Here is a 107,685-nt window from a genome sequence, read left to right as displayed (position 1 = left end):
CTAGTCAATTGGCAATCATTTCTGTTGAGTTATGGTAACCAATTCAGATTGTAATCTGTTTTATGGAAAGGTTAGGATTTAAATTAGACTTACAAAGAAAGGTTAGGGGTAAAATACAAAGATATAGAAATATGAAATACCATCTTGTAGGAGAGAAAATAGAAATATAAACGGTATCGATAGAGGCTACACAACATGTTCAGAGTTATTATGCATGTACACAACTGAGAATCACCTTGCAAAGAGCACTGTCAGTCATCTTCAATGCTTGATTACAAAGTACTACTCTGGTGACTATTAAGATTCATCATATATCAGTATGAAAAGATTTTATGTTGCTCCAGTAATTGCTTATTACTACCATATAGATCTTCGGTAGTTTTCAAACTACTGTAGTGTGAGAACTGCTGGCCAAAGCCTCAAATGTGGAAGCAGCAGAAAGGTATCCCCTTTTAGAGTGCCTACATGCATCTTTAGAAGATGCTCGTATTCCAAACTTTTCAAACACAGATAAAAATAAATTGAAATTGATAAATTTTCCCAACATTTATAAAGATCATAAAATTTAATTAATTTTACAGTGATAGTTAAACACAAAATCATTTTTAACTTTAAATTTACACTTATTTTCTTACTTGAAGAAACAAAATAATTCATTGATTTTAAACCAAACAAAAAATTACACCACCAGTCATGTTGTAATATATTTATCTAATTAAATGTGAAATGGTAATATTTTGAGCTGTTTTAACAACAAAAAATCACTGTATAAAAAAAAAAATTAATTTAACCCTTATAAGATTGAAAGTCGTTTCCTTTCTAATACTTTTCCCATTTCCTACACAATTAAAAAAAAAATAGTCTATATTTGCAATCCAAAAATGTATATAAAATTTAATTTTATAATAGTGGATATTTTGGGAAAATAAGTAGTGGATATTTTACAATACAAAAAGTCAAATCTTCCAAACACCACAAGCAACCACACATTTCGTGATTAAATATAAAATCATCCTCAAGATATAAAAACAAAACATTAGATAATAGAAAACTTAATAGACTAATAGAAAACTTGCATTTCTTGAGATAAGATATATAATTTGCGAATTGATTACAGAGCTAAAAAATAATAAAAAAATTCATATACGTATCGATCTGAAAATTCTTCATTATTAAGTTATGGCTAGTCAAAACTTTTGTCCTAATTTCTGTTTCAGAGCACAAATGATGCTATATTATAATTCTTGATATACAAATTTTAGAGAAAAATTACAAAAATGTACAATCAATTTTTTCAGGAAAAAAGTTGCAACATACAAAAAAATTGACACTTCAAAAACACAGTTCTTGGATTTGGTAAAAATTAATTTTGTTAATTTTTAATCATCAAAATACGTTTATAATAAAATCTATATAGAATTTAATTCTGAAAAAATCGTTATTAAGTTACTGAAAACAAATATGAGTTAATTTAAAATTAATATGGCAGGAAGATGTTAAGATATTAAACCAAAGAAACAAACATTATTAACATTTAATAATAAAATTATAACAGACTATATAAAAACAAAAACGAGCTAAATTCAATACAAAATTATAAATAGCTATTTATGTAATCCATCAATTCCCTCTTAAATTACAGATCTTTTATGTGTGATAAATCATTAAGCTTTGTACATGAAGAAAGTAAGTAAACTGCATTAAGATTCTTTATATATATTCTAATCATCATTTTTTTTTAATATCTAATAATTTCTCTGTTCTTTTATAATTTATTGCAACTTTTATGGTGAGTGTTATCACCTTGCCTTACATTTAAAAGATTCCATGTTCAAATCCTTGTCATCCTAGGCATTACTCACTTACTAGAAATATATTACCTATAGATTTATCATAAAAAAATTATAATAAGAGTAATTGGACATCACTTATAGTTAGGCAATTTGTGGATACTTTTGTAAATTAAATTATTTATTAATTAAAAATACTAATTTTTACATCCAACCATGAAATTAAAATGATAATTCAAAAGTAAGTAGCATTTTCTTTATATTACCGATCAATCAAATTTTTAAAAAATATGCTCCAATTTATTCTTGTTATACATTTATTACTGAAATATAGTGTTCTGTATTAAAATAATTTGTACCAGAATATTAAAAAGAAAACCAATCAAAAATATTAATTATCGGTTACTTAATTCAATAATTATTATAATTTTAATACAATTACAATATTTCATAAATAGATAAAAAAATTTTAATAAACATTTCACTAAAACCTTAATAAAAATAATTAATAAAAACTTCACCTGTTTCATAACAGTTTATTTTGAAATAAAATACAACCAGTCGAAAAAAATATCCAGTTATCTATTAATTAAACACACAACAGAAACGACTTAAATATAAGAAACAAATATATTTATTTAAAAAATAAAAAACTTATTACCTCAAAAAATAATGAAATTGGCTAACTAAATTTATTATGATTATATTGTTACATTTATTAAGTTTAAGTTTTAACGAACGATAGAAAAATGATTGATTTATAGAGGAAAAACTAGGAAAACACAGTGACCTACTTTCAAAAAATTTACATAACATTAAAAAATAACGATTTGTGAATGACATTTAGATTAAAATATCTTATATGAAATAATATATTTTACTATTAAGTGCAGATACTTATTAATAAAACAGATATAACCGTTTTTAAATACTTACGATAAAGTTAAGGTAAATAAAATGTAATATCATCGATTTAACATCTTGAACGGAATATAAAATTTTAGTTTTAGTTATAACTTATTCTTTTACGGTATATTACGCTATTAAATAATCACATTTAATTCAAAATAATTTATAAGTTACTGTTATTTTATTTCTAAGATCTTTCTCAACAGGTTACATATAAAAAAAAAAACATACGCACATCTGTTATAAATAATTTTCACTCAAAATTTCTTTGAATATTTACGCGATTTCAGTGAAATAAATCCACAAAAAATATCAAACAATATGTATAACTATATCAACACCACCTCCTTAAAAGAAAAAACAACTAACACGAAATGATCAACTTCACAACCCTAGTTTTTAACCTGCCCCAATTCCGATTCCGATGAACGTACATTAAAACAGATGCACTTCATACATAGTTGACAAGTTGCCTCTCCACAAGTTTATTTGACAACATTGTAATACATTTTAGAAAGCTAAAGAAACTAAAAATATCGTAATTTATATATTTACCTACGTTAATAATTAATACTTTTTTCAAAAATTACTTATTGATAATAAAAATGAAACTATGCATAAAGTAATTTTTAAATAAAGCTACATAGTAAAAGAAAAATCTTGTATTTTAGAAGATAGTTCTTGCATTACAAATAATTTTTTGAAATTTTTTATTTAAAAAAAGAAAATCACTGTATTTAATAGTTTGATATTTTCGAAGCAGTAACTTATATTTAATTTTTTATGGTTAATAATTTTAGGTTGTGTTGGTTAAGCTGGTATTGCATTATGTTACTATAATGCATTAAAAGTACAGTATAATGCGATACTTTGAGAAGAGAACGACCGGTCTTGTGGTTCAAAAAAGATGTTTGTCATCGCATTTGGATGCAACTTTGATCAAGCTTTTGAACATTAAAATCCAATTTTGATCATTATTTAAGTTTTTAATAAACGTAAATTTCATTATTTTCACCATTTTTATTATAAATTATTTTCTAAGTGAAGAAATTTATTAGTAATAAATAAAATGTAATTTGATCTTATTTTTTATTTACATATAAAAATAATATTAATGTTCTTCTTATGTATGTGATAATCGCAGAGGTAAACATTAATTACAGGTTTTGTTACGTTATGGGTTTTTCTATTGGTTTATATTTTTATAAATTTTTGTTTGACAGTAAGGCCATTTTATAAACATTTTGTTCCTTAATTTTTAATGTTTTATTTACAAGTTTACATAATGTTTAGAACATTATGGCGTAAACAATGATTTGAAAATAAATTCACTAATTTTAGTAACGCAGTGCAACTACTACTGCAGAGTCCGAAAGGTGTCCCGAGAAAATTAAAAGAATCGTAATCGTGAGAATATATTTGAGTCATCTCAAAAATAGTGCAAGTGACTTGACTAATTTGATATCCCGTCGCGTAGTACATTCATATATCCCATAAATAACGAATTTTCATTCATCTAAAGATTCCTTACCAGTCTTTTCTGTTATTTTACGTTACTTATTACGTACTAGTAATTGCTCATGTTATAATTATACGGTATTTTTCTGAGAAATTATAAGTATAATAACCAAACTTAACCTACGCTTGCTGGTCAAGGTTAGCGAGCGTAGGTTAAGTTTAGTTCGATTATATTTATTAGCACATAATTATAACATAAGCAATTTCTAATACGTAATAAAAACTACTGTGGGGGAAAACAGAAAAGACCTTCCTTATCTACTCACGAAAATATGCTGTCAAATTTAGAAATAGTAAAAGTAGCTTAGCTACTTTAATGTCACGAATCGGTTTTAGATGGAAATGAATTAAGAATGGTAGATTTTATTGCAGTTCAAAAATTTGACATTCGATGTTAAGGTTTTTATTTAGAAGAGATTCCCTGATATCGTGCTGAAGGAAGAGCCTGTATTTATTAGGTTCAGCATTGTATTGCAATATGTATAGCATTGCAATATAGTGCTATAACACAAATCATTTGTAGGTTTATATTTGATTTGTATTGGTTTACAATCCAAATATGGTACCTATTTATAAATATATATAAATACTTGGTTTGTATTTTATAGGTTTAGTATTTACTTGTATTTGTTAGGTTTTGTATTTGTCACATTACCAACAAAAAGGTCGGTAGTGTTGTTAACGAAGTATGTCTATTCCAATTTCGAAACGTGACGGAATAATAACTATCCATACTGGAGGCGATATTGGCATCGTTACTGTCTTGCCCGTAGAAATCATATTAATCCTCCGTAGATTACTACTCAAAGATGAATCACACTACGTTTTTCAAGTGGGCGACAAAAAACTTAAACCTGAAACGTGTTAGCAAATTGCTTTGCACGGGTACGTTAAAGAGTATTCTGAAATACCAAAACATCAGTTGGTAGCTGTTTTTATATTGAATCAATCCAAAGCAATTACGTTGAGGACCATATTCGGTGCATCGTGGTTCGTCAGAAATGTCACGCTTCGTTCCGATCCGTGTCTAATGATGAGTTCGGAGGTAGTTTGCGACCCACTTATGTAAAACTGGTATAAGATTACTGCTGGTCTGACCACTAGCATATCTACTGACCCACTTTGACTACTCATGAAAAAGCATCTACTCGCTACTTCCATTAAATTATTGCTAGGCATTAAAGATAAAATATTAACAATCGACATACTTAGCACAAACTGAGTGCCTCATTATCATGCTTTTAGGTTAAGAGAGACATCTATTCAAAATTAGAAAATGACAAAAATATGTATTTCTTGAGATTATCAAACTCTCATTTACGTATTTAGATAAATACTCCTTAAATATGTGTATGAGTAAACAATATTGTTTTAATAAAAAATAAATAAACAAAATATGTTATTTGAATTTCACAAAATTTATTCCAAAAAACTGATAGCCGTATTATTGGTACACTACCTTCCTCAGGTGCTACCAACAAAATATATTACATTGTTAATAATAGTAATACATTATTTCCTAATTATATAACCTATGAGATTGTTTACGGAGGCGGTCTGAGCTCCAGATTCGAGTCGCTATAACCTGAGGAACCTGGATCAGGACAGGCTGCGACGCGAGTGCGCAGCTGTTTTGCAGGAGTTGGAATGGCACATGGAGCACAGGAAGGAGGTGGGATTGATGATTGATAAATTCGGCCGGGCCATCAAGACTGGCTGCGATAGGGTCCTACGGCGGCCTCGGCTAATGGACGGACCCTTAAGCGGTGGCCAGTCCGCTGATCAAAAAGTGCCTACAGCCGTCATACCGCCGCTTCCGGGGAGCCATATGTTAGACGCAGGCGGAAACCCGGGAAAAAGTAGTGGTTCTCTGATCTTAGTGTGCTGCGCGCAAGAGTTAAGTCCGCTAGAAATAGATACCTGTGTTGCCCCCTAACGGAGATTATCATCGATGACGTGCGCGCTTAGCGTCTGCAGATCTACCAGCTCACCCGTAACAAGTATGTTCATGGCATCAAGGAAGCCAAACTCAAGTTTAGATGGGACTCCATGCGCGAGTTGCAACGCAACCCGTGGCAGCTCGCGAAGTCATGTTACCGGCCAAAGCCATTGCACGTGCTGTCCAGTGTTCGATGCGGGTTTGGTGATCGAGACCACACTTTAACATCTGCGGCGACTTACCAGGCGTACCTGAATACTCTGTTTCCAGGTGATCCGGAGGGTGAAGCAGAGTCGGCGTCAGGATGGGTGAGACACCATTCCTTGCGTGCGGGATATGTATCCCGTAGATATAAACAAAGTGATTTCTCGAAAGGTACCTGGGATTGACCAAATTGACTGGGATATTTTCTATCATCTGCTGCCTGTCATAAAATAGCCGCTTGGCAGGCTGTTCTCGGGGTGCCTTAGCTGGGGCTGCTTTCCGGCTTACTGGAAGGTGGCTTTGGTGGGGATGCTCTTAAAATCAGGAAAAGATCTGAGTGAAGTCAATAGATATCAACCCATCACCCTCTTGCCGGTTGTCAGTAAGTTGCTGGAAAGGCTGGTTGTGGAACAGCTCTGGAAAAACATCAATATGAACTGTTTTCTAGATCAAGGCCAGTATGGCTTCATGAAAGGGGTTGGCACCAAGGATTGTATCTTAAATGTTCTTGCCGAGGGGGAAAGCACCAACTGTAAATATGTTTTGGCAATCTTTATTTACATAGAGGTAGCATTTCCTCCCTTGTGTTGGAGTTCTGTCCTCTATGAGTTGGAAAGCCGCAATGTTCCCATAGCCCTACAGGCCGTAGTACGTGACTACTTGTCTAAGCCTGTGGCACGGCGTTTAGTCTGTTCACGCTGTTAGGTAAGCCCTAGGAGCTATTTAGGATACTGTTCGCTAAACTGTTCGAGGCTCAATAGCCGTTTGTAGCACAGACATTTGGTCGTATGCTTTATGGTGACCGAATAGAGTGGTGGTGGGAGAAATGCCATGCAAACCAATATATTATTCTACAGGTGAGCAACATAAAACTGAACCCATAATGTAACCGCTACAGAATCGGTTAGGTTGTGTTGGAATTTGATTTTATGTATGATAAGGTTTAAATTAAATAAGAAAAACATTAAATGTAATTTAAATTATGCGTTTATTTACCTTATTGTTACAAAAGATATTAAAAATGACCCTGGGCATTGATACATTTTTGTGCTCGACTTATCATATTGAGAGTCGTCTGACGCAAAACGTTGTTGTCAATTGTGTTGATTTCTCATTGAATGTTCATCTTCAGTTTATCAATATTGTGGGGATTAAATGCGTAAACTCTCTCCTTTAAGAAGCCCCAAAAGAAAAAATTATAAGTAGATAACTCTGTGGAACGGTGGAGGCCACTGTCCTCTGCTGACAGCTCATTCATTTGTGAAAGCTGGATGAACGCAATTCAGTGAAACGTTTGATGTGTGATATGTTGCTCCTTCTTGTTGGAAGAATCTGTATGCTTTTTCATTATCATTTAACTGTGCATAGAATTCTTTGAAAATTGTGAGGTAAAGTTGTGTAGTGACAGTTAGGTCAAAAAATATTGGTCCCACTCTACCATTACTGGAAATGACACACCAAACACCAATTTTCTCATGTGAAGTGGACGCTCGAATATCTCATGAGGATTCCTTGCCATCTGCAAATTAATTCCATGGTGTTCTGCAAATTAACATGGGTGGATAAATGACACCGTGCCTCGTTTGACATGAAGTACGATATCGGGTTTATCTCCATCAACAATGTTTTCAAAAAGCCAGTTAAAATAATCAAGCCATTTTGGTTTGTCTGTCTCCTTCAGTTGTAATGGGGTACGGTTGCAATTTTAATTCATGAAGAATTTTATGACAAGATGTGTATTTAACACAGATTGTCAGAATAACTTTCAATATCGGCAATGGCCTGTGGAACAGGCCATTGCCTGTGGCCTTCCTAACAGAAGTTTGCCTATTTCATTTTGAATTTGAAACCGAACCTGTTGTATGCTGTTTAACTAAATCTCGTATGCTGCTCTTGGCTGGGATACAGGCATTTGGAAATCTTTCACGAATACTTGATCTGATTCTTCAAACGATCCAAAACAACCAGAGCTATCCTCTCCTGGATTGAATAAGGCGTTTTACAGAAATACAACTGCACACACAATACTACACTGCAAGAAAATGTGTACTGCACTGACATGTAACTTCCTGATAAATGGCAGCAACATCAACAGTAACATATACATCTGCTGGTTGTGTGACAGTCTTTCATAAATAGTGTTGGATATCAGTTTCATTATGGGTTTGGTTTTATGTTGCTCGCTCAATATAATAACTGGTATTCATAAATAAAATTATATAGTAATAATATTGTGACCTTTCATTACTTAATTTTTATTTTTAATAGTAATTAGCTTATAAATTATCTGTTTTTTAAAGGAAATCCATTTACTTAATTTTTATTTTTTTTTGTAAAAGATTCTCTATAAATATTTCTTATTATTAGTCTTATTTCTATTTATAAACGTTTTTCACAAAAATCTTTTGAAAATTTACAGTTCAGCTTAGAATCATAGACAGATTAGATTCAAGAAAACAGTGTATGTGTGTGTATATATATATATATTTGACTGCGCCAAGGTGATGGGTGCTCATCACTGTTATTCAATTGCGCTGGTAGAAATGGTAATGAGATAATGGCTCAAAAAATGCCCTCTAAAAGTAAAAATAGGCCGAGAAATCAAAATAAACTGTCATAATTTTGCCGATGACTTGGCACTGCTAGTAAACAACATCGACAAAGGTATATTGCAGTTATTAGAACTTCAAAACATTGCAAATAAAATTGGCCTCAAAATATAATTTTAAAAGACAGAAATTATGCCCCAAAAACCAACACAATTAAAAGAAGTAAACATAAATGGTAATGAAATCAGAATAGTAATATACAATTTAAATACCTCAAAGAAATAATAACAAACAACCTAAACAAAAAAAACCTTCATCCAAATAAGAAAAAACTAGCTAAAGCTTTGGTACACTTACAACAAAAAATTTCTGTCAATAAACGTAAAAATACACTCAATACAGTTAAAAACCAGAAGCCACTTATGCAGCAGAAACATTTCCACCTGAACCAACAATCAAAGACAGGCAGACAGACTCCAGAAAATCAAAAGAAGAACCTGTACAATAAAAAGTACTAGAAAGACGGGCAGTGGTGGATTGTACTCGACATAGTCATGTACGACAGTCGACAGTCAGTTAGAACCCATTACTGATACCATGCATAAGCGGAGACCAGGATTCTTTGGACATATGAGGATTCAAGACTTTTGAAACAGTACAATCTCGACTCAAAAATCACCAGGACAAGAGTTATTAGAGAAATAAGAGAAAATCTGAAGAAAATTTGCCTTACACCAAAAGACACCACAGATAAGATAAAATTAAACAAGAAAATCATGAACAAAAACACAAGAAAAAACTCAACACAAACATTTTAAACACTAGAAAGGGCACAAAGATTGGAACATATGAAAAAGTATTGGGACGACTGCAAGGCCCAGCCTGTCCTCCATTGAAGAGTCTTGGGTAATGGACTGATATGACCACATAGGATCACTTTAGTCGGGCCATTAGCCAAGATTTTAAATTGGATACAGCAACTTCTCCCAAACTGACTTTTAAACAACTACTTTTATATTTTGAACAGTATCAGATAGGTATTGTAAAGATTTGAGAAAGAACTGCGAACATGGTTTCACTTTATCTCTAGCATTTCACAATATTTCTTATTGTTAATTATACACTGTTCTCCTAAATAATCACAACAAATTGGGTTTAAAAGTCCCAAAACACCAGTAGTATCACTTTACCAGCTGGCATGTAGGTTTTGAATTTTTTCCCCCCGGGCAAATTAGGATCTTTCCATTACATACACTGATGTTTAGATTCCAGCTCATGATGAATCTAAGTTTCATCATGAGTTATTATGAGATCTAGAAAACCATTCTTCTAAAAATAATGTTTACGTTTAAATTCTATACTGATATGAGTATAGAAATAATAAGTATAACTAATAACTAATGAATGCTCATTATAGAGGTTGGAGCAGTAAATCATCTACATTATGCAACTTACATTTTTTAATATCAATTACGTTAGTAGTTAACATATTGAATGCTTTTTTCAGCTATTCTTCAGGATTATTTACATCATTCAACACATTGTCACCACTTTTTAGTTTCTTTTTGCATAAAACATGTTTTCTGCACAAAACATTCACATTTTAAAACAAGACTAAATATTGCAGAACCTGTTTTCTTAACTGCATCCGTTAGCAAGCTTTTAATATCTTCACCTGCATTTATCAGAATGGCTATATTATCTGATTTATCAATGATCATATTTTTACATGGACATACTGAATAATTTGTTGTCGCAAAGAAAATCTATTTGTATTAATCTAAATTTTTTGCATATCTTCAGATTTTTGATAAAAAAATTAAATCATTTGATTTGTTTTACTGACTATTATGTAGCTTGAACTTTATCAATCCAATAAAGATCTAAGATTTAGATTCCAATAAAAGTAATCTCTACCCAAATTAATATCAACCAAATTCTTATTATAAACCAAATTTTTATCTTGGCATATTAACCACACATTAATTATTTACAACACGGTTTTAAACAATGTAATTTTTAGTGATGAGTCAATGTTTCACATCAGTGGCAAGATGAATATCCATCTCTGCCAAATATGGGGTAGCAAAAACCATCATGAAACTTTGCAGCGCATTCATGATAGCCCTAAGATTAATAATATATATGCACTCATATAATCCTGACAACCCTCTAAGGGAATCTATGGAAGTCTTCAGGATAACTTTGAGTCATGACTGCCTTGCAGAACAAATTTTTGGATGGAAATCATCACATCTCGTTAGTGTGTTATCTATAGAAGTGAAGGTTCTGTTATAATTTTGGGACATTTAAGAGTACGTAAAGAACTGATTAATTATAGAGATTTGTCTGATGGAACATCAGAAATCTAATGACAATGTATCAATAGATTGAGCATTGAATAAATAAATAAACAAATTTTAAGTACTACAATTTAATGTATAGTTAAGATTAATTTAACAAAAAACAAAATAACGATCATTGAAAATAAAAACTTTATCCACAGACTTGAAAATCTTCTGGTTTCACTTAACAACCTGAAACATTTTTAATTGAATTTATTACATAATTAATTAGATATTTTAACATTAATTTGATAGAATCTAAAATTTGATAGAGTCTAAAAAATTTATTTTATCCAAAATTACAATTAACTGATGAATGGATTTTTTCTTTATTGTTTCTCCATTACATCTAATAATCTGTATTCAAATGATATTGCTGTAGCATTATTATAAAACACTATAAAATAAATAGCTATAGAGTAAATTACAAATTTAAATACCTCTTCTATAATTTCATAATCTTTCAGTGCAATAATCATAAATGTATGCAGGATGATTAGAACTAGTATTAATTCTTTAAATATGTATTTACATTTCCCAATACATTTTTTTTTGCATGACTGACATGATTTTCTATAACTGTCAGGTTTTTATTGTGTAAGTTAATTTTTTTAATGTTGAAATCAAGCACCGCTTTAAAAAGTAAATACCGGGTGATTCAAAAAGGACTTTACAATTTTAAAAACATATAAAAATTTATTTAGGTAACTTACAAATTAGGCTGATGTCTCATTTCTTAGCAAGATCAATTCAACTAATTTACATACGTAGACCGTTAAAACATCTAACAGTCCTTTTGAATAAAAAAAAATTGATTTTTTTTTGTTATGAAAGTAACAGCTAATTAGTTTCATTAAGCCCTTTTTCCTTTCTTTTTCCTGTTTAGCCTCCGGTAACTACCGTTTAGATAATACTTCAGAGGATGAATGAGGATGATATGTTTGAGTGTAAATGAAGGGTAGTCTTGTACATTCTCAGTTCGACTATTCCTGAGATGTGTGATTAATTGAAACCCAACCACCAAAGAACACCGGTATCCACGATCTAGCATTCAAATCCATGTAAAAATAACTGGCTTTACTAGGACTTTGAATGTTCATTAAGAACATTAAAAACTGCCTGATCAGGATTCAAACCCGGGATCTCTGCACGAAATTCCGTGACGCAACCTATTCAGCCACGGCGATCGGCAAATTTTAATTTAAAAATAAATAAAAAATATTTTATTTTAATTTAATCTCTAGAATGAAAAAATAATAGAATTTATTCCATATTTACCTAACATTGACACAACTTTCTGTATGTTCTGATTCTGATATATTTTCCCAATCATCTAATTTCTCTTTTGAAGCAATAAAAGATGTTATTATTTCTTTATCTTTTTTCTTCTCATGATTTTCATTATTAATTGTTATATTTCTTAAAATGATTTCTTCTTCCACTATATTATTAAATTCATTTAAATATTGTGGCATCAGAAACGAGGTCGATTCTATTGTTGATGATGTTGAATTAGTTAATTCAACTAATTCAGCATCAGTAAATGAATTTTCCTTGATTTCACTTGATTTTATTGAATCAGCACTTTCATTTTCGTTTGATATGATATTAGATTCTTTTGTTGCCTCTACAACTTGTACGGTTAAGAGATTTTCTTTGGATTTACTTTTCATTAACGCATTAGCGTTGTTTTGTCGACCGTTTTCTTTATAAACGTTAATTCTTTCTCTTTGATCAGTATTTTTTCTCTGTAACTGCTTAATTTTTATTCTTCCTTGTATTTGTTTTTCTAAAAGAGCTAATTGAGCCCTTTCTGTCAATTGAGGTACTTTTGCAATTTTTTTCCCAGAATCTAATAAACCTAATTCTTTCGCCTTTTTTACAATTTCTTCTTTATGTAATGATTTTGAAAGTTTTTTAGATTTTGATTTCAGATTTTTCATGCTATCAATAATGAGTGTAGATGCATTGTGATTCGTATTGTCGTGTTTGTTCGGTTTTATAAATCGTTTACTATCGATGGTTTTTTTATGTAATTTTTTATCATGTTGTGATGTCGAAGAATTGTTTTCTGAAAATTGTTTTTCAGATTCAAAAGGCTTTTTATTCGTATTTATTTCAGAATCAGGTAAAGAACTTAAATTACTCGAATCGGATCTCAATTCAGTTAATTTCAATTCGTTCATATCAAACTTATTTGTTGTAATTCCATCTTTCAATATTATTGTATCTTGTAACTTTAAACATAATGCGTGAACCTTACCGCATATTTCATCATCTATCTCATTAATTGTAGTATTAAATATTTCTGATAATTTTTCCATATCCTCTGGAGATATTGAAAAATTAACAGTATCTACAGTTAGGTTTTCTCTATCTTCTGAAAATGTTGAAAGATTAACAGAAGATATTTTATCTGCTTTATCTTTAATATAATTGCTAAGTTTTTTTTTTAAATTAGTTTTTAAATTTGATACAAAATTAGTATCATCGTCTTTTACATCCAGATTAAAAAGTTTTTCCAATCCTTCTTTTATGAAACGAATCTCATTTTCCCTTTTATCAAATATCGTCTTATCATTGTTATCACTGGTCATTAAATGCTCATTTTCCGTGGAAAGTAATGAACAACTAATATTCTTTTCTACATCATTCATGCAATCGATTTGACGTATTACAATTCGACCGCTTCGATCTGTTTCATTTAAATTACTTATAGTCGATGCCGATTCGGCCCATTGTCGAATCCTTAATAATCTTTCTTCTATCACTTCAATCTGATTTCTCGGTCTCCAGTCCTGTGGATCAGACATTGTTGAGGTTGCGTATTGTTCCCCATCAATACGCAACTTCACCAATGGCTGATTATTAATTTCTGGACGAACTTCAGAAATAAACGCTGAACGAACTTGCTCTGGATTAGAAAAACTTAAAAAAAAAAGAAGATAGATTAATCATACTGTAACCTAATCACAAATTTCATAAACTATATTAATTTTAACTAATTTTTAATTTCGTTTTTTATTTTATTAGGGGACTATGCCCCTTGGCCGCATAGCGGCCAGCATTTCGGCGTTTTTCTTACCAAGTAATAATATAGGGAGAAGGAGAACTCTTAACTTGACTAAGAGCTGAGGAAAAATTTTGGGCTAGACCTCTATTAGGTGTGATTTGCTTATCCAAGTATTTTAAACAAGTCATTGCAAATTAATTGATGGACTTTTGGAATAAACTTCGTTGACTGCTGATAGGAGGAGAAGTTGAGTGATGTTAAGAGCAGTGGAGTGGATGCCATAGTGTGCAATTTCGCCTATGCTATTCGGCATTTTATATCACTCCTGCTTTGTCCATCTTTAGTAATTCTACTTCCCAAATAATAAAATTCTTCTACCTCCATAATCTTTTCTCTTCCTATTTTCACATTTAGTGGTCCATTTCTACTACATTTCATTTCAGAGAAATAATGTATTACACTATTATTATTTGCTACTAGTTCATAGTAGATGTACAGTATACGCAGTAAATTTGTTTTGCTTAAACTGTATAAGAAAGAAGACATTTCTATTCAGTGACTTTTGTTGTACGTGTATAGGTTTAGTTTGTGTTTTTTCTTCTTTAAATGTGATTTCAGTTATTACAAGAAATAAATTATTAGTATTTGTTCAACTATTTATGTTAATAACAAGCTTGGGAAAAATTTTTAAAATCATACTACAACTGAATTTTATGATATAGAAACTAAAAGCAAAATTGAAGATGAAAATACTGCTTCACATATCATGCCAAAGAATTATTATAGTAAAAAAAAAAACAAAATATTTAATAATTCATGGTATTTTTACCCTATTAATAATGAGGTAAAGAAAATTATAGAAGGATTAAAAACCAAAAAAGGAGGGTAGACAACATTCATAATAATTTTATAAAAAATATCTCAGAATATTTTAGTTTTCCCAATGGTACAAACATAGAAATTATGTTTTGATTTACGAATACGTCAGAATTATTTCTAAATGGTTAAAATTATCCTAATACATAAAGCTGGAGATAAAAATAATTCAAATAAATACCGACCAATTTCATTAATTTCTAAGTTCGCAAAACCTTCTGAAATACTCTTACACAAAAAATAATAAGTTTTCTAGATAAACACAAAGTACTTTTCAATACAGTTCTAGAAAAAGAATAGGAACAAAAGATGCATTGTGAAATTTGAACTGATTCATGAAAACTTAAAGGATTGCCTATTACATCTTTGTTTTTGGACTTGGCAAAAGCCTTTGACACAATGAATCATAAAACACTGAAGTAAAACTTATATGACATTAGTGTAAGAAGATTATCATTGAAGTTAATTGAAAATTATTTAAAAGATAGAAAACAATTAAAGTGATTAGTATTAAAAAAGAATTAGTTGATGTATCTTATGGAGTTCCTCAGAAAACAGTATTAGGTCCTCTATTATTTATATGAATGACTTATTTAAAATTAACAATAATAAGTGTAAAATCATAACATTTATGGATGATGCTATGATTATTTGTACTGGTAATATATGGGATAACATGTTTAATTCTTTGAATGAAAGTCTATTATGCATAAAAAATTGGTTGGATTAAAATTTATTGGCCTGAAATATTACCAATGCCTTTACTCTATACCTTTATCTCAATTAATAATAAATAAAAATACATTACCTAACTTCTAAGAAGATTTAAGTAAGCTACTAAGTCATAAAAATTTACGACAATTATGTATGGTTTATATTATAACATAAGGAATTTTAGCATTGGGTTCTAAAAATAAAACAGTTATGAACTTGTCAGAATAATCTATAAAAAAGTGATTAAAATAGTTTTTAAGGGTGTCATATATATAATAATGAAATACCATAAAACTAGAGAGAAAAGTATATTTTACAATCTGTTACCCATCAAAGTACGTTTTTTTATACAAGTATTAGTAATACAAAAAACAAAAATTTACAATTACCCAAAGCCATCAAAGAAATTAGAAAAAAAATTACAAATTTATTGCTTATAAATATTTTAATAAACTTCCTGGAAATTTAAAAAAACAACAAAAAACTTTAATAAAATTAAAGTATAAAAGCTCGGAAGAATACAGAACAATTAATTTAACTAGCCATGCATAAAAAATCTTAACTACAATTCTATACAGAAGAATTGAGAGGAGAGTGGAAGAAGTGTTAGGAGAAGACCAATTTGGTTTCAGGAAAAGTATAGGGACAAGGGAAGCAATTTTAGGCCTCGATTAATAGTAGAAGGAAGATTAAAGAAAAACAAACCAATGTACTTGGCATTTATAGTCCTAGAAAAGGCATTTGATAAAGTAGACTGGAATAAAATGTTCAGCATTTAAAAAAAAGAGATACAAGAACAATTGTTAACATTTAAAGGAACCAAACAGCAACAGTAATAATTGTAGAAGATAAGAAAGAAGCTGTAATAAGAAAGGAAGTCCGACAAGGATGTTCCCTATCCCCGTTACTTTTTAATATTTACATGGAATTAACAGTTAATGATGTTAAAGAATAATTTAGATTCGGAGTAACAGTACAAGGTGAAAAGTTAAAGATGCTACGATTTGCTGATGATATAGTAATTCTAGCTGAGAGTAAAAAGGATTTAGAAGAAAATGAACGGCAGGGATGAAGTCCTATGCAAGAACTACCGCATGAAAATAAACAGAACAAAACAAAAGTAATGAAATGTAGTAGAAATAACAAAGATGGACCACTGAATGTGAAAATAGGAGGAGAAAAGATTATGGAGGTAGAAGAATTTTGTTATTTGGGAAGTAGAATTACTAAAGATGGATGAAGCAGGAGCAATATAAAATGCCGAATAGCACAAGCTAAACGAGCCTTCAGTAAGAAATATAATTTGTTTACATCAAAAATTAATTTAAATGTCAGGAAAAGATTTTTGAAAGTGTATGTTTGGAGTGTTGCTTTATATGGAAGTGACACTTGGACAATCGGAGTATCTGAGAAGAAAAGGTTAGAAGCTTTTGAAATGCGGTGCTATAGGAGAATGTTAAAAATCAGATGGGTGGATAAAGTGACAAATGAAGAGGTGTTGCGGCAAATAGAGGAAGAAAGAAGCATTTGGAAAAATATAGCTAAACAAAGAGACAGACTTATAGGCCACATATTAAGGCATCCAGGAATAGTCACTTTATTATTGGGAGGACTGGTAGAAGGAAAAAATAGTGTTGGCAGGCCACATTTGGAATATGTAAAACAAACTGTTAGGAATGTAGGATCTAGGGGGTATACCGAAACGAAACGACTAGCCCTAGATAGGGAATCTTGAAGAGCTAGCTGCATCAAACCAGTCAAATGACTGAAGACAAGAAAAAAAAAGCTATGGAAATCAAAGAATTTAAATAATTTTTCTATCGTATATAAATATATATATATTACTAATAACACATACTACTAACTAAACACAGCTTATAAAAAAGTAAAGTAATTATCAAATTTGTAATTAGTTTTAAGTTGTATACAGGCTGCCTACAGATATAATATATACTCGTATATATCTACAGTGTATAAGCTCTATATTGAGTATTACTTTTATAATCTGTTATCAATAAATAAATAAAATATGTACATACACTGGTTGAATATGATCGTCAGTTTTTTGTCTAATTGCTGTAATTACAAATGGAGCGGGATTATTACTATCAAGTATATCTCTTCCATGTTCGGAAGCTAGAAAATCACCAGGGTAAACCATCAGAAAAATCAATGCACTAAAATTAATCTAAAACTCTTTGGAAAATTTTCATTTGTGTAGTGTAATGTCTGAAATCATATTTGTAAAAAATAATATAATTTAACTTTCTTTGTAAAAATTGACATGTTCATGAAATGTCTTGAAATATATTTATAAAAAAAAAACAGTCATTTACCATGACAACAAAAATAGTTGTGTAACCATTATTTTAAAATGATGGAAATAAAAATTTTATTCATTTTTGTTGTATCTGGTTTTATTTTATTTAAAAGTATTGGAAATATTTTATAATTGATGGATGAAGCCTTTGCCTGGTGAAAATCCATAATAACAAAAAGAAAATGAAAATAAAATGTTTTTTGATTTTCCAAAAATTTATTCAAAAAATTACAGCTGTTTCAGTACACATTACTTTCTTTCTCTCTCTTTTTCTGTTTAGCCTCTGGAACCGCTGTAAGATATTATTTCAGAGGACGAATGAGGATGATATGTATGAATATAAACGAAGTGTAATCTTGTACAGCCTCACTCAGGTCAATCATTCCTGAGATGTGTGATTAATAATTGAAACTTAACCAGTAAAGAACAGTGTTACCCACAATCTAGTATTCAAATCCATATAAAAGTAACTGTCTTTTCTAGGATTTGAATCTTAGAATTTTTGAGTTTGAAATCAGTTGATTTGTGATGACGAGTTCACCACTAGACACCCTAGTAGGTTTCGATATACAATATTGGAACATAGTTTCGGTACTTTTTTTCGATTGGAGCATCTAAGGAACACGTTGCACAGCTTTAGACTTCTTTCTTATTTTCCAAAATCATTTTATTCTTTCCATGTGTTTTTCTCGTCTCTCTTTACTCCATTTTAATTTTGGCTTTTCTAGAAATTTAGACTTATCTATTACTTCTCTAAATGTGTCTATTTTAAATTATTTCTTCTGAGATATTTAATATTTTTAAATCCTTGTCAACGTCTTTAAAATGTGCAATTTTTGTTTTTCTGTAACTGCTTAGTTAGTCTGTTCTCATCCATTCTTTATAGATGTTCATAAAATTTAAGTCTTCTTTTTCGTATTGTAGTTTCTATTATTTCCAAATTTCTGTAAATTAATTCTGAGCTTTTAAGTTCATATTTTCCACTGATGATTTTAGGGCTGTGAATTTTTCTTAATATTTTCTTCTCCATTTTAATTATGTTAATTTTTGAAAAAAATTGCAAACATTCCTCTCTATGTAGGGTTTCTGGTAAAATGATTGTTCAGTAATGTCTAATTTTCAGATTTTTTGTGATGTAAGTTTTTTGTTAAATGAAAAGCCACTGGAATTTTTTTTTTATTCTAAGTTTTATTCCTTCTTTTTCCAAAACATTTGGTGTTTTTAATTCTCCCAGATATTTTCTTTTTGTTATTATTTCATAATTAACTTTCTGGTTCTCTTTAAACGTTTATTTATGACGTAGGTTTACTGACTGATATCATAAACTAAAATACATTTTTTTTTTATTAAAAAAAAATACAATTAAATAAGTTAGTTATTTAAACTTAAGAGAAAATTAATTTTAATAATTTTTGTTTATAATAATTTAATATATTGCTAATTTTTCCCAAAGAAAATAACTAAATAAAATAAACTTTAAATCAAAATTAATCATTAATTATTTTAATTTTATTAAATGATAAACTGTAGAAAATCGTGTTACTGAAACAAACAATAATATTTGTATTTTATTGCTAACATTTCAGAGTTCACCAATTGCAAAATTCACTTTCTTAAATTAATATGTTAATTCATATTGAAGGTTCTATAATTTAATTAAATCCACATAAATTTTACTGACTATTGGTAGTTATACTAGTGAGAGAATACAGTTACTATGATAATAGACTAACAGAAGAGGTTATGCAGGGCTCAGTAGCTTTATTGCGAAACCTTTGCACTTGCAAAGGTTCCATAATAGTGTGGCAGTTATTTTTTAAAAAATATTGCCGCATTTCAGCTTTATGATTTAAAGCTTTGGTTTCCCTCCCTCTATTTTCTTCTCTGCATTATTAGAGGGATTTGACCTATCTCAATGAACTTCATTTTTTTAATACACATTCTTGTTACTGTGAAAAAAATAAAAATAAAATTCTAGATATCCTACGAATCCTTAGCAACACCAAGAGGGGAGCTGATCGATTATGTATGTTACATTTTTATTATTCTTTAGTCTAATCCTGATTAGATTATGGTTGTATCATCCACTCTTCAGTACATCATACCATGTTTAAGATGCTGGATGCTGTACACCACCATTTCTTCGTCTTACCAGTGGTGCGTTAAGATCAAGCCCGACAGGGCTTGATCTTAACGCCTCAAATATGCTTATGACAATAAGCATATTTCCTGATTGCAGTAAGCCATCACTGTGAATAGGCAGGACCAGCTACTAGCATGTTACTCTGTCTGTCTTAAAGGACAACCAAATCACCCGGTTCTTAAAGCAGTCCTTGCAAACCCTCATTTCGAACAGTATGAAAATCATCCACGTAATACAGCACCAATGGATGCCTGCACCTGACAATTAATGTACCTTCTACATTATTGACCCACCTTCTATTTTTCCAACCTATTCCTAAACATATCCTTCATGGAGGCTTGACCCCATTAATTTTAATTATGACCTCACCATATATAATAAAAAATTAAAAACTCCTCTCGTCTTTCAGCAAACATTTTATCATTTTCTATCAGAGACAAACCCAGATGCAGTAGTATACACAGATGGGTCGAAGAAGAATGATACCGTAGGATGCACCTTTGTTGTAAATGACAGAACTTATGTTCGGTGTATCTGCTACTACAAGCATCTACAATGCTGAACTTTGCGCCATCAAATTAGCCTTGATCATCATTAAATCAACACATCATCACATCCTTATCTACATCAATTTGTATAGTAAAACAAAAATCCAATGCCTGTCACCATACCTGCTTAGGTGGGCAAATCACCAGGTACACTATATACCAGCAAATTATGTTGTGCGGAAAAGCCTTTAATTAATTCACTGCCATCATCGGTGAAGCCGCTATACTACAAAAAAGACTTAGCGTTCACATGAGCACAAACAAAGAATCGACTGACACCTGAGAATCATAAGATTTTATACTAGACCTCAAGATGACGATCAGCAGGATCTCTATATTGAAAATATGAACTTTCACATACAAATGCAAGTTCTGATCATCCGCACGGACAACAACGTGATGATCGTTTGCCGAATGAAGTTCCTTTCTGCACAGTGCAGCAGAACCAAAATAAAATCTTTGCCAATGAGAAAAACACGGTGGATCACCGGATACAACATAGGATGCTGCAACAAGACAACATCCAACCCCCTACGCATGGCGATCACACCAAGTTCAATCTGTGCAATGTAAGCCCCCTACGCCAATTAATTGCCGAATTTTAACAATCTAACGATATTAAATTGTAATCCGGCTTCTTTCTTATGTTCTTCAATTATTACTGTTGCTGTGTTTGGTTCCTGTAAATGTTAGCAATCGTTCTTCTATCTCTGTATTTGAACTCTAATTTTTTTTAAATTCTGAACATTTTATTCCAATCTACGTTATCGAATGCCTTTTCTAGATCTATAAATGCTAAGTATGTTGGTTTGTTTTTCTTTAATCTTCCTTCTACTATTAATTTGAGCCCCACAATTGCTTCCCTTGTCCCTATACTTTTCCTGAAACCAAATTGGTCTTCTCCTATCACTTCTTCCACTCTCCTCTCAATTCTTCTGTATAGAATTCTAGTTAAGATTTATGATGCATGACTAGTTAAACATATTGTTCTGTATTCTTCACATTTATCTGCTCCTGCTACTACTTTTTAAAAAAAGGTTATCAAGTGAAAAATTTAGAAAATATATACGAGTATATAAGTAAACTATTACAATTTTTTACATAAGGGTTATCCATAAATTACATCATGCTGTTAAGGGGTAAGGAGTTTACGTGTATGCACAAATGTGTTAATTTGTGATGTACTAGAAGATTCATTACATATGAGTGTGAAATATTTGTCTTTCAAATTTAAACAATTATGTTACATTTACCGCATTACAAAAGATTGAAATGAAAAAAAAACGCTATTTTATGTTTATTCAAAAACTAACTTTGTTAAAAAGGTAATAAACACATAACGATTTTACTCAAAACCTATAGAGAATTTAATTCTGTAAAAAAATGGTATGAATAAATACAAAGAAACTAAATACTTTTTTAATTAACCCACCGAGTTGGTCTAGTGGTGAACGCGTCTTACTAAAACAGCTGATATCGAAGTGGAGAGTTCCAGCGTTCAAATCCCAGCAAAGGCAGTTTTTTTTATACGGATTTGAATAATAGATCGTGAATACCGATGTTCTTTTGGTGGTTGGGTTTCAATTAACGACACATCTCAGGAATGGTCGAACTGAGACTGTACAAGACTACGTTTCATTTACACTCCTCAAGAGTGATACCTGAACGGTAATTCCCGGAGAAAGTAAACAGGAAATAGATATGCAAATGTAAGAATTACGAAATTTATTAATTAAAAATAAAACAGAATTGTAAATGTAACTAAAATGTAGCAGATTTTAACTTTGTGTATTAAACTAATCAAATTTTCCATAAACAGAAATAAATATTTAAAAAATATAGCAATTAATAAAAAAAACTGTTCTTAATCCCGTTTCACTTTATTGTTAAATAATAAAATAATTTATGTAGTTTTGTTGTTGTACGTTAAATGAAAAGATCGTAATTCTTATGTTATATTTCAACAATAAAAAATGAAACTACAGATCAGCGCACGCGCACACACATACATAAAAAAATAAACTAAATAGAAACATCGGTTTACAAGTGGTCAGACGTAAAGAAGGTACCGACTTATGAAACGGACCGCTCTCAAAGAAAAAATTTCGAATTAAGATAATCTATCCACTGATAAACAATTTCTTAGATTATATTAACCGCTTTTTATCTTTGCCGATAACTTTTAAATTTAATAACTCGCTTCATTATAACGAAAGTTTAATAATTTACATAAACGATTTGAAGATATTTGGCATCATCATTAAACTGTTAAAGATAGATGATATATATCTTAATGGCATTCTTTTAATTGAAGGATTTTTGAACAAATAGATCCCTACTAAATTTAATTAGTAAATTATTTATTTGTTATTTTGCACAATCATTTCCATTTTTTCTATATATTTCACCACACACACACACACACACACACACACACACACACACACACAGAGAGAGAGAGAGAGAGAGAGAGAGAGGGAGCGAGAGCGAGAGTGAGAGAGAGAGAGAGGGAGGGAGAGAGAGAGAGAGTGAGAGAGTGTGTGGAGAGGGGATACAGACAGACAGACACACACACACAAACCACTTTATATATATATATATATATATATATGTCGTAGGCGAATTGAAAAATCGGTTTATTATAAAGAGCCTACATTTTGCAATGCGCCCAGCAATTGGAAAATTATCTAGCAATTTGTAATCTGCCTGATATTTTTCAGGCTTATTATAATGAGCCCATACAACTTTAGGCTAATTGGAAAATGTGCAATTGTTCACATATTTTTGACGTCAAACGTCTTTAAAATCTCACCGAAATATACGGGTACCAGAACAGAAATTTGTAGCGTAACAAAAAGGTCTATATCGTACTGCCTTAATAACTCCCTAACTATTAGTCTCAGAGACGTAAATGCGGTGTCATTTTATAACTTACATGGTCAGCTCGTCGATACGACTTTGAGTTTGGGTCACTGGCAAGTGGATTGACGGGGTGGGGGTAAAGGACAGATCGGTCAAAACTGACGCTCTCGCTTATTTCTATTCAGTGTAGCTCACGACTTAGACGTGATAGCGTGGTGATTGCTGTGTTTGTGTTTAGAATTTGTCGAAATAAATCGATTTAAGTAATAATAAGTGTATTTTCTATAATATTTATGTGTAAAAAATTGAAGTAAACATGTAAAACGTATAAAATTTCAATATGAAGGCTCAGCCCGCGCAAAAGCCAGACGAAAGTATAAATTACGCATATCTTTAGAAAGGAGAGGTTATGGGTCAGGCGCAGGTACCCCAATGTCCTGTGCCAAGCAAGCGAGACTGTTTCGGGAGCGTCGCAAAGCTGGCACGGCACGTTCAGTGAACGACGCGACACCGACGGCGCGAGGACCTCTACCTTTTTATATTAATAGAACTAATTAAGATTAATTCTTTCTATGAAAGTAATGATGTTTATTAAACAGACAAACAATTTGGAGAATATTAACAAAATTTCGAAGGGCTTGGCATATCAATGTATAAAAAAATATTCCTTTTTTTATAAAGACAGTAAACATTTCTCATTCTCTTAAATATTTCCTAGTAACCCTAAAAGTTCATAAATGAACAAACATAAAAAAATCTAATGTGGACATCACATAACTTCCTTGTACGACAATTAAATAAAATATTTTTTTACATATTTATATTTTTTATTACATTTTTTTTCATTTACTTTTTTTGTTATTATTTATTGAAAAATCTATTTACAATCGGAGATTAATAAACTAACTATTAATAAATCAATATATTTAAAATAAAAAAAAAAGGAAATGAAGTCGTATTCGAACCGATGTGCTTTCTCCTTGTAAGATCCAAATATTTCATTAATTAAAATTTTATATGGCTATAACTATGGAACCAATGAAAATAAGTATCACTATGATATTTCGTTGAAAATCTCTCAATGAGGACTGCAGTTAAGAAAAAGTCCAAAATCCTATTTTTTTTTAATTTTGGCCTTTTTTTTTGTCCAGTCGATTGCAATCAAAAAGAGAAGATCCACAATTAGATGTTATAACAGTTCTAAATCCAAAATTTCAACATTCTACGGCCAATCGTTTTTGAGTTATGTGAGATTACTAAGTTTGTACGTACTTACAGATGTCACGCCGTAATTAGTCAAAATGAATTCAGGGATGGTCAAAATGGATATTTTCATTGAAATCTAAAAACCGAAATTTTTCGCGATTACAATAATTTCTTATAAGGAAGTAAAAAGAATTAATGAACAAGTATAAAACTATAATACATAATTCTAAAACTCTTTTTATAATTAGACTACTGCAGTATGTGCGACTTAAGTTAAAAAAAAAGTATTATTAAAACATGATAGCAGTTACAGTAAAAAAAAAAAAAAAACAACAAATATGTTCAGATTTCAAGGACAAGTTGAGTTTGAACAACTAAACTAAATTAATAAAAACCCTTGTACGTGACCACTGTTTATCGCACTAAGTAGGTGAGAGATGTAAAAAAAATAGTCATCATGAAATTTTTTTATTTTATAAAGCAATAATGCTATCTAGGGAGAAAAATTAAAACTACAAATAACTTAGTATAGTGTCAACAGTCTTATAATACATGTCATTTATTAAAATTTTTGTTTTGTCTTGTTGTGTTTTGGTTTGATTCTGTTTGATGTGCGTTTAATTAATAAAACCAAATATTATATCTAAAATAAAAAAGAACTTTAATTATGTTGCTTTAATTTTTTTTTAATATGGTGTAGTTTTTCAACATATTAGTGAATTTCTTTCGTTAACGTGCAGTGAAATAATTTTTTATGGTGTTTTTAATTACTAAAATTTTATTATTGGATAACAAATATTACTTTAATAATATAAGTAAGTACAATTTACGATATATTTTGATTTGAAATTTTGATAAAAAAAGTTATGTCATAAATATTAATTAATTGATTCATATGATTTCCTGGAAATTTCTAGATGATTATTTTGTTTGATACGACCACCATTATCAGCTACGTCCCTTATTCGTGTAGTTAGAATACTTTCTAAGTTATTAACTTATTATATAACGAAACAACAGAGAGAACCTTTTATTAATTAGAATTCAACAACGTAATATTGGTATGGAGAATTTATTTACCTATATAGAAGCCTTTATTTTTAAAATATGACTGGAGTTCGACCGGGTTTCAAAGTATTCTGAGTTATTCTTCTATTTTTCGTTTGGATCGGCAATTTTTTTCGGTGTTATCTAAAGTAGCAATTCTTTGATTACCATTGTATCTACGATTCTGGTATCTTAAATTTCACGAAATTAATAAAATACTTATTAAAACAGATTTCCTTTTAGTAGGATTTTTATTTCTTTCTCTGCCTCCCACCGATTTTTCTCGAATAAATTTTAAATTAAAACTGTAAAAGTATTTTTTTTTAGATTTACAAAAAAAAGTCAAGTGAAAAATAATATTGGTTAGAATCCAAAGCAGTGTACATGAAAAAAAATATTTTAGTGGGAAATTTATCTTTAGCGAGATGGTTTGTATCGATTAATTGATACATCACATCATACATAACGATAAACTTTACAAATCGATTTATAAATCAATTTTTGTTTTACTTTTATTGTCAAACAGTCTTTACTACTAAAGTAAAAAATTATCTTACCAAAGAATTTTTTTTTAATTTCTACATATTTAGAAGTGACCCGAATCCAAAAATTCTATTTAATGAAATATCTATATATAAGTAACAGTTTAACCTGTGTCATTTTAAACTGGTTTAGTTTTTTTTAGTCAAGTTCGGTACGTATTAGCCCGACGACCATAACCATAATGATCTAACTTTGAAGTATTTTCAAAGTTACGGGATCATTAATATACTTTACGTATTCAAAATATAACCATTATTGTTTATAATGACAGATATAAATTAACCAAACTTAACCTACGCTCGCTTCGCTCGCTAACCTGGATTAATTAACAGTAATATTTTGATTATTTAAATAATAAATAATTCCAATAATTTAAAATTACATTTTTTTCTTGTTTAGCCTCCGGGAATCACCGTCAGAATTACTTAAGAGGATGAATGAGGATGGAATGTATGAGTGAAGTGTATTTTTGTAGTCTCAGGTTGACCATTTCTGATTAATTGTCACCCAACCACCAAAGAACTCCGATATCCACGATCTAATATTAAATCCGTATAAAAATAATTGTCTTTACTAGGATTTAAACGTTGGAACTCTCGACTTCGAAATCAACTAATTTGCGAAGACGCATTCACCACTAGACACTAACCCGGTGGGTTGTATTGTTATTTTTTTTAACCTGCTGGACCACCGTTAGGTATTGCTTCAGAGGATGAGATAACTGAATGTAGCGAGTGAAAATGCCATACTTGACCGGGATTCGAACCCGGGACCACCAGATGAAAGGCCGAGACGCTACCACTCGCGCCATGCAGGTTGGCTGAATTTTTTATTTACTTTCTTTCTTTTTCCTGTTTAACCTCCGGTAATTACATTTCAGATAATAATTCAGAGGATGATATGTATGAGTGTAGTAAATGAAGTGTTATAGTCTTGTACAATCTCAGTTCGACCATTCCTGAGATGTGTGGTTAATTGAAACCCAACCACCAAAGAACACCGGTATCCACGATCTAGTATTCAAATCCGTGTAAAAATAACTGGCTTTACTAGGACTTGAACGCTGTAACTTTCGACTTCCAAATCAGCTGATTTGGGAAGACGAGTTAACCACTTGACCAACCCGGTGGGTTGAATTTTTTATTTAAATACGCAAAACATTACTGTGTTAATTAATCTAGGTTAGCGAGCGTTGGTTAACTTTGGTTAAATTATAATAATTTAAGTTTATTTAATTTATTAAATATAAATTTAATATTTATTTAAATTTAATTTATTTATTATAAAATAAATTAATATAATGGTTATATCGGGGGATATTAACAATAACCCAAAAGTTATTTTTTTGTAGGAGGAGGAAAAAGTTTCAGGATAGTAGGTTAAATCAATCCTGAGATATAAGGTGAAAAAAAAGTGCGACACACATACATAAGTATCTTTTTTTGTCTAGACCACAGTAGAACCCTAAAACATAAATATTTTTAAAAATATTAAAAATAAAATAATTATATAATATAAAAACATGATTTCAATTTAAAAAAAAAAAAAATGAACTAAAAAAAGAAAGAAAAAAAATTTAACTAAAAAAAGAAAGAAAAAAAAATGATTTTAACATTCAGTTTTAATCTGTTTAAATACTTCTGAATAGTCGTGTATTAAAGAGCTCTTTAAAAATTAAATGTCCTCTATAAAGAGCTCTTTAAATATTATCGATGTAAGACCTGGTGATTTAAAATTTAAATACCTCCTATTTCTACATTTCTACATGAAAATCCATTTAAAAATTAAAGCTCTCTCACAGTTGATTGGTAACACATTATTTTATTTAATTAAAGAGAGAATAATGATGTTTAACCCTCTTTTTCCTTACCTTTTTTTTTTCTTTTTAGTTCTATTTAATATAGTTTTTTTATTTTATTTTATTTTAATATTATTTTATATTATTTTTTAATATTATTATTATTTAATTTACCAGTTTTAATGTTTTATTTTTTACATATTATTTTATTTTGATTTATTTTTTTTTTTTGGCAGTATGTTTTTTTTTAACTACTTTTATTATTTATACGTTTTAGTGATCATCGAGAAAAAGTCACGTTTCGAAAATTTATGGATTTAACGTAGGCCTGGTCTTTGGCAAGTATGTGAGTGCTCAAATCGACGACAGCTCTAACCGGGGTAGGCCCTTGTAGTTTATGCACCGTCACAGCCCAGCACAATATTAGTGGCAGCTTACGCCGTTCCACTTTGCCCTGCTTCCCTAAAGCTTCAAATTAGAGGGCTCGATCCTCAATCCGAACCGACAGCATTAAATCTAATCATATTGTCATCAAACTCTCTCCCTCACTCTATCTCTTTTTGTCTCTCTATATACAGGGTGATTCAGGAGGATAGGGCAATACTTTCACAAATCATTCTAGAGGCTAAAAATAAGAAAAAAGTTCATATAAACATATGTCTTCGTTATCGAGTTATACAGAGTAAAAGATTTCGCTGGAGTTTCAGTTGCTCCGGATAAATTAAGGCTTTCTGAAATTCTGGGAAGGTCAATTAAGGGGTAAATTCAATTGTTTCTTATGGTTTTTGAGCTGGGAAATCGAAAAAAATAGGTCCCAGAACTGTATCTCTCTTAGTTTCTAAGATATCCCATGTAAAACGCCAAAAATAGGGTCAAAAAACACATTTTTTTACGTTTGACGTACAATAACGTTGTTAAATTGGAAATAAATCATACATTTTTTAAACGTAAATTGTAGAAAATTTAATTATAAGAAGATTGATGTAAATAATGTCAACAGAAAACAAATAAAATTTTAAACATGTCGACTCTTATTAACAACAAAACCGACGAAAACTTAGAAGAAAATATTACAAAAAAAGAAAACAGATGTCTAGTAGGTACAATAATTTTAGACCTACGGAAAACAAGTTGTCCACGTGGTCGAGAAACCCCGGCGGCTGGATTTAGTGAAGCCGTGGCTTGATGTATGGAGAATCAGAGTCAACAGAGAAAAGTCCGTGGCCGTGCTATTTGCATGCAAGCGACGCGCTCCGGCCAGACAGCTGGAAATCTCAGGAGAAAAAATATCCTTTGAGACAAAAGTTAAGTATCTGGGAGCGGTTCTGGATAAACGGTTTACCGTTTATCCAGTGCTTAATCAATCCGGTGCTTAAGCACCTGTACTCAGTGCTTAATCGAACCAGCCCAATTCCGCTGTAAAAGATACTCATATACCGACTCTACGTCTTTCCAATTCTGACATACGCCTACCCGGCTTGGGAGGTTCAGTTGTGTTTCACGTTCCAGAAAATGCTGGAGGCCGTCCAAAACGGGCGCTGCGTACGATTTTCGGAGCGCCGTGGTTTGTCAGAAACGTTACACTTCGCTACAACTCGGACATAAAAACAGTATCAGAAGTGGGCGTAGCACAGGCGTGCGGACTATTCGGGAGAGCGGCCGTATCCGAGCACAGCCATCTCAGGGACATCTGCTGAGAGAACCCTACACATCAAGGTGTGAGGAAAAGGCCTCACGCCGTGTTAGATGAACCACCGTGAAAAGGCACGACGAGGGTTTGTGTATGATAAACCAGGCCAGGAGCCTCTTTGAATACTAGATCGTGGATACCGGTGTTCTTTGGTGGTTGGGTTTCAATTAACCACACATCTCAGGTATGGTCGAACTGAGAATGTACAAAACTACACTTCATTCACACTCAATACATATCATCCTCATTCATCCTCTGAAGTATTATCTAAACGGTAATTACCGGAGGCTAAACAGGAAAAAGAAAAGGCCAGGAGCCTCTGCATCGGGTGAGCCAACAGGGAACTCCCAAAAATGATTGCAGTCCTTTAAAAAAAAGTCATTAAAAAGAGGTGTGCGCGTAAAGTTACAGTTCATAAATATATTGACATACAGGTTTTTTTTCCAAAACTATATCAATTTTATTTATCCCATTTCAGAATCATACAATATTACAGAATTAGAAAATATATCACATCCTAAATAGTGTTTAACAAATAATTAAATGTTTAGTTGTGTTGTATTTTCTTCAAATTAAATGTAAAATAAAATAAACACGTGAACCAATATTAATTTAATCTACCCCATTGTAATATCCTACAATAGTATAGATATAGATAAAATCAGATGTCCTAACGAGTGCTTAATAATAATTGATCATATGGTTTTGTTGTATTATGCTCTCTACAAGTATCCTCAACAGGAAATAGAAAAGATACTGCTACTGGCCGGATCATATTTTTTGTTTACGGTTAAAAGTCTACAGTGGAGGTCTTCAGTTAAATAAACAAAATAAAATAAAATATCTTTTAAACCTTTTATTCAAAGTCGATTGACTTTGTATTATATTGATTCCATCCTAATTTAATAATCACTATTACTAACGGAAATATATATTACCTTTCCAGTGTTAACTACTAGTAGACCACTTAATTATTCAAAATGATAAATTAAATAAATTGTTAACTTTCAACTTTTATTGAAAACATCTGAATCTAATATTTTTTTTGCGCACGCGCACGGGAATATTAAGAACGATTTTGCCCCCCTTCATAAAAAAAATTTAATGTGTAGGTAGGTTGAAACATGAGAGGTTTGTCATATTGTTCTTAACAAGGTCTGTTACATATTTCTTGTAATATAGAATATGCCTCCTTTTCATGTCTGTTTCACCTCTGTTTCAAGTGAACCAGGACAATGACGATGTCCACGTGGTATCCCCAAACCCTTCCCGGACACACGTGTGTCTGGAAGCTACCACCAAACGCTAGGGGGGCCCCTCAAGAAGACAAATTCCTGTTTGACCGAAAGGACTTCAGAATGCGGACTGAAGGGGGAATATTGTTGGAATACATGCTTAGTCTCCCTTTATCAGCCGGAGTTAATTATTTCTCATCGGTCTAAAGGGCCAGAATGTAAATACCAAATCCGTCCATAAATAAAATTAAAAAAATAAAATCTATAACTGCCAATAAACAAATAATAACTTGCCAGATAAAATAGAAAAATACAGCAGCAAGGGAGATTTGTGCATGTTCTGGAATTAGTAGGAGGAAAACAAACTCCGCTAAACTTGCGTTCCATTCCATTTAAGAAACAAATACTCATGTTAATTCACTTCTGGACTTTTCTTCCACCTAACCTTAACAATGCAAGTGATGAGTGCAGTGAATGCTTTCACCAGAATATATCCGTTATGTAAACAAACTTCCCATGAAAATGAAGACCGAGTGTGATTATTGATAGACTCAGTCTCCAGCAGTAGCTGGAAGGATATTCTACTGGCTGAATTTCAGGAGAAAACTAAAGAAAAATGAATTTAAGGTATCATATTTTAGGCAATATAATTCTATAAAAAATCTGTTTTTTTTTGTTTTTTTTTAATTTGTGTTACTAAATGCTCTGCCCTCATTCAATTTCATTTTGCAGATTTGAAAACTGTATTTATAAAAAATATTATAAAATATCTACCTTAAATGCATAGAATAGAAAAAAAAACATATTTATTAGAACAATGGTAATCAATAAATTGTTGATAATAATTGCTCGTTTTTAATTTGTAGCAAAAAGTTGATATTCCTTTAAATTGAATGAAAGTGTATTTTTGGTTTTATTTGATTTTTTGAAGGCTTGAAAGCTTATTTTATATAAACAATAGAACAGGTATCCCAACCCCGTAGGGGGAGGAGATACTATTCTACTGTTTAAGCTTTTAAGTTTTCAAAAAAAAATCAAATAAAATTAAAAATATACTTTTGTTCAATTTAAAGAAACTTAAATGATTCATTAAAGTTAAATTTGAAAATCAAGTCTGTTTGGACTTTATTTAATTTGTATTAGAAATTATTTGAATGACACAAAAACACACGGTGTTAAAATCATTTGTGCAGTGTGATTCATGTTAATAATATTTTTTTAACACTACATACTGATGAAGAGCCCAATCTGTTTTTTTGTCATATAATTCTCTGATAATTCAAACCGTTTACACGGTTTTTCCTTTTATAACAGTTATTTGACTAGTCAGAAAGAATGAATTAATGTAATTAATTGATACTTATTAAATTTCACAGTATTGAGATGTAAAAAAAAAAAAAAAAAATGATTAACTTTTATCATTCTTGTCAAGAGGTTTGTTGTATATTTTTGTTTTTATTTACAGCTCTGTTTGCTGTGATTACAGCTTTCTTATTTCAATACCTTTGGAGAGAGGAATCTGAAATGATGAGTTAGAAATTTTCATCAGATTACTATTATATTATTTAACATTGTATGAGTCTTCATACAAGAAGTCCTGCATTATTTTACAATCCCTAAGTGAGTACAAAATTACTTAAATTTAGTAGAAAAACAGAATTGTTTTATTATTCAGTTAAAGGTTTTTTAATATTGTTGTAAAAGCTTTTCTTTGAAGAATTTCATACGAACCATTTTATGTAAGATTTAAGTTTAAAACTAAATTCTAACTTGCTCTTATCTGCATTATTTTGCAAGTTTTCATGTAATATTATTTCTTCAGGTTATTCTCTGATAATTATTTTTTCAAATAATAATAAAATTATTTGAAACAATCCATCAGGAATTATGAAAAATTATTTACATTTTGTTTTTGAAAGTTTTCCCCATATACATATTTAATCTTCTACAACTTCATTAAGAGATGACATTAAAAGATTAGTGTATATTTAAGTACAGAGGTTTACTCTTGTCATTTAAGTATTTTAGAAAAATATTCAGATTTTCAATATCAACATAGCAGCAATTATGCCTTTTTCAGCTCTATTAGGTAGATTTCATAAGAAAGCTACCTATTGTAATGGGTACCATGATTCGACTTCTGAAAAATTTTGACATATCTTCATGTTTCAGATCTCTCAGACCTCAAAACTATCATCAGCTCAAAATTTTTTATATATATATGTATAGTTTATACATACTACATAGTTGTATAACTATGCATGTATACATTGATATATATATTTCACTTTCTTGTGGGCACAATAACTGCTGTAATTTTGTGCCAATCACTTTCAAATTGTTTGTTAAAATTAACTCGTCCCGAAATCTTGGTTGAGTTCGTTAACAGTCAAAATTGGACCATGGGGATGAAAATGGATGGGCTTTTTTGAAAAAAAAAAATCGCTATAACTTTCTTATTAAGTAAAATATTGAATTCATTTAACATTCCTACTATTCTTTGGATAAGGGACTAAAACTTATGTAAGTAAAGTTTTTTGATATCACCAACCATTGGCTCAGGGGGTGGAAAAATGGTATTTTGAAGACAAAAAAAAATCGTACCTTCATTATAGGCAAAGTATCGAATTAGTTTAAAATGGTCGTTAGCCCTCTAAACATTACCTAAAACTTTTGTCTGAAACAATTTTTGATATGACCAACGCTTATGGCAACGGATGGCCAAAACAAATAAACAAAAAAAAGAAATATCGCTATAACTTTCTTAAGTAAAATACTGAATTTCTTTAAAGTAACACTTATCCAAGTAAACTTTTTTGACATCGCCAACTGTTGGCCTAGGGGGTGGAAAAATGGGGTTTTGAAGGCAAAAAAATCATACCTTCCTTAATAGGTACAGTTTTGAATCGATTGAAAGTGGTCATTAGGCTTTTAAACATTACCTAAACCTTTTGTCTGAAAAACTTTTGATATGACCAACCCTACGGCTTGGAATGAACAAAATGTTGCTGGAATTGTAAGATGGGGCTTGTCGTATGCTAAACATGAAACTTCTTTTCACATGCAGCCATTGTCGTGTTAAGTAAATCTGAGATTTTTCTTAAATTTAAGGTGGAAATTTTTTATCCCCTCCTTAGTACCAGTGAAATCTTTTTTAAAATTTTTTTTTAATTTAATTATACTGATTTATTAATAATTATTAACCTCCAATTGTAAAAACAGTTTTACAATAAATAATAATTCAATAATAACAATTAAAAAAAATCAGAAGTTATTTGTGAAATAAAATTTTATGTATTTTTCATTTAAAAGGATGAAGTCTGATCTGAACCGATGTACCTTCTTCTTCTTCCTCTTGTAAGGGCCAAATACTTCATTAATTAAAATTTTATTTTGCTGTTACCCCAGAACATTGAAAATAAGTTCCACTTATGATATGTCGTTGAAACGCTCTCAATAAGGGTTTATTACTGCAGTTAAGAAAAACCCAAATATTTGGATTTTGGGCTTTTTTGGACACTTTTGATCAAGTTCATTGCATTCAAAAGGGGAGGTGCACAACTAGATGTTGCAGCAGTCCTAAATCCAAAATTTCAACATTCTACTCCTAATCATTTTTGAGTTATGCGAGATACATACGCACTCTTGGGGCTAAAGATAGTATCACTGTGGAACTTTCAAAAGCCAAGATGAAAATTGGTCTTTCATTAATAGTGAGGCTTTATGGCAAAAGCTATACTGATGGATTGAGTAAATAAGAATCTGTCGATTCATTCAACTGTAGCCAACAAAGTTTTTTTTGTGACTGTAGATTCTGCCACCAGCTAAATCTCATGCTTATGATTATAATGGTGTACAGACACCAACTGCATTGATAATTGTGCAGCTGAAAGAGGACTTGGTGGCGGCAAATCAGCATATCCGCATAAGAAGAATCTGTTCCTGACTTCTTTTAATTCTGATATGGTCGACTTTATTTTATTATTACAGCAGATCTTTATTATTATAATAGTTTTTGTTTTTAAAAGTATAATATTTTTCTTTTTTCTTTTTTTTCAGGGAAGAAGAATATCTGTCATTGAAGAGATTTTTAAAACTATTAAACTATTTATTAACAGATATAGTATCATAATATATAAGTTTATTATGTAATGTTTTGCGTCTATGTGTATTAGACATGAACATTGTTAAGCTGTTCTGATCAAGGTTTTACCATAGTTTCCCTTGATACAACAGGGCAAATGCCAGAACAGTTCATTTTGTATTCCATGGAATTTAATCTTTGATATCCTTACTCTTATTCAAAATAATAAAATTAAATATTATTTATATATAATCTTATTTGTTATAATTTATTTAATTAACTGCACAATCCCACATTTTTAAGTACATAATGCAAAATGCCAGTTTAAAAAAAAATTATTAAATTAAAATCAATCAGAAATAAATATGAAAAATATTTAAATGTCATAAAATTTTATTCTTAATTACATTTTAACACATTTTTATTTATGTAATCCCTTTTATACAGCATTCCATGTATAAAAAATACCTTAATGTTACAGCATTTCACGGCTTCTTTATCATGATCATTTCTGCTTCTCATCAATCTTGATTCTGGTTTTAATATCCATTAAGATGTTATCCATTCCAAGGCTGTTATTTATTTTACGCAACAGTAATGTAATTTTACAGCTATTAATATTATGTGTAGTGGCTATACTTAACCCTTAATCAAGAGGTCCAGTTGATTTTTTATACGAGGTTTCTTCCTCTAGCCTTTGAAGAGCCTACTTTTAAGTACAAGGATACATTACCAGTTTTAATCTGGTGTTGGTACTTTGTTTCTCCAGTAGCCATTATTTCTTATAGTTATCTAGGTTGTAACATTACAAACCTGGGTTTTAAAGGGTATTAAAAAGTAAAAATTTTGATTTAAAAATAATTTCAAGCTTCATCAACCCTAGTCAAAATTGCATCCATTTAATTTTTTTGGTTAGTTTAAAAGTGGTTATCATGTACCTCTTAAATAACTGCTCAGAAATAGTGAAGAAAAAATGAATATATATATTTATGTAAAGGTGAGGAAAATCATTGATACTACCTCAATATGACTTATATTTCAATATGAGACCATTATGGTGTTTAATGTAGGAAACTTTTAAAATTAGCTTTGAAAAATTTTAAATGGATGACATTTTTGGTAGGGTAAACATATCCTGAAGATTTTACATCAAAATTTTTATTTTTCAATAACCTTTAAAATGATGTTACAACCTTATCCTTTCTATATAAAATTGTTGAGTTATTGCTGGCCGTACCCCAAGAGGCAGCAACTCAAACTGTGGATGATCTCTTACTGATCAATAGATCATGGTAGAAGCATTTGCTATTTTCCATATATATATATATATATATATTAAGGGTCAACCATTTTAGTGGGTGGCAAAATAAAATGTAGATTGCAAAATTACTTGATAAAAGCCAAAACTAACTGGTGAAATATAAAGATGATGTTAATTTGATGGAAAGGCACTTGCAATATGTATTTTTCCATATGGTCAGATATTTAATAAATAATTTTATCTAAAAATTTTTAAGCTATTTTAAAGATGCTATACTGTATAAAGAAAAAGCGTAAGTTATAAAAAATATCTGACTTAATCAGCTGGTACATTGCCAAGGACCAATACCTTGGAAATGTACCAGCTGATGCGTCATTGTTATTCATAATTTTTTTCCTTTCTTTTACTTTCCCGACTAGATAGCTCTAGAACGGAAATTATTGTAATCAGCCCAATTTAGCCATATGAGGTTTTCACCAGATCTTGACACTTTGACGCGTAAGGAATCCAAAAAACCAAATGGAAATTTTTCAGATGTGTGTGTGTGTGTGTGTGTGTGTGTGTGTTGACCTCTAAATCACCTTATATTTCCAGAATAACTGGACCGACTTTAACCAAACTCATTCAGATAAAGATAAACTTAAAAGGTATAAACAAAAGAACAACTTAAAAGATAAAGGGGCGGCTAGAGCAACATCACCAATATTTTGAGGTTTTGCCTAATTAAGGTCACATTTTTCTTAGGCATATTTGTTAACAATTAAAAAACAACAATATCTGCAAAAACGTTTTTTTGCAAAATTGTACCCCTACACCAAAAAAAATATTTTTGTAGTCGTTTCTATGTTGTGACGTCACAGGTGAGTGGTAGAATTAAATAAATGAATACTTTATAAACTGTAAAAAAAAGTAACTTGATCTAGCTGGGTCTTGAACTCAATCGCCTCGTTGACTCGGTACCTAGTGTGTTAAGCTTCATGGCTTATCGGTCTGCCCACCGTACAAGCAAAATTTTCTCTATATAAGTTGTGAAATTACATTAATTTAGTTAGCGCCGACCGCCAGCGCTAGTACCGTCACACCCGTGCCAATTAAATACAGGATGTGCATTAGAATCATTGAATTAAATTAATGAAAAAATATTTAAATAAAATTATAAATATTTTTAATTAAGTTGTCTGTGTAAGCCATGCATCAGAAACGTCACACGGGTTCAGCCGCATTTCGAGAAAGTCCCACAACTTTATTGTTAGTTTTTTTTTTTTTTTAATAATCAATCCACAGCAAAAACTCAAAGCTAGTGTGTGGGAATATGGAATGAAAATTTTGTAGCATGTGAAAAATCTCATGCTTGATTAGGATTCAAACATGAACCTTCCAGATGAAAGGTTGAAATCCTATCATTCCACTATGGAGGCTGACTGATTTGCAGTAATAATTATCTTCGAAAAGATGTTTGTCAAAAAACTTTGTTAACATGTTTGGTGTTTTTGAAATTAAAAAAACTAAAATAGTCATTTTTTTTTGAAGAATTGTATGTATTATAATTGTTTTATCTAAAATCAATTTACTCAATTAAATTAAAAACTTTATTGTTTTTTGTTTTCAGTCATTTGACTGGTTTGATGCAGCTCTCCAAGCCATTCCCTATCTTGTGCCAGTTCTTTCATGTCAGTATACTCTACATCCTACATCCCTAACAGTATATTTACATATTCCAAACATTGCCTGCCTGCACAATTTTTCCCATCTACCTGTCCCCCAGTATCAAAGCGACTATTCCAGGATACCTTAATATGTGGCCTATAAGTCTGTCTCTTCTTTTAACTATATTTTTCCAAATGCTTCTTTCTTTATCTATTTGCTGCAGTACCTCTTCATTTGTCACTTTATTCATCCACCTAATTTTTAACATTCTTTTATAGCACTGCATTTCAAAAGCTTCTAATCTTTCCTTCTCAGGTACTCCGATCACCCAAGTTTCACTTCCATATAAACCTATACTTCCAACATATACTTTCAAAAATGCTTTCCTGATGTTTAAATTAATTTTTGATGTATGCAAATAATATTTCTGATTGAAAGCTCGTTTCGCCAGTGCTATTCAGCATTTTATATCACTCCTGTTTAGTCCATCTTTAGTAATTTTACTTCCCAAGTAACAAAATTCTTCTACCTCCATAGTTTTTTCTCATTCTATTTTTATTTCATTACTTTCATTTTGTTCTTGTTTATTTTCATGCAGTAGTTCTTGCGAAGGACTTCATCCATGCCATTCATTGTTTTTTTCTAAATCTTTTTTACTCTTGACTGGAATTACTATATCATCAGTAAATCGTAGCATCTTTATCTTTTCACCTTGTACTGTTACTCCGAATCTAAGTTGTTCTTTAACATCATTAACCGCTAGTTCCATGTAAAGATTAAAAAGTAACGGGGATAGGGGATCATCCTTGTCGGACTCCCTTTCTTATTACGGCTTCTTTTTTATGTGTTTTAATGATTACTGTTGCTATTTGGTTCCTGTAAATGTTAGCAATCGTTCTTCTATCTCTGTATTTGAAACCTAATTTTTTTTAAATGCTGAACATTTTATTCCAGTCTACATTATCGAATGCCTTTTCTAGGTCTATAAATGCCAAGTACATTGGTTTGTTTTTCTTTAATCTTCCTTCTACTATTAATCTGAGCGTTAAAATTGTTTCCCTTGTCACTATACTTTTCCTGAAATCAAATTGGTCTTCTCCTAACACTTCTTCCAGTCTTCTCTCAATTCTTCTGTACAGATTTTTGATGCGTGAGTAGTTAAGCTAATTCTTCTGTATTCTTCACATTTTTCTGTTCATATCTCCCTTAATAGACACAGTATCGAATCGGTTTAAAGTGATCGTTAGTCCTCTAAACATTACCTAAAACTTTCATCTGAAACAGTTTTTGATATGACCAACCCTTACAGCATGGGACGACCAAAATGTTGCTGGAATTGTAAGTAGATGGAGTTTGTCATATGCTAAACATGTGAAACTTTTTTCACATGCAACCATTGTCGTATTGAGTAAATTTGAAATTTTTCTTAACTTTAAGGTGAAAATCTTTTTTATCCCCTACTTTTTTTTTTAACCTTCAGTACCACTGTTAGGTATTGCTTCAGAGGATGAGGTGAATGATTTGTAGCGTGTGTGAAAATGTCATGCTTGATGGGATTCGAACCTGGGACCTCCGGAAGAAAGGCCGAGATGCTACCACTCATACCACAGAGGCTGGTAATCCCCTACTTAGCACTGGTGAAATCTACCTCTGGTAGGGATTTTTTTTTTGTTATTGTAATATTTTTATATTCTTTCTGTTATATATCAAAAGAGTTGAAGAAATCTAAGACACACTTTGACGTGACCAGTAATTTTTTTTAAAGTCACTTATATTCACTTTTTGTAATACATAAATTCAGTATGTAGATTCACGTATGTAAATTCAGTATTAAATATATATGTGTCAAGGTTATTTGGAGTTGACATTTTCATCGCCTTATACCAGTATTTCAAAAGGTTTCCTTATCAGTTAACTTGAGTCTAACATTACTAGAATTTTATCAAACTGACATTGATTTTTGGCTAAACAAAAATATAATTCTTGGAATTTTTATTGTTTGTAAGGACAATATTTGATTCTTAAAGAAAGAAATGGTACTTTACTGTCTTACAATTATTTGGGCATTAGAGTGTCTAGCTTATCACTTGAATATCTATGTTGAAACCTTTATAGCTTATTCCACTCTTACAGAGCTTCTAACCTAAACATTTCTGAATTTTAATTATCTTACCCATCTGAGATGTAAGGCTTCAAAAATCACATTTTGTAAATTATGTTTTGAAAAATCCAGCACTTTTGATCTTTTATAAAAAATAAAGTAAAAGGACAGTCTTAACAATTCATAAATAGGCTCTAGAACTATGTTAAGAAGAGGTATAAATATTAGAACTGATAATCTTTCTCTTCACGTTGAAATACTTAATACAACAATTCCAATTATTGTATTGTAAATGCTCTGAACCAAATCTGGTTGTAGGTCATATAAATAAACAAGATATGAAAACATATTATGTAGGAATTTTTGGATAAAATACAATGCTTTTTACTTAAGTCTCTGACTATGTGATTTTAAAGTATGAAATAAATAGAAATATAATGTTGACATTCGGTATTTGTGTAACAGTTTACGTTTTTTAAGTTTTTTTTTTTTTTTTAGTATTGAGTGTTTACCATTTTATAGTAAAGTGCAACCTTGTTCAATTCCTCAGTTAAGTGCAAGAAGATCTTTGCACTTCTTGTTCACAATGCTCACTGTAAGAGCATTGTGAACAAGGTATAAGGTGTCATTCTTCAATGTTAAAAGTATAAGCTAAATTTATTTTATAAACAGAAGTAAATAACCCTTGTATAAAGTTTATTTTTGATTTTGCAATACTAATCTCACCGCCTCAATCATTTCCTAATTTTGTCTTAATAGTAAACTTCACAGAAAAATCAGAATTATTGTTTCTTCTCTCCTTAACCCAAGGGTTGTTGCACTGTACAGTTTTTCTCAGTGCACAGTTATAACCTCTATACAGTTTCATATTTTCTTCCCTCCTTGATCTCATCCACAAATTCCTGTAACAGTCTTCCCTCACCATGGTGCCTTCCGTTGTTTGTGATATATAACTTAATTATTTTAAAATGCTTAAGACTGAATAAATAATATATTTGTAAAAATTACACAATTAATTTTAAACTTTTGGAACGATGTTTTATAACTGTAAAAAGTATTTTTCATGCTGATTTCAAATCTGATTTTAGTTTTTCTATATCATGTAAGGTTTTTATCCAAATCACTTTTGAAATTTTTTAACAAAAATTGAATTTTTTAAACAGGGTAAATTATTATTTTAGTTAGATTTGAAGATTGTGCGTTTTGTAACTCTATATAAAATTACCAACACACTGCATTAGAGTAGACTGCATTAGATATGTACTCACTTAAAAAATGCTAATATGACGATTTAATTCCTCTTCTTCGCTGATTTCACTGCTTCAAGTTCTTTTTGAAGCGGGTTGAAACTTCTCTTCCTTGATTGTTTCCCTTCACCATTGCCACCTCTTTTTAGCATAAAATAGTAGTCAGCCATCATGTTTGCATTCTACCTTCCCTGGTATCTCTTTTCCATATACTTGCTGTTCTGGTGGAAACGTTTTCCTTGTGCTTCACTGATATCACTGAGGTTCGCAGGAAAAAAGTTAAAAAACTGTCGTTCATTAAATGTCTGATCTGCAGCCCAATAAAGATTCTCATAAATTTAAGTTTCTTTAAGTTTCTCATAAGATACTTTTGGAAATTTTGTTGCCAAGTACTGGAAGCAGTCACCATCTTTTGGAAGGGCTTTATTAAACTGTTTCACTAATTCGAGCCTGATGTGGAGAGGAGGTAATAATATCTTGCTTACAAGTGGTACATTTGTTATGTTCTGAGAACTGGGTTCGAGGGTTTTTCTTTTGGGCCAGTCTGTTACTTTCCGTCTGTGGCTTGGCTGTCCCGTTCACAAATGAAACAGCATTTTTGTGTAGCTGGATTATTGACCAAATAACATACCAACTACGTTTAAATCCCCACAAATTGTCAAAGAATGTTTTTCATAGTTCATGTATTTCAGTAGAGGTTTGAGATTTTCATACGCCTCCTTCAGATGTACTGAATGTGCAATGGGTATTGAGACAAGCAAATTTTAATTATGTAAAAGTACACCTTTGAGACTACGTTTTAATGAGTCCATAAATAACCTCCACTGACTTGGATTATAAGTGACGTTAAAGAAATTCAATTAACCCTCAATATCACAACAAAAAACCAGAGAGCCTTCTTCTTTAAAGAATTTTATTAATTCCTTCTCTCTCTCTGGTCCTATACCAAGAGAACAAAACTCTGGGAAGTAGATTTTTTTGCTTTTAGTTATGACCCAAGCAATTGGGCGGCATCTTTTGTCAGATTCAAGTCACGAGTTAAATCATTAAGTTCATTTTGACTGAATAATTTCAGTGCAGAATCTTATTCCGGCTTGTAATCATCAGCATTATCGCATTCATTTTCCGAGCTGCTCTACTGTGGCACATCTTCAAGAATGGGAGGTGGAACTGGGATAGGGAGAGAAAAGTTAACCCACCGGGTTGGTCTAGTGGTTAACGCGTCTTCCCAAATCAGCTGATTTGGAAGTCGAAAGTTACAGCGTTCAAGTCCTAGTAAAGCCAGATATTTTTACATGGATTTGAATACTAGATCGTGGATACCGGTGTTCTTTGGTGGTTGGGTTTCAATTAACCACACATCTCAGGAATGGTCGAACTGAGAATGTACAAGACTAACACTTCATTTACACTCATATATATCATCCTCATTCATCCTCTGAAGAATTATCTAAACGGTAGTTACCAGAGGCTAAACAGGAAAAAGAAGAAGAAGGGAGAGAGAAGTTGAAGATCTTAAAATGCAGCTTCAGGGTTATGCAGCTGAAGTATAATGTGCAGAAGAAACATTACAGTAAAAGGTTTGTAAATCTCTTTACCTTATTCTAATTAGTAACAAAAACTAATGTTGTTGTCTTTTTAGTAATATAGTTTTCATTTTAGTCAATTTTTTTTAATAGAGTATGTAATCTTCATTTGCCAATCTCCTTTTCATGAATTTCAGGTAACTACGGTTAGCATTATTCTGTAACTTACTGCTATTATAAAATTTTATTTTAAGATAATGAAAAAACTTAAAGCTGTAGAATAGATCCTTGGATTAAAAAAGAACCCACATAAATCATAAAAAATCACAAGTTTCATAAATTCCATACATAATTTTGTTGGAAATAATATATTATGTAACTATTTTTAGAAGTATTATAATGATGTACTCATTCTGTTAAACGTTGTGACAGACATTTTACTCCCAAAAATGACAATTTAATCTCAAGAATAACATATACTCAATGCTTGACTTCTTAGTAAAAGAAAAGTATAAAGATGAATATATTGTTTAAATCAGCATACCTAGCCCACTGAAACAAAGGTAATATTCTACAGTTCTGTAAGTGACACCTTCACTCTGTTCACCGATTCGCTGGTAGTTTAATGAACATTATTATTTTTAGAGTAAGCAAATCTGGTATTTGCCTACTGTTTCGGTACGTATTCATTCTTAACAAATGTGGTATAATTTTGATAAATGACTTTAAAAATGTTATTTTATTTTTATCTATTTGGTACCTTCATGAACTTGTTTTATTGATATGAACTTTTTCTACTTATATATATATATGTGTGTGTGTGTGTGTGTGTGTCACTCATAACCAATACCCAGCAAAATCTACTGAAGATAAATTGATGAAAATTTGTATATACATTCTTACGGTGTAAGCGCACACTAAGAAAGGATTTTTGAGATTCAGAGTTTAAAGTGTTAAAATGGATTAACAATGAAATTTACAATTTTTTTTAAATTTCTTGAAAACAAATAAAGATAACTTGATTTTTTTGTGTATGTAATCTTCAGGTGAATAAAATTTAATTTCTAAATTCTCTGAAATTCAATCTTGAAAGGTTGGTGAAGAAAGGTAAATTTTCAATATGATTGCAAATTTTCCCTATTTCCAATTATACTAGATGAGATATTCAGTAGATTTGAGCTTGGAAATACTCTTCAGATAAATATCTAAAAGCCATTTTTGGGTTTTTTCGAATTTCTGTTTTTTAGTGATGTGATGATTTTCAGCATGGCAACTCGACAAACACAATCACGGCCACTGTTATTTTATGTGTGACATGACTGGCTGCACCTGCTTCTGGTTACATGATTAAAAAATATAAAATAAAAAACAAAAATTGACTGTGCGACAGTAAACAAATATCCAGATAACAGGAGGTGATGAAGTCATGACAGGGATGTGCTAATATATAAAAATATATATTTATATTTTAAAAATTGTTAAATAGTTTTCTTTCTACTTTACTGAATGCATTGTAAACTTCTTTCTTTTAATTATTGCTTTGTGTAGAATTCTTTCTGTTGAATCGGTTAGTATAAAACAATAAAAGCTTTTAAATAAGATTGTATCATAGTAAAATTGTTACTTGTTGAAGTGATAACAAAGCAGATAAACGCTTCAACACTAATGTTGACTAATTTCAAATTACTTTGAAATTAGTGTAATTTATTTTCATGATTTTAGTTAACAATTTTTTACTCTCCCAGTGTAAAAAAAAAACAAAAAAAAAAACACCTGGTTAAAATTGAAAGAATTATATCACTAGACACAATTAGTTGTAACATTTGTTAATAATAAATTGAAAATTAGCGCTTTATTAGCGTAGTTCAGAAAACAATGCTTATTTCGTTACAGATAAATATCGACGATTTGTATTTACTACAAATCGGTATTATTCGGTGATCGGGTTTAAATTAACCAAACGTTTCAGGAATGGTCGACCTGAAACTGTACAAGAGTACATTTCATTAATACATAACATTTACATTCATTCTCTGAAGAATAACCTTACGATTAAACAAAAGAAAGAGAAAAAAAGTAGTATTAAGTACAAAAATTTTTATTGGAAGAATGCTTACTGTAAAATTTGGGCTGAAGTGGTATATAATGATGTTATAATAATGTACGCACGAAGATTATTATCCATCAAAAACAAAGAACAAATATAAAATTCGTTACATTAATTAAAATTATTTATGTAGACTTTATTCACAATTAATTCAGAAAAAAGATTACACCGATTAATGAAATATCAATACATAATATCATATATCTCATAAAATGAAATTGTCTGATTTATCAAAGTATGAAGTGATTACGTTGGCAGTGCTTACGAACTGTGTTGATTTCATGTATGTTTAGTAAGATATTTTCGATGATGTCTTTAGTGATTAACGTTTAAGTATGATATTTTTATAATTACTGACGAAAATTTTAATTAATTTAGGTATATAAATTTGTTTTATATTTTAAATATTTACGATTTATTTTATTATGTGTGCTTAAAGTTAGTGTATTTTAATATGTTTGTATGCCTAACCAAATATTGAAAAATTTGGATTGCATGTAGGATAAAAATAGTTTTGTAAGTTAATCTGCGGTGAATCATATTTAAATTTTGGTACTATTTATGTATTTCCTGTTTTTTGTTTACTATAAAATTTTGATATGAATTAATAGTTCTTGTTAAATAGTATATATAATTGTAATCTCTAACATGTGTGACAGGGAAGTTTGTTTGTTAATTCAGTTTATTTATTATAGAAATAAGTTTTATTTCGTAAAAATATCCGGTTATTAATGTTGACGCGGTTACATGCCAAGATATGTATTTTTCTTGTATTAAAAAAAATATAATTTTATAACAAGTCAAAGTGTTAATATAATGTTACAAATAATGTAACGTATATCACCTGACAAATAAACCTTACCTTGTGTTAGTTGTGTATTTTGAGTTTTTTTTTTTGTTATTCAGGTGTTGATTTCTGAAGTGTTATTTAAGTAGTGTTAGTTCTACAAAAAAATTGTTACCCATTGCCATGAGAAAACTATAAAGAAAGAATAAAAAGGAGCATGATTGAGGTAATTTAGATGTTTAGTTTTTTATGTGTTTTTTTGTAATTATAATTTATTTGAACCACATATATGTATCAACTCATCGATATCAGGTTTTGTTAACAAATTCTGACACTGATAAATTGATAGTTATATGTAATGTTGCTGTTGTTCTGTATTTACCTACCTCTTCTATTGAGAAAATTCCCAATAAAGTTGAACATGAAAAACTAAGAAATTTCACTTGTGGTAATTTTTTTCAAAAGGTAGGGATAGCATACACAATTTAAATTATTTTTTATATGCAAGTATATGTTAATAGTTTTACCATAAATAATATTAATGGTGATACACTTATCCTTAAACTATAAATTCTTGAAAACATCTTTTTAAAAGAATTCAAATTTTCACTTCAAATAACTGTGATGGGGCTGGTGATAAAAATCTTATTTTGCACAACTTAGAATGTTTTTGTAGATGTTTAGGCAAATAAACATTTCTTTCCACTTAATTTTTTATATTTAGCCCTGTGTTGTTGAAGTTGTTTTCAATATTTTTAAATTATTAACCTTTTCCCATCACAATGATCTGCGGTTGATTAGCGCTCCGCGAAAATATGTTGGATCTGATTGCCTCCCTTCATAGTCTTATGCTACCCTCTTGTGAAAAAAATTACAATATATTAAAGAGATTTAACATATTCTGACAAAAACAAACCGTTATGATTGGATGTGTTTTATGCCTGTAACAACAAAAAAATTGAAACAGTACAAAAATTACGATAATTGAATTGCAGAATTTTTTTGTGCATTTCTACCGCGTTTTTTATTAGCGAAATTTTTTTTTGCTTTGTGTTTATGAAAGTTTACTGATTTTAAAAATAATACTTTCAAGCAAATCGGTTGAAAATTGGGCAAAATATGATGAAAACCCCGTGTCATAAATCACAGATTAGTAACATATGTTAGTATAAGTGAAAGTAGATTCAGAAAACTACGTTTTTTACTGTATACTCTTATTCATTATAAATCTATATGTGTTACATGTTTACTGATATCATTTGTCAGAAAAGATATTTATAGACCTCAAGTAAAAGTGACGTATTTATGACCACAAATTCCTTTCTTTTTTTGTGTGTCGTGTATCATAATTTATTATATGTTTCAATATATCCATATGTTGCTAGTAAGATAAGCTATTTATGTAAATAATAAATAAATCTGTAATCCTCATAGCAATTATAATACACAAGTCACACACACAAGCTCATTTTTGAGAAAAAAATGGTCATATTCTTTCTAGTCTAAATAAAACATTTTACATCATATAAACGTCGTTCAAATTGTGTAATAAAACTGATTCCTTTGTCAATATAAAACAAAATAACTGACTTAGATGCCATATAAAATGATTTTGTAACAGTATTTTAAAACTGACACCGTACATAACCAGTTCCAAGGCTACATGATCTGAAAAGGTTAATAATAGTGTAATTTAATGATAACTTAACCAATACCAGTAACCTAATTCAATTTTGATTCAAAAATGCTTTGTAAAACTTGAATAAGTAGACTGCGTCTTTTTTCAAGAATTTATTTTTATTTTTGTAAACACTATCTAAGAAAAAATAAATTGTAGCAAAATTTTAATTATTCTTCAATGAAATAGCCTGTTTTTGTAGCAATGAAGGTTTATTATTTAATGTGGTTAACCAACAGTTGTGATATCTCTTCTGATAATTCTCTTGAAATTGTGTGAGAACGACCCGTCACCGTAGTTAGTTCAAATGGTGTCAACTTTCTCAGGACTTTACAGATAGGTACCCACACTTCATCTTGTTGAGACTTTTGAAATTATATACGTGGTCCAGCTGGATGGAAAGAATGAACCTGCACAGTATCATTTTCAACGCTAATGTCTACCACTTCTATCCACCACTTATCATCATACGCACAAGCCTTAGAGTCTTTTTTCTTAAGGGAAAGTGGTACAATACTTGTTGCAGGATGGTCTTCATAGTCCTTGGAGTTTGAAGTAAAGTAACATCTTATATAATGCCTTCTGACACAGGAACATAGTTGTGGTAGCTTCTAGTTGCAACTCTTTCACAGCAGTCAAAACGGTTTTTTAGAGTTTCTGAAATCATAGCTACCTCATCTGATTTAATCAAAATATACTTGATGTTTTTCAGCTTGTGATTATAAAATGAATACATCTCATCAATGTTTAGTATCTGACTGTGTAATGGATTTTGCAGGCTAGCCTAAGGCACCTCTTTTGTTGTTCCTCCCACACCATCACATGTTTCCCATGGGATGATCCAAAGAAATGCCATTCGGCTTCAAGGTTGAAGACTTTTTTGTGACTGCCAAATTAGCACAAAATTCTTTTTATTTTTATAGTGACGTAAAGCACCATCGGTAAAATAGATGAGTTTTTTAATTTTCTTATGGATTTCCTTGATATGGTCTGTTAAAATTTTTGGAAATCAATAAAATTTTGCTGTATTGTGCTTCAAATGATCACTTAAAATACAGACACTTTTGTGTTGTAATACATAATTTTCCTTAAAATAGAACACAAAAGGGCATTGACCCAATGGAAGATTTGTTTCTTGAATAAGAAATGAAAAGTTTTCTGCAAAGCCTACCAACACCAAACATTCTTCTTCACCTAATTCTGATTTTTTCTTGTTGAAAAACTGAGTTTGAGATTTTGACATGAAATTGTGAGTTTTCCAATCTTTCCACTAATGATTCGAAAAATTCATCTTTAATGTGAAGTACAGTAATTATCTCTGCCCTATCAGCTGTTACCCACTGTTTTATTAAATTATTTGATTTCTGGTAGTATTTCAGGCATAATGCGAAATCATTTGAGTCTATTATATGGGCTAATTGGGTTTTTTAAGGAAGCATTTTTAAATCCATGTGTAATATTCAACTAATGCCCAGCTGAGTGAAACATTTTTGTGTTGACATTTGGACATCTTCTGATACACTGTTCCTTACTTTTTCAGTCAACAAAAACTAAAGAAAAATTATATAAAAAGTGGAAAAATAATGCTAATAATAAAAAAAATTGAAAACAGTACATATATTCATATCAGTATGAGATACTGAACAATATTTAATATCTCATTGGCAGATAACAGATTTTAAAAATATGTTATTTAACATTTCTTGATTTTCACAATTTTATAAATTGATTGATGAATTCTTATTAATTTTACTCAGTCTCTTCACCAAAACTTTCAAATTAATTATTAAAGTAGTTAGCTATTTTATTATTATTATTAATTATATTTACATTTTGGTATTTTATCGTTAATTATAACTTTTATTAACTTTTTTTATCGGATTAGCATCTGAACAGGTCTTAATGACTTGCAAAACTGATAGTTATTTGACTGTGCTGATAAAGTACAGTACAGTACTGGTAAAGTACCGTTAATTGAAGTACTGATAACATGACATGTGCTTTGATCTTGTATGAATCTGCTTTCCAAACCTGCTTTCTGACTATTTAAATCTTTTGTTTTCCTAATCATAAGCATATATACTCCGGTACATTAAAGATATTAAAGTATGGAAAAAATTGAATGTGATAAAGTAATTGCTCAAATTACCAAAATAAAAATCAGTTGCCTATAATTAAAAAATTCCAACCAGAAACTGTTATTTTTCAGGTACGTGTAGTCAGGTTTTTTCTACAAGATTCAATGAAGCTACTGTTTTTCTCTTTGTATAATTTAAAACCGCTAATTCGTGTTGAATTAGGCAAAAAATTAAATTTTGTATACAAAATTAGGGTTATTTCCAGTTGGCTAGATAAAAGTTCAGAAATGACAATTCTAGGGATTGTTTTAAAATAAATTTTATTAGGTTAAATGTTTAAATTTAAATAATAACATTTTTTAATTTTAATTTTTAATATATTACTTATAACATATTATGGTTTTGCATTTGTTATTTAAGCAGAGATATTTTTACTTTACATTTATTTTTTATTTGTGTACAAAGTTTGTAATATGTGTTTGTATTGATAAGGTTTTTAAAAGAGGGTAACCTCTATAAATGTTTATAGAAAAATAAATAAATAAAAACTCAAGGCCATATATATTTGCAACAGTGTGGTGTATTCACAGTGCAATTCACTCCCAGTTACGTATCATTTCTATATTTACTTTGTTTCGTGTACCAGTGTTGGTTCTGTTAAAACTAATATCTTATTTTGATTATAAAGGTGTGTGTTTAGAGTGGTTTTGTATTGCTGCTGGTATATGACTGGAAATGTTACAACCATGTAGGTAATATTTACATACAGTCCATCAATAATATTTATAAAAATCTTTTCGTAATTTATTTTTAAATTTTATTTTGATATGGTGTGGTATGGTATTTTGATGTCCATCTGAACTTGTGGCAAATGACCCAGCCCTGTCTGTCTATTTTCATCTTCTTTCGTCATAAGTAGTTCACTGTTTTTCAGTATTTGTCAAGCACTGTCCTTCCAAACATTGCTCACTCGAGTTTCTATATGATTTGGTCTCTTGCTACATGTGTTTTGGTTTGTGATTTTGTGTTAGATTTTTCATCATTTTTTATTTTTCTATTAATCATTTTAATTTAATTTCTGAAGCAATGAATTTACAGAGTGATTTGGGAGGAAAGAGAAATAATTTAGGAATTGATTCTAGAGCTTGAAATAAGGAAAAAAGTTAGTATAAACATATGTCCAGAAATGTTTATCAAGTTAGGGCTAGCAAAATGTTTTACCCAGATTTCAGTTGTCCCGGTGAAATAGTCATACCAAAATTTTTAAGGTATTATATAAAAGGTAAAGTTCATGGTTTATTATGTTTTTGAACCAAAAAATTGAATAAAGCAGGTTCCAGAACTGTATCTCCTGTAATTTTTATGATATGTGATGTAAAACAGAAAAATTTAGTATTGAAAAACATGTTTTTTTAGGTTTGAAGTACAATAACTTTGTTAAATGACTAATGAATGTGTAAATTTTGTTATGAAAACTGAAACGATCAAAATTATGTCAAAAACAACTAAACCGCCTAACATTTATTAACACGTTACCACATTTTATGACAACAATGAGTAGTATTCAATTTAAATTAATTTCAAAGCATACAATAAGTATTGCCAACCTAATTTTTCAAAAATACAGTAAAGGGACCTGTTTTATTGTATCTTTCAGTTCGAAAAACATAATTAACCATCAAGTTACCCCCTTATATAATGCCCTGAAAATTTCAGTATGACTTCATTTCACTAGGGAAACTGAAGTCAGGGTGAAATTTTTTGCTAGCCATAACTCAATAACAAGTCTTTGGGAAATGAGTTTCACATTTCAAGCTCTAAAATTATTTCCCTTTCCTCCTGAATGATTCTGTATATACAAATTAGAAGGTACTGAGAGTTATGTTTGTTGAGAGTTATGGAGTATAACCCATAAATTAAATTTTTTCTTCTATCATGCTTTTTATTTTAATCGTAAACCAGTTTTATTTAATAATAATTAAAAATTTTCCTTGAGTAAAATTTTTAAACGGGTAATCTTCTAATTTTAATTTATTAAAATTAAATCTTATGTATTCAAAAAAAGTGGGCTGAAAACCTACTTCCAGCCCGTGTGGGTGTTCTACTGGATGGATTGAGCAGAATTTTTTTTTTATTTTGCTCGAAATGAACTTCAGATATGTTTTCAAGCTTCATTGAATGCCAAACTTGAGTTTCAACTGAGAATTCCTCTAACTATTCTCATTTATTCCTTAATTAAGGAAATGTTCGAGTTTATTACTCGGAGGAAAATCACTTTGAAGTCCACTGATGCTTGAGATGACCTATTTGTAAGGTATTCTGAGCAGAAAAAAAATCAGTGTGATCCATCTAATAGAACATCTGGATGAACTGAAAATAGGTTTTGAGCACGCATTTTAGTAGGAAAAAAAAGAGAAACAAGGTGGTTGGGAGGGAGGTGTATTGTAAATGGAATAGGTTTTTAGCCGAATTTTTTAAATATATATCATTATTTTGTAATAAAAAGTCTGTGGAATGTCAAGGGGCCATTAATATAAATTAAATAAAAAATTTAATGGATTTTAAATATTATAGTTAATACTTATAATTAATAAACTTACCACCATTTTACTATTAACAAGAATCCAGTGTTACTGTTTTTATTATAATTTTATTCTTTCATTAATGTGTGGTTGGGGTACTTACGTATTAGCTCATCAACCGTAACCATAATGATCACGTAACTTTGACTATACTTCAAAGTTACAGGATGATTAACATATTTTACACATGAAAAATATTAACATTATTGCTTATATTTATAGATATAAATTAACCAAACTTATCCTACACTTGCTTTGCTCGCTAACCTCGACTAATTAACAGTAATGTTTTGATTATGTAAATAAATAATTGCAATAATTACTGAATTTATTTTTTAAAAACCCAAAACATTTTTTGTTAATTAGTCAAGGTTAGGAAGCATGGGATAAGTTTGGTTAAATTATATTTATAAAATAAATAAATATAAATAGGAATAAAATAATATAATGGTTTTATCGGTTGATATTAATAATAACCCAAAAGTTTGCAATTTATTGGTAGACAGGCTAATATGTAAGTACCATGGTTGGTATATGTTAGAATAAATGCTGTAGCATTTATATATATATATATATATCAGTCATCCATCCAGCTGTTGCTTTCATGACTAGTCTACTAATGTACTGACAAAAATCCATTTTATGTAAACACACAATTGTACAGCAGTATATGATTCTAAATGTTGCTTGATGAAATTGGATGAAAACTTTTACTGCCCATAATTACATATACATTTGTGTTGTATTAGTTATTTTGTACATTTCATTTAATTTGGTTTCATTAAAAAAAATATATTATTTGTAAATAAATTACAATAATAATTGACTAATTCAAGAATTTTTATTTACTCTATGGTATTATTTTATTCAATAAAAAATACAATTCAGATTTGCAATATTTGCAAAAAAAAAATAAATATATATATATATATATTATAAATAACTTGATCCACCAAGTACAGAATAAAATTAAATTAGGTAAGATGACACACCTATCATTATATGTACACAAGGGTACTTTCACGATTTTCTCGCATCTTAGATGATACCATATTTTCATTGTTCACATAAAATTACATATTTTAAACACACACCATTAAAAAAATAAATTATTGATAAATACAATGAAACAGAAATAAAACAAAATATATTTTTACTTAATCTAAAGAAAATAAGGAATGATTTCAATTTAATGAAATAATTTTTTTTTATTTTGTGAACGTAATGAACATGTATAAAAATTTAAGTAGTATTTTTTTCTAAATATAATGTAAACCGTATAAAATTCTGAATTTTATCTTCAATTACATCTACAAAAACTGTTTTATATAAGATCAAAATCATTTTTTTTTAAACAATCTGTGTGATTAAAAATGCAATTGCCAATTGTATATGATACCATTGTCATTAATAGAATTAAATCAATTATAAAGGTATGAATTTGTATTAAAAAGTACAAAAAATAGCGACCTTTTTAATTGATCTGTAAGAAATCATGTAATGAACTAACTAAAAATTAAGATTTATATTAAACAAAAAAAAAAAAAAATAGATATTTACATATTGTGCAAAGTTTTTAAAAATATATTTTATTAAATAGCTGTTTAAAGATTAATTTGCTTGCTACTGGTTTTTTATTAATAGAATATAAAATATTTCTTATAAGTTTAAAGAAAATGTAATGTTACATGTATGCAATATAGTATGTATACAATGTTTATTAACAATGATTCATTTACCATTTAAAAGCAGTGATAGATTGAAAATATAAATGATGTAATTTGAGCCACATATGCTTGTAATAATTATTATAATCAAGTCTGTGTTGTTTTGTCTAAAAGTTTTTAAGTTTTAAATACATTAATTATTGTTTTATGTATTACTTTTTTATAGAGTTCATTAGATTAATGGGTTTATTATTATTGTCATTATTTTGATTAATACTTTTTCCTGTTTTATTGTGGTTTTTATTGAATTAATTACTTTCTTATGCGAAGTGTGACAATTAGTTTATTAATTAATTTAAGACTGAAGCAAGTGCTGTTAAATCAAATACTTATTTATCGATAACATTAAAATTTTATTTATATGTTTAGATGAAAATAATGAGTTTTAGATGTTTGTGAAAATATTTTATATATATATATACTCATTTAATGTTTTTAGGATGATTGAAAGTGTATCTAGGCGTGCACTAGGAGGTTCAAGTGGCACATACAATGTACGGGCCTCTGAGCTGGCCAGAAATCGCCTTAAAACTCTTTCAGCAACAGTCGTATTTCTTGATGATACGCAACATTGCTTCCAACTTGAGGTAATGTTTTTATTTTTTATTTTTTTCTGATATTGTGTGTATATTAAGGTTACATATTCATATTTATGGTGATTCTACCTATCCAGTTAATGTTATCGGAAGACTCATACAGCATAATATGGGGGGAGCAGAATGTATGCTGTTATTTTGCATGATAAGAAATTTTGTAGTGTCTTGTTGAAATAAATTTTCATGGTTTGATTGAATCGAATTATTGTTTTACAGTAAAGCTTCTTAATATTTATTTATTTTAATATCTTTTATTTATTAAACCTACTTATATTGCTGTCTAAAATGTAACGTAATATCTTGGAGCTATTTAAAGTTGGAAATAAGTTTTCAGGATATAAAAGTGGAGTTATAGGATTTTTCTTCGGTACAGATAAATATGATTCATGATGACCAGTTTGTAATAAATTATAAATTCTGATATCTGTGTGTTTATATTTATTACTACTATTTAAATCATACGAGTATATTTAACTACTATTATATATTAATATATTTATATATACCACATTACAAAATTACAAATAAAATCTTGAAAAATACAATAAAACAAATTTGTTAAAACTTTGGATATAAACTTTAAAATCAATTCAAATCAAAAAAGAATTAAAAAATATTTTGTTATTAAAAAAATATATATTATTATTTTAACATATTTTTTAATTCTTTTTTGATTTGAATTAATTTTAAAGTTTTAACAAATTTTGTTTTATTGTATTAATCAAGATTTTATTTTGTTAATGGTGACTATTTATAATATGTAATTTTACATGAACAATTAAAAGATTGGATCAACTGAAGATGCGAGAAAATCTTGAAATTACTCTTGTGTGTATATTTATATACATATATATAATGATATAAGGTGTAATCCTACCTAATTTAATTTTATTCAGTACTTGGTGGATCAAGTTATTTATTTATATTTATATAATAGTACAGAGGAATATGAGTCTTAAAATTGTCTTTAAAAAATTATATTTAAAATTTTTTTTTGTACCAGTTATGGGTCAACAACTGATGTAATTTAAGTAGACCATACATCCTATTGTTATCTGTTATTGTATTTAGGTTAACTTGTATGTAAGAATCTAAGCAATTGTTTATTAGAGATCACAAATTCAATATAATGTAACATTTATTTAATTTCTACATTCCTTTTATTCCAATTTTGATCATTTTTTCCTTTCGATTTTATTTCTCTCGTGAATAAGTTATTGTTTTGCTTGGTTATATAAGTATATATCTTTCTTAAATTATTTATTACTGGAAATTGTAATTATACGGTAACAATCAAGGATTGTTTCAGTAATCAACACTTTTTTTATACTCTGGAAATATATGTACATATTTATTTACTAATAACTTCTAAGAAATAAAAAAAAAGCTGGCAAAGTATCGCTTGATTTTCCTGGCTACGCGATAAGAGTCATACCTTGCACAGCTTTTTCATTATAAAATTTATTTAATTGTTATAACTTATACAATTGCAAGTGAGATAGATAGAACAAAATACATACATTTCAATTTTAAAGACTGGAATTGATTTTTTGAAAAAAAAAATTATCAGATTATTTATAAATGCATTTGCTTTAATAAAATTTTCTCTAAAGAAAATCAAAATTGGTTTTTTCACGATGTCTTTCCACTTCCTTAACAAATTTTCAAAAAATATTAATATGATCAATGCCTTATATATAGAAATATTTGAGCCAGATTTGAAGAATCTATTTGGTCAATCCTGAAATTTAAGGCCAAAAGGAGTGCGACACATAGGTATGCACCTAGGTGCACAAAAGTATGCATAGGTATGCACGTACTTTCTGCTCGAGTTGAACTTTTAGATTCCAAAACATAAAGATTTGCAGAAAACCCTGATATTCCGTTTTTGAAATTATCGTCTTACTTTCCCCTTTAATGTACCTAATCTAGCTGTATTCGCCGGGGAAGTTAAATTCTTAACAATTTACTTGATTTTTTTTTTAATCTCTATAAAAAATTTCCATTACAGTGGAATCCCTATGTTGTGGAAAGAAACACAGCACACACATTTCTTTAGTACACGTCATAAAAATTTTTCAAACAGTGATTTAAAAAAAAAAAATCAAGAGTATTATCTGTATAGATAAACAATCCTGTGACAAGGTAGAGGATATATATATATATTTATAGTGTGTGTATTTCTTTATATATATATATATATATATATATACACATATATATATATATACACATTATATATATATATACACATTTATATATATATATAAAAATGTAGAGAGAGAGAGAGCATTAAATATTTTCATGTACAGTGTGGAAAAATAGTATTATTATTTGTAATGATAGCTTATTACCTAAAAGAAATATCTTGCTTTTTTAATATTGTTCCGAAATACCAGTTTTTCTTTTATCCTTATATATTTTCAATCCCTATTTTTTATAAAACATTTAGAGTTTGATAATTTTAGGTACGTTTCCTAAGGCATCCCTTTAAATTAACATAAAAATTTCCAGGTTCAAGCTATTTAGGAAATGGAAGAATTACATTATATGAAATTTCATGTATTTTATAAATATATGAACTTTTATATATATAATATATATATTTTATAAATAAATTTATTTATAAATATACGAGGTCTGTAAATAAGTAATGAGACTAGTTTTATTAGCAACCAAAGTGACATCACTGTAAAGTTACTAGTAAACATATGGTTATATGAACAATTGATTTATATTAGGTATTAATATTATTAGTCTATTTTTGCCACGTTAACAAACTCTTCGCGATACAATTTTTTGTTGTGCATTACAAAAATTAGTGATACTAATTATGAGCAACATTGTGCTCATAATTCAAGTTTTGTGTTAAACTCTATGAGAATGCTACTGAAATTTTTTCAAAATTGAAAAGGGCGTATGGAGATGATGTTTTGTCACAAACTCAAGTTTTTAGATAGTTTAAACTATTTTCAGATGGCTGAGAATCAGTTGCAGACAGTCCACACTCTAGAAGACTATTAATGTCGTAAAGTGACGACAGTGTTGTTGAGCTAATCTGAGACTTGATATGGTATGATCAGCGATTAACTGTCAGAATGATTGCAGAACAATTGAATTTGAACCGTACCGCAGTCTATCAAATTTTGACAAACAATTTGAACATGATCAAAGTTGGTGCAAATTTGGTCCCAAAAAACCTCAGTGTATTTTGGGACCAAATTTGGGAACAAAAAAACGAACAGGGTGGAAACATGGTGCAATCTTCTAGGGCGAATTGAAATTGATCTTGATTTTCTAAAAAAAATGTTATTACTGATGATGAATCTTGGATGTTTGAGTACGACCCAGAAACAAAATGCCAGAGCAAGGAGTGGCACACTTCAAACTCACCACGTTCCAAAAAAAACAAAAATGAGCAAATCAAAATTCAAATCCACGCTAATTTGTTTCTTTAATAGTAAATGGCATTATCCATAAGGAGTTTTTGCTGACAGGACAGACTGTAAATCAATATGCTTACCGAGAAATTCCTGAAAGACTGTGGAAAAGAGTTGCTCGCATGAGACCAGCCATCAAATACAACTGGATGCTGCATCATGAAAATGCACCTTGTCACATTGCACTCTCAATTAATGAGTTCTGGGCAAAGAAAAACATTCCTGTAGTTTGTCAACCACCCTTATTCAATTGACTTGATTCCCTGCGACTTTTTCCTGTTCCGGAGTTTCAAAAAACACCTCAAAGGACACCATTTTGGAACAGTAGGAAACAAAAAAAAAATGTAACTGATCATCTGAGGGATATTTTCTGGTTTCTAAGTTCAAACACTGCTATGAAGAGTGAGAAAACCGTTTGAAGCATTGTGTGGCTTCTCAAGGGAATTATTTCGAAGGTGATAGATTCCATGTATAATTGGATTGTAAATAAAAAGTTTTTGTGAACCAGTCTCATTACTTTATTTAGAGAGCTTGTATATATTTTTTATAAATTTTATAAATATATATTTTTTATATTTAGGAAATGGAAGTGAAAACCTTTATATATAAATATTTATTTATATATAGAGAGAGAGAACTTAAATGAAGAGTAAGCAGAGTTGTTCGTCATCAGTCTTGTTTTAATAAAAAATAAATAAAAGCCTTTGTCTGATTTCAATTTTACATTTTTATATTATATACATAAATGAACAAAATTACACAAATTTATATATACATAAGAAAAAGTAGAAAAAAAAAAAACGAAATCCCACCATTTCTTTTGTCAACCTCTTTTCCTTTTCCCATAGAAGGCTTCCAAAATGTAGCTTGTTTTGTCCACCTCTTATCTTCCAACCCTGCCAAGAGGCCAGCCCACTTCTACTTCAATCTCTTAAATACGCTAACCATGTTTGCCATTCTAGTGAGTTGTCTTATTTTTTCACATTAATTCTTTCTTTCCTTTTTATACCAAGTGTGCTTCTCTTCATTGATTGTTGGATAGCCCTCATAATTTGTATAGATTTCTTTGACAAAGTTCAAGTTTGTGAACTGTAGATGAGACAAGATGTTACACAACAGTCTAATAATTTAGCTTCCTGTATACGGTTCACCCAGTTGTTTTTCATATCGATCAGTTACTGTAAATACAGTTTCTTTTGCCCAATGTAGTCTCTTTTCTAGCAGATTTATTTCCTTCCTTAATTATATTTGTAAGAATAACAGTTTGTTTCTATTAATTATTAAATCAGCTGCCCAACCCTTTTTTTCCAATTCAATCACATTTCTGGAAGTGAAATAAATAGTACCAGATCATCTGCAAATCTTAATTTATCATTCTTCTGCCACTAACACCGATTCCAAATTTCATTCTGTCCATTTTTAATTTTATGTATACTTCCTCCAAGACTACATTGAAAGCCAGCGATAAAGAATCTTCCTGATTTATTGCTTTTTCTATGTAAAATATGAACCGACTTGGCCCATCACTATTCTAGCATCCATGTCGTGGCTTCGCTTGCGTTATTTGGTTACTTGTGTTTCCCGTCACAGTCAGGACTCACTTTGCTCCTCACCCCTTCCATCTAGCAGGGAACTCTGCCCCCTGAATCTCCCTACATTCAGTAAACTCATGCTTTGGAGAATAATAATGGTAAATAAAAATTAAAGCCTGTTCAATTTGTAAAAACTAGCAGTTTATTGTAATTTTTTCAGAGTTCGGTCAGAATAATTGTTTTTTAGATTTCCTGTCATGGCTTCACTTGCAAAATATATAATCAGAATTGCAAACATCAATTACCATTACAATGTTAACAAATCTCATAAAGATGGATTCATCAGCAGTTGCATAAAACAAACCCACCAGGTTGATCTAGTGGTGAACTCGCCATCGCAAATCGGCTGACTTTGAAGTCGAGAGTTCTAAGGTTCAAATCCGAAGGATTCTAAGGATTTGAACCGTAGAACTCAAAAAGAGAGTTTCTTTTATTTGGATTTGAATGGTAGATCATGGATACCAGTGTTGTTTGGTGGTTGGGTTTAATTAATCACACATCTCAGGAATGGTTGGCAGCGTGAGTGCCCTGGTGGACTTTCTCAATCTTGGGCATGCATGTTTCTTTAACTTTTTTTGGGCATGCACATTTAGGCAGCCTCTGGTCGGTTTTACAGTGGTCAACCTAAGACTGTACAAGACTAAACTTCATTTACATTCATACATATCATCCTCTGAATTAATACCTTACGGTGGTTCTGAAGGCTAAACAGAGAATGAGGGAAATGCATAAAACAGCAAAAATGTAAAAAACTATGTTTTTATCTCTTACAATATTAAAATTAAAAAAAAAACAAATGGTTTTTAGGTATTTATCTGAAGAATTTTTGCAAGTCTGTATCGAGTGAAATCTAATTTAATGTAATTGGAAATGGAGAAAATCTGCAATCGTTGTTCAAAATCTTTTAGCTTTCTACAATCCTTTCAAGGTCAAATTAAAAAAAAAGATTGGTTTTTAGATATTCACATGAAGATTACACACAACAAAAATTATTTTGATATCCTCATTTGTTACAGAGAAATTTAAAAAAATGTAAAATTTAATATTACCATATTTTAACCCTGTAAACTCTGATTTTATTTTTTACCAAGAAATTAAAAAAAATATGAAATTTCATTATTACTCCATTTTAACCTTTTAAATTAGGAATTAAAAAAAAATCCTTTTTAGTTTGCACTTAGATCATGAGAAGAATGTGTTGATAAATTTTCATCAATTTATCTTCAGTAGTTTTTACTGGGCGTTGATTTGCAAAATGTGTACTATTTAAATTGCTCTTTAAAATATGATTTAATACAGTTTTTTTGTTTTGCATAATTACTGTGCTTATGAAAAGACAGTTTATACCCATTCTGAATAGTATACAACATTCCTGTTAAACTAGTTATTATAATAATAATAATAGTACTCAATTTACTGTAATAAAAAATATATTGTTATCAGTTCATTATATCAAAAATATTTCCCGCATTTAAATTTAAAAACAATTTTGCTATACGAAAAACCAATATGAATTGATGTTATCATATAATAAAATAAAGTAAAATTTTTGAAGTATTCTAAATTTATCTAGAAATTCAAAAACATAATTTTCTTACTTCATACAGTTTTATTCAGATTTACATGCTGAGTTTAGTAGTCATTTGTGACAATTCAAGCTTCTATTTAGATAAGAGAGGAAGTGAGTGGGCATTGGTGAATTTTCATAAAATATACATTATGTTGACCAAGCCAATTAATTAATAATAGCAATTTTAATGTATCGTATGAATGATAAGTGGCAAATGTTTGTTCGGGTAATTTTAATGTATATCTATTTTGTTTTTAATGTTTTGCATTTTTTTCTCCCCAGAAAAAGGCGAAAGGTCAAGTTTTGTTGGACAATGTGTTCCATCACTTGGAGCTGATAGAAAAACATTATTTTGGACTTCAATTTTCTGAAAATGGAGTTTTACCAAATCCACCGAATACCGATCTCATGGTATACCATATAATTAATTTTTTTTATATTATTAATTTTCTTTAGCTGTTAATTAATAATCTGTATAAATTCATTTGATAGAATAATTTGATATTACGATATTAGATTGACCTGGTGCCCAGTTCTTTAAATTGAGGAGCATACAGGAGGATCTGGCTGTATAATTGGTATTAGATCTGTATGCAAAATCTGATTACATACTCTTTGGTATTACAGATGGCTAATTAAGAATTAAACTGTAAGTAAAACTCTAAAAAAGTGCTGAAAATAAGTACAAAAAAAGCTAAAAATTATCCGCTTTATAATACAACATAAAATTAATTAAATTGCTATTTTGTAGTTAATTTAATTGGTAGTTCTAAGCAGTATTTTTTGGATACAACTGGTGAAAACTTTCAGACTTTTTCTGCAGTTGGTAGAAACAGGGTTATTCTTACCATCCTGATACGGATATTAGCTTGGAATTATTTCTTCCATCCCACCTGAATATATGGGGCGTAGCTATGAACATATATTAACGTTCAGATTTGTATTATAAATTATACTTTATGAATCTGTTTTTATAAATATATATATAGTATGGGAGTACTATAAAGCAATGTAATTTTATTTTTATTTTCAGCGATGGCTTGATCCTGTTAAACCTGTCAAAAAACAAATGAGAGGTTAGTAAATGCAATATAAATAATTTTTAAACCTTTTTATGTTTACAAATATTTTTTCTTTCCACATCAGTTTTTAATCTTCTTATGTTCATTACTAATCTTGTAAATTTAGAAATTCTTATTTTTTTGTTTGTCAAAAGTTGTGTAAAATAATGTTTATTTTTTTTATAAAATTTTTTATTTCAAATTAATCCTGGAAGTCGTATTTAAAAAAAAAAGATGAAATTATTATGCTATACGTCTTCATGTGTATGACTGGAGCTGCAGTTTTATATGACAGTGATAAAATTTGGTTCAGTTATAATAAATACTTCTTACCAAATGTACACTGGCAATAAATATATGACTGAAGTTTGTCTGATTGTAACTACATTCAGAATAAAATATATATTGGCATAATTTAAAGAGGGTGGGTTGTGTTGAGTTACAGAGTAAATGGAATAATATCAACGATAAACTTCATTCTGTTACAACAATATATCACCGTGGATTTCCTCGTGCAGGAATAACGATCAAGTAGAGGTTATTACTTCCTGTTTGCAAATAGGGCACACTAGGCTCACTCATGTATATCTGATAACTCAGACCGATGCATCCGTTTGTGTTTGCTGCAACTTCCAACTAACTCTACACCTCATCCTTGTGGATTGTGTCTGTTATGCCGCATTGCGTCAGAAGTTTAAATTGGATGGGGCTTACATCCAAAATGTTATCAAATGTTTTACAATTTGTTAGTGTTCATTTATATTCAGATATTTGATTTTTTACTTAGTATGTTTCTCCTATTCATGCCATTTGGTGTTCGGCAGTTGATAATTTTATTGTTTTATATTAGATTATTAATGTAATATTTCATTGTGGTTTTATTTCACTTTTAGCATATGTTATCGGCTTTTTTCCATTTATGCTCTGTTTTTATATTACTGGTTTTAGTTTTTATGTTAATATTTATTTGTTTGCTATGTAAATATCATATCTGAGCGCTGATGACGACACTTTGTTGTACACCCAGAAAAAAAAATTGGCATTATTTATATTGTCATCTATTAGAGGTCTGGCAGAGTGGTTTATAGCTCAATTGTATGGTGATAATGATTTATGCTGTACTATTAGGGTCATTTAATAATTAGACAAATGACAACAGCAGAAAAACTGTTATAGAATAAACTCAATTTGTCTGACGTTCACAGTGATACTTCTGAAATCGAAAATATCAGCTGTTCGAAAAGAATTTCTATTGTTATAATTTGTTTTATCTTAAAATGTCTGCACTGCTTGAAACATGTTCCATGGTAGAACAGCATGCTGTGATAAGATTTTTATTTTCTGAGGGTGTAAAACCCACAGATTCATTCACACATGTTAAAACAGTAGTAAAAAGTATATTAACTTTGTACATTTTTATAAGTTGATAGACAGAATCATTTACAGATGTTAAAACAGTAGTAAAAAGTAAATTAACTTGTAAATTTTTATAAGTTAATCAAACAGTTCAAATGAGGCAGAGTTGAACTAAATTTGATTGTCATAGCTGATTTTCAACATAGTGGAAGATGTACGGAAATTTTGACTGATGCTTTGCAAAATTGCATTATTGATCTTATTTACAATGACATATGCATAAAAATTTGAGAAATTGCTGAAATTTTTAGTAAAGGTATTATTATCAATAACCATTCCGTTATCTATGGTAATCTGAATTACCACAAAACATGTTCAAGGTGGGTTTCAAGACACTCTACTCAAAATCACAAAGTGAGAGACCCAAATTTACATTTGTACAAAACTTAAATGACAATTTTTAGTAGAAAGTAGTCATTTTTTTAGATCCTATAATAACTTGTGATGAAACTTGATTTTATTTTAAACTGAAATCTAAACTTCAGAGTATGGAATGGAAACATCCAAGTTTGCCCAATGGAAAAAATTCAAATCCTTTGGGGTCATTTGGTAAAGAGATGCTAATGCATAGTTCCCACAGGCAGGAAATGTCAGGGAAAATATAATCCTAGTAAAAAAAAATCAGGAATTTTTAGAAAAATTAAGGAAAAATTGCAAAAAAATCATAGAATTGCATTTTCAGAGGTGGATTTTCCATTAAAAAATCTCTTCTTGCGCAGAATTTGCTTGAAGAGACAATTTATCAACGAAAAGTTTTTGTGCAATTTTAGATGCTGGGAGCAAGGAGAATGTTTTTATTACAAAAAAAAAAATGCTCACTGCAGTGAGAAGCTCTAAAAGATGATATGAAGAATGTCTTGTAGGAAAAAAACTTCTCTCAAGAAGAACAAAATAGAGCCCTGAAAAGGAAAATGCAAGCAGAAATTAAAATTAAAAAAACTGGAGAAAGAAAGGAAAAAGTTGAGACAATCTTGACAGAAGAAGAGCAGATAACCGCCAAAATTAAACTTTTAGAAAAGGGCAAACCATTAGGAACCTAAAGATATTGAAGAAAAGTTGCTATTTGTTTTATACATACATAATATAATACATGTGTAATGAAATCTGATATTATTATTTTATTTTTTGGTATGTTAAAATTTTCATTTTCATATATCAAAATTAAAATTATGACAAAATGTTCAAGTAAATGTTAATGTTTGTTTTCTTATCTGTATTACTTTTAGTAACAATGATTTTAGTTTTCCTGTAAGTTGCGATCATACGTATATTCTTTGTTAAATTGAAATCTGTATTTCTTAGCATTTTTATGCAAACCAAGTTATTAAATATTGTTTTTTATTTGGGAAATAATGTAGGATAGTTTTTGTGAAAAATTTTTAAGCAATTTTAGGTGTGAACCAGTTATTTAAAAAAATTACTTAGTTTTTATTTCTTTTCTGTGTTACTTTTAGCTACCATGATGTTCATTTTTATGCAAGAAACTTATTAAATATTGTTTATTTTTTTATACTTTGCAGTGTAATTTACTGAAATAATTTACCACAAAAATAGCCTAATTTTAAATGTATATTGTAACAAATATAATTAAAAATTGAACTTTAAAAATTAATGTAATAATAAAAAAAGGTGTGAATTGGACAGCTCCCACAGCTGTCCACCATCCCCACGATGGTGGAGGCTGCAAAAAAATAAAATTTGTATATATTTTGCAGATTAAATGGCAGTAGCATAACATTATGAGAATCAGGAAATTTTTATGAAATTGGTCAGTAAAAGTCAGGAAAAACGAATCCTAAAATTCAGTGGGAACCCTGTAACAATGTTTTTGGACTATAGAGGTGTAATATATTATGATTTTTTAGAAGAACATTGAGTACTATTGTTACACCTTATAAAATAAAGTGAAGCTCCCAGTGAGGAGGAAACACCTAGATCTCTTTCAAGTAGGGTAATTTGCATGATAACACCTGCTTCCATTCTGCTCAAAAGACACTGGAATCTATTCAGAAGTCGGATGAGGAGGTGTTGCTGCATCAATCTTTCAGTTCTGATCTCTCTCTACATCCGATTTTTTTTTTTTTTATTCTCTGAAAGCTTTTACATGGCTTCTTAAATTCGTCAAGAATGACTCAGATCAAAGGTGAACAGTCATTACTACTAGAATATGAAAGTTCACAAAAAGATGGAAGAAGTGCATTAATGTAATCGGTGATTATTGTTGTATATGTAATAAATTAATCATACGTAATATTTAATAAATTTGTATTTATTCATGTTGGCAGTGCTATGTAACTGATGAGAAAAAGATAAATAATCTTAGTCTCAAATAATGGTACACATCAATATTACGACTGAATAATTATTGTATTTTATGTTGCTAATTATTTGATTAATTATATTCATACAAGCAGTTATGTTGAAAGTTATTGTTTAGTTTCATTGTCAATCAATTAATAATCTTCTTAAAGTCATTTGTGTCTAATTATATTGAACGATTCTCTTGATATAATATTAACATTAAATTTTTGTATTGTTACATTTAATGAATATTATCGTTTTATTACAGGGCAAGGTCATTTTTATTTTAGAGTTAAATTTTATGTTTCTGATCCTAGTAAATTACAAGAAGAATATACTAGGTATCATTTCTATTTACAAGTACGTAAGGATATATTACAAGGACGTCTTATAATACCGCCTAGTACTGCTTGTTTATTAGCTAGTTATGTTATACAATGTAAGTATTTAATTTATTTTATTTTTTGTTATGTTTATTATAAATTAGTAAAGGTCCAATTTATTTATTCTATTAACTGTTGGTTTTCAAACGACAAAATTGAAATTAGATAATAATGATTCCATAAATTTCCATTATTCTACTTATAAGTAAATAGATATAACAAATTTTTATTACTTTTCTGATTTTTGGTGTATTTCATTTTGGGAGAATTTGGATATTAGAGGTTTAAAAATAGAGCAGATTTTAATGTAGACAATAAAATATCACTAATTCTAATCATTTACCATTAATCAATTAAATTAATCTGGTGGCTTGTTTGAAGATAACATTTTTAAATGTATGCTAGACTAAATTAGGATTCACTTAATATCTGTTATATCATTGAATCAGATTTTTTTTAATACGTTATCATAATTGTCATTACAGTATTTTATCCGTCACAAAACAAACTTTCTTATCCTTTAAATTAATTGAGCAAAGATTTCATGTTATTTCGCTTAGAACCGGTATGATATTCCCACATTACTTCACTTTGAGTAGATTTATCCTTCTTTCCTTTTTCCTGTTTAGCTTCCGGTAACTACCGTTTAGATAATTCTTCAGAGGATGAATGAGGATGAATGAGGATGATATGTATGAGTGTAGTCTTGTACATTTTCAGTTCGACCATTCCTGAGATGTGTGGTTAATTGAAACGCAACCACCAAAGAACACCGGTATCCACGATCTAGTATTCAAATCCGTGTAAAAATAACTGACTTTACCAGGACTTGAACGCTGGAACTCTCGACTTCCAAATCAGCTGACTTGGGAAGACGCGTTCACCACTAGACCAACCCGGTGGGTTGAGTAGATTTGTCCTGAGTTCAGGCTTATTAAGAATTTCTTCTTGTATTAGGAACTTAGAATATTTACTGTTATACAATTTAAATCAAGTATATTTATTTTTAACTTCAACTTGCTCACTGTCTGAAATGGTATTTTGTTTACAGTCTGTGATTAATTTTGAATATTTTTCGTGGTAAATTGTAATATCTCACAGCCCTTCATCCAAAAGGTCCTTGGTGTAAATCTGAATCAGACCGGTATTTTACATGCGTTACAAAATTTCAAATCCGTACTTTCACTCATAAGCTTCAAGCTTATATGATGACTTAATCAACAAAAAAACATTCAATTTTTTTTGTATGTTTTATAAATAAAATTGTCCTTTTTTCTCGATTAACTAGTACAGTAGGTTCATTTTTTTATGTGGTTAGAAATTGCATAAAGATTAGTAAAATATTTGTGAAAAATTTCAGGTTTTTTCCATTTTTAATATGTTTCTGTTGTAAATTTAAATGGTGGTATAGCCTTATAGGAGAAATCTCTGCTTCGTTATTGGCTGTGTTGAAGCATTTTATTAGGCCATGTAAATGTTTTATAATATATTTTTTTATTATTATAATATTTTTTACGGTTATGTCAATTTCTGCTAGAAAATCAACATTTCATAATGAACTTCTTTTATAAGAAATGCAGGGGGAAGAAATGGTGATGGATTGCTTTCCAATGGACAAGTTAAAATGGAAATAGACTAAATTCCAGAAAAAAATAAAGAAGTACTTACAAATATTGAAGTCAGCCCCAATTTTAATTATTTCATAGATCACAGACTAATTAAGTTCACTTAAAGTGGGAGAATATCATAAAATCTAGAGTAATCTGTAACTACACAATTTGGATATATATATAAGAAAACATTCAACATATTAGAAGTAAATTTGAAAGGAAGTAGCCAAACTGGATCTGAATAAATATATGACAGTAAAATCTTTTCGTCACATAATAGAAAACATAATAAGTAGAACTTTTCAGGATGTACCATGCAAATCTATTCACCACGGCAAATTGTCATATCAGTCCAAAAATTTAATAAACTAAAGAGAAGATATAAAGAAGAGGGACATGAAATCAATATTAGAATTCAACTCGCCCTTCAAATTGATTTGATTCGATAGGATGTGAATGATTACACTAACCGGCTGCTTGGCAGCAGCACTAGATAAAAAACAATCAGAAAATTCAAGAAACAAATAAGTGGAGTAATTCTTGGACTATTGGGTTAACAGATAAAACTTACAGGTGGTAAGGGAAGGCATAATTCAAAAATTTTCAATATTTTTTAGAGAACTGTAAAGTATGTTATGGAGACGGCTATGAGAAAATTGTAAAACCACGACTTCAGATTAATGAATGTAAAGCCCATATTAAAAAAAATAAAAAAAATGAAAAAGCACCAGGAATTGATTCTGTTACTAATGAGACGATGAAATATATTTCATTGTCTTACCCAATATTTAGAAATTGACAGACACAGCTGTTCAGTAGAATATGAGAAACAGAAGAGTAGAAGAAGAAAAGTATAAAAATAGATATTAGAAGCATTAGACATTGTTATCTTCTGATATCATTTTGATCCCTAAGAAAGGAAATACTCAAGACATAAATGATTACAGACCAATAATTCTTACTTCTGCTATAAGCAAGATATTTATAGAAATATTTTAAACAGAATTAAACCTGAATTGGAAAATCATCAACCACCAGAACAAACAGACAGGATTTCATTAAGGTTTTTTTATCTGCAATAGATCACATCCACGTGTATTTAATAGAATTTAATAAGTAATATAATTTCAAATACAGGTATATACAGCTTTCATTGATTAACATAAAGCTTTTGATTCCATAAACCACCAATTTCTAAACAAAGCATTAAGCTCCCGAAATATGTCTTCAAAATACTTCAATTTAACAAAAAATATATTTATCGAATAAGGTCAGAGTAGTAATGGACCATGTTCGTTTATGTTTTAAAATAGAAAAAGGAGTAAAGCAAAGAGATCCTATATTGCCTGCCGGCTTTGTTCAATACATTTTTGGAGGATATATTTATAAAATTGAAATGGAAAAAAAAAGTTTAATTACTATTAGCGGTAGAAAATTAATAAATGTAATGCTTGTGGTAGTATTTGCTTCATTTCAAAAAAATGTTGAATGAATTGGAAAATAAGACTGGGCAGCTAGTTATTTAATGAAAAAAAGACTGTTCTTCTAACAAATAGAGTTAAGAAAGAATTAAAACTATTAGGAAAGAAACTATATTGAATAAACAAAACAATCTATTTAGGTCAACCGGTGAACTTTGAAGACAGAACAAGAAAAGACACTCAAAAAAAAGGATAGCAGCTGCTTGGAAAAAATATTGTTCCCTTAAATTCATTTTGAAAAACAACCGGGTGAACAATATACAGAAAGCTAAACTATTAGACTTGTGTGACTTCTGAGGAACATAGCTCCTATTGTTATAATTCTGCAGTTATGACCTCTGTTATTGAACATCTGAGGAAGGTACCGGTGTCAAAATAGCTATCATTTTTTTAAATAAATTTTGTTTTCATTTTCTTTTTTTGACTTGGAATTTGTCTAAGAAATCCATACAAATTATGAAGTTTACCCGACAATCAGTGGAGAGATGCACGGTTGGTATGAAAACGAAAGATAGAATTGCGAAAAGATAAGGCCATGCATTAGAGTGGCAGATGCGATTAAAGTAATTAAGAGATTGAAGTGGAAATGTCACCCAGGAAGGTTGGAAGATAGGAACTGGACAAAACAAGTTACATTTTGGAAACCTTTCTATGGGGAAAGGAAAAGAGATAGACAGAAGAATTTGTGGGAGGATGATTTGAAGGAGGTTGAAGAAATTTATCGGTGGTGTAAAATGGCTTTAGACAGAGAAGCATAGAATTTTGGAGGAGAGGTCTATGCTCAGTAATGGGGCCTGGTTTCAGATGTCAAAGTTTAAATGTTACTTTGGTAAAAACAAAGTAATTTAACTGGAAGTTCAAGTGTTACTTTTTTTAATATATAAATTTGTTTAATTTTGTTTATTTATGTATGTAATATAAAAATTTTAAACTGCAACCAAGTAAAAAATTTATTTATTTATAGACTTATAGGAAAAATCTCTTCTTCATTAATGGCTGTATTAAAACAATCACATTAAGCTGCGTAAATATTTTATAAATTTCATATATTAATTGTAATTTCAGATTTTTTTTTGTAAATTGCTGTGATTTTTAATTGATTCATTTCATATTCTTTACTGTTTTTTTTTTTTAGCTGAATTGGGTGATTATCAGCCTGATGAACATGGACCAAAATATTTGTCTGGTATGAAACTTTTTCCAGGACAAACTGAAGAAATGGAAAAGAAAATCGCCGAACTTCATAAGTTACACAAGTATGCTTAATGTCAATTTTTTTTAATATTTACATTTTTTCTTCAAGGTTTATTTTTTTTAATTTTTAGATGGCAGTTTAATTGGATACCTGTTAATTTTTAGTAGTTAGAATGTTGTTATTGCTTAAGAAATGAATTTACATGAATTCATCTCAGTGTTAATTGTGCAATTAGAAACTTTGAAAAAGGCTGCTAAGAATGTTTGAATGATTTTGGGGATCTCATAGTTATGTAGTAGTACTTGTGAATTGTGTTGTGTGTCTCAGGTTCAAAACTTTTCTTGATGATTTTTTAAATTTAAAAACTATTATGTTGTATTGCTTTGTTTTTCCATTATTTTTATGTTTGTTGAAACAATTTTTATTTGTTCCTAATTTTCTTAATTTCTGTTTGTTTTTTTTATTTATTTATTTATTTTACTGAGGTTATGTTGCATTTCCATTTTTTCTCTTTTTCATTGGTAATAGACTTTTTTAAAATAAAATTGTGCATTTAATGTAGCAAATTGCATAATTTAGTTGGTTGTTTTTTTAAAAAGAAAATAATTACTTTATTACTATTTTAGAAAATTATGAGAATATACTACTGTCTTCATATTGCAAAACTTATTTTTATGTTACAAAACAGTAGTTAGTTACTGTTTCATTATTTGGTAATCTCGAGTATTCTCTTTCTGATGTGTAAATTATTAATCCATCAAGTGATTGCAGAATGTTTCTGTGTAGCTCATTTGTTATTGTGCTATAAAAGAGATACCAGTCACTCTACACTATGTACCACTGTACTCCTGGAAATGTTTACACATTGATTCTGCTTATCCAAATAAAATTTTATATAATTTCATCATATATTTTGTATTTTTCATTAGTATTTTATTTCTTAAAATAAGTTTGTTTTTTTTTTTTTTTACTACGGAATATGTTTCTTTATCTACTGTTTTGTAACAAAACTTTCAAAATACATTATGTGTCTTGCAATGATTTTTATTCCTTTTTACTTCCTTGTATGAAGTAAAGGAAGTATTGTGATCGTGAAAAATTTTGATTTTCAGATTTCAATGGAAATATCCATTTTGATGATCCCTGAATCCATTTTGACTAGTTTTGGCATGATGTCTGTACGTACATATGTGCATATATATCTCACATAACTCAAAAACGATTAGCCATAGGATGTTGAAATTTTGGATTTAGGACTGTTGTAATATCTTGTTGTGCAACTCCCCTTTTGATTGCAACTGACTGGACCTAAAGTGTCCAAAAAAGTCCAAAATTAAAAAAAGAATTGGATTTTGGAATTTTTCTTAACTGCAGTAATAACCCCTCATTGAGAGCTTTTCAACAATATATCATAAGCGGTACTTATATTCATCGGTTCTAGAGTTATAGCTAAATCAAATTTTAATTAATGAAATATTTGGATCTTATAAGAGCATATCGGTTCGAATCAGATTTCATCTCTCTTTTTTTTAATTTTTTTTTATTTAAATATATTGATTTATTAATAATTATTAACTTCTGATTGTAAAATAAAAATTACAATTTATAATAATAATAATTTAAAAAAATATGAGAAGTTATTAATGAAATAATATTTTATGCACTTTTCATTTTAAAAAAAAATGTGTATATGTAATTTAATAGGCATATAAAGAAGTCATGTGGTATCCACATCAGATTTCTTTTGAAAACCATATTGCGCACAAAGTTCATTGTTTCAAATTTATTGTTAAAAAATGCAAAACAGTTTCTTAGTCAGTAATTTGAAGTTTGCAGTGAATTTCATTATATATTTATTTCTTCTAGCTGTACAGTTATCAGTGTACCATATAAGAGAAAGTATACTGATTGGGTCAAATTTTGCATATCAGGGGTTTTTGCATATCTTGCTGTTTCATGATCTTTAAACAAAAAAAAAAATACATAATTTTAGCATTGAAAAATTTTAGAAGGATGTATATATGTTGCTTGGTTATTTGCTTTATTCTTCTGACTGGATAAACAGGTTTGGATGAAATTTGGCATATTGATTTCTGTGTATGGGGAATTGATGGCATTTAATTTTGGTAACAACTGGTCAAAAAGACAGGGAAATACAGATCTTATGGATTCTGCACTTCAAAAATTTATTCAAAAGATAGGTAATTTTTTTCAAATAATACCATTTAGGTAACTGACACTTTCTGATGTTTAGTCTTATTCAGACCCTCATAAAGGGATGAGGGAAAACTCCCTCTTTTATTTTAGACTCAAAGTGACAATCTTTACTTATTATTGATTTTGTTATTTTAATTTGTTACTTTGATTATGTTTTTGGTTATTATATTTTTGAGAAATTTCTTCCAGGATGTATATGAAGTAATTTATTTCTTGAAAGTATATGTTTTTTTTCAAGTATGTAAACTAAGGTTTTACAATTAATAAACAGAAAGAATGATGTAATACAAAAAGTTTATGAAATGAGTTGTTTATTTATTATAGGCTATAATTTTATGATTTTCTTTGACGTGTCGCAGTTATTTATGAAAATTATTTCTAAATAGCATGTACGCATCAATAACTTGTTTTGAGCTTTGTAAGCCCACAAAACTATGAAATAAAAACATTGAATTGTACAAAAAATACATAAATAAACAAAGTGTTAAAGAAATTTGAGTAAAAGTAATATAATTATAATCTTAATTTAGATTTATTATAAAATAAAATATGAATACTACAGAGACATTAAATTCATACTACAATAAACACAAAATTAATGAAGAACAAATGTAAATAAATAAATATTAGCAAAAATAAATTAATATGGTAGAATAAACAATAATAAAACAATAATTTTAAATACAAGTACTAGCATTTAGAGGTCTTTTGTACCAACCAGTAGCAAGTGTTTCGCATGCTGGGTTATAGGAGTGGTGTAGAGGAGGCAAAAGTAGGAACAGCTTGTAAGCTTCTTTTTCTGTTTAGCGTTCGGAACCACCATAAGGTATGACTTCAGAAGATGAATAAGGATGATATGTACAAATGTAAATGAAGTGTAGTGTTGTACAGTCTTAGGTCGATCATTCCTTAAATGTGTGGTTAATTGAAACCTTAATATGTAATGTAATATTTGTAATGTTAATGTAAACCTTAGTGTAATATTTAGATCTGTATTAAAGTAATTGCGTTTACTTGGATTTGAACCTTAGAACTCTTGAACTTAAAAATTAGCTGATTTGCGATGACGAGTTAACCATTAGACCAGCCCAGTAGGCTTTTGTAGGAAGAATGCGCCTTTACATTTTACATACACTATAATATACCACCACCACCATGACAACGACAAATCTGAGTTAGAGATTTCTGTAATTTGGATGTTTTAAGTTAACTGTTAGCTTCCAATTGAGGTTTGCTAAAAGAATAACAGTTATTACTTGTATGCGCTTTTTCTTCTATTGTATAAAATGCTATTTTTTTAAAAATATGAATTACTTCACCTCACCAGAGAAGCTTTGAAAGTTTGTGTGTGGGAATATGTATGGAAATGGACTATACTGTATGAAAAATGTCACGCCTGACAAAGATTTGAACCTGGGACTTCCAGATGAAAGGCCAAAATGCTATCTACCACTTTGCCATGGAGATTGGCAAATGATGGTTCATAATTACCTTCTTTTTTTTTCTTATTAACATTTATTACTTTTTATTTATTTTTACATTTTATACTAGTTCCTTAGTATCTGCTATTTATTATTGTATAACACAATCAAAATGATTGTCTAGTTATAGATTTTCAATAAAATATTTTGTCATCTGTTGTTACATATTCTTGTTTCTTTATTTTCTATTGTATATAGATAATACTTTTGAATAATTTCTTTATATGAAGATCCTACAAGTAATTGAGCTGGGTTATAGTAATTCCTTATTATTATAATGTTAAATCATTAATATAATGCTAATTCCATACTCTGTTATCGGTCTGTCTTTTTATGTTATGTAAAAAATAATTATATGAATATAGGAATTACATTATTTTTGTTATGTATTTTGTGCTTTTAGAAAGTGTTACTTTTTCATAGATTCTTTTTTTTTCAGAGGTCAGACTCCAGCAGATGCAGAATTTAATTTTCTAGACCATGCCAAACGATTAGAAATGTATGGTGTCGATCTACATAGAGCTAGGGTAAGATATATTGTATATTTATCATTAATTGTTGAATTATGTAATCCTAATAAAAAAAAAAAAAACTTTATGATGAAATTTTGTCACCAAGAAGTTTTATTAATCTTATTTATTTATCCTGTAACTTCTTTTTCAAAATATCTATGATAAGAATTAATATAATCTTTAAAGTCATTTTGGTCAAGTCATTGAAATTAAATTACAATCACTCCAGTAGTCTGTTTGATTTCTGTTTAGAGTATTCAATTATCGATCAAAATTATGTAATTTTTTTATATAGGCTTCTGGCAAAGGATGTAATCATTTTTACAATATACTAAATTATCCTCTACAAATACAAAGTAGATGAACCAAATAAGATATAGGAGATTGACCTGTACCTGGAGAGCTTTTATGAAGAAATTTGATCTGCTGGCTTTAAATATAACTTTACAAATTAGAAAGAAATATTTGCATATATAATGTCTATATTCTATGGTTGTAAAACATGGACAGTAGTAACGTTGAAATACAAAGAAATCTGTTTTTTAATCTTGTTACAACTTAATATTGTAACAAGATTAAAATGGAAATTATTGGTATGAAAATTATTGAGGCGGAGGAATTTATAATAACATCTTGTAAAAAAAGAGGACAAGACTTAATGAGCTATGTATTTTAAGGCATCCAGGATTAGTGCATTTGGTTCGAAAGAAGGCACAAAGAACAAAAACTAGAGGAAGATAAAAGTTAGAGTAGCTGAAACAATTAATTGAGGAGTGTTTAGGTTAAGAGTTTGACATAGAAAAGAAAGGAATGTAAAAGTCAGATCAATCAAATGAAATGACCTTTGAGGAAAAAATTTATGAGAGTAATGTAATTATTATGAATCACATAGGCAGCTTTGTTTCTTATTAGATTTATAAAGTTTTAAACTTTTATAGAATTCTTTTTATCTATTTCATTCATTATGTATGTAATCTATTTCTAGTAATGCAGTAAAGATTTTTGATATTTATTGTTGCAGGATTCAGCAAATAAAGATCTTCAGCTTGGTGTTACATCTGTCGGCCTTGTTGTTTTTCAGAACGGTGTAAAAATTAATACATTTTCTTGGGGTAAAATTGTAAAAATCTCATTTAAACGTAAACAGTTCTTTATACAACTTCGTAGAGAATTGGTAAGTTATCTTCAGGTCCTAGGCATGAGTGTAAACTACCCTGTTCATTCTTTTAGACCACTCCTTTTTTTCTACCCTTGATTCCTTTTTCCTATTGTCAGTTTTTTGGCTGCAGTACCTTATCAGGTAAAGAATTATTAAATTGTTGACATTAAAAAATATTAGAATATTAAAATTATTAATTAATTTAAAAATAAATAATTATTAAGTTATTCATTATTTTTTTATTTAATATTAAATATTTTATTAGTATTAAAAATATTTTTACACATTTATATATATTATGTGCAGAGTGCATGAAATTAGCTATGTTCATAATGAAAATTATGTTTTAAAATATTATGTGTTGCTTCCCATATATATATAATTAGAAATAATTGGCTTACATACGCAGTGCGCACAACAGCAGTTTTGGTATAGTTTCTGCTTTCTTACTGTATCTTAAAATTTTCTGCTGAATGCACAATGATTGAATTACTTTTCAGAAATATTTTTTAGTATTAGAACAATGATCTACTAAACGTATATAATAAAAGATAGGTATAATAGTTATATAAGTAATTACACGTACACTAAACAACAATTATAAATGTATTTAATGTAAAACGAAACACAGCCAAGCTCAGAAGTCATACAGAACTGACTGTTTCTTTGCTTTTCCAAGTTTACCTGAATGAGCATATCACAAAAAACCTTACAGATTATACTTTCACTAAGCAGCTGACTGTTTCTTTTTCACATGGTTAAACTCGGCTCCCCTGAGTTTACCTGATTGAGCGTTTTACCTCAGAGTGTGACGAGTCAGACTTATTCACTATCCAGCATATTGTGTCTACTGTGCTCAGCTAAACTGGGTTTGGCTGAGTTTACATGAATAACCCTTTCACTTCAGATTCTAAGGGATAGACTTTTTCAGTGCCCATTCAAAAGTGTGTGGTATTATGTCTAAAGAAACTTTCACTTCAAAAAAAAGTTTGTTATTGAGTGTTTTGCGTTATATATGAATAGAATTGTAATTAATTTGTAACTTTTTTTTTATTTGAAAATCATCTGAAATACAGGTTGTCCCATATAAAACGCAACCCATCAATCACTCATCCATGAAATTTAGAAAGTCAAGCTTACTCCCCTACCCGTTACTGAAATGGACTTGTCCAACATCTGAACATCGCGGTGACGCAGTAGAACACTACCGATAGTAACAACAATGCAATCATAACGTTCAGTGTATCACTAGAGACAAGATGGTGTTTTCATTGTCGAGTCGTACTTGTACGAGTACGAAATCAGCAGTTGCAGTGCAAGATTTGTTTCTCCATTAGTACCCGGATAAACCGGCTCCTAAAAAAACATCAGTATTAAGATTAGTCCCAAAATTTAGAGAGACCGGTTCTGTTGATAACAAGGAACACAAAAGATCTGCATCAGTGTTGAATGCAGATACAGTCGCTGAAATCAAAAACCGATTACTCGCCTCGCCAAATAAATCGATCAGACGTTTGTCTGCTGAAATTAATTTGTCTAAATCAACTGTTCATGGGTCAACCAAACAATTACATCTAAATTAATCTAAATGTAAGGTTATAGATGGTAATAATAAAAATTACATTTACATTTACGCATGCCTTTTTATTATTTCAATACCTACCAATATAAAGTTGGGTTGCATTTTATACGGGACATCCTGTATTAATGGCAGCCTTACTTCATCTAATAATCTTTATAATTTTGATATACTGTATTGTTATTTAAAGCTGTAAGAAAGTTATTACTTAATCAAGATATGATACTGTTTTAAAATATCAAAACAGTTTCATAGGAAAGCACGAGAAGCAAATAACTTTTGGTATCATTTGTGATTACTTTTAATAGGGAACGTGTTGTTGTATTCAGGAATTAGTGGTGAAATCTATTAATGAATACTGACAGTCAGACTATATCTGTTAAAAATAAAAAATTAACAGATTCATATTGAAAGTTGGAAATATGTATATAAATTATTTTCTGGTGTTGGTTTCCAGTTCTAGGATTATTTATGTCATATGCTTTAGTAAACTTGTGAATTAACATAATAAATCTATCTATAAAATTTGTAAGAAAATGTATAATGTAATTTTTTTTTAATTCAGTCTGAAGATTATGATACATTACTTGGATTTAATGTAGTAACATATCGTTCATGTAAAAATCTTTGGAAATCATGCGTGGAACATCATACTTTCTTTCGTTTACATTCACCACAAACAACTAGAGGTCGTCGGTTTTTATCACTTGGTTCGAAATTTACATATTCTGGTCGTACACAATTACAAACGACTGAAGATGCTAGATCGTCGCATTGTTTGTTGGAAAGAACTTTTCTTAGGTAATTTGATTTTTTTTATGTTTATGTAAAAGTTTTTATTTTAAATATTTGCCCAGTAGATATGAAAAAATTTTTTAAATATTTTTTTAATGTTTTTGTTCGAATAGTCATACTGAAAAAGTGTAAGAAAGATTAAAATTGATTATTATTTTACGATGGGGGCCTATAAATAACAGAGATTGTATTGTGGTTGGGAGTAAGGTCATAGTTTGCACTTCTGCTACCAGAATAGTCAGGTGGAACACTTCTGAGTCAGCATGGAAGGTACAGAAGCACAGTGACTTTTTAATGGAGAGTTATTTTCTGATTTTGGGAAAAACATGTTGCCTGAAAATCATGAGCAATGCACAGTCATCAGGTTTTGTTTCCTGTTAGGAAAAACATAGTGGAAACACTTGAAATGTTTCAGACAGCCTAGAACAAGTCTGCAATGAGAAAAACATGTGTTTATTAGTGGTTTTCATGTTTGAAATGAGAATAAATGTCAGTTGAAGGTCATCAGCCACCTGGGCATCATACAAATATTGAAACTGATAAAAATGTTGATGAAATTTGTGACACCTTCAATGATGATTGTTGACAAACTACTTTTTTACATGGAAGTTCTCAGACGATTTCCTGTTTCTTTAGACTGCACTTGTGTTGTACATGTAATTAGTTTTTCCATCATAATGTATATGATTTAGTATTTTTATCATTTTTATGAAATGAAGAGCTCTTACAAAAAGAGAATGGAATCACCACAGATGGAATACCTTGGTTGGTTTACTGTTCATCCCAGGATTGCATTTTATTGTTATTTCACTCCCTTCTATTTTCAAGATTTCACTCTCTCAAATCTTAAAATATTTATTAAAAACGATTGAAATATGTTGTGTTACATCATTAGAAATATCTTCTTTTTTTTTGTTTCCATATAGATTTTGACAAAGAAAAGTATTTTTAAATGTAATTTAATTATAAGAAGAAAATTATTAGGAAGAGGGAGAGTGTCAATGTGTTGTTTTACACTTGTTCATAAAGTAATTACTACTACTTTTTGTAGATTATGAAATTTGTAGGTTACAAATTTCTAATGTTTTCACAAACTGATTAAATTTCCTTAGGCAGAAATTTTTACAGCTCTAAAATTATCTTAATCTTATGTATTTTGACTGTAAAACAGTATAAAGTTGTCAGTTTACAGTAATTAACAGTTTTATTAACATCCTTATAAACTGTTTAATTTTGTGTAAACAGGCAGAAGGAAGATGCCTTGCACATTTTAGAAAAAAATTACCATTCTGGATGAAATTAGAAAATAATGTTTTACAAAAACAGCATTAAATGTTAGGTGATATGGAAGTTAATGATATTTTGAACAATGAAAAAGTGTGTGCATTTGTTGGGGTTGTACATGAGTACAGGAGATATCAAAATGTTTTGTTGGATTAATTCAGTTTTGGATAATTGGCTAATTATATTGTGGAATTTATGTTTCATTTATAATTTACTTCTTGGTAGTTTTGTTTTTTCTTGCTAATGAAGAGTCATGAAGGTATGGTACAAGGAAAAAGAGGAGAAACCCACCGGGTTGGTCTAGTGGTGAACGCGTCTTCCCAAATAAGCTGATTTGGAAGTCGAGAGTTCCAAAATTCCGGTCCTAGTAAAGCCAGTTATTTTTACACAAATTTGAATACTAGATCGTGGATACCGGTGTTCTTTGGTGGTTGGGTTTCAATTAACCACGCATCTCAGGAATGGTCGAACTGAGAATGTACAAGACTACACTTCATTTACACTCATACATATCATCCTCATTCATCCTCTTAAGAATTATCTAAACGGTAGTTACCGGAGGTTAAACAGGAAAAGAAAGAAAGAAAGGAAAAAGAGGAGAGAAAGGAGAAGGTTTCAACTAGTGACATCAAGGTGAAATAAATTTATTCACAAAGAAGATTAGCAGAAGTTCATTGGCATGAATGTTGGTTGTTTGCTGAAACTTGGAAATTTCAAACAAATCATCAATGATTTTTAACAATGATTATTAACTATATTTGTTTACAATGATTATTAACTATATTGAACTTTCAGTATTTTATTGTAAATATGTAATTTGTTGATAAATGTTTTGTTTTTTTAGGTCTCCTAGTAAAAGAGTTGTTAGACAAACTGTACCATTACCGGCTGTACAGATGGAAAAATTAAAACCAGTTGTTGTATCATCTAGTAGAACGCCACGACCTCATGATAACAAAGTTCAATCATTAGGAGCAAGACAGCCAAGGAGAGCTTGGGCTGAAACACCACATATATCTGATGAGTAAGTATACATTTTACTTTAATAATTTTTATAGTTATTAAATTCTCCAATTTATAACAGAGTTTCTCTTAAACTGTATAAAAAAATTCAATCTACCAGAAGCTGTTGTAAAAGATGTGTTTATATTGCTACAGAATACTCAATAGTTGTTCAGAAAGTTACAATTCACTCTTTTAAAGTATTTGATGTTTCTGATTGACTTAATCATAAATTAGAAGAAACTATTGTAAAATACGCCATAAGAACTTTAAAAAAAAAATGATCAAAATAGTAATATGTTGTACAATGAAAATGGGATTCGATAAGCAAGGATCAATCATAATATTAAAAATATGATAAAAGAGTAACATAAAAATTGTACCGTGACATTTATGAAATTAATAAAAATAAGCTCTCTTTGTTGATTGGAGAGAATATTGTTTCAAAGAGTATTGTGAGATGCATGTTACATTATGTTGTCTGAGATCGAAGAAAAATGGTTATAGGAAATTAGAAGGAAGTGTTAGTTAGGAAAGAGCATTGAAGGGGAATTCAAAGTCCATTTAAGTTTACTATAAAAGCAAATGAAGTCAAAGAACTTTGGTATGAGGTTTGTTCAGTAATTATAGACACAATTAACTTTGGAGGCAAAACATGCGGTAAAAGATTCTAATTACTTTTAATTAGCTATTTGAGTAAAATTGTTTTGTTTATAATGTCAAGATCTCATTTTATGACAGCAAGTCCTCATGAAGTTTGCAAGTTAGTTGAACAGTATGCAGTAACCCGTTTTGTGCTTTCTGAAGGTATAAAACCAACATTTATTCTTCTATTAACAAACAATACCGACGGAGTTGTATGAAGCGCAGAACTTCAACAAGGGTAAAAAAATTATAATTTACTGATAAAAAAAATAAAGATAACTATATGGCTATGCCTCCTTGTCTAGTGGGGTTGAAAATCAGGCCTAATGTAGGATATATATAAATTTCACATTTTTATTTAATAAAACTATTTTTTTCAGGTATGACGCAAAAACTGTTTAGAAATAATATTGAATACCTTCCCACTCCAAATCCGATTGATTCAACACTTAATTTTAAATAGTTTAATACATACTTTCATAATACCAAAGGTCATTTTTATTTACAACCACTAAGTAAAAAATTCAAAATTGCAAAACTTGGTTCTCCCCAATTTTTTTAATTCTGTCTAAAATTTAATGCCATCATCATTAAATAGAAATTTTTCAAAAAATTGTATGTTAAGCCAGTCCTGAGATACTAATCAGAATACAGGCTTACACCTATAAGTACATATGTACATACATTTTCTAAAAATTTTTTATGTTTTTTGGATTGAAGTGGGGTCTTGAAACGCTGATATTGCAAAAACTTTAATACTAGAAATTTTAGCGATCACTTTCCTATGCCGCTATAGCAGCAATGGAACTAAGCAGCAAATATATAAATTTCTACGAAACTGATTATGTTTTAAAATTTTCCATACTGAATATGTCAACTGAGACAACAATGAAGAATGTCACCGGTACATTTAGATCAAACCTTGTTGCAAGCATACTTATTGATTGCGGTGAACCATCACTTTGGGAAAGACAGGACCAGGTGCTAGTATTTTACTCGCCTGTCTTAAAGGACAACCAAATCGTTCTTAAGGTAGTCCTTGCAAACCCCCTCATTTGTAGTGGTATGAAAACCATGCACGTAATACAGCACCAATGGGTGTCCATATCTGGTGTTTAATGAACCTTTTAAATTTTTATACACCTTCTATTTTACCAACCTATCCCTGTTCATATCCTCTGTGGAGACTCGACCCATGTTATATATTTTAACCTAATAGTTACATTTATTTTAATTCTATTCTTATTACGTACTTAGTTTTCATCTTAATTTTAACCAGTTTTATTAATGTTTTAATATCTGAGAACGGGCTTTAATTATGAGGAAGCATTTTTCACCAAAAAATAAAAAAATAATGAAGAATCATCTGTATAGTGATAGATCATTTGGTAAAAAGAACAACAGTAATTGTTAATATTGAACCATCAAAAATTTATAAAAATAATCGTTTTTCCTGATTTTGTACTAAAATGGCCTGAGAAAATGGTGAAAAATTACCCACTCTGGAATATTCTACAAATGCTAAGTAGTGTAAGTTTATTCATGATCAACATTAATCTACATGATTCAGTAAAGGCAGATAAGTCATTTAGGATCATTTTTTTTGTCTTACAAATAGAGTAGTTTTAAAATTTACATTTTGAAATATATAATCTTATCATACATTTACAATATATTAAACCTTTTAATACTGTAGTAAGATATATTTAGTAAAATATGTTCAGTTAGAAAAAAATAATTATGTTTAACATCTATTGATGTACATCAGAACTTTTGGAAATCAATATAAACGAATGTCAATTTTCCGGTTTTGAACCATCTATTATAGAATCAACAGTTATTACTAATAGAGTTAATATATTTTAAATTTTATATAAAGAAATATATTTATTTGTCAGGTACGTTTAAGTAAACAGCTATTTTATTATATGTAATAAAGCATTAATAACGCTTTACTTTTGCTTTTATTTTTATTTTTTCACCTATTACAGTGAAGGAGGTTTTCTCGATAGAACAATAGAAGAACAACCGCATGCAGCTTTTACACCAGTATTATCAAGTAGAGCTGGTTTAGCTTATGCCGATGATGAACCAGATATAGATATAATAGAAAGAAACGGTAGTTCGATTGGCTTATATGATACAGTTACGACCGTATCAGCACCACCAGTTTCTGTGTCACCAACATTAACGACTTATACACCAGAGCATCCACCAGTAAGTGTATTTATAATTTCTAATCTTGTGTAATTTTTTTTTTTTTTTTTGATGCAATCGCTATAATTTACTTTATTATCACATGTTTAAAGTAACTCAGGTTGTCGATTTTTTCCACTGCTGATTCTGCTAAGACTCAATTAAATCGGCTGAGAATAAAATGACAATAAGTTAAATGTTAACAGATTAGAATAAAATGTTTAAGGATAAGACTGAAAATAATAAAGGCAAATACATTATTATGGCATTAGAAAGAAGAGAAATATGATAAAGAAAATAGGTATAACCTAAAGATGAAAATGTTAAATGAGCTTTCTTAATTATTGAATTAAAACTTTGCAGAAAAACAATAATATAGAAATATTTTTTGAATAACCCTATTAAAATGCCTCTACTTCTAAAATATATAAATTTGTTATGCCTCTTCTTTGTTAATAATAATTTACATGAAAGCGTAATTAGCAAAGAACATCCATGATGTGTTAGTTATAATTGTAATAGTGCAAGAAACTTAAATTAATGAAAAGGATGGTGAAGGAGGTACTTTACGTCTTGTTTTGATATAAAGCAGAGAAACAAAGATATTAATTAAAGAGGAATCATTTGAGATCTAGATTCTAACAGGGATAAAAAAATGTGCGAGCAAAGTAGTGAATAATAAAGCGATGAAAAGTGTAGAAAAAAGATATATGAAATAACAAGTCGCAAGAGAAACAGAACTAGGAATTAGCTAAATGCTTATATATGTAGTTAGCGTGATCAATATTTATAAATGCTTTGGTGAAAATCATGAAGGAAAAAGATGCCTTGATGTGGATACATCAAGGCAGTCTTTAGAAGATAAAAAGCTAAAAAGAAAGACAGGTATCAAGAACTTTTCAGGCGTGACATTTTTGCATCATTAAATCATTAAATCGAGCAGTAATTTTTATATAGAAATTACAAAAAATTTAATTAACTTTAAATTTTAAGAATTATCTGCTTTAAGAAAAATTACATTGAACATTTTGGAGTTTCATCAAAATTAGTTTATTGTGTTTTGATTTCTAAATAGAGTGAAGAAGGTCTTGTATCGATACGTATGAGACCGGATGAACAAGGCCGTTTCGGTTTTAATGTAAAAGGTGGTGCCGATTTAGATATGCCTGTATTAGTTTCTAGAGTTGCGCCAAATACACCGGCTGATACATGTTATCCTAAACTTAATGAAGGTGATCAGGTATGTTGTTAGTATTTTTCAGAGTAGTATCTACGTGTTTTTAATGTAACCAAATTTCTGTATTTTCTTATCTTAAAAAATTTGCTGTAATACCACTTTAATTAATTTTTTTTTCCCCAACAATTATGTGTTTAATTTGTGCTACATTCATTCATAATATTTTCTTCTGTGCCTGTCTTTTTTATATCTTATCTCTTGCTTTATTTATAACCTGTTTAATTTATTTTGATTTCATGTGTTTATTTTTCCTGTTGCTTTTATGTAAATTTCTTATTTTTCTATTCTTTATTTTAATATTGATTAGTCAAATTTCATTTTGAAGTATGTTTCCAATGATTAAATAAAGATTCGTTGTATAATTTCAAGTTAAAATCTTTACAGGGAGTGGAATAAGATTTTACACTTAATGCTTACGTCAGATCTGTTGAGCAATAACAGTCTCAAAATTCATACTTAACAAACACAATTGTTTAGAGTTTACTATTATAAATTCTTAGGAGGGTATATAACGCAAGTTGTAATCAGAAAGCAACCTCTATTTCTAAATATATCACTCTAACGCTACAATAGTTTTATCTTTTTAAGCATGCTCGACATGTTAGGAAGAAATTGACACCATTCTTATTCAGTTGTCTGGTCTGTATGTTACTTGGTATGCATTTATAATGTTTAAGAAAATGGAGGGTACTTACCGCACTAGACTGTGTTTCTTTATGCAAGGAATGTTAAAGTGATCAGATTTGCAATGTTTCTGGAGGAAATACATTGAGTAATTCACTGGTTCAGAGATGGTTGCAATCGGTTAATGAAAGATATGAAAACTTGTTACCTTTGGTTACTAGATAAGATGATTCACAATCGCATTTCCCAGTGATTTCACAATCTCTTTTAAATAAAATTCTCTGAAATTAAATTATTAAGAATTTTGTTTGTTTTGTGCACGCTTAAGGAATATCACAAAATGAAATGATTGGGCGGTGCATTATAATTTTCGGCTGTATAGAGAACAAGACAATGACTTCTTTTGATCTATTTAGTCACCGGGTACGAGACGTGGGTGTTGCATGTAATGTCTGAAACGTAATGAAATCTAGGAAATGGCTATGAACTTCATCGTCCAGAAAGATAAAATGCAAGTAGATGTTTTCCACTCAAAAGCATGTGCATTTTAGGACAAAAAAAGACTTTACTCGTTAACTTCTTGCTTCAAGGCTGCACAGTCAATAGTGATGTCTATTGCAATATATTGAAAAAATTACATTATGCGATCCATGACAAGGAATGTGGCTTGTTTACCAGGGACATTGTGTTGATTCATGGCACCACTCGCAGACATGCTGTCACCACAACACAGCATCTCATCATAACTTTTGACTGGAAATAATTTGATCTACTGTTCAGCTCAGACTTACACCAAGTGATTCTCATCTGTTCTATATGTTAAAATGTTTCTTGCCGGCTAACAGTTCCATAATGATGACAACGAAGGAATAAACTTCTGGTACCCTGCTAAGATAACTACCTTAACAATTGTGAGAACTGTGTAGAAAAATAGAGTAAGATTTGTACTTAAAAGATTTCATAAGTATGTCCTTGATCTTTTTAAGTCTTTTGGAACTTCTTTCTGGATAACCTCTCGTTTTTGTTAGTATCCAAATTTTCATTGATAGTCTTGTTATCAGATTGCCACTGTAATCGCTAATTTAGAATCATATTTTGTTTTTTTAGTTATTGGTTGTACTATACTGTCCTCTTTGTCAAAGTGAATATCCATATTTTATCTAGAAATTTCTGTGTTTAAATCCTTATCAGACTTCCATTTTTTATAATGTAGTAAATTTCATTTTTCATGCCTAAATAATTACGCAACAGCTTAATGTTACTTACAGGAAAAAATATAATTATTATTTATTAGTAAATTACTTTTATACAGTGGAAATGTTTCATTAATCAGATAGTATAAAAATGTACTGTACAGCAATGTTTACCTTTTCATCGCCATATTTAAATCACTATTACTATACTTTACATTCACTGATTAATGTATTCTGTGTGTTATTTTCTTTTCCTTATCGTGAAAAATACTATGGAAGGAGACCATGTAATCTGATTTTGTTTTTTGATCTCTTAAGACATTAAATAATTGTCAAATAAACTGGAAGCGGATCATTTGAAGGCTAAAATAAAACCATTCTCGTTTTATATGATTGCACCCTTTAAATTAATCCCAATCATATAACACAAGAATGGTTTTTTTTTTATGAATATTTTTGGTTTTGTATGAATATAGATGAATACACATACTTTTTTCAAACAAGTCAGAAATCACAAAAATGATTAATTAAACCTCAATTGACTTCTGAATCGGCGAAATTTACCATAAAAAACATCACCACTACTACTTCAGTTGAAAGCATAATCATTGGATAATTTTGTAAAGTATTTTAAAAGTATATTCAGTTTAACCCTTCGCGGGTAGACACCCATATATGGGCTACCTGTACTTATGCTGGAGGGCAGAAACCCATATATGAGTCGCTGAATGTGACCGGCTGTTTGTCTTCACGAGGTTACATGTAAATTGTAAGAGATGGCAGGAGATGTTCTGTCATTTTTAGGCAGCAATTCCTTATACAACGTGATTGGGAACCATTTTACTTCAGTTATCAGATGAGTTCAATGACCATGTATTTGTAACAAGATGCATGCATTATTTTTTTCGTGTTTTTTTGCTCATTTTTAAGTAATTTGTTTAAAAACTGTTCCTTCCAAAAACTTCATTTTTCAGCTTGATTCGTTTGAATTGAAACAAAATTTTTGAGACAAAAATTCAGAAGTAAATGAATAAAAATATTTATATTATTATTATAATAAAACCATATTATACTATTCCCTGCCTAGGTGCTCTACTTGTTTTATATTACATTAAATGTTACTCCTGTTATTATTATTCAGTTTCTTTTTCTTGAAAAGAATTCAATATAAAACATAACCAAAATCATCACCTATAGTTTGCAAATTCTAGTGCGCTCAGTGAGACTATTGCTATTTTCATGTAAGATTTTTCTCGTGAGATAATTAAATGGTGTTCCTTATCCAGGTTGGTGGCAGAATTCAGAAAAAAAACAATGTATATATTGTTTTTATGCATGAATACATGTTTTAAGTTACTTTAAATAATTTTTGCATTAACTTAATGTCTTCCGCCTACAGCCATAAAACATTGCCGCCCGCGAAGGGTTAAGTTTTTTTTTTTGTAGTTTCCCTTATAAATCGTAAAGGGATTCATTGTTTTTCTCATTTAATTTAGTTTACAATATCTTTGTTGCTGTTAAGGTTTGTACAGCTTCTGATCATTGTATTGATTTTGAACATGTATACTTAACAGAAAAAAAAAAAACTTAGAAAATTTAAAAATTATTTTTCTATATTTTTGAAATTATTTTGTCTCTTTACTCATTTTTGTTTGTTTCAAATAAATAAATATATAGTTTTATTTCTAATTTAATTTTCATTTCTTGCCATATTTTGCATGTCATGTTTTATTACTGTTAAATTAAATGGCTGATTCTAAGTTGTTTATTTTTTGCAATATATTTTTTTTGTAGTTTAGTTTTAATATATATTTTTATTATTTTACTCTTATAATATATTTCTAAGGATATATATATTTTTTTCTCTGATTATGCAAATAAAAAAAGAAAAAAAGAGGAATTTATAAAAATTATCTCTCTCTCTCTCTCTCTCTCTCTCTCTCTCTATGTGTGTGTGTGTGTGTGTGTGTGTGTGTGTGTGTGTGTGTGTGTGTGTGTGTGTGTGTGTGTGTGTGTGTGTGTGTGTGTGTGTGTGTGTGTGTGTGTGTGTGTGTGTGTGTGTGTGTGTGTGTGTGTGTGTGTGTGTGTGTGTGTGTGTGTGTGTGTGTGTGTGTGTGTGTGTGCAAGAAGAAAGTTAAGAGATATAAGATGTTATGAGAATATTATAAAGGTTTATTGTTTGTTTATCATTATCTTATCTATCTCTGATCACACGCTGTTAGTTTATCACTTTTTGTTCAGTTTTATGTATTATATAGAAAATTTAGTTTGTTATAGCTTTTTTTTAAATCTTATTCTTAGACGTTGCGATTGCATTATGTATTAGTCAGTGTCCTCTCTAAACTTAATTTCTTAGTTTACAAATTATTAACATGAGATTTAGTAGAGAAAGATTGAGACGTGTGTGTTGTTATTTTTTTTGTATATATATTTTAGGAGCGGTAAGACTGTTGTATATCTTACTTTTAATGTTAATAATTATCAAAATTATGTTGTTTCACTTTAAAATTTTGTTTTCCTTTTTTATTCCATTTAAAATTAATTTATCGACATTTTAGGTAACGAATTCTGATATTAATTTACTGGTTCATTATTTTGATTTGCAATCTTAACAATTTATGGTTAATTCCTTCATAAGAATCTTTTGATACATAACCGTGACAAATAAAAAACAATACTTTTAATATATTTCAACTTTGAAAAAGTTACTAGTAATAGAATTGCTGAATTTTTATATCTTTCATAAAATATATATAACTAACTACATGCATTAGATTTGTTTAACTGTGTACTGAAACTGTATTGTAAAGAAGCATAATGAAGAATATTTAAAAAAATTTAATTAAAAATAATAGTAGGAGATAAATCATTAATGTTGAAACATTTTTTAAATAACTATGTACTGTTTAAAAATAATTATTAAAAATATCTTAATCATTCATTAATATTAGATTATTAGAATCAATAATTCACCCACCATATTACAGTATAAATTTTGCAAGTGAAAAATTTGTTAAAACCTTAAGTTTCTAGTTTTTATATGAAATATGCATGCAAAATTAAAAAAAAAAAAAACTGAGAGTAGTGCCGCTTAAAAATTAGAGCTTTGTGAATGGCGAGGTAATGTAGATGTTTTTAATGTAATCATATGCTTAATGTAAACATCACAAATATGTGATTTTACGGGTCGAACATTATGAGCGATGCTGTAGTAAGACGGTGGTACAGTTCATTTTGAGAAGGGCGAACAAATGTTCATGATGAAGAATGTAGCGACCAGCTATTGGTTTTAACAGACGATTTGATTGAAAAAGTTTGAGAAAAGTGAACTGCTGATTTGGCATTTCTGGGATCGGTTGTAGGCTATGAAAGTTATTTGAATTTGATGGTATAGGATACGGAATTCTGCTGATGTGTGTTGTCTGTAAATTTTTGCTTTAATTGCAACATCTGTATCTAAAATACCATTTATTTACTTTTTTTTTAAATTATATTATTTTCAAAAGTAAAAATGAATAGATAATTTAAGTTTGTTAAACGTGGCACAGTTGGTATGTAATATTATTTATATATAAATAAATGAAATACAGCTTTACAGTTCAGCTTTTAATTAGTCCACAGTCTCTTTTCTAGAAATTTCAGTTATTCAACCATCCTCAGTAAAAGTTATTCTTCAGTTTCATTAAAATTAAATTATATAAAAAGTAAATTTAAAATCACAACAATTGATAGTCATAGTTTAAAGTTAGTTGTGTTTGTTATGTAAGAAGGACGTAGTTGTTATTAAAACTACGACCTTCTTACATAAAAGACATGTAATCACAACAGTTGTTGTGATCTTAAATTTACTTTTTACATAATTTAATTTTAATGATATAAATTGAAGTATAACTTTTTCTGAGGATGGTTGAATGACCAAAAGTACTAGAAAAGAGACTGTAGATGAATTTTTGGAAAGGTTGTATTTCATTTATTTATAAATAAAGAATAGATAATTTGTCTACATTTTCATCATCTGTAGAATTGAATGTTTCAGTGTTTCTTTTCTTTCGCTTGAAGCTCAGGAATTGATTGAAGTCTCTCTCGAAACAGGCTGAGAACGTACTTCAAATTCCAATGAATTCAGTTCTGTGTTATTAGTATTCCAGTTTTCTCAGTTTCCCCAGCATTCTTGTTTCAATATTATTTAATTTTCATTAGGTAATCTTATAAGCACGGATAGTTTTCCATTTGAAAACTAACATTTTACGGCAAATTTCATATTGAGTGATTTTATAATAAAAATGAAGCTACTCATTTGAAAATAAATGAAGATTGAAATACTTTGTGATTCCAAATAAAAAAGGAATGCGGTATGTAATAATTTATCGGAATGCAAATAGAACAAGCTGCATCCAAGTATATTATGATCTTGAACATAGTACAATACGTTATTGGACGTGGAACCACTCTTAAACTAATGCTGTGTATATTTGCCTATCAATTTAACACAGAATAATTCGTAAATTATTGTGCATGGGTCCATAGCTTTTGAGGTAATTGCTATAATATCTATTCAGTAAAGAAGAGACCAAAGACAAGAAAAAATAGGGATTGGAAGAAGTTAATGACCAACTTATTAAAGAACTAAATCTAATTTTAATTATATTGTGGCAGAGTTTTTTTTTCCATTGAAAAGTTGCTGACAATATATCTTTTTTATCATAAGCTTGTACATTTTTAATTTTTCTTGTGATTTATCATACAAGGTAATTTTTATGAACTCCTTAAGAATACACTTTTTTTATATAATTGTTAAGTTGTAGAGATCAAAATTTTATACTGACTTAATAATTGAATAAGAAATTATTTGTCTTTATCTCAATAATGATGTTTTATAACATTAACAATTCTTTTATGTGTAATTATATTGTCTTTTCTTTTATCGATTGTGTTTAACTACAAACCTCTATATTATGTCATCAAGTAATTATATTTTTATTTTGTTTTTATAGGTTTTACTTATTAATGGAATCGATATAGGTAGAATGGTTCATGATCAAGTTGTCAATTTAATAAGAGCTTCTAGAGATTCAAGAGCTGGTGAACTTATTTTAACTGTCAGACCAAACAGTGAGTATTTTGTTTAATATACATTTAGTATTTTAATTATAATTCATTCACCAAATATATTAATTAATTGAATTAATTGCTAATGAATTGACTTTATAGAAAAAAAGTGACTGAAGCCAGTGTTTTTTTATAATGACTATTCTGTATTACATACCTCAATATTAATTTTGGGTAGCTTTTCTTGTTCTTTACAGGAAGAAGTATATCACTTTCGCTATTAGATACGACTCAAAAACTTTGGAAGGTTGTGATTGGGTAAAAGCTAGTTGTAGTTGGGTAATTAATATACGAGGGTTATTTTTTTTGCAAGGTCCGATCGGTCACGAAATTAAACCCACAGTGAAAATAAAAAATTTTTTATTTGTAACAAGTACTTGCATAGTTACACTATTTCTCTAAATAGTTGCCACTCCGATTTAGACATTTGTCGTAGCGTGGTACCAACTTTCCAATACCCTTGTCATAGAACGGAGCCGCCGTTGTTTTCAGCCATGTTTCTATGCTGGTCTGCAGCTCAATGTCTGTGCCAAAATGTTGTCCTCCTAGCCAGCGTTTCATGTGAGCAAAGAGATGAAAATCGGATGGAGCCAAGTCCGGGCTGTATGGTGGGTGATCAAACACTTCCCAATGAAAACACTGCAGGAGCTTCTTTGTTACAACTGCAGTGTCCGGCCGAGCATTGTCATGGAGAAAGACAATGCCTAATGACAACATTCCTCTCTGCTTATTCTGAATTGCCCTTCGTAGACATTGAAGAGTCACGCAGTATGAGGTTGCAGTGATGGTCGTGCCACGTTCTATGAATTCCACCAAGAGAACTTCATTCGGGTCCCTGAACACAGTAGCCGTACACTTTCTGTTGGAGAAGGTTCGCTTAAACCTTCCTTCTCTTGAACCTTGAAGTTCCTGCATCATTGTCGCACTTTGCTGTCACTCATTGAAGTTTCACCGTTCACATTACTTATTCGTCGATGAATTTCAGCTGCGTTACACCCCTCAGCCTGAAGAAATCGAATTACTGCACGCACTTTACACTTGGCGGGAGATGCTATTGTTGTAGACATATTTACGTGCTAGCTGCGTGTTCAGAACTAAATGAAGCAATGCGGCGTGATTGAAGACCATACTAGAGACGCTGCGCAACACATATGCGCAAAGGTTCATCCAATTTTTGCACGGGTTTTTATTTCGTGACTGATCGGACCTTAAAAAAAAATAACGCTTATACTAGTTGTTACTGTACATACATTTTATTAATATTGTGCTGCACAGTTATATGCATTCTTTTTCATTGTAGAAAAAAAATACATACGTCATGCATTCTTATTTTAAACTTTCATAAAATGCCTATAATAAGCAATGGAGACAAAGGAAGATCCTTGTTAAGGAATAACAAGAATCAAAAGGAACAAGGATTTAATAATTAACAAAGAAATAGCAGGGATCTATTTTGTCTCCATTGCTTTTTTTAGGCATTTTACTGATTTCTCTATGCCTGCAAACTGTATTTTTCTTCTGTTTTTATTTAAAATGCCCTGTTAGTTTTAAAAGTTATAAATAATTTTTTTTATATTTCAACCTGGTTTTCTACTAAATGTATAAAAAAATTCTTAATGTATAAAATTCCTTCAAGTGTATGAATATTTAGAAATATAGGGTGATTATACAAATTAAATATACACTTTTGATAGCTTATTAAAAGCCTATGTTTTACGAGTTTAAATGATTACACATGTTCATATAGAAGAATTCTTTAAGTTTTTATTTATAAATTTTCAATGTGTGCATCATTTGTAACAACGAATTCGTCCCAAACACATGCAAGCATATGCCGGTCAGTGGTAGCAACAGCATTTTTGATGCGTTGTTTTAAGTCATCAATATCAACAGAAGCCCCATGAAAAATAGTCACAAGGCATTAAGTCTGGACTACGTGGTGGCCAATGCTTAAACACCATGTTTTCCTCGCTTGCACAGCCAATTCATCGTCTGGGAAGGCATTCATTCAAATAATTTCTGACCTGTATGTGCCAGTAAGGTGGAGCTCAATCTTGTAAAAAAATGAAGTTGTCACCATCTTCAAGTTGAGGAATTAGTCATTCACTTATCATGTCCAGATTAATTACTCTGGTTACTGTCACAAAAAGAATGGTCCATACACCATTTCACAAGATACAGAGAAAAACATGTTCACTGTAGGGGAATCGCATATGTGTTGTAAACTTTCTCTTTGGTTTTCTGTACCCCATCTTCTTACATTACGTCTATTAACTTTTCCATTAATGTTCATCATACATTCATCATCCATACATTTATCATTGAAAATTAGGCAATGAAAAAGGTAACATCATTTTCAACCCCTTCCTGCAACCCATCAACCCATACAAAAATGTTCACGTAAGACTTTATTATTGACATTTAAATTTTGTACTAACTGTAATTTATAAGGCATCATTTTTGAATTTTTCCACAGAATTTTCCGCACAGATGGTTGAGAAATTTGCAATTCTAAACTCGCTGATCTAGTCAATTTGCCCAGGTTATGTTGATACACATCGATTTGTTCTTCTGAAAATGGAGGTCTTCCGGCACTTTTTTTTTTTACACAGATACCCTGTGTTTTGAAACTGTTTATTCCAGTTGTAGATTGATTTTCTTGTTGGGTGATTTACCATATTTTGTTCTGAAACATCTCTGCATGACAGTAATTGAGTTTGTTTTGGCTAATTCAAGCACACAAAAAGCTTTCTCTACTGCTGTAGCAGCCATCCTGCCAGACTGGTAACATGACACATCAGTCAGTGATATTAGCAGCAGAGCAGATACACAATCATAAACTTTAAAAATGTTTCCTGTAAAACCATATCATTTACTGTATTCACATACACCAGTTCAATTTTTTATAAGCTGTCGAAAGTGAATATTTCATTTGTAATCACCCTGTAAATACATAATCTAGAAAATCACTAACCTAATACTTTCCGTGTTATTACAATCAGTTAAAAAATTATAATAAAACTACTTAATCGTATTAAAAAAGTTATTGATTACTGAATTTACAATTAAGGAATTGATGAAATAGTAAAAGTCTTGTTAAATTTTCTGTAAGTATTGTAACAAAGTTTTTTCAAACTGCAGAACATTTTATATATTATAAAAAATTTTGTTTTGTTCAGAAGTTTTAAATTATTTACATTTAACAGATTTTTATATTTTGCATAAAATTATTACCTGTACTAGTGTTGTAATAATTAATTTCATATATTTATTTGTCGTATTCATACAATTAATTAGCTATTCTTATTATAATAAGTCTAGTTCTGCATTATTTTTTAAAACATTCTGTGAATGCAATTTTTGTTACAATATATTTATTTTTTTATTTTTCTTTAAGCTGTATATGAAGCAGAACCAGACGTATCTGAAGAAGAACCGGCTTATCAGTTTGTACCAGATACACCTCAGTTAAGGCCTGGCACAGATGCTTTAGCTCAGTCGATGCTTCTACTTGCTGATGGTTTAGCGAGTGGCTCATTAGTCGCACAGTTTGAAAAATTGTATAGGAAAAAACCCGGATTATCTACTAATGATGCTAAACGACCTGAAAATCATGCTAAAAATCGATACAGAGATATTTCACCTTGTAAGTAATATTACTGGTTTTCTTAAAGAGAAGAAAGATGTTTTTAGTTTACTTCTCTTAAATCAATAGTTTATTAAAAAAATATAAAAATCTAAAATTATAAAATTTTAAGAATTTTTTACGAGTGCAATCCCAAAAGTGCATTGTCAAAATAAACACAAACCAATGGAGTAACATCACTTGGAGGAATTCCTTCAAATGAAAGAAGTTAAAAAACTTTGAACACATGGCGAATGGTTTTTTTTGTAGATGGAAAGCCTTTTTATCAATTTTATGCCAAGAGAAATAGAAAGACATTTATGGCTTACTTTGGAACGTACGGTTGAATGATGTGACATTTAACCACTTGCATTCACTATAAACATATTCTCTATTTTCATATAGAAATTATTTTATTTTATTAAAAAATTAAATTTATTTTATATAAAAAAAATTGATCAGGAAATAGCGAAACACTTGCTGTACAGAATTATGTATAAAATTTTATATGTAGCAGGGTTTTAAAGCAGTTGTAGAACTTTCCAGTCATGCATATAGCTGTGGGTTATAACTGTGTGTACTGCTTATACACACAACTTAATCTAATATATTTATCATTTTATTTAAATTTAATTTTTTTTTTCGTTTATTTAATTCAATGATAAACTAAACTGCGTGCACATACTCTATTTAATTCACACGGGTGTGTTGGTACTAGCAACGACAGTCATTACTAACTAAACTAATGTAATTTCACAACTTACATGGAACAAATTTCACTTGTACGGTTGGCAGCTAGTGTAGCCGTGAGGCTTACACACCAGGTACTGAGTCAACCAGGCAGTTGAGTTTGAGACCCAGCCAGATCAAGTTATTTACATGTTAAATATTATTAATTTATTTAATTCTACCTTTCACCTGTGATTGTCACAACATAGCAGATGACTACAACATTATTTTTTTGGGTGAAGGTGAGATTTTGAAAAACTTTATTACAAATATTGTTATGGTTTAATTGTTGACAAATGTGACTGACCTTAATTAGGCAAAATCTTGAGATACTGAGGGGATGACCTTGCTCTACAACCCTATCCCGTTGACCTTTTTAAATTGAAAATTTAATGGCATCAGTGCCCCTTATCTAACCAAGTAATCTGACCAAGTTTGGTCAAAATCAGTTCAGTAGTTCTGGAGGTATAAGGTGATTTAGAGGCCAACACAGAACACACACGCACGCGTGCGCATACATACAAACATTAAAATCCGGAATGTTTCCATCTGGTTTTTTTGGGTTCCTTAGATATCAAAACGTCAAGATATGGTAAAAACCACATATCCCAAAATTGGACCGATTACAATAAATTCCCTTCTAGAGCTATAGCACTAGATGAGAAAGTAAAAGGTCAAGTTGTTGACTAAATTGCAGCAGATTAATGTTGAAATAGAAGTGATATTGTGTTATTAGTTTTCTAGTGCATTAATATTATAAAATTTTATATTAAGATTGTAATTTTTGCAATAAATATAATTTTGGTTGTGAGAATTAAGCAAAGATATTGTTTTTTTTTAATTAACAATTTGCAGTAACATTTGTTGAAGGGTTTTTAAATCTTTTGTCAGGCAAGAACATCTCTTGTCCCTCTTCTAATTAAGAAATTGGTTTCTTGCTTATATATATGTATGCATTATATGAAAATTTTGTGTTACAAAATTGTTTCAGTTAACAAAATTTTCTATAATTTTTATAATCATGGGTTTTATATCTTTCTCTACTTGATTTTCAATTACACATTTTGTTCACCTAATTTAAAAGAAAATTTAAGTATTCATTTGCTTCACATGATGCCAAATACATTACAGTCTTTGGACTTTTCTATACAAGTGTTCACTGTCTAGTGCTACAAAAGAACTGTATTTTTTCACCCTAACAATTAGTTGTGATTTCCAGCAGTTTAATGGAAAATTATCTTTCATACACAATATTATTTACTGTTAAATGAAATTATGGAATTATATAAATATGGTTAAAATTGTGTTTCATTGGAAAAAAATGTTTTCTTTCTATTTAGAACTCGAAATATCAGTATGTTTTAGTTACCACTTTATTAATTAATGAAAATATTAATTTTTTTTTTTTTTTTAATAAAATAACTAGTAAAACCTTTGAGTAAAATGTATTTAAACATAATTTTTTAATTTATTCTAAGAAGATTTTACATTTTTTACTACTGGGAAAAAGAGACAAAAAACAGGAAATGCTTTATTTAAAAATGTATTTTATTTAATTTATACAGTATTTATTTTTCAAATAAATTGAAATTCACAATAATAAAATAACATGTTTTAACCCTTCCTACACTACCTGTTTTTGAGCTAATTTTAACCAGAGCAGAATTTTTCAGAGTAAATTTTTAATATAAAGCCTTTTTTTTAGTATTGTATGATCTCAAATATAATTAAATTGCTGTAAAGAATATAAATGGTTATGCAATAAAAAGTTAATCACCTTTTCATGTTACTTTGGTTTTCATGTTCCTAACCTAACATTTCGCTATATGAATTTGCTTTTGCTTAATAGAGTAAGTAAATATCACATTTATTACTAAGTTAGAATGATATATTTAAAATGAGTTAATCTTTGAAAATTATTTTTAAATAAAATATATCGGCTCCTAGTAATCAACAATGTACATGAACAGCTCAACCTTTCACTAGGAACATAGAGGATATTTTAAAAATGATGTTTATAGAGAAATGATAATCCATTAATCAATCATAATAGTCAAACAGTGACTCGACTGACATCTAGTGATAGTATATAATAGATTTTATATTATAGAAGTAAAAGTAAATGTGTAGTTGTGGCTACAGCCGTCAATAGTCCTTTATGGATAAAGTAAGATAGCATATACAGCCATCTATAGCTCTTTGAGCATTTAGTCAAGCATATGTATATATCTGTTAATAGCTAATGAAGGGTTAATATTGTATAAAGACAATAATAAAACTGAAAACAGTTTCAATATTAAAACTGTGTACAAAGCATCGCTTTTCTGTCAAGTGAAAAGATAATCTTTTCAGGGACAAGTTTTTTCTAAAATGATGCAGATAAATTTTTTCCCTTTATTTAGAAAATAATTTTAAGATTACAATAAAATACTGTATCGTTAAAAAATAATAATAATATATATATATAGTAATAAATAAATATAAGAGTAGAATGTATATAAATTAACATATTAAAGGTAAATTTCAGGCTTCTGTTTAATTTTTTTTCTGACTGATAGATGAATATGTTTTTATTCAGAATTCTAAAACAACTGTAATTTTTTTTTGTTTTATTTGTAAGATATTTATATAAAATAAACATTGTTTTTATGTCTTTAATAGATGATGTTACACGAGTAATATTATTGCGTGGAAGTGATGGCGATTATATAAATGCAAATTATGTTAATATGGAGATACCTGGATCTGGTATTATCAATAGATATATTGCGACTCAAGGTATTTGAATATTTTATTTATTTTAGCTTTAGTCATTTTACATTACTATCATTTTGGGTCAACGTTCTTTGGTTAATATTATACCGCTTAACCCTTTTAATATAGATAGTTTAAAAAGTCTGAACCAACTATCATGACATTTGTGACGTAGTTTCACTGTTATTTTGTTAACATACACTTAGGAATTATTAATAAAAAAGAATAATTTGTATATGAAACATCTTAAAAAGGGTTGGCACAGATTTAGTTTTTAATTTAAATTTGTAAAAAGTTGACTTGTGCATATTTTATATTCATAAATTGTTAGTTACAATAACAAATATTTTAATCAGCTTTCTGAAAGTCTTAAAGTAAATAATAAAAAAAAGCTTTAAAATAAAATTAGAAATGAGTATAAAGGTTATGAAAGTAAAAGAATTTATTTTTAATTAGTATTACTTAAAAGTATATATTGACCGCAGATTTAATGAAAAAATTATCACAATTTGAAGTTTTATATAGGCTGCATATAGATATATGTGAGAGACATTCAGTAATTAACAAGACAAATTGATGTAGAGAAAAAAACAATTTATTTTACATTAATGAAACATTAAACTTATACTACTTCTCAACATTTAGACACTTATTCCACTGTTCTGTGAACTTTCTGATTCCCGCAGCATAGAAGTCTTTACTTTACTGTTTGAACCATTCATGTGCCGCTTTTTTGACCGCTTTGTTGTCATTGTACTTCTTGTTGCATAAAAATTCTTTGGGCAGACTGAACAAATGAAAATTGAAAGAGGCGAGGTCTGATCTGTAAGGAGAATGTGGCAGCACCTCCCAATCCAACTTTTTGAGCATTTATGCTGTTCTCTGAGCAATGTGAGGGCGTACTATGTCATGCAAGGGAATCGCATCTTTTGAGAGAGCACCCTGATGTTTTTGCAGTATTGCGGGTCTCACTTTTTGTTGGAGCATGTTAGAATAGTCCTCACTGATTATGGTACGTTGTTCTTCTAAATAGTCATTAAAAATTGACCTTTATGATTCCTAGAAGAACATCAACATCACTTTACTGGCTGATGCACAAGTTTTGAATTTTCTTTGTGGGTGAATCTGGATGTTTCCACTCAAGACTTTACCGTTTGGATTCGGGCTCAAAATGATGTATCCACATTTCATCACAGGTTCTGAAATGCTACGTTAGCGAGTTACAGCTAGTGAAAGATTTCACCCTGATTCCTGGGCAAAGAGTACAATAAAACCACCCTAAAATTCTAGGAATCCAAATTAAGGGATAACTGGATAATTTCTCATGGTTTTTGATCTGACAAATTGAATAACATAGGTTTCAGAACCACATCTCCAGTAGTTTTCATAATATCTGAAATAAAACTGAAGATCTGTTGTCTAAAAACCCATTTTTTTTACATTTGTAATGCAAACGAACTTTTGAAGTTCTATGTGCAAACAGTGCAGGCTAAGCTGCGACAGCAGATGCCTAGTATATTATAATGACAGATCCAAAAAGTAATCATTTTTTTTAAAAGAGCCTTGAAATCTTTCTTTCTTCCTTTTCTCGATTTCATAGATTCAAACAATATCACCCCATGAACCTTTTATATACAACTGGATACAATGGGATATTCAAAGTTAAATGTGTGCTTATCTAGTTATAGAAATATGCTTAGAAAAAAATTGACTTCTTTCAAAATTCTTTTCCTTTATTTTATTCGATTATTTTGATTTATTTAATAGAAATATTTCTTTGACAAAAATTATAAATTAAAATGTTTCTTTAATGTAATGTATAACATTTATTAAAATAATTTATTAAGAAACAGGTATTATATAAAACAAATATTCCTTCCTCAGTACATTTGATAAAATGTTATCTTTTTATAATGTTAATCATTTTAGATTTTAATCTATATCATTATCAAATCATTATGTAAGTTTAAATTAAACATATAATCCAGTGAAACTTTTGTAATACAGAAACTACTTGAATCTAAAAAAAATCGTGATTTGGGAGAGTCAGTTCAGTCAGAGAGAATTGTAAAAAAAAAAAAGATTAAATATCATGATAGTATAATCAGTTTGTCACTAGAGATCACTTAAAAAACAAAAGAAATGTAACAAACTTTCAAAATATTAGTATAATAATGACGGTTGCGCATGTCTCTGACCTTTGACTCTCACTGTTATATGTTAATTTCAATTATATATTCTGATTTTCAATCAGTATGTTGCGGATTGTGACCATATTATGGGGAATCCCAAAGCAAAAGATGTGAAAAAATGTTTTAAAAAGGTAAACAATCATTGTATCTATTATGAATGAAAAAAAACGCTACTGCTAATGCAGCATTTAATGTTTACTGCTACTACAGATGAGCATTAAAACATCATGTCATGAACCAGATGGCAGGTAGACGTCAGCTGGTCTATGTTTCATGTTGGACGATCACCATTGATTTGATGAAGAAATAAATATTCTTCTGTTTGTTGGAAGAGGTTCTGTTTTCTAGAGACTGTTGCAAAAAAAAAACATTAAGTTATAGAACTGAGGTATAAAATGTATTTAAACATTGTCATGAAACTTAACAGAGTAGGAAATTGAACCAAATTGAATTTAATACAAATTAGATAAAATGTATTATTAGTCGAAATATTTTTTTTATTACATTTTAATTATGTCTATTAATTCTGTTAAAGGACCATTAAGTAATACGGTTTCGGATTTCTGGCAAATGGTCGTTGAAGTTGGTAGTACATTAGTAGTAATGGTAACAACATTAGTGGAACGTGGTCGTTCGAAATGTCATAAATATTGGCCGTCCGTTTTGGAAACAATGCCTTTAGCACCTCATTTACATTTGACGTGCACCAAAGAAGAAGCTGATGCATCTAGTACCTACATAATTAGGGAATTCATCTTAAGAGATCTAGAGGTAACCATTTTCTTATCATATATATATATATATATATATATATATATATATAAAAACATGAATGTTTGTTTGTTTGTCCCATATGTATTCCTATGCCATTAATCCAATTGCGATAAAACTTTGGTGAGTTGTGCGCACACCCGTGAAGGTTTTTGAATTAGTTTGGACCTGCTAGATGGAGCCGGTGTCAAAATGTTTACGAAACAAATATACAAACAGACTTTCTTCTACATTTATATATATAAAAGGTAATGTTCGTATGTGTTTCAGCTATAGACCAAAAAACTACTGGACTGATTTATACACAAGAAAGAGGGAACTTCAGTAAAATGTAAAAGGGAAATAGAGGAGAAGGGGAAAAGGGATAAAGTGAAAGGTTAAATTTTGTGAAGTTCTGTAATGTTCCTTTTTTTTAAATATTTTATCATACTTTCAATTGTGTTCATTTAATCTATATATATAGATTTGAGCAGTAGTAAAGCTAGCAGTAGCAAAGCATTGCCAGGTCCGTAGTTTATTATAAATTATTATTCTCTTATCATTATAGTTGAGTTTTTTATGCAAACTCTCAGGTATAAGTGACAGTTAGTACGGACTCAGAGTTGGTCAAGAAGTAGGTTAATTATGTCTGTAAATTTTGGTTATTTTGTAAATACAATCATAGTAACATGATAGTTCCACTTATAATGATAGTAGTTACCTGATATCTGGTGTAAATCAGCATGTTACATGTCTCCACTTCTTAACACCTTGTTCTTATCAAAAGTAAATCTTAAATTTCTTTTTATTATGTATTGTATTAAGTTAACGTTATTTTTATTATATTTTAAGTAGATTATGTGTGATGCATAAAAAGTATAAAGGTTTATTCAAACAAAACAGTGCCCTCATAATTGACCACGTAGTTCCTGTGCTGTGACAGTGATAATTTAATCAACTATTTACGTACTTCAGATTATCTGTAGTGAAGTATTAAACCAGATTGCTCCAAGATGGGCCACCACTCAGAACATATTTGATGAAACCCTAGACAACAGTGAGATGAAAATGACAAGTGGTGTTGTATCAGAAGAGTCACTGGAAAAGATTTTTAGAATACAGACCCAAAAATTCAGAATTTATAAACATTTAATAAAATCAAATTCAATCAAAACCAGAAAATGTAGGCAATATAGTTTTGTCCCTATGGGATTTATCCATGTATTTTCAGTTTCCTAAATCATAGATTACAGGATGTCACTGCACTGCTTCAATTAATTGTTTATCATTTATATTATTTATTAAAGGTGTTTCGAATGTAGTAAAGAAATAAAATAAGTAATAAAGTTAGACAATAATAATGAAAGCTTAAAAAATGTTAAATTATTTAGGAAAATATAAACAGTCAGAAAATAATAATGCTAGAATGCACTATTACGGCGGTGAAAACTGAAAAATGCCTTCAGGTACTTTTATTTTTCATTGTCTACATGTGTTACGTTCGGTGCACTGAGTATGGTACTGTCACACACTAGTTTGAACATGTCTATTACAATAACAAGAAAGAATTCTTTTTTCATAGGTGGAATTTAACTGCGCCGTGAGAACGAATCACTGTTGTATCTGAATAGATAGTAAATTGCTTTCCAGTATTTTTTTTAATGCAAGTTTTTTTCAAATTTAGTTCTTAACTAGATCTCATATATTTTAATAATCAAATATTATCCAAGTCATCTTATTCTTCATCTAATATTTTAATTTTTAACTTATACCTAACTATTTGTTATATAAACTAATAAAGTAAGAAACATTTTAACATAAACATAAAAATAATTAAAAATGGAAATTATGAACAAAAAAGAGAAACTTTTTAGGGAATCTTTTTATTTACTTTAATTTTTGGAACTATTGTATTTACTCTTGTTAAATAAAGTAATCGGCTAGTATTGTATGCTGTAAACTATTTTACTCATTGCAAGTTTTCTTTAACAAAACAAGCATTCAAATGTATTAAATAAAATAGTGTTCAAGAATAAATCCCTGGAAAATGAATAAATAAGATATTATGTTTATTAAATACAATGAAAGCTACGTTAGCTAAATGATTGTTAAAAGAAAATTATAAATGAACCCAATCAAAAGCCATCCATAAAAAATAAAAATCTATCGCTTTGTATTTTGATTGTTAATTGTCATTAATAGATACAGAAGAATTAGTGAATATAAATGTAAAACAAAATATAAAATTAATAAAAGATATTAACGTGAAAGAATGATATAACAAGGGGAAAAGAAAAAAATCAAATTATTTATTAGTGATTTTATTAGATTTTCTAATTTATTTGTATTTTTATTCGTTTAGAGCGGCGACGAACGTGATATAACCCATATGCAATACTTATCGTGGCCAGATCACGGTGTACCTGATAATATGAGTGTATTTTTAGCATTCACGGAAGCAGTTCGTCGTTACAGAGTTGGTATGGTAGAACCGGCTGTAGTGCATTGTTCAGCTGGTATCGGTCGTACTGGTGTACTTATATTAGCCGAAACTGCTTTGTGTTTAATCGAAGCAAATCAACCGGTTTATCCGTTGGATATTGTTCGTCAAATGAGAGATCAACGAGCCATGATGGTACAAACTGCTGTAAGTATTTTTTTCCTCTTAAAAAAAATCATTTCTGTGGTTCTTTCTTGCTATTCTTTATTACTAATGAGTAAATCATTAAAAGGATTTCCTGTGTACTGTTTATATAACGGGCAGTTAAAAAGTATCACATACTCTAAAAATTTGCAGTCATTCTATAAAATAAAAAAGGCACAAAACTGGATTTAATTGGTTACAAGAGCTTTTACTTTTCAACAGTTATTTATTTCTCCCAACATCGAATCGTTGTACTTATCGGTCATTGAATTCTAGTGATCTCTTCTTAATCCACAATCTCAGTATCCTATATTTATTTAAGTGAAATGAACATTCTTAAAGAATTACTCCTAAAATTCAAAAATAAGTGGAAATCACAGGTGCCAAATCAAATGAGTATAAAGGGGTGTGGATTTCAGTTTCTCAAGAACCACCGTGGCACACGCTGCAAAAGGCTTTTATGATAGCGACTTGTTTGAAATTGTTTTGTAATTGTTTTTTTTTTTTATATTTGCTGAGATGGTGATGAATTGTTGTGAGTTGATTTGACAGTTTCTTTAAATCAGTCCTTCCATTTTCTTTAAGTTTCTCATTATTCACAGAAACTGAATTTACACTGCAATGTTCATTCTCAATGTTTGCTTTACTAACTCCCAATAATATATAAAATTTTAGTTCTCATCTATTCAGCAATAGTGTGATGAATAGTTACATCATCATAAACAAATGAAGATTAATGTTGTAGTATTCAGTTTTTCGGCTGTTAAAAATTTCATTCTGTTGACTCAGCAGACATACTCAACTCAATGACTGTGGCTATTAACAAAGAATGAATGAAGAGATTGCAATGAGACTTAGGGATGTTCATAAGAGGCACACGATTGCTTTCCAGGATTGTCATGTTTTCCTGTTTGTGCTACTATGTATTATGGTATCAGCTATTCCTAGATACACTGCCTCAGTAGTACAGCACTTATAAGTTAAATGTTTCAAACAATTTTTGAAAACTGAAAATACAAAACCTCAGTTTAATTATTTTAACCTGCAGAACTACTATCTGTAGTGCAAAACATTAGAATATGAGTAAAAGTGTAATACAAGAGACCAACTAATACAAAACAACTCTGTTGAAATTTGGAAATCTACCAAAAATATTGTTCATTATGCACTGTGGTAGAGGTCTTGTTGTAAGTCAGTTTTATTGTGTGTGTTTGTTATTTTTCTAAAATATTCCATTCATTGGTTTATAGAATTGATAATTTTATTTTGTTAATACCTAGTTAAAATCTGCTACATTTTGATATTTTTTGTTTTTAATAAACTTTGAAATTTGTGCGTATGTATTTAGTTTTTGTGGACTTTATTCATATTTTACACTACAGGTTTTTTTAAACCTTTATATGTTTATTACCCGTTTAAAAAAATGTATTATTACCCATTTACGAAAGTTACTTTACACCAAACATAAAATAGTATGTTTTTGACCCCAATTTTTTGTTTCTTTACCTCAGATTTCTCCAAACCTAAAAATACAGTTCTGGGACCTGTGCCAGATTTCTAAATTTACACCATAATTTGGATTCCAAGAATTACAGTTTGTAATTTTACTGAAGGCATGGAAATCAGATAGGCATGATTGACTGCATAACTGTGTTTTCATGGTATATAGTGACACAGAATCCAATTATTCAGTTAAAATACTTTAATTTTACTTATAAATAATTCTTTTTAATAGGGTCATCTTGGAGTCAAATGTGTTACAATATAGCTTTGTGATACCAAGTGCTTAATTCATGACCCTTCTCCAGAAATCAATTAGATCATTAAAACATGGGTTTACTCTCTCTATACACCTTTTATAATTTTAATCACAAAGTTTGTTTTTTTTGTCTTTCAGAGCCAGTACAGATTTGTTTGTAGCTGCATACATCATGCTTATTCAGAAGGTCTTGTTAAACCATTACCAGAATTTTCAAACGGATCTTTACGTTAAATAGTTACAAAAAATTTCTTTTATAATGTTTTATAGAATAATAATATATATTATGAATTTTATGTGTAACGTAACAATTCATTTGTAGAAATTGTTTATATTAAATATTTATAAATAAAGAGTATTGTAGTCATTCATAAGAAAGAAATTTGTTGTTTTATGATCTATATATTATTTTGTTTTAACTTTTAATTTTAAGTAAAAAAGAAAAAAAAGGATTAATTACTCATATTGTCAGCTGTAAGCTGTGCTTTCATATGTATTTTTATTAGTTTACAATTATTAATTTGTTTTTAATATGTATAATATATAAAGTCTGTGATGTGATGTAATCAGAACAATTATAGTTTCCTTGTGCTTCACTTCTTTTTTTGTATAAATTTTGGTCATATTTAACATCTAATTATAATACACATGTTAAACTTCTTTTTTCTTTAATTAAAAAAAAAAAGAAAAAAAACACCTTTTTATCATGAATTTTCAGTCTTACGTCCAGTTATATATACACGTATAATAAATGTTTTCAGTCCATAATAAGTGTCCACCATTTGAGTAATAAATTTTTTAATCATAGAAATGGTATATTGTTGTATTCCATAACTGTCCTTCTCTTAAGGTAATCATATATTTAATATTATATCATTAAAAAGAATTAAATTTTTATTTGTTTCTCTCCAGAAAAAAGTCTGCTGATGTGAGATTAGGAGATATAGAATCATAATCCTTTTATAACTAAAAATATTTTTGATAAATTGATGCTTTTTAATATATCTAAATGACATCTAAACTTTGTTTATTTACGATAATTTTTTTATGTTTTTTTTTTCATTACAAAAAAGGAAATGAATCTGTGCTTCTAAAGACTTTTATGGTTAACTATGCCACTTTTATGGTTAAAAAATATTTGTTGTAATTTTTCATAATTTTTCGTCCATTTTTTAAAAATCATTTCGTCCAATTTTACAATCGTTTCGTTTGAAATATATAAAAAGTTTATTGTTTTTTTATTTTTCATATATTAAAAATAGAATAATTCATATATATATTAATACATCAATTTTTTATTAATAATTTAAAATTAATATTTAAAGTAACTTTGATATACGTATAAGAATAGTTAGGGTATATTTTATATATTAACATTTATAAATAAAATAAAGAATTATAAAATGTATCAAATAATTATATTGATAATATGTATTTAAATTAAGTTTTACTCTAATCTAAATATTTATATATATATTAT

General features: G+C 29.4%; 1 protein-coding gene and 1 long non-coding RNA gene across 3 annotated transcripts; both read left to right on the top strand.

Moving 5' to 3' along the window:
• The first annotated feature begins 25,385 nt into the window (after positions 1-25,385).
• Positions 25,386-35,551, top strand: LOC142333957 (uncharacterized). Its single transcript, XR_012758758.1, has 3 exons — positions 25,386-25,751; positions 32,715-32,869; positions 35,309-35,551. It is a non-coding gene; the product is annotated as an uncharacterized LOC142333957 (long non-coding RNA).
• Positions 35,552-45,479: 9,928 nt separating this feature from the next.
• Positions 45,480-107,397, top strand: Ptpmeg (protein tyrosine phosphatase Meg). Of its 2 annotated transcripts, XM_075381405.1 has the most exons (19): positions 45,480-45,600; positions 46,129-46,235; positions 54,514-54,661; positions 61,555-61,683; positions 62,306-62,348; positions 66,319-66,489; positions 70,660-70,780; positions 74,857-74,944; positions 75,951-76,103; positions 78,233-78,468; positions 80,591-80,770; positions 83,385-83,610; positions 84,665-84,829; positions 91,638-91,755; positions 95,150-95,398; positions 98,768-98,884; positions 101,588-101,823; positions 104,165-104,449; positions 106,344-107,397. In XM_075381405.1, the coding sequence occupies exons 3-19, from the start codon at positions 54,515-54,517 to the stop codon at positions 106,437-106,439; spliced, it is 2,760 nt and encodes a 919-aa protein (XP_075237520.1). In that variant the 5' UTR covers positions 45,480-45,600; positions 46,129-46,235; position 54,514; the 3' UTR covers positions 106,440-107,397. The 2 variants fall into 2 exon arrangements, with proteins under 2 accessions (XP_075237520.1, XP_075237521.1); XM_075381406.1 differs by lacking the exon at positions 84,665-84,829.
• The last annotated feature ends 288 nt before the right edge of the window (positions 107,398-107,685 follow it).

Source organism: Lycorma delicatula, chromosome 13 (assembly GCF_047948215.1).
Source record: "Lycorma delicatula isolate Av1 chromosome 13, ASM4794821v1, whole genome shotgun sequence".
Lineage (NCBI taxonomy): Eukaryota > Metazoa > Arthropoda > Insecta > Hemiptera > Fulgoridae > Lycorma > Lycorma delicatula.
Note: the sequence above shows the minus strand (reverse complement) of the source record. Positions and strands in the feature narration are given on the sequence as shown.

Bases quoted from the DNA above. Each gene is read 5' to 3' on its own strand.
- Ptpmeg (XM_075381405.1), top strand. From the start codon at position 54,515: ATGATTGAAAGTGTATCTAGGCGTGCACTAGGAGGTTCAAGTGGCACA. The intron at 76,104-78,232 runs GTAAGTTATCTT...TTTTTAATTCAG, and splicing joins TACAACTTCGTAGAGAATTG to TCTGAAGATTATGATACATT. The intron at 95,399-98,767 runs GTAAGTAATATT...TGTCTTTAATAG, and splicing joins ATACAGAGATATTTCACCTT to ATGATGTTACACGAGTAATA.